At 38.0% G+C, this 125,872-nt stretch overlaps 3 protein-coding genes across 11 annotated transcripts; 2 read left to right on the top strand and 1 right to left on the bottom strand.

Annotated features, from left to right (window-relative positions):
- Positions 1 to 19,917: 19,917 nt before the first annotated feature.
- LOC128198133 (uncharacterized) lies at positions 19,918 to 26,225 on the top strand. 3 transcript variants are annotated; one of them, XM_052881884.1, is made up of 3 exons: positions 19,918 to 21,092; positions 22,089 to 23,548; positions 26,089 to 26,225. In XM_052881884.1, exons 2-3 carry the CDS (start codon positions 22,340 to 22,342, stop codon positions 26,152 to 26,154), a joined length of 1,275 nt encoding a protein of 424 aa, XP_052737844.1. In that variant the 5' UTR covers positions 19,918 to 21,092; positions 22,089 to 22,339; the 3' UTR covers positions 26,155 to 26,225. The 3 variants fall into 3 exon arrangements, with proteins under 3 accessions (XP_052737844.1, XP_052737845.1, XP_052737843.1); XM_052881885.1 differs by lacking the exon at positions 19,918 to 21,092 and having other exon boundaries at positions 21,126 to 22,260; positions 23,403 to 23,548; XM_052881883.1 differs by lacking the exon at positions 19,918 to 21,092 and having other exon boundaries at positions 21,126 to 23,548.
- A 41,588-nt stretch (positions 26,226 to 67,813) lies between these two features.
- Positions 67,814 to 99,866, top strand: LOC112052596 (rhomboid-related protein 2). 3 transcript variants are annotated; one of them, XM_052881588.1, is made up of 7 exons: positions 67,814 to 67,949; positions 94,922 to 95,056; positions 95,217 to 95,579; positions 96,191 to 96,343; positions 96,984 to 97,159; positions 97,610 to 97,791; positions 98,172 to 99,866. In XM_052881588.1, the coding sequence occupies exons 2-7, from the start codon at positions 95,027 to 95,029 to the stop codon at positions 98,294 to 98,296; spliced, it is 1,029 nt and encodes a 342-aa protein (XP_052737548.1). In that variant the 5' UTR covers positions 67,814 to 67,949; positions 94,922 to 95,026; the 3' UTR covers positions 98,297 to 99,866. The 3 variants fall into 3 exon arrangements, with proteins under 3 accessions (XP_052737548.1, XP_023947510.2, XP_052737549.1); XM_024091742.2 differs by lacking the exon at positions 67,814 to 67,949 and adding an exon at positions 74,684 to 74,850; XM_052881589.1 differs by lacking the exon at positions 67,814 to 67,949 and adding an exon at positions 91,707 to 91,737.
- A 127-nt stretch (positions 99,867 to 99,993) lies between these two features.
- LOC112052591 (uncharacterized) lies at positions 99,994 to 121,221 on the bottom strand. 5 transcript variants are annotated; one of them, XM_052881586.1, is made up of 12 exons: positions 121,067 to 121,221; positions 110,701 to 110,754; positions 109,988 to 110,037; positions 109,825 to 109,900; positions 109,321 to 109,398; positions 108,625 to 108,852; positions 103,562 to 103,771; positions 102,587 to 103,355; positions 102,075 to 102,502; positions 101,718 to 101,834; positions 101,418 to 101,612; positions 99,994 to 101,310 (listed from the first exon to the last, which is right to left on the bottom strand). In XM_052881586.1, exons 1-12 carry the CDS (start codon positions 121,107 to 121,109, stop codon positions 100,370 to 100,372), a joined length of 3,189 nt encoding a protein of 1,062 aa, XP_052737546.1. In that variant the 5' UTR covers positions 121,110 to 121,221; the 3' UTR covers positions 99,994 to 100,369. The 5 variants fall into 5 exon arrangements, with proteins under 5 accessions (XP_052737546.1, XP_052737544.1, XP_052737543.1 ...); XM_052881584.1 differs by having other exon boundaries at positions 108,625 to 108,843; positions 109,825 to 110,037; XM_052881583.1 differs by having other exon boundaries at positions 109,825 to 110,037.
- Between the last annotated feature and the right edge of the window lie 4,651 nt (positions 121,222 to 125,872).

The following is a 125,872-nucleotide window of genomic DNA, read 5'->3' on the forward strand; positions in this document are numbered from 1 at the left end:
TACCTGCGGATGATTTGCTCAGAGCGGAGAAAGTGCGGCGGACGGAATGCAATGTGAGACGGCCATTACGTTTTCCTTTCGAATCATTTATCTGTAACAGGTGTGTACGTAAGGTTTTCGTCTGTTTGTCGGATAGAAGAGTTAATGGGTATACTATACCGACTTTACATTTTCTTTGGACTTTCTTAACTTTAATTGAAACTATCATAAAAGATTTTCGATGTTTTCTTTTATTACGCAATATTATATTAATAATTATTATTCCGTTATGTATAAAAATGTAGATTTAGTTCATTATTCGAGAGTGTGTTCGCGCCCGTTAGCCTCTTTGGAGGCTTTGTTTTACATCCTAGTTAATTGCTTATTATAACTTAATACATTAAGTATACTTAATTACAGTTTCGTTTATAAAGCGGATTACTTGAAGACTTGAATCATCTTTTTATATTAAAAAGTAACAAATCATTATTATCAAAATTACTTGAAATGGATTGTAAATTAATACAATAAAGAGTTATTCCAATGTTACAATATGATCTGGTTTAAGATCTTTATTTTCTCAAAAGAATTACATAAACTTCGCTTATATGAGAAATACAATTAACTCACTAAGGTAATTATTCACGTGTGTACATACTAATTAGACTTAAATCCTACATACAATAAATCAAAATAAGTAGGTAATTGCTAAAAAAAAAGAAAAAAAAAGAATGCGGGTAGATTTTAAATTACATGTTTGTAACCGGCTTCTTACGTAGTATACTTGACTAATTTTAATAAAACAAAGATTATAGCATACTGGATGCGGCATGTGTTACAGTGACATGTTATTCAATAAATAAAATTTTTATTTCTTTTTGTAAATAAACATAGATTTAGCTTCTTTGATATCAGATGGTAATTTATTGTAGATCTGTGCTCCTTCAAATATAATATTTTTGTTACCATAGCTAGTACGAGGTTTGTGACTTAGTAAAAGGTGATTTGCTCGGCGAAATGCTCGTTTTTGTACTTGAATTTTTTTCGTAAAAGTGATTTTTGAATGTAGATCTTTATTTAGTATTTTCCGAATCAGAATTGAAGTGCTATATATGTATGTTTGCTTTATGTTAAGTAATTTTGTTTCTTTGTATATTTTATTGGTAGGTGTTAGAAAGTCGTAATGAAATAAAACCTTAATAATTTTATTTTGTGCTCTCTGAATGATGTTTAGGTTGGTTTTTGTCGCTGTTCCCCATAATTCGATTAGATAATCAATATGCGGCTTAACGAGAGAGTTATATATTGTGTATCTTACATTTTTTGGCAAACAATGAACAATACCACGTAGACATCCCATTAACGATGCAAGTTTTTTGCGAAGCTTATCTATAGGTATGATTTCTCCATGTCAGTTGGTTGTCAAGAATTAAACCCAGATATTTTTGACTGTTTGATTTGACTATAATGTCTTTATTAATAGTAAGTGGTTCAAAAGTACCAATTTTCTTATGATGATAACTAAAACGATACGCCGTTGGATTACTCTGCCTTTAAATGTTTTTACAGTCTCGTAGCTTTCACGATTAAAGCTCGTATATTTATTTATTAGCTTTGTAAAGTAAGCTGATACGATTAAATGACACGAGATACGAGTAGCTGCAACATCTAACACTATCTATTTTGTCAGAAGCAATTGTCAAAATATACCTATACAAAACAGTTCTACTTGACAATTTAGTAATAAAGTTATTAAAATTCCACTGTAAAGGTTGTGCACACAGTAGAAGTGAGTCAGTAAGTTAGTGCGGTAGCGCAGGCCGCCTGGGAACGGGGCCGGCGGGTAACGGAGCGACGAGCGGCTCTACGACACTTTACGGTTATGATTTATTAACTGCTTAGTAGCCTGAATAGCTCTCGGAAGATATACGAGACATACGAGTAAGAGTCCTAGTCAAACTTATATTTAGCTGGAGCCTGGAAGAAGTGTCAAGGGAAGAAGTGGCAGGTGATACAATTACAATTTATTTTAAAAGTGGGTACGACTCTATACTTCTATCTAAGTATCGAACTCTATACATCTTGGAGCTAAATGCTCATCACAATATGTAAAACATTACGTACGTACTCGCGATAGCGACTGGTTGTGAGCGCGCCCTGGCTGGGCACGGTTCGTGTCCGCCACGCTAACGGGACGGACAATTACGGGCACCGCGCTGCAGCTGAAGTAGGAAGTGAACCTGTCATTTCCCCCCGGCGCCCGGCAGCCCCACGCGTCATTACGCCGGCGATAGCGGGCGACGTAGCGGGACCTGATGAGCCTCGCCTTAATGACACACTGCAGCACTGTGATTACGTATGATTTACTGCAAATTAAACAACTTACAACAAGGCTTCATTTAATCATATCACTCGTTACTTTCTTATCCTTATTCCACAGTGAAATTGGCAATTTATTTCGCTTTTTAAGCCCATCATTGTAAAGTAGTTTGGCGAGCTTTGGATATGTTGACCACAGAACAGAAACCGTTAAAAGCCAACACTATCCGTTGACATTGTAACGGTTACTATCGGATGTAATTGATCGAGATTGATAGTTTACCTTGTTGTCCAAGACACGACGGTGGAACACCAGCACCTTTCCAAATCTGGACTGGTACTGAGATTTCATGGAAGTAAGAGAAATTCTTTAATATTCATCATCATAGCACGATACTTAGGTCAACTGAGCCAACAGGGCAGTTGAAAAGTATGATTAACGAGTTTTTGTTATATTACCAAAAATACATTTTGAAAAAGTGTAACTCAGTGAATACTTACAAAACCAGCTGTAGAGTCGCATCTTTTTCTTCAAAAAAGCTTATGCAATAAGAATAATATGATATAAACCTACTTAAAGTCGTCCTCTGTGACGCAGCGAGTCGGTATCGCTCCGCGGCCCACTTCTGACGCTGCAGTGACGCGGGCACCAGTTCGCCAATTTCCGAGAACTCCCAACCCGAATGATATCCCGATCCAGTAAACATCTTGTTTTCATACTAATTGACAGCTTGCCAAATCTGCGCCGCCCTGCCCTGAGCCGCTCGCGTGTTTATACATCGGATCCCAAAACCCATCAATCATGACTGATACGGTTTTTGAAATAGGTTATCTGTTTTGTCAGATAATACAGGAATACCTAGGTTTTAAGGTAGAGTAGGTACCTGGTACGTACTCTAGATATAGAATAACATTTATGCCACTTACATTGCCGATGTTCAAAGAAAGTCTTTGCAAGGGGTCTATGTCCAGCGGTGAAGATCCATCGGCTGATAGTGATGATGATAATGATAACTCACTGTTTAGTTTTTTAAAGCCTAATGCGTTACTAGTTTGTATGCAGTTTTCTTCTACGTTTGCATTCGCAATTTGCAAGTCCGTTTAACGTGCTCTCCGGAGCACGGATAATGCCTGGAAATATACCGCATGCGTATCGGTTTACTGCGGGTTGAAGCCTGTTCCAGGTAGATCTACATATTATTCTACAGACCCGATGTATCGATGTATCGACTAGAGACCACGTGATCTGCAAATAAAAAAAAACTAACCAGTAAACCGCATAGCCGATACATGGTGGTAATAACACACTCGTATTAGCAGCAAACCTGTTAGTTACCTGATCGATACACGATTTTGAATCCCATAACACCGTTGTTTAAGTTCAGTATTGAATGGCAACAGGGTAGTCAGTTGAGATCACGTGGGCGACGTGAAGCCACAGGTTGAGCGGGTCCGGGGGGAAATTACTTCGACAGGAAATAACAAGCAATAAAGCAAAAAGAAATGGCCGACAGTTCGCGTCCCGCCGCCCGCGTCCGACGCTGCGCTGGACGCTGGACGTGCTCGGCTCGCGCTCGGCGCGTCCTGCGATAGACGCAGCCCGTGTGTAGCCATGCTCTATTTATGTACAAGCACTCGGTTCACTCACCGCTCAAGTACACTTACTTAAGTACAAGCAAACAGTATTCCTACTTGCAATACAGGCGAGTACATCTAATTGAAGTTTACACTTCATTTAGTATCTATTGCGAGTGTTTACATTTTAATCATGCATTATCCTTGCCAATACCCGGTACAGTCTTTATCATAAGATTAGCCGACCTCACGAAATACCTTGGTTTTAATATTGTCTTATCTTTTTGTATTACAAAGAAATCATAATTTCAAAGTTTATTATGACGTAACGTTATTTAATTATTTTACTTCCCAAAGAGGAAACATGTTGCGTGCTCGAGGGCCTGGACTCGCAGCTCACGTACCTACATAGGTTGATAATCACAATAAAAATTATAGTTAAACAAAATATCAGTGTTGTATTTTATTTATAAAATAACCCATATAGTTTACAAAATGAGGTAATAATAGCATTTGTGATGAAAATTACAATGTGCGTGCCGATTACTTCAAAATATTAGATGTTTATAGTTGCGTGCGGACTGCGCACTGAGGCGCAGGCAGAGCGAAACGCGCCACACATACCTACCTGCTGTTTACGCAATCGTTACATTGTATTGCTTCTATATTCAGCTTAGAGTTGCTAAACATAACTTTTTGAACATAATTTAACTTTTTTTTGTAGTAGCTTATATACTTCTAGGAGAAGGCTTTTGCTTAGCGATATGTTTCTATAGAAGTTTGTGCGACTGTAGCGCAGCGAGTTGTCGGCATCGAATGTAGAGCCTTCAGCCCAATCTTGAGCCGTTTAACTTCACAGCTATGCAATCAAATTCACCGGTAATCAACATTTTCCAGTTTATTTCTATACTAATGAGACACGTAAAGAAATAATTATTTAAATAGTTAAATAAATACTTATTACAAATAAATTACCTAAATACATACATTTACCCAGTTACCAAACAATACGTAATACATCCCAAATCTGATCAAAGCAGATCCGGCTCTAGCTGTAACTCGCTATACGATAGGTTGAGGAAACTTTTCCCGGATGTCCTCATTTCCGATTTCATCATTTACAAATACTTCGCGCGGAACTTTCTTCGAAACCTTGAGCTCATTTATGCGCCGACCCGCGGACCACTGTCCGGGTCCACATCATACGAGTAGCTCGCACATTGGTGTTCTGTACCTACTTACGGATGTTACACTATATTTATTTATTTATTATTACAAATAATGGTTTTTACTGTAGTTATTGTATAGTTAATTGTAATGAATTATAATCTTTATTTGATAAGCAGCATCTGCTGAGTTTCTTGCTGTTTCTTCTCAGTAGTATCAGCCATCTACACCGACAGTAGAGTACCTACAAACAGACAATCTTGACGTTTCAATAGTGCTTGTAAACTAAACCTAGGTATTCTAAATATTCAATATTTAGTAATGTTAGATTTTTAATTATTTAAATAATTATAAATACATAAGACAACATATAAAAACTCCTTCTTCCAGATAAATGTTTTAATCTGTACTGTTTATTAATGATAATGGTTTTATTCTGAGGTTGGTAGGGTATTGGTGATATATACTCTATGTAAAAGAGGCGAACATGCGATTTTGTGGCGTGAAGTTTATTTAATTAATCTTGTGTTATTTTATTCCTTTGCTTTTATCAGAAGTGAGAGTACCTACGAACACGATGTCATTACCTACATTAAAGTCGATCTACAGAAAGAAAATGTAACGGCATTTAAATGAAGTGTGAATTTGGGAAACAGTGGTTTACATTACGAGAAATGCGATAAAAATCATACGTGTGTACAACCATTAAGTATGTATACCACTGACGGCTATGGGACGCACGCCGCACTGGTCCCGGTAAAAGTATTTATGCGATGTCGGTTGTCGATGCTTACAATATCTAACAAGAATGAAGAAACGTAAACGTAACACACTTATACCATGTTGACGATATTTATGAGCAAAACAGTCAAACAGTCCAACAGCACTCATAAGAGGATATTATTTGAAAAACTGCGAGAGAACAGAGAAGAACGTGTAAATTAATAACAAAATACAAAGATGCATGTGTGGTGTTAGCTGCAGAGTTATATGAGATGGAATCCTGTTGGTTTGACGGATGAGAAATACCAATGATGTCTAAATATATTAAACTAGGTGTCTGGTGAGTTTTATTAGTTTGATTAAACAGCCTCATAAATTATTCAGTTGTGACTAATATGAAATAAAATTACAAAGAATAAATAATCACTAGGTGAAACTAAGTATGGTTGATAGGTTGTCAGTTTGTCTGGCTTATTGTCAAAACATTTTTGTTAGATGACTATATCTAGGAAACCAAAATCATTTAAGTGAAAAGTACACACACACACACATACACACTGCTCAAGAAATTAACGTATGAAGACAGACCACTCTAGGGTTGTTAGGATGTAGGACACTGGCATAATGTAATATTGAGAAATCTTAATTATAGAACTACATTACATCCGTTGCTGACATGGGACTAAAATGAATTAACTAAAATATTGTTTTTTTTGTGCCTGTAACTTCAAACTATACATTTGTTATATGTGAGTTTTTATGACTGAATAACATAAAAATTAAAAATATATGAAGTTTTATGTAATGGTTCAAGTATTATTTTAGGCCTTGATGTAGGTACCTGATAACAAGTTTTGAGACAGCTATTACAATATTTTCAGATAGGATTTGCTTAGATATATCATTATGTAGATTACTGTATGTACTTAATATAAATTTTTTTTAAATCTTTTAAGAAATTGGATTGATAGATTTCTTGAAAAATAAATTTGTAGTTATGTTTGAAAACCTATTTAACTATTCAAGCGTTGACAACATGCCTTCAGCCTATTTAGTATAGAACAGTTATTAACAATCTGCAGCAACACAGTAAATGATTCTTATCCATGAATATTATTATATTCGGCTTATCTACAAGAGTACTAAGAGATATTATGATATTCATCTTAATGAAATCTTATAATTAATTAAATTGGAGATTTTTTTTTAGGGTGATATTAAAAAGTTACTTGTGTGACAATTGAGTAATAAATAATTAATTATAATAATATCATTGATCACAAATTGTCTTAGAGCCCAGTCTGTATGGACTTCAAGTAAAGAGACACAGATTGCCATAAATAGGTTGTAAAATATTTGTCTAAGACATATTTTGACAGTTTTGTGGGTGGGTGACGTTGGGCTCTCTTTTCATTAATGGTCATGTGCAGATGTATAGATTCTACATACAAGTAAATTAACCATACTATTGCTGTTGTTTTAGATTCAATCAATCAGTTTATTATTTGCAGATACACTAGTGTATTTAATCCATGTCTCATTTGTTTATTTCTAGCATTTTATTAGATTGCAACATTTTGTATAATTATGAAAATTAGTAATTATTATGGGGTTGTGGTTAGAATTATATATTCGGATGGTTACAATGATATGTGCATAAGGTTTTAACTAGGGTATACTAGTACACTAAAGGTAAAAAAAAAAAAATTAGAAAATTCCTTGGCCAACATATTAAGTGGTATAGGTTTTGAATATAGATTTGTATTGGGTCCTTAGGTAGTCAGTACATTTGTGCATCTACAAAGTGCACGCCACCGAGTTGTTGGTACCTGCATGCAACTGATGGGTGGTCTGCATCAAGTATGAATCAATATAGAGACTTAAATCATTACATCAGTAAAATAATTAATGGATATAGCCAAAAAAAAAAAAAAAAAGAAATTTAACAGAATTAAAAAAAAAAGAATATACTAAAATTAATGAATAGGTAAAACCTCTGATAGCAAACTAGAGGTATATAACAAAGGGGGTGGTCTGGTCTAAGACAGGTTTATGCTACTATTATTACAAAAAAGGGGGTAGTCTGAAGATAATTATACAATACATAGTCAAATATCATCTTTTCTTATCTAGTGATAACTACTAGGATTGGATTACATACTAAAATTATTACAATCATAAATCGCAATATTTTCAAGAAGTCTTTATTATCATTAAAAAAAAAAAGCATTTCTTTAAGAGAAAGAGTCTTTTGTCTGAATTAAAGTAAATTGATAGATTAACACATGTTTAACATTTTATTTCATTTTATGTACCGGGTCTAAGGTTCATTCAATTATAGACTGATTTTCTCTTGGATGCTAGGTATGCTAGTTATGTTAAATTAAATTATTTGTCAAACAAGTATGATATTTATCTGAACGATTAAGTGACTGAGCTATGTGATACTGTGTGAAAATATTTGATTACAGATCCGAGATGCATGGATATTGATTGATGAATATGGGATATATGAGATTCTCATGATAATCATCGGGTTGAACACAGCCCTATTCGACAGTTGACCCAAATCACAAAGATGAGAGAAGTTACACTATGTATTGATAACACACGATTTAAATTTAGTATTTTTATTTATGATATGATGATATTATAATTATGTATTATATTGAGAGTTATTAGTTTTGATATCATATATACATATATTTTAAATATTTGCTCACATCCATGATGTTATTCATTAATTATGACTTACTGATGACGATTTGTGTTTTGGTAAAATTTTAATATAAGGATAGATGTATTACACAGGCCGACACGATTTTCGTTGTCCAAGATATAATTATTTTTTTTCTACTGATTTTGTAGTGCTGATTACGAAATCAGACCTAATTTTATCATATCACATCAGATTTTTAGTAAAATTAATATATTCGCTAGTTTTGATTTTTCAGTGAAATTTTCGAGTTTTGGCACTCTTTCTTTGAATTAAGCGACCTCTCATGAGAAATTACTTCAGTTATAACAACGACACACCTATTTGTAACGCGTTTCGTGGAAATAAGCTGTTATAGTGCCTTTGTTAAAAAAAAATATATATATATTTTAGTTAATGGTTTTTTTTGTTGTTGGAAAACGTCTGATAAACATAACGTCTTCTATAAAGTGTCACAATAGTCCAGATATATTTTGTTACATTTGTTGAAACTTTATGATTCTAAGCAAAAACTGAAAAATTTGTGGAAAATATGTATAATAAATATGTAGCTTATTTTGACTTCAAAATACAAATAAAATCGTGGACTCTGCAGTTTGTACTAATCGTGTTGAACAATTAAGGCAGTGGACACTGGACATACAGCAAAAGACAATCTCTACCTTTTGGTACTACCTATGATATAGTGAAAGCAAGACAATCATACAGATATTGTTATTTTTGCTGTATGTTAGAAGCTTTTAAAGTAAAATTTGTTTTCCTTTTTGTAAAAAAAAATTGATGTGATAGAGTAATTGTGCAGGTATTTTTGTGTTCAAAATACTATAAATTACTGATAATTTTTACTGAAATCAAAACAACGTTCAAAAAGTATTCATTTGTCGGCCGGTGTTATCGATAATATTTTAGATAGTATTATAGTATAGTAGTGTTATGACGACTAATATACCGTTATTTGTTTTGTGAATGATTATGGATATATTTGTTGTATAATAATTTCTCTATTGATTATTACACAGCAAAATAAAATAAATAAATAAATATAAAAAGATTCCAACGAATTGATAAACTCCTTTTTTTTGAAGTCGTTTAAAAATGTATGTATATGTATTTATATCTGATTTTATATTTTGATTATCTTCTATCACATGTCATCTGGAAGTCTAACACGATCATGAAGTCCTGTAACTATATTAGTTCTGAACTTGATGGTGAGGGGTTCGGTGCAGATGCAACACATCATCTGGAAGTCTAACACGATCACAAAGTCCTGTAACTTTACTAGTTCTTGACTTGGTGGTGAGGGGTTCGGTGCAGATGTCACACATCATCTGGAAGTCTAACACGATCACAAAGTCCTGTAACTTTACTAGTTCTTGACTTGGTGGTGAGGGGTTCGGTGCAGATGTCACACATCATCTGGAAGTCTAACACGATCACAAAGTCCTGTAATTTTACTAGTTCTGGACTTGGTGGTGAGGGGTTCGGTGCAGATGTCACACATCATCTGGAAGTCTAACACGATCACAAAGTCCTGTAACTTTACTAGTTCTGGACTGGGTGGTGAGGGGTTCGGTGCAGATGCCATTAATCGATGATGACGAATTTGACAAATATAAATAATGTTTTGAAATGATGAAAATAGATAAGTTGATTGACAAAAGCTTCACATGAACATTATGTTTATTTATAATATGTATCACTCTTATTCTTATTTAACATTTTTATGATAAAAGTATATAGAAGAAATCAAGAATTTCATTATAGTTTCATTGGATTCTTTTAAATAACTTATGGGATGCTGTGTGATAATTAATTATAAAATTTTATTGTTAACATTGTTCTATTTATAGTTGATATTATAGTAATGTCATAATTTCATGATATTCTTGTGTTGTTTGGGGACAAACTTTTAGTAAGGATGGCCGAATATTAGAAGATAAAGACATTACATTTGTAAATATTACATATCGTCTATGTACTTAATGCTTTAAATTAATCTACTACTCTGTCTAAGTTAATTACAATATTTAATAAGTCTCTGTCTAGAGTAAAGCTCCCTCTTGTCATCTGGAAGCTCAGACAAATATTAGAAGATAAAGACATTACATTTGTAAATATTACATATCGTCTATGTACTTAATGCTTTAAATTAATCTACTACTCTGTCTAAGTTAATTACAATATTTAATAAGTCTCTGTCTAGAGTAAAGCTCCCTCTTGTCATCTGGAAGCTCAGACAAATATTAGAAGATAAAGACATTACATTTGTAAATATTACATATCGTCTATGTACTTAATGCTTTAAATTAATCTACTACTCTGTCTAAGTTAATTACAATATTTAATAAGTCTCTGTCTAGAGTAAAGCTCCCTCTTGTCATCTGGAAGCTCAGACAAATATTAGAAGATAAAGACATTACATTTGTAAATATTACATATCGTCTATGTACTTAATGCTTTAAATTAATCTACTACTCTGTCTAAGTTAATTACAATATTTAATAAGTCTCTGTCTAGAGTAAAGCTCCCTCTTGTCATCTGGAAGCTCAGACATACATAAGACCTACCTCGCTAGATGTTGTTTTTCGTCAAAGTACATGATTTACTTGTATGATCTAATGCGATTATAAGAACTGTCTCTGTAGAATCGAGGTTTCATAGTTATAACTTTATATTAACATAACTTTTAGTTTAGTTTAGGAATGACAAAATGACAGACAATTTTGTCATGAATTTGGGTAATTGGACTGAATCTGGAAGTGATTAAAGATTGAATTTATTTCAAATTTGTAAAAACAAGAATTAACATACCAGTTTAACTGAATTTAAGTGTTTGGATTTTTATCAATAGAATCACTATCAAAATCTGTATAGGTCTGTATTCACAATTTGTAAATATTGAATGAGAAATCTGTTAAACTATAATTATATAATTCTTAAAGAATAATTAAATGTATTGTAGGGTGTTTCAACATATTGTTAAATCAAGGTTTAAAATTAGAAAATATCTGTAATGACAAAATTGAATTTTACTACTTGTAAATCAGTGAATTTAGCAAGTAGTAATAATAATAGATTAATTGGGACTCACTTTTGTTATAATTAGAAATTATTGGAGAATTAATGAGTTGTGGTAATAAACATAAATTAAAATTTTAAATACTATGAGACATAGTTCAGTGAATCTTTATAATAATGTAATGTTAGAATTTATTTGTGTTTACAAAGTTTGAGGACAAACTTGTAGTCAGTATGGCCGAATGTTAGATTTTTAATTATTTAAATAATTATAAATACATAAGACAACATATAAAAACTCCTTCTTCCAGATAAATGTTTTAATCTGTACTGTTTATTAATGATAATGGTTTTATTCTGAGGTTGGTAGGGTATTGGTGATATATACTCTATGTAAAAGAGGCGAACATGCGATTTTGTGGCGTGAAGTTTATTTAATTAATCTTGTGTTATTTTATTCCTTTGCTTTTAGTAAGAATATGTAACGGAGTGAGTATAATATTCGTCACTATATAAATGTACTGCTAATTGCAATGCGCGCCGCGTGCGCCGCTGTGCGCGGGACTGCGCATGCGCAATGATATCCTTGTTCATTGCTTACAATTATATTGGTAAAAGTGCGTAAGTATTTTAATTAAAAATTAAGTACCTGCGTGGCCGATTTTACGGTGACAAGACTTTGTCTTGAGCAATAGAGATTACCTTAATTCTTGTATTGAGCTTATGAGAATACCATCTAATTTTAAGCATTATTTCACTCGTATAATATTTATTGTATAGAATACTCAATAATAATTGCAGTCGTGTACAGCAAAGAGTATATAAATTGTGTGGGTCGTGTTGGACTGAGCTTTACCTCCGCTCTACTCCACCACTACCTACCACCGCCATGAAGTACCTTTAAAGCTTTGTTTGCGTGTAGGAACTGTGCTAAATATGTGTTTTTGTTATATAAATATTTTGTAATAGGCACACATCATTTATAATTAAAATGTCAAATTCAGTAGAAATTGTAATTAGTTCAATAACGAGCTATTGAAGTGTTTGGCACAGCATTGCCAGCGCCATCTACCGGTACTACAGGCACACGCTGTTGTAAACAAATATTTAAAGAATTATGTACTACTAGCGAACGCTCGCGACTTTGTCTGTCCTTAGACCTATTTAATCCAGCGCCTACAGTAGTACTCGCATCGTTGTAAAAATGGAGTAACTTCTCCCGTTTTCCCAACATTTCCCTTCACTGCTCTCCTCCTATTGGTCGTAGCGTGATAAAAAGTATAGGTACTATAACCTGCCCTAAGTATGAAGAACAATTGTACCAAGTTTCGTTAAAATCTGTAGAGTAGTTTTTGTTTCTATAACGACAGACTCAAACATTTTACTGATTGCATTTTTGGCATCAGTATCGGTCACTAATCACCCCCTGATACCTAGTAGGTAATTTTGGAAATATATTTGATTAATTATTGTGTAGTTAAAGATTACCTGTTATACGTAAGAAGAAGCAGTTTTTAGGGCAGGTCTAGGTGCGGAGTAGCTATGCCAGTATCTGAGTAAGGCGCGTGACGCGGCTGGTTGCATTGCAGACACGTTTTGCATGCGCGAGCTGTGCTGTGCGAAGGCTCGCACAAGGCTCGCTCGCGGCAGGGGCAGTCACTGACCGGAGGCCGGCCGCTATCGGAGGGAGCTGCAACTATTTCTTGCGGCATACCTCATAAGGTCACGATTGATATGGAATGTTGTACTACGCAATAGGAGCTAGCACCCTACGATGGGCACAGATTAAATGCTACTTCTATATACATTACCGTCGATTACTAACTGTTTATAGGTATTACATACATCACACTATATTCACATAAATCAATATTATTTGGTAAGCTCGTAGTCAAGGGCGAACTTCCAAGATTAAATAATTAATAACTTTTCAGTGTGAACCTTAATTGTAAATTTACGAGTTTAGTTCAGTTTGCTTTTACGATGTAATAACCTGTGATAGCCAGACTTCGACATTATACAGAGCGAAATGTTCGTCAGTCATGTTCCTACCATTGGTTACTAACAAATGTCATGATTTTGTGTCCAAAACCGTCGTCTAGATTATTATTCTCGCAACATTGGAAATTTTACAAAAATACATAAAAGTTATTTTTTTTTATATTTGCCATATCTTTCCTTTTAATATGACCAATATTGCCATTACCCTCCAATTTGTCGGGAAAGACTGTGTTAGGAGTGGGTACGATAATAGACCAACGGGGCGGGGATCGATCTACCACCCCTCGGTGATGAGTCCGACCGCTCTTATCACACTAATGACACCAATATTATAAAGGCGAAAGTTTGTGTGCAAGTGTGAAAGTGTGTAAGTATGTTTGTTCCTCTTTTACACTGCAGCTACTGAAGCGATTTGGTTGAAATTTGGATTGGAAATAGATTTTTCTCTGGATTAACACTTTTCATCGCGGAAAAATCCATGGTTCCCGCGGGATTTGTGATAAACTGAATACCACGCGGACGAAGTCGCAGGCGTCCGCTAGTTTTACCTAAACTAATGTTCAGTTCAACGTTGGGTTCTTGGTGTGGTGACTCCGTGGTCACAACGGTTCACGTGTGTGCGCGTGCGGGTCCAGTGACCACTGACGCGGAACTCATTTTAAAACAAACGACTCTCAGGAATTCCATCAACATGCGTTTCAAATGTCAGAAATCGTGGAACAATTATCGTACCTACTCCTGTACTTACACTTCTATGAAATCAGCATGCATCTACCTAATAATTATAAAGTAATTAGCACATTTTTGCAGCTGCAGATGCACGTAAATTATAATCTATGAGTACCGATGAGTACACTATCACGTGTTCTGGAAACATCAGGTTATGATTTCAAAACAACAAGTGTACGGCATAAAAAATAATAATAAATAATTATGTAAAGATTTAAACAATTTGTTATATTGTCAGCCCTGCACGAGTCCCGACTTTGTTAACAAGTTATGCTTTGAGTACCTACTCAATAATAATATATAAAATCTAAGTATTATTTTTCACATTTCGTAGATTCAATTAGGTAGTTCTAGTAAAAGATCATTATTTGTTTTGATTGTTTTGAGCCAAAGACGTAAACAACGGATATTAGAGGGATTCTAATTAGCAGAGACGAAATGAAGAACCGCTAAGTTCGTAGAAGTGTACGTTTTCTCTTTGAAACTTTCAGCGCGCCCCAGGGCACCCGTACGAACGCTGACGTCACTAATTAGGTAAACCTTCGCTTTCCCACAAGAGATCACACGAAGTCAATTCCGCTTGAAGACAACACGACTTCTCGTGAAGTCAATTTTCTCAATCATTGTACTGAACAAACTTGTATAAAACAGAACCTCAGGCCACCGATTCTATCTACATTCTTCGTCGGCAAATCAATTAGAGTAAAATTATTAATTTTCATCAAATCTAAAATCGCAGGAGCGTAGTAAACCAACTCAGTTAAGGTTAATTTGACCGAAACTTCAGAGTTTAATTTCGCCTTAAAAGTAAACAAGGCAGCTATAAAAGTCAAACAAAATGTGTCATTGGAAGCAATTTATCGCGTCGCGTCCATACAAAGTGCGCAATCTGCAGGCGGCCGAGATCGTCCCCAAGGCTCGTTTAATTTACTCGCACCTCCGCCGCCTCACAAATCAGAGCCCAGGGTAAATTGGACAGGGTGACGTTGTTCCTATGTACGGGGACTGTTTAATTTATTCTGATTTATGTTAAAACAAGAAAACTTATTTTTAGGGTTCCGTAGCCCACAAGGAACCCTTATAGTTTCGCCATGTCTGTCTGTCCGTCCGTTCGTCGCATTAGCGGTTTAGCACATAGACTATTACTACTAGAAAGCTATAATTTAGATTATGTACATTAAAAATATGAACAAAGTCGTAAAATAAAATCTTGTAAATATTTTTTTAGGGTACCTCTTCTTTCGACGTCTTTGGTAGATATGAGGGGTCTTCCACCAATATTTTCGATTTAGGAATCCATTTGTAAAATATTAAGCTTTTAATAACTTATTTTTGTTAGAGTCAAGTATTCCCACCCTCTATCGGCTAAACGGTTATTTATGTATGTATGAAAAAATTCACGGAAGTGGGATATACATGAAATTACAAGAAAAACTATAACAGACAAGTAGAAATTGCTACCTAATAAGTAATAGTCGACCAACTCAAAAAACGTAACAAGTAAGCGAAAATTACAAACTAATTCCGTTGTTAGTTAAAAAGATAAAGTTGTCATTAAGGTAACTCTGATTAGTTATCAGTCATACTCCACTTTACTATTTACTTTGCTGCAACTTTAACTATTACGTACTAACTCTCCCTTAGAGTATGTTAAAGTAAAAAAAACTGAAATTCGCTTTGATATGTATATTAATTACGTGTACACAGTGGTAAAAATAATTATAAAAACTTCTTCTTATTCCCTACATGCAAAGTGCAGAATTTTTTATTTTCTATTCCAAGGTGTGGGGTTACCGGTATCGGTAATTTTGTGTATTACATATGGGATTAAAGTACTAACTTTATCTACGGAAACCTACACTGCGCGTGGCCCGACACGCACTTGGCCGGTTTTTACAAACTTTGCTGCTGTGTTGGACCGGCCAACAATATCTTACTCATTGTTTGTACGTCTGATGATGCAACACTCAGGTCACCGTTTTGGATTGCTAACCTGAGCGTCTTATGGTGCATGGAAAATTAGTTAAACTTAGACTAAGGATTAACTTACTGTTTATGTGTATAAAATAGACAATGATAGACATCAGAAAATGAAGTAAGTATCAGGAAATATAAAGTTATTGAATCTTAAGAAAAAAGAATTGAATTTATTGTTAAATTTTGAATGTTTACATTCTTTAAACGTATTAACGAAAAACGTATTTTATAACGGCAACCTTAATTGACTTGTTTATATCAATCATCGAAAATAGAAGGTCATCAAACTCTTCCAACATCCACTACGTACGTCAAAATAAAAGTTATAATTAATAAAGATTTCGATTGTAATTTATTAAATACTGTTATTCTCCATTCTTTATCCTGAGATTAGTTACAAAAGTATCTCCAGAGTTTATCAAAACATTTCATGAATTCTTGTTTATCGGGCGATCATTCTAAATATTCGCCCATTGTTCGCCGGCGGAGTTTTCAAAGTTTTCTAAACAATAATGTTTGGGGAAATCTGTTTCTTGTTTCCATTGGCTCATCAAACAATGGCTTCTACTACAACACAATGGCTTCATCTACAACAACGACCGGTGTGTGGTCACGACGGACGCTGACGGTAACTATCATGTCGATATTGAATGAATATGAAATTATTTAAAACTAGCGGACGCCCGCGACTTCGTCCGCGTAAAATTCGATGTCAACTTTACTACTACCCTTACACTACCCTACCCCTACCCTACCCGCCACCACCACTACCCCAACCCTACCACTACCCAACCCCTACCTCTACCCTACCCCTACCCCTATCGGTCCAGCCCTTCGAGAGGTGTGATTACCAAGGGATATAGAGACTTTTATGCTAATAATATAAAGAGGTAAAGTTTGTGTGGTTGTAGGAGGTAATCTCTGGATCTACAGGACCGATTTGAAAGATTGTTTTACCAATAGAAAGCTACGTTATTTGCGAATGTCATAGGCTATGTTTGATTCCCATATTCACACAGGAACGGGAGCTACGTAATTGAAAGCGCGGGGCGTCATGTAGCGGAATTTCTGAGTCTTTTAGAAATTTTGTATTATCTCCGAAACTATTTAACTAATTAACATACTCTAAAGGGAAAATCTTATCTCCATAATATCCTTGTGATTATTAAATAATTTGTTTTGATAAGGATTTAAGTTAAGTAGCATAAATAATGACGCAAACCTAAGTATATAAAATTAATAATTTTTAAAACACAAAAGGTACTATATCTGCTAATATATAGAAGATAGATATATGGTGTCGCGGACTTTTTTGTAGAACTTTTAAAGATACATAAAGCCTCGATACATTAATTTCAATTTTACACAATGTTTAAGGCAGCGCATGCGAATAAGTCTGCTTAAGAGGATTTTCGGTCCGACCTGTATGACAAAAACTGTGTTAACTCAGCGAATATATATCATACTAAAATAAAATATATATAAGCATACTAATATAAAATATATATAGCACTCCTCGATAATGTAGCATTCTACTGGTGAAAGAATTTTTGAAATCGGACCAGTAGTTCCGAAGATTACCCCATTTAAAAAATGATGATTTCCAACACAATTTACCGAGTAAATCAGCGTGCAAATTTTTAGCAATATTTTACAATAGTACTTATATTATACACATTAATTAAAAATTATTCACAAGAAAAAATATTTAATTCAAAAATTAGATATAAAGAATGAAAATAGCGACTGAGGAAAATATAAAATAAATGTCAAAATGTCAATAAGTCAATTTGCAGTAGTAATTATTATCCATAATACATTGAAGAACATATGTAATTTGATTTATCAGTAATTCAGCTAAAATTAAAAAAATCTTTCGTAGAGTAAAAACAATGAAATAATAACCACTCATGTAATTTACGTTTAAATGCAGGAAAAGTCAATTCTGTGATCGAACTTGGAACTTTATTATATATTTGAATTGCCATACAAAAGGCATTTCTTTTAAACAGAACGAGTCTCATTCTTGGCGCAAGTAGTCTATTTTTGTGTCTTGGTTCAGTATGAGATATTAATTGACCACGAGTTCTAAAATATTCAGGATTTTTTTTCACAAATATACAAATCTCTTTAATGTATATACAAGGTAGCGGTAGCAACTTAAGCTTCTTAAACAGTGGTTTACAGCTATCTAAAAAATGTGCTTTACATATTGCTCGAATGCATTTTTTTTGAATTCTGAAAATTCTATCTATATCTACCGAGTTACCCCAAATAATTATTCCATATCTAAGTATAGATGACACGTATCCATGATATGCACTTAAAACTGCCTCTCTAGTTGACACTTGTCCTAGTCGTTTAATGGCATACACAAACTTGTTTACTCTACTGCATAGATCTTCGATGTGTTCCTTCCAGTCGCAATGACAGTCCAATGTTATACCTAAAAATTTAATTGTGTTAACTTCTTCGATGTTGGAGTTGTTGTATTGTATTGAAATCGGGGTTTCTCTGGCCCTATTAGTTTTAAATACAACAAATTTAGTCTTGTCAATATTAATTTGTAGTTTGTTTCTTTCCAACCATTTTATTACTTCACTAAAGGTAAAATTTATATCAGACTCAAATGTATCTTCGTTTTTACATTTAATAATTAGAGTTGTGTCATCGGCAAACAATATACAGGGATGTTTAGAAGAATTTGGCAAGTCATTGATGTATAGTAAGAATAATAAAGGACCCAAAATACTTCCTTGTGGAACCCCAGAGGAGTTAATGATAAAAGAAGATTTGACGTCTAATTTTTCACCATTTATTATTTTACTGAGTTTTGTACACTGCCTTCTTTCCCCTAAATAGCTTTTAAACCAATCGTTAGCAATACCTCGTATACCATACTTATCTAATTTAGATAACAATATAGCGTGGTCAACAAAATCGAAAGCCTTGCTCATATCCAGAAATATAGTAACCACTGGTATATTGTCATTCATGCTTTCTGTGACCAGCTTAATAAGGTTATAACAAGCTTTTGTTGTCGAACTGTTTTTTTGGAATCCGTACTGTTCTTTTTTAAGAGTATTTGTTTTAGTAATAAAATCGTTTATCCTTGTGTACATTGCCTTTTCAAAGATTTTTGAAAATATAGTAATTAAAGCTATAGGTCTATAATTACTCATTTCTGCTCGATTGCCCTTTTTAAACAGTGGATTAATAACAGTCTCTTTTAATGTGTTTGGGAAAATACCGAGCTCAAACGATAAGTTTATAAGGTAGCTAATAGGAATGCTAAGTTTTTGGGCTACGTCTTTAACAATATCCGTTCTGATTCCATCAGATCCTACTGAATTAGTATTACGTAGTGATCTAATAATTTTTAGAATTTCATGCGAATCAGTGGGCACAAGAAATAAACTGCTATTGTTAAATTCAATTTTATCTTTAATCGAATTTTGAATTTTTGTTTTAGGTTTGTTTGTTAATTCAATGAAATATTTATTAAAGGATTCTGCAATTTGATCCGGATTAATGATAATGGAGTTCCCTATTTTTATGTTATCTATATTTGATCTTGGCATTTCACTACCTGTAGCATTTTTAATAACTGACCATGTTGCTTTACATTTGTTACTATGATTAGTTATATATGAGGTATTCTGAATTTTATGTGAAGTGTGTATGCATTTTTTCAATAACTTATTTGTTCGCGCGCTAATTCATATTCGCGAACTGGTGTACGGAGAGGACACAAGAGGGCGCTGTAACTCCCAACACGTCAAATAGAATACACGTCGACTTTCAACGCGAACAAACGCGAACAAAGAAAACGAACAATCTTTACAACGTGTACACCTTAAAACATTTATGAAGAATTAGTAAAAGCATTATATTTATTGTCATATTTAATGTTTCGAATTTGTGGAAAACAAAATAAATCAGTTCAAGCAAAAAGTGTAGTAATTTCTTATGTGCGAACGCACATAAAGTGGCGACCGTGACAGGACTTACTGCAATCTACGGATTCGAGCACAACCTACAACATCAGCCTAATTACGGACGAAGAAAGCGAAGAAGGAGAATCTACAGGAATCTGCGTGGGTTTTGCCAGCAAAAGAGTGAGCCTGTTCCATTTTATTCCTTCCCTAATCGCACTTTGTCACTTCATACCTAATAGCAAAATCTATGCCTAATTCTTCCTAATACCTACCTACTTGCTATACTTACAAGTTGCCTAAAGCCTATTTTGCATTTAATGCGCCTATTTTTGCGGCTAGTAAGTTAGCAAACGATATTTAAGGTGCCTAAATATCAATTACACTTTGTAAATGAATCTACTATTCAATTGTATAACCTAAAACGTACCTACCTACTACTTGCTTTGCTTACAAGTTGCCTAAATCCTATTATTGCATTTAATGCGCCTATTTTGCGGCTTGAAAGTTAAACAAACTAAAGTTAAGGTGCCAACTATCAAATACAATTTGTAAACTATTAAATTTTTGTACCTAAAACGTAGTTACTTACCCAAGTTTGATTCTTGTAAACAACTATCCTATTATTTTAATTCGCTTGCTTGCCCACATTATTCGTGCACAATATAATTCCATTTTCACTTATTTCAATCGAAACATAACTATTATAGCTAAATTCATCCCAATTGCATTATTTACAACTTCATACGTTCCCTATAGCTTTGTCTTGAATACCTACTACTATTAGTCGATATACAAAGCTGTGCAACATTCTATTCCAGCGACAGCTGCACAGCGTGAACGGGGTATAAGGTTGTCATCCATCCCGTGTCCGCGCGTGCACTGCTGCAGGCCAGCAACTGCCGGTGCGCTCCACCCCGCCGCCTCCCGCGCAGCCACTCCGGCTAACGGTAACATCAGACTACGAAGCGACGAGCGTATGCAATTTTATGTCATTTTAAAACAGCTGATTTCGTTCACCTATTCATTATTATCGGTGCGTTGACCTCGCGTCATGGAGTACAAATCTTTAAACCTAAAGCGCGCGTCTATTAAAGGCCGTGTAACTAAATTTACTAATCAGTTGGATGATTTAAAGGGCTACAAACTTACTCCTACCGAGATCAACGTACTAAATCAAAGATTAGCAAAAATCGAAGCGCTTTTTGTTGAGTTCGATGGCGTGCAAAATCAAATCGAGTGTTTGGATGAAGACAATTTAAGTTCCGAGTTAGACACTAGGGAGGCTATCGAACAAACATTTCATACTTCAATAGCCGCGGCTCAGATGATTATATCAGAGCACACTACCTCAAAAAAGTTATCAGCGTCATTCAATGTCAGCCACAGCTCCGCGATAGCTGATGAAGATGATCACGAAGTCATCGGATTCCGCTTGCCTGTAATTAAAATCAATAATTTCGATGGTACTTACTACAAATGGCTGGAATTCCGGGACACTTTCAGTTCGTTGATTCATAATAATTCTAGAATTAAAAATGTACACAAATTTCATTACCTTAATTCTTATTTGGAGGGCGAAGCAGCTCGAGTGATCAGCAATATTGAGGTGACCGATAATAATTATCCTGATGCGTGGAATTTATTATGTGAGCGCTATAGTAATGTGCGTCAGTTAATAAATAATCATATAAAAATGTTATTTAACATCGAGCAGGCGCGTGAGTCGGACAAATCTTTGAGATTTATCGTAGATCACGTCACTAAAAACTTACGTGCTCTTAGTACATTAAAACAACCAACCGAGCATTGGGATTCTTTGATCATTTATTTGGTTTCAGCGAAGTTAGACAATAACACTCGATTTAAGTGGGAAGAATTTATTCAAAACAATGTGAATTATTCGGAGATGCCTACGTTAGAAATGTTTTTGAATTTTTTGAAAGGTCGTGCGGACGTCCTCGAATCAGTCTTCCGCAGTAAACAAGACTCAAGCAAGGTGAATAAGCAGACTCCGAATTCCTCAAATACGAGTAGCAACAACAATAAACCTCATATTTCTACAAGATCGTTTATCGCTGAAAAGGGAACCGCATCAACAACTACAACGAGTTATAGGTGCGCCGTATGTAACGATAACCACCGAATCTATGAATGTCCCAAATTTCTATCAAAATCGGTTGACGAAAAAATTAAAATGGTAGCCAAGTTAAAGCTGTGTACCAACTGCTTACGCAGTCATAGCCAACGTAATTGCAGACTTCCTGGTACCTGCAGGAACTGTCGAGAGAGGCACAACACGATACTCTGCCAGTCTAACAAACCTGAAATCGATAAATCCGATTCCGAGCCAGTCGCGATGTCAGCTACCACCTCGTCAGAAACTTTATTGTGTACAGCATTGGTTGATGTTATAAATCCTAAAACTAACGAAATTATAACCACCAAGGCCCTTCTAGATAGTGGAAGTCAATGCACATTTATAACGCAAAATTTAAAGGAACAGTTAAATTTAATTACATTACCTTCTAGCACACATAATGTTTTAGGTATAGGCAACATACCATTAAAGCTCGGCGCTGAACGGTGCGAGATTCGCCTTCAGTCCAAGCTGAGTGCATTTAATTCAATTTTGTCCTGCTTAGTTATCCCAAAAATAGCAGGCAAAATACCTAAGTCTTTTATAGACACTACACACTTAAATTTAAAGTCATATGAGCTTGCAGACCCCAGCTTTTTTGAACCAGCTGAAATAGGATTACTCCTCGGTGCTGACGTCTTTTGGGATTTAATATTGTCCAAACAGCACTCTTTAGGAAAGGGTAATCCTATTCTACGTCAATCTAAACTAGGCTGGCTCATCGCAGGTCCCATGCACTACCCTCATGACATGAACAAAAAAACATTTCAATGTCATTATGCTAATGTAGCCAATAATAATGAACTCAAAAGCTGCTTAGTCGATTTACACAGTGACTTGAAAAGGTTTTGGGAACTGGAAAGCTTACCACAAAAACCGTTACTTACCGATACGGAGAAAGATTGCGAACAGCACTTCTTAAAACACACAACACGAAGTAACGATGGGCGTTTTTGTGTTAAGCTTCCGCTCACTGACAACCCGGAACGTCTAGGAGACTCTTATCACATGGCAAAAAAGAGATTTTTAAATCTAGAATGTAGATTTTGTAAGCAACCTGAGCTTAAAGACGCTTACGTAGATTTTATAAATGAGTATGCTAACCTAGGACATCTTTCAGTTTCACAAGTCGACCGACCTGAGGGAGGCTATTTTATTCCGCATCATCCCGTCCTCCGCGATAGCGAATCGACACGGCTTCGCGTGGTATATGACGCACCAGCGCGTACGGGAATATATAATATGTCAATAAACGACATACAAATGGTAGGTCCTACGATTCAAGACTCACTTTTTAATATTTTAATTAGATTCCGTCAGTATCGTTACGTATTATCAGCTGATATTGAAAAGATGTACAGACAGATTTTAGTGCATGAGTCTGATCAACATTTGCAGCTTATACTATGGCGTGATTCGGAAGACAAACCTTTACAAACTCTCAGGCTTAAAACGGTTACTTACGGTTTCGCTAGTGCAAGTTTTCTTGCAACGCGCTGCCTCTGGCAAGTCGGGGAAGAGTGTGATGATCCTGTCACAAAAAACATTATACAAACCGACTTTTATGTCGACGATCTATTGACAGGTCATGATAACAAGGACGATCTTCGCCATATCCAGCAGTCTGTATCTGAAAACCTAGCTAAGGCAGGCTTTAACTTGCGCAAATACCGATCTAATCTACCATCTTTACTATCGTCAGAGACAATTCAATCTAACGGTAATCTCGTAATAAGTGAAACTACTAATACCCTAGGTCTAAGCTGGGACCCTAATCAGGATATATTGAAATTTCCCTTAAATATAAATATTCCCGTCTCAGTCACCAAGCGTACTATTCTTTCTTCCACTTTCAAGCTCTTTGACCCTTTGGGCCTCCTATCTTTGTGCACTATCGTTCCCAAAATTTTGATTCAAACCCTATGGTCTCTAAAACTTGACTGGGATGATCCAGCCCCCAAAGAAGTGGTCAAATCATGGAAGACTTTCACAGATGGTCTTCAATCTATTTCTTCTTTGGCTATTCCTAGGCTGACTTTAATTTCAAACCCAATCAGCATCGAAATGCATTGTTTTTGCGATGCTTCACAACGCGCCTATGGTGCCTGCATCTACCTTCGATCTATGGATCAACAGGGACAGGTACGTGTAAACTTGCTTTGCGCTAAATCACGCGTTGCTCCCGCTTCCTCACCTACAACAATTCCTCGTCTCGAACTTTCGGGCGCTCTACTCGCTGCCGAAATGAGTTCTACCGTAATACAAGCTTTACGTTGTAAAATAGCACGCATTGTGTATTGGACCGACTCAAGTATTGTATTAGCTTGGTTACGAGTTGGCTCTAAAAACCTTAAAACCTTTGTGGCTAATAGAGTCGCCGCTATCCGAGAGCTAACTGAGACTACTTCATGGCATCACGTTTCCACAAGTCACAATCCAGCTGATTTAGTATCCCGCGGCGTTGATCCAAAGGAGGTTGCGAATTGCGATCTGTGGTGGCATGGACCCGCCTTTCTATCTTTGTCGGAGTCCCAGTGGCCTCTATCTCAGTTTCAGCCTAATATTAAGACGAGCGACTTGCCAGAGGTTAAAGCTCATGTTGCAGAAACAACTGATGCAGAAATCTCCAGTTTTAATATTGAACGATATTCTAAATTAAAAACACTACAATACATATTCGGTTACGTTAATAGATTTTTACACAACTGTCAAAACACAAAAAATAAACTTAGCGGATCCTTATCAGCTTCTGAGCTTACTAATGCGTTGAATAAATTAATATACATTTCCCAATTAGAATCATTTCCTAAAGAATATGACGCATTAACAAAGAAAAGGTCTTTAAATCCGAAATCAAATATTGTGGCACTTAATCCTTTTATTCACGAAGGAATAATTAGATTAGGCGGACGCATACAAGCCTCAGACTACGCCTTCGATATGAAACATCCCATGTTGTTAAGTGTTAAGCATCATTTAACGAAACTTTTATTTGAACAGGAACATCTCAAACTGATGCATGCTGGTCCACAAGCTCTGCTAGCATCTATCAGAACTCGCTTCTGGCCTATTAATGGCAGAAACCTGGCGCGACGTACTGTCTTAAACTGCATCGTTTGTAGGCGTTTCCAAGGGCGATCAAGTAAAAATATCATGGGCAACTTACCTTCTGATAGACTAAAGCCAGATTTTCCTTTCATTGTCGTAGGCTGCGACTTCGCTGGGCCATATATGATCACGGATCGCAAGGGTCGTGGTTGCAAAATTACCAAATGCTACTTGTGCGTTTTTATTTGTTTTAAGTATAAATGCGTACATTTAGAGGTTGTTTCAGAACTAAGTAAAAATGCCTTCATCCAAACGCTAAATAGATTAATAGCACGCAGAGGGCGTCCAAAGGTCATTCACAGTGACAACGCCACAAATTTTACGTCAGCTGCGAAAGAAATCAAGCAATTCTTTAGCTCGAATAATAAAGCGATCAAAGATTTTGCCGCCAACGAGGGCATCGATTTTTGCTTCTCTCCACCATACGCACCTCACTTCAACGGTCTGATGGAAGCCGGTGTCAAGTCCGCGAAATTCCACTTAAATAGGATATTAGGAAACAACCACCTGACTTTTGAGGAACTAACGTCCTTATTTACGCAAATAGAGGCAATCCTGAATAGCCGTCCTCTTTATCCCTTAAGCTCTTCACCTCACGATTACTATCCCCTCACTCCAGGCCATTTTTTAATTGGTAGACCCTTAACTTCACTGCCTTCTCCTAGTCTTGAACACGCTAATTTCAATCGTCTCGACAGATTCCAGCGAATAGAGCAAATGCGACAAATTTTCTGGAAACGCTGGAGCTTGGAGTACATCTCTGAATTACAAGCAAGAGCAAAATGGCGCGGAAAGTCTATCGAGCTTCAGGTGGACGACTTGGTTGTGCTCAAAGAGAAAAACCTACCACCCCTCTACTGGCGCTTGGGGCGCATAGAGCTACTTTATCCTGGAGACGACGGGGTGCCACGAGTTGCAGACGTCAGAACTTCAAAGGGAATCGTGCGCCGCGCATTAAACCGAATTTGCGTGTTGCGCCACAATCTTTCTTCTGAGAAGCTTTAGCTTCTGACGCAGCTTCCCAGGGCCGGGTGTATGTTCGCGCGCTAATTCATATTCGCGAACTGGTGTACGGAGAGGACACAAGAGGGCGCTGTAACTCCCAACACGTCAAATAGAATACACGTCGACTTTCAACGCGAACAAACGCGAACAAAGAAAACGAACAATCTTTACAACGTGTACACCTTAAAACATTTATGAAGAATTAGTAAAAGCATTATATTTATTGTCATATTTAATGTTTCGAATTTGTGGAAAACAAAATAAATCAGTTCAAGCAAAAAGTGTAGTAATTTCTTATGTGCGAACGCACTATATATATACTATTATAACTAATGTATTTATTTCTGTTTCTTTTTTTATTACTTGCTGACGTTATTAAGCTCAAATATAATTTTCTTTTTACTATACTAGATCTTTTTATTCCTTTCGTTAGCCATTTAGCAGTTTTATTTCTGCAACCACACTTTACTTTTACTATCGGAAAACAGAGTTTGTAGAACAGTGTAATTTCTTCCAAAAATAGGTCATATGCTTTATTTATATCTTTTTCGTTATATATTTCTGAAAACGACAGTGCTGCTATGCACTCCTTATATTTACGTTTATTTTGTAAGCAGTAATCAATTTTGTATTCATACCAAAATGAATTAGTCTTTTGAGTTTGTGTCTCAAATGTAATGGTTTGTGCTGTCTCGTGATCAGACAAACCAAGTATATGCACTTCACCTTTTACGGCCTTTATGTTACTGGCAAATAAATCTATACATGATTTACGTCTAGTAGGTTTATTTATGTGAATGTCCATGTTATAATTACTAAGAATACCTTTTAGCTCTTGGGTGAATTTATTGTCTTTTATTAGTATATTTATGTTCCAGTCTCCACAAATAACTAGTTTATACTTTGTTTTGCGTGTAAGTATATCCAGGATAGCATTAAACTTGTTAAAGAAAATCTGAATGTTTTCGTTATTTGGAATCCTGTATATACAACAAATTATCAGATTACATTCCGGTAACTCAATTGCACAGCATTCAAATTCACCGTCTTTCCCTAAATTATTGATAGAATTAATTTTTTTGCAGTTAAGATTTGATGAATTATTTAAGAGAATACAAGTCCCCCCTCTCTTTTGTTTTTTTCTTGAATAAGACGTCACCACTGAGAAGTTATTCAGTTTTATATATTGTTCAGATCCACATTTTATAAAAGTTTCACTAAGACATATAACGTCAATATTTATGTTTTTATTTTGGAGTTCATCTAGTGCAACTTCTAATGTATCACTTTTTTTTTAAATCGAAGCTATATTTTGGTGAAAAATTGTTATAGACTTATTTTGAAGTCGTTGCTTGTTTGGAAGTCCCGAAAAAACCTAGTTCGTTTATGGTTTTTATTCTGCGTGTTTAGACTGTTGGTCAAACTTTGTTTTTTAAAGTAGAATGGTATTGTGCCTTTTCGCTTATGAGTAGTCTGCGGAGATTTTTGTACAATCGAGCATAGTTTAATGGGTGAAAAATACTCTGTTATTTTTTTTTGATAAACGCCGTTGAGTTTTTTCATTGAATAATTTATGTTGCTGTCGGTTCGTGACATTTTCGTATGTAATTGTGTTCTTCTGAATTTTAAATTAATGTAAGTATTATTGTAGTCATCTATGTCAATGTTAAAGTTTATTTTATTAATCATGTCATGTAAATATTGAATGTGACAAACTTACAAACTTACAAACTTTACCTCTTTATAATATTAGTATAGATTAGTATAGATAACATATTTATTTGCATAGCGTTTAATCGATGATGAATTGGCAGTGTTTCATAATTTTCCTATGAAAAATGGAACAGCAAGTAATACGGAGCTTTGCATACAGTTAAATTTCCTCATTCTAAACTAATACATACATATTTTACGCGATAAATACACATTAATCATCAGCACCAGCACCGTCGGTCCTCTTGGGAAATTACTCCTGTGAACTAATAAGGGAAGTACCATGGATGCTGTCTCATAATACACTAGTCGTGTTATGCCTGTCAGCCTGACCACATGCATGTACTTAGTTACTGAAGTGATAACTTCTTACGGCAGGGTTTACCGTTTCGTAACGTAACGCGTTACTGCGCCACTCCGTCTAGCTCCCCTTACGCATACGGCAGTAGGTTTAAGTACCTAATCACTTCTGTCGAGCGTCCTGAGACGTTTTATTAATTAATTAAATAAGAACTATTACACGACTCTACAAAAAAATTTTCGTTCTTTGTCCTAAAGTTTATGATATTATTTTACAGTTAGCTATGCACAAAAACGAAAAGAAAATACCTTTTTTCGGTATAAAGTTTGCTTTTGTGATAGTTATAATAATAATACTCATTTTTCAAATTTTTCATAAATTTTAAATTTTGAAGCGGAAAAAGTGTTAATGCCGCCTTTGCACATTAAGTTAGGGTTGTTTCATCAACCCTAACTTAATGTGCAAAGGCGGCATTAAATTTGTTAAAAAAACTGGATGAAACTTCAGAAAAGCTTCTGAAGTTTCATCCAGTTTTTACTTAAAAAGCGGATACTTAAAAAAAAAATTTCCGAAGTTATCGGAAGCAAAGGTTAAAGCTAGAGTTTTTGTTGGCCCACAAATAAGACAGATTTTCGCCGATGAAAAATTTCCAACGATGCTGAATCGTATTCAAAAAGCAAGTTGGAACAGTTTTAAAGCAGTAGTTTCTGGTTTTTTTTTGGAAATAATAAAGCTGAAAACTACGAAAAGTTGGTTGAGGATATGCTTACAAATTTTAAGGCCATGGGCTGCAGGATGTCATTAACAGTACATATGCTGCATGCTCATTTGGATAAATTTAAAAACAATATGGGAGCCTATTCCGAAGAGCAAGAAGAACATTTCCATCAGGACATCATGAATTTTGAACAACGCTATCAAGGCCAATACAATGAAAACATGATACACGACTACATTTGGGGTTTATTAAGAGAAAGTAGCTATGAACATAAAAGAAAAAGTAAAAGTGTGCACTTTTAAGTTATTTTCCACTTTTCTGTAAGCTAATTTAATAGTAAAACTTAATAAAAATAATAAACATTTTTATTTCAATAGTTTTATTTTCAATCAAAAATTGAAATCCGAGATTTTTAAAAATTTCGTTCAATCAGTCTTCTAAGCACAAAAGCAAACTTTTTCATGCCATATATTTTTTTCCGTCTAATTACGACCTAAACTATCGAAATTTAATGCTTTGCAATCAAAGTCAAATTTCATGTTGACCCGTGTTATTGTAGATGTTGTTAGTACAACTGAAACTTTAGCACGTACGTCAATGGTAAAAAATGTTTTCCACGTCACAGGAATTTATTTTGTGGAAGTTGAGGAAGTTGACTATATAAATTATAAACCAAAAAAAAAGTCCGTTAATAAACCTATCGTGAGAATGAGGGCTAAATGCACTGTTTAGACATTACTAACATGAAACATTATTATTATTTAAATAGTACATTTATTGAAAGATAATATAACCACGGATATAAAAGTCGAGCATCAGCTTTAGCGTTGTTTATGATTTGTGGTAGTACCACAACCAGGTAGGTAAAGTCAATCATACTCATCAAAAAGAAAAAAATATTTACGAAAATTGAGCGAAAGCAGATTTATGGATAAGCATATTTGAAAATACTAGGTAAATTAAATTAGTACGAAGAATTGTTATAATAGAAACAAAAGAGCTTTGTTAGCACAACAGGTAAGTAATCCGAATTTAATTAATTTGAAGATATCACTCAAAAACAGATATTTGTAAAATGTATTGTTTGCGAATATTATTGGTAGCTAGGTAGGTAGTGCCTTTAACGGGGTGCTCTCTAGATATTACACTACTGCCGAGAATTATTTAGGACTCCAACGTCCATCGGTTTTTCGAATTATATGCCCCGCCCATTGTCACTTTAACTTTGAGACATAATAAGTGTGTTGGTAAGTTCGAAACACAGCTCACATCATCGCCGCACAAAGCCTTATGAGCCCCATAGCTAGCGACTTAATATACGACTTCATATAATATACCAAAGATTATAAAAACGGTATAATTTAGTCATCGAGCTCAGAACGCCGTAGCTTAACTATTGAAAATCCTAATGATACTAATTTGCATTGTAACAAGCAGTATCTTGCTCTTCCAATACCAATAATATGTGACCTCAAGTGCGACCCATTGACGAGATGAAATATCTTTGGAACTCTAAGATATAGGTCGGACGTCATAAATCTGTATTCAATGTGAAAAGTTACATAAAACTGGCCTGAATATATAGAAGTTGAGACCAAGTGACATCATTTGTAGTGGCCCTGATGACTTTGGCCGTTAGGGTCTAACATGGTTTTTCAAGAAATAAATTTTCCTTAGCTGATAGTTCTGTATTCTGATGAAAATGTTTAGAACATTTCTGGTCTGTGGTAGATAGACAAAAAAAAAAGATAACTAATAAGCGTATAATTTATGAAGATTATGAGAACAATCAACAGCTACTACTGAGATGAAAAACTGAGTAGGTACATGATTAAAAGTGTCATAACTCAGAACTGTAAAGGTAATTGCAAAAGTATTTGTAAGCGATTTAGCGTCATCTATATAAAAGACACAACAGTATACAACTCCGACACTTTACGAGTTGTGATGAAAGAGGGCAAAAGGGAATTGTTTACTAATTTCCAAATGACTACAACTGCTGCAGTCGATTATGTGTTCAGTAAAATAAACCAAACCCCAATCCGCGAGCGTAAACCAAACGATGTTATTGCCGACTGTAAACAAGCAGGTGTGGAGTCACTCTCACTAGTCAGTACTTCAGTAGTCAGCCACAAATGCGTGCACGATGTCTGCGAAACGTTCTGCGTAGTATTCTGAGACGGAAAAATCCATTTGCAATTATCACTTTGATTTCATCCAGTGCTGTGTATGTGAACGGTCTGTGAATTACCGACTGTTTACACTTCGCTACTAACACGAATGCTGTAAACTAAACAACTCTATATGTAGTTGTGCAAACAATGCGTGGAAGTCATTGGATTCGTAGCAGAGATATAGCAAACGTTCGTGCCAATTCCCGCCATTAATTAACAAACGAGCTTTATACTTGTAGGTAGTGGTGCGTACTACACACTACACATGCATTGGTGGATGGATTGTAACTCGACTTATCTAATGGTCTAAGACTTATCTGAATGGTCTTGGAGCGTTCGGCCGCCGCCGCCGTGCCTCTTAGAGCATGTTAAGCTTTCAAACCCTGTTATTGTTACCAAAATGTGACATCGTTTAGACTTTAATTTTACTATCCTAAATCTATACAGGGGTGGTATATGGAGGTTCAACCCACCACGCAGCCAAAGTGGGATTTACGACTCTACGTTCTCTCGGAGGCAATGGGTGCAGTACCACCGAATTAACGATTCCGGGATCTCATTGTTTTGTAGATAAAGTCAGGATGCGAACCCAGGACTTCTGTAAGGCTAATCACTGAACCAACGAAGCAGCTATACTGTATATAGGGCTGCCAACCGTAGTATAATATATTATCGTATTTAACTGTAGTATAGTATTGTACTATATATCAGGTTTGCGTACCTAGTATATACCTACTGTGAAAAAATATATATTACGCAAAAATACTATATTGTTTACATTATAATTTTCGACAGAAGCAATAGCATGTATGGTATCCGAAGATGTATATATTGTTGGTTTTCATTAATTTTAAATTAAATGTGTAAGACCATGTGACACTGTTATTTTTGCCAAAAAATTCTTGAAAATGCAAGAAGTGCTAATAAATATAGTTTTTATAAAAATAAATAAGCAACAAATATAATACTCTTCGTCTATTTATGCTTATTCCATAAAATACTATATTTAGAGCTTAAATCTAAAAAATACTATATCTGAAATTAATTAAAATCTTAATTCTAAAACAAAATCTGAAAAACTGTTGGCAACCCTAACTGTATGTACTGTAGACCACTACAATTTGGCAGATAGTGATGGTTTATCTTCTTCTATATCTTCTATAGCTTCACGAGCTGTCACAGCTCTATGTATTATACAGATCGTGCATTGAACTCGAAGAAAATAATTATCACTACAACAGTTCTTGTTTTTCAAAGTCGTAGTATTTGAGCACGTGACACATTTGTAACAGTAACACACATTGAGTACGAACATGTATCACAATAAACACGTGTCATCATGTTGAAACATGGACCCAATAACTTTATCTTGTATATTCCTGATTTCCTGATAAACCCTTTACATTCGCTTCCTTTCTCCATTCTAGCGATCACAAACGGAATTTTCAAATATCAATATTTTTTATATAAATGATAAAGAAGTATCGGAAATGCAGAAAACATTAAAGCAACGTACAAGTATGATACACATGAGGGAAAAGATCAGAAAATCGTCGCAAGAATGTTCTAATAGCCATTCTTTGCTATCACACAAATAACTCCGATATGTCATATTGGATACGATATTATATTAGATTTCCACAAAGGCTCTCATTTCTATAGTAAATACCGATATGATAGGAGGCTGAAGATTTTTTGTTTATGTTTGATTTAAATGATCCTATATTTTGTTAATAGTATTTACGATAAATGTGAAGAATACACATCTTAATTAATTAAGTTATTTGATTCATTTGAAAAAATATTTTAAAATACGAGCAATTTGCAATCTAGAAAAATATGTTTTATGCATAATTATCTAATATCTATCGCGCCAACCCGCAATGGAGCAGCGTGGCGGGTATTAGCTCTATATAAGCTCCTAAAAGGAAGAAGGCCTGGCCCTTTAGTGGGCCGTTAAAATAGGCTGGCAGTAATAGGTATCCTTCTATGTGATTGAGATGGATACACATTTCATATTGAAAATATCGTAGACAAATAGGCGTTTTTACGCGCATAGAAATAAAGTCTTGTCCCGATTTTTATACTAACATATTCCGGACAACTGCCGCGATAAGTGGCCATCTAACGATATCACAAATTTATGTGTCCTCTTGTCGTAAAATTTGCCGAAAATACGGAATTTGAATGCGTAGTGTGACGCAGCGCTCTGGTGAACCTGCTACTACGTCTTGTACCGGCTACAAAGTGTTTTAGCATTAGCGATCCAAGATTAGCGTTGTCGTATAATTTTAACGGGGAGTTCTATATTATAATGTCGCGTAACGTAAGATACAATTCCTGGAATGGAGTATACATACCTATGTATACTCTATTTCAGGAATTTTAGTAGCTTCACTGTATAGGTACTTAATTCACTTCACTAATCAACAAATCAAATCGAATCAACAATATACGAATACGAAAGCCGATTGCTTACCTGCTTTAACATTGAGAAAAGTTCGTTTTTATTTATCGCCTAAAGAAGAAGTCCTACGTACACCGATTACGTGTCTCTTAGACTACGATTTAAAATATATCGCTGCGGTAGCGCGCGGCGCATTCCTTTGAAGGCAAACGCCGGCTTTTATTGAAACCGCGGAATGAGGCCGAGCCAGGCTTATCAAGGAATTTATTGTTTTTTATCGTCTCATCGCACACCCTCGCCGTACTGTATGAAACGGGTTGTAGTAAATCTGTACAAGGTCGGGTACTCAGCTGCTACAGAATCGAGTGCACGAGCAAGAGTATTAACCTGTGGACGCAAGCTATACAAAGATAGCAATAGACAACCTTGTGCCGTCTATAATAATAGCAAGAACTGTAGCCTCTCATAGTAAGCTGTAAGTTTCTACCATTCGTTCGAGTAAGTAGGTACGGTAGGTATGAAGCTCGGTGCGTTGACACTTTGGGAAGTAGCAGGTTGATTTCCCAATATATAATATGAGAATTCATATCCTAAGTCGCAAGTCATTAAGCTTCGTGACAACCTTTCACTATTAAAGATAAAACTTTTAGGGTCTCTAGAGAAGGATTACTACGTAGCTAAGGTAAGGAAATATAAAATATACGTTGTTTACTTGGACAAAGGACTCTTAATACGAAACCTGCTGACTCTCACATCTACATGGTCCAAAGTCTTGACGACCACCGTGGCGCAATGGTATACGCGGTGGATTTACAAGTCGCAGGTTCTGAGTTCGACCCCGGCTGGGCTGAATAAGGTTTCCTTATTCTAACTGTCTGGATTGTTTTTGATCGGCTCACAAGTCTCATCGGTCCAAGTGTATTTCTAAGCCACGAATTACCTAGGTAGTCTCACAGGAGATTGGCGATGCTCCGTTCTACTACGTTCTTCTAGCTCTCCGGCCTCGACTCGACACATTACGAAGCCTACAGCAAATACGCAATCATAAGAAAGCCTCATCTTATTTGTGTAGTTTGATCACCATGTGTCCAGGAGGCAGGAGCGCAGTCACAGCACGGCTATTCCCGTCCGGACGATATTTGCCTGTCGAGATGTATTTCGGGTCAGTCTGTCAACCGCAAGTCGTTACAGCATTCCGCGCGCGCTGACCTACTCGCTCTCGGACACTTTTTGTTGCGAGCTGCTCTGTGCGACTCCACGAATAGACAATATGCAGCTCTATGGTAGACTATAATCAAAGAGAGCCTCGTTTAAAATAAAAAAAATCAATCAAATAGAGAACCTCCTCCTTTTTAAAATGGATTAAAAAAGAAGAAAGCAATTCGCATTGCTGTATTAACTACCTTACCATATTTCTTTCGAGCTGGACAAAATCCCTTCTAAACTTTTGCTATCTAATTTGCGCCGAATAAAACGACTGACTTAACTTTGTAAATCAGTACGAAACCCCGTAGCACTTCTTCATATCATCCAGAGAATAGAGAACGATGCAACTATCTATGTTATGTCTGCCTCTTCTTCTATTTCAAACCTACTAATATTACAAAAACGAAAGTTTGTGAGCATGGATGTACTCCCAGAAACAAATAACTTATTTTATCTGTCGTATCCATCCTTAAAGTCGGTCCATACTTAAAGTTCAATTTAATAAAACAAAACAAAATGAGCGCGAAAACTGTTACAAGTTCGGATTCACTAGTCACAGTAGCGCCGATCCGACTGAATGGCGAAGTAAATAAGAATATGTAAAGAGCGAGCAGTGAATGCTGCCTCACACAGACGGTCAACGGCCGACCGCGCTGTGGCAGGCGGCCTTGGGCTGCCTGCTACAGTGTCACGTAATAAGACATTTGAGCCGCCGCGCGCCGCGTGCATGCAAGGCTGCATTGGCTTCAGCTATCCACAAGTATATTATAGGTACTTGTGTTGCCTGTCACTCGAGTACCCTTTGTACTGGCATGCATTAAACAATATCAATGAAAATTCTATCAAAATTGCTTTATTTAGTAAACAAACGCAAAAAAAGTCAAGTCAATATTTGAAAACTATTCTAATGCTGCTTCTATCCTATGTGTTTAGTTCGTCCGAGTGGATGTATCTGAACAGTAAAACCTCGTGAACCCGGAAGACAGTACACTTGAAGAAGTAGCGCACAACGAACCGATCGTTAACCTACAAAGCACGGTTTTAGCACAAACCACGCGGTGACCTGAAAGCCGCGGCGATGCACGCTCCGGCGCGAGGCCCGAGGCCTTATTGAGATAAACTGTTTGCACAGTAAATGTGCACTAATTGACACTAATTGACACCAGACGAAGTTAGAAGTGCCTCAGCTTTGTTCTTAATTTCGTTAAAGTTCTAAATATAGTGCTACAGTTCTTCCGCAGTTTGCTGTTTTATTTCCCGTAAAGAATCTCCGGGTCCGGACAAACTTAAGCGCTTAAACATTCTTTCGCAGTAGGAATGTACTTTGATGTAGCTTTTATTTAAATGCAGATTAAGTTTATTCAGTAAGAAAATATGTTCATTTTAATAAGTTCAAGTTTTTGTAACGTACATTCGACAACGTTTCCATCTCTGTCTGTTCGTTTATGCTATAACAGCTTTATGACATTTTCAACGCTTAAAAATCTGCTGAAATTTCTAAAGAACTGTATATAATTTACAAAATCATACGATTTTGGCAATCCAATTTGCTAAAATTTAATTTGTCGTGTTACCTTACTAGGCTCTGTTCTATAGACACATTGTTCGTTTCCGATTGCCTCTAGGAGCTTAGCATTGGAACGCATCGGCTGAGCCAATGTGCGATCAGCCGTAGCCGGCAGGCGGCAGCTGACGAGCCGGTGGGGTTCCGGACATCAGGCTCAGCCGGTTCGCCGCACCCTGTAATCGGAATTTGAAAGCGATATTACCACTACCCTCTCGACGCTCCCTTCTGCGTCACTTGGCACATGGCTCGCAGCGGAACTTTGACGGCTCCACTCAATACAACGCTTATCGACGAAACTTTGTCGAGGGCTGTCAAAGTGGCCACGATATCCAACCCACCATTTAGGTGAGGTAAAGTTGTTGATGTAAAACTTACTTTGAATACATTTCGTTCGCTAACGTCACCGTTAAAAGTTAAACCTGAGTGACAATTGCACTTTTGTCTCTGATAAAGTTTGAAATTGTTGTCCTTGACCTGTTACAGAATAATATTATAAGCTCTTCAGCTTTCAATTCAGTAAACGTAGAGTACCTATGAAGTTATATCTATAAATGTATATGGTTTTTCTCAGTAAAAGGTAAACCCTCGTAACTTTAGTTTTAAGTTCACTATTTTACAACTTTACTTTGCAATAAAGCTTAAAAACCATTATAATAATTGTATTGTTCTTACTGTATTTAAAATTACACGTTAGTTTTAAGAGAATCCTTTCTCTTATCAGAACGAGTACCAAGTAATGGATCGATCCCACTGAACCCAACCTGTGCGCGTCCCTACACCGCTGCCGACGCACTAATGCCGGCTTTCAACGGAGGATAATCTCCGAGCGCCTCTCGTCCTACATTAATGGAAGTGTTTCTTTTAGTTCCATCAGCCGATAATGGGCAACTTTGCTAATCCTCTAATAGCTGACATTTCACAGTGTGCTAGAAAGTGGGTGTAGTATAGTGGGATGAAAGGATTGTAATTAATTTCCGCATTGGAACATTTGATATGAAGTGTGACTTAAAATCCAGATTGAATTGCAATTTAACATTTTATTTTTAGACAATGAGCCGTCGAGTAGTCTCCCTTGACATACGGATTCGTTAACGTTTGCGTGTTAGCTGTTATGTGTATAATCGACTTACGAATCAGGGCTTACGCTGGTTTGAAAACGCGCATCAGTTTTTAGGCTCTCGACGTAAAGGATCTCTTTAGATACTCGTAAAAGTATTCGTAGGAAAGTCTAGATTTAGGACATATACTTTTTGTCACTTAAATAGCGATTCTTAACTCATGTTACCATTGTTAACGTCTAGCGAACAGAGGAATATGCGGGTACATTTTATCCTATCCTGTATTAAAATTACATAAAAACATTCATTTTTTTCTATCACAATCGGCACGTTCGTTTTATAAAATTAATCTGTACGTCCATTTACTCAATTAAATATGATAGCACCTCATAAAGCATGCCATTAAAATATTCCTGACTGAATGTTTACATCTCCAGCGGCGCGCAGATTTCCCGTTTACTTTCGCAGCTCCGGTGTAAAAATTTAAATGGAGATTCGGGCGCTTTACATTCGTCCCGGACGTACTTGCGGTGGCTGCGCCGCGGTCGCGAGCAAGTTATAGCTCGCCGTCGACACTAAACTTCATTAATTTTTTATGAGATTATGTGCTCCAGACCCGATAAGCTCGTAATAAACATAAGCAGAGGTGACGTCAGTACAATTTCGGATACAATGTGGCGATCGTTACCTACTGGACAGTGTGAAATGATCTGTACAGTTATGAGTGGATTAGATGTCTGTTTCAGATCAGATCAACTTTTCATCATATTCTATTCATATACTCTATCGAAATTTTATATTCTAAACTTTAGATACAGATTATATATGTTCTAGTAATTATTGCTAAAACAAGCAGAAGTCGCTTCATACATAACAGCCCAGCTGGTCAGCAAGTGAAACCATCGCAAAGCAACTCTTCGCTGGGCACATGCGTTGGGAAAACGTTACGTTATCGTAAAATAATGGAGATAAAAAAGTTGTTTACTCGTAATTGGGTTCGTAATTAATGTGTCCTAATCTGTCAAAAAGAGTCAGTCATGAACTCAACTATTGTGGTCTTTTTATTTATCTGCACTAATCTATACAGTACTATTTTTGTTTGTTATGATTTTATTGTTTTAGGACAACTTGTGTATAATTTCTATAAGTCAAATATAGTGAGTAAGCCATGCACCTATTAAGGGATTTAGCCTTCTGTTCCGTTACTGTCTGATCCGATTTACAAAAATTAGGACCACCTCTGCCCAGTGAGGTAGTAAACTCAAAAATCCCATTATTTTAATTATGACAAATAAAATGTCACATAATATATTCGTTTCTGAGGCACTTGGCGCATGTCCAGCGGCACGTCTGAGGCCGCGCTTTGAAACAGTCGCGCGAGATGTGTTGCCGCACGTTAATTGAAATCTAATGATTTCCTGACAAATATATGGACACTAACTGTACCGACATCACTCCGCACATTAATAAAACAATACCATAAAAATTATACAAAGAAAGTAGAACTTTTATCGTTTTGTTGCCTTTTTAACCGACTTCAAAAAGGAGGAGGTTCTCAATTCGGTCGGTATTTTTTTTTTTTTTTTTATGTATGTACACCGATTACTCAAAGACGCCTGGACCGATTTCAAAAATTCTTTTTTTGTTTGAAATGGTATAGTCCCCATTTGGTCCCATTGCCATCATGTCAAGATCTGATAATGGAATCCTGGAGAAATTGAGGGGAACTTTTGAAAATTATATGGGTGTCTAGTGTGTTCATATATTTTTCCATTTAGTACTTTTAAGCACTACAATTTCATGAAGGTTTAAAATCGATCTGATGATGGAGCCATAAAACAGACGAGGGAACTCCTCGGTGATTTACAGCAGTTACCTTGTGTTTGGGCTTGATTAATTTGTATTAATGAGAACTTTCCACATAGATAGGTTGTGACTGTCATTTAGGGGTTTGGTGATGAAGACCAAGGACAATGAAGGGAACCCCTTAACGGTTTACGGTAGCTACCTTGTGCTTGGGCTTGATTAATTTGTATTGCTGAGAATTTTGTACCAAGATGGGTTGTGACTGTCAGTAGGGGTCTGATGTATTCGTTTGAGATGAAATTTTACACTAAAAATGGAAAAATAATAAAAATTTTAATAAAAAAAATACAACCGACTTCAAAACCTAAAAACGTACCCACTAAACTAAAAAGTGAAAAATAACATCATAATATGTTCTACCTGCTGATCAGTATGAAGGCGGTGCTTAGCCGGTGTTGTCTTAATTTAAGCCATTTCTGACAGGACCACATGGAACAACACTGTCTGCAAAATCTAAATCTGTAAGATATTCTCACATGGCTTGAATTAATACATCACCGGCTTAGCACCGCCTTCATACTGATCAGCAGGTAGAACATATTATGATGTTATTTTTCACTTTTTAGTTTAGTGGGTACGTTTTTAGGTTTTGAAGTCGGTTGTATTTTTTTTATTAAAATTTTTATTATATCTGATTTTTTAATTTTTTTTTATGCCAGGTTGAAGTCCGAGGACTAAAAGAACACAGTGTTTATGGACTGCAAAGTCGTCTCTGTTAAGACATGGACTTAGGCTGGAAGGACGTTTGTTAGCTGCTTATGTAATCGGTTTTGGTCAGAGAACTGGTTGTCTAGGTGCCTAATGGTCACTTTTAGTTGAAAGCGTGACCGGTTAAGAGTCGGGCGAAATGGACATCATTCTTCATAAAATAATTCAAAGAAAGTAAAAACAATGAATTCATCAGCTTCACGCAGTCATTTAGTTTTTCCAAAATTCTGCGGGTACAATGTATTTCCAGGATACAAAGTACCTTATATGTTGCTCACAACCTCCTCGATCTTTCCGTGAGAGTGAAGACAAACAGACGTTTGTGATTTAGTGTTGTGTAAACACTTTAAACACTTGAGAAAACAATGAAATCCTACACACACCTCAACTTTATTGATAAATATTTAAATCGGTTAATCTTTAACTCGTAAGTATAATGAACAGCAATTCCTTTTTAACAGTTCATTTGTTTATTGTCCATTACTTTGTATGAATGTCATTGGTCCGGCTGATGTGTGAAGTGATTGATAAGCGCGGATGGGGTCGGATGGGTCGGGGCAGGGGTCGCAGCCGAACTTGACCCGCGCCCCGTGGGGGGCGTGCGGGCAAGGTCTCGGGCGCGAGGCCGCCGTCAATTGCGCGCGCGGCCTCGGGACGGTTGGTGCACCCACGCACACCCACGCACGAGCGCGGAAATTGTTGTTTTCGCTACAAACGCATCGCCGTAGTGCGTAGCTACTAGACAGATCATTGTAAAATATACACGTTGTACGATGTTTGTTTTTGTTTTGTTATAGAATATTTACCGAGTCTTTTGTATGTGACCAATATTTCCATTCCCCTCCAACTAGTCGGAGAAGACTGTCAAGGAGTGGGTACAAAAAAAATCCCAACGGACAACGATCGAATCACGACATCTCGTCGATGAGTCCGCCTCCTTTACCGGCTTCGCTGGATGGAGGATGTATCCTGAACTGCACTTAGTCTATAGTATTGTCAATATTGTGTAAAGTCGTGCCACGGTGTATGTTGTACCTCGGCACTGACGGCATTACTTCCTGGGTTGCCGTTGCTACATTACTTACTCTACATACTTTCAATAATATTGACTTGTGTCTGGGAACCCTAACCCTAACATTGAACATTATTATCTATAGATCTATAGGTAGACATGAGAGAGTGTAGGAGAAATAACGGATTGATTTATTATAGCAAAGCGCTTGTCTTACATCAAAATATTAAAAGGTGAAGTTATTAACTATAAATAACTAATTAATAAATTGATCAAAACATGATGTAATATCTATACGAGTATAGATATATATTTGGGAATTGTTAGATTTATGAAAATAAAGCCTTTATCCTTCGCTGCTGTGTAAATGCGTATGTACAAGTAAGTGGTATTTACCCGGATGCTTAATTTCGCCAAAATGTCGTATTTCGTTTTGTCAATTCTCATATTCATGTTCATATTATATAATTAGTTTTTTGCTATTAGCTGGAATGCGGTGCGGTGGATGTGGGCTATCAATTATGATCAATCAGACGAAGCGATTGTCTCCAATCGAGCCTCATTACTGCGGCGGATTCATTCGCGACGGCAGTGACCGTCCTTACAGTACATGCACGGACTTGGACATGAACATGGGAGCTGCTGCAGTTATCTAACCAAGTACTTGTTTAGTTTTTGTCCTCATTGTAACTTGTGTGTTGGTCTCGCCTCAATTAGTTGGAATTTAGTGTTATACTAATACTAATTAAATTTTACCGTTCCTCAATATAGCCTGGATTTCATTTTTGATAACATCTGACATCTTTTTGATCAAATATTAAACAAAAAGTCCGTTAGCTCACACTGTAACAGAATGGTGGGTTTCTCTATAAGTTTTTCCCCTCCCCTCTCATTGGAGAGAAGAAGCCAAGCCCATAAAAAATACACTCATATAACAATGGTCGCAGTTATTTTATTTATTTATTTGTATAATATAACGGGAATACCCGTGAAGACATTACAGTTTGTCTTCCCAGGTTACAATAAACGAGAAATACGAGTATTTCACGGATAAGAATAACAAAATAAAACACACATAATATGAAATGCCCCACAAAAATAATTATGTGGTTATGCTTTCATGACATAAATACACTTTTAAATGGACACACAAACATACCTACTTATAATATAATCGCTGGTTTAGCGCAGCGGCGCGATTAAGCTCAAAGCTCTGAGAGCTCCGGCTTTCGGACTTTATTAAACTTGTGCGAGATGGAACTCTGCCACTCACTCGTAAATCTCTCTGTAATTGGAATACGTATCAACGGGATTTGTGCTTCGCGCCGACCTGAGTGGTGAAGCGGTGTATAGTGGGTTCGATTCTGGTTTCATCCATTATCATCATTAGCTTCGAATCGCAACGCTGTTCTAATACAAATCGCAAGCTTAGAATGGTCACGTTTGACCCGTTACAATAATAATTGTTACGCATCAATGAGAATGGTATTGATGATGACCAGAGACTACGGTATAACGTGGTTCTCTAGGCGAGAAGGTGTAAACCACCAACTTCGTAGTTTCCGGCTGCGACTGAGAATTTCTGCTAGAAAGAATAATCTAATAATTGAGTATTATATGTCAAAGCTAAATCCATGACTCGAATCTAGGACCTCATGGTCTATGCATAAAATTAACTAATCAAAATACCAACGAAGCAATTGTAAAAGACTTCGCGGGTGTGAATCCGTGCGTACGGGGAAGCGACGTGCATCAGTCGTGAGATTTTTATTCATCACTACACGCCCCCCGTCCCGTACGCAACATCGGGAGTGTTGTGAACGAAGTTGCCAAACTATACCCGTATACAATTTCGATGTACCTAAATAAAATATTGCAACTGCACGAGTACGTCCTGCAGGTAATTCGTTTGTTTGAAGTAAATCAGATCACGACGCAGCTCCTTTAGTAACATTTACGATTCTGAGAGGTGTGCTTTGGTGATTTGTTTCTTTTCAGGTGCAATCTCTAGCTTTCGGAAGATTATTTGCTTTGATTTGATTTAATGAATATTTGCTAGGACTTAGGAGGACTGAGGTCCTATAGTCCTGTAGTTCACTGGGTGGGAATCGAACCTACGGTTTTCATGTTGAGTTCGACCCCTTTGTCGTAGAACTATTGATGTTTCAGAAGTTTATGTAAGTATGTTTCTAACATTTCTTGATCAAAATGAATAATAAACATTGTATTTGTTGTTTGTTGTTAGCCAATAAAACGATTGAACTTCATCTATAATAAATGTTATTACTTTTAGTTTTACCTTGTACAAATGTTTTCTGTGGTTTTACCACAAGTTGAAAACATAGATCTTTTTTTTAGCTAACCATATACGAGTACTATGCCTAAAACTATAGCATTCTCCACCACGGAGGATAATAAATAAATTAATCATATCAGTTTTTACCGGTAAGTTCGTTGTCTGAGCTACGCCCACCAATGTTGGAAAAGTAAGACCAGTGGGCTGAAGTCGGCGACAGATAAAGCGGCGCCGATAGCTCATTAGATAATTTCACATTCTCTCTTCAATCAACTGGCGCGTACCTACGTCAGAAGGCGGTACGGTATTCAGAAGTGTATCTATTCGCGTTATATTACGTCACTCATTATACCTACTTCATTATTCTGAAGAGCCTACGCCTGACAGCCGTAACTGGCGTGTTCAAAAGCCTCGCTTTGAGCCCCATTGTAGCTTCCATATTATTTAAATTACATTGAGTAACGAAGCTCATTTCTTTGTTTGTTATATAGCGTATTGCTTTATTTACAGTTTGGAGCAGATGTTGGTGAGATGGGTCGCTGTTGCCTGTAGTATCTCTGAAGCTAAGTCACAAGAAACGATAAAGGTGCTTGGAGACCATTGGATCAGCTTCCACCTTCACACAGGAAATAAAACTATAAGAAATTGTAATTTAATTGTTATCAAATGTAAATTATAATACTGTATGACTTTTTCAAAAGAGCAACTGTTGAGTTTCTTGCCGGTATCTTCTCAGCAGAACCTGCCTTCCGAACCGCTGGTAGAATCTTTACAAATAGTCAACTGAGGTGTCAAAAGTGCTTGTAAACTGAGCCTACTTGAAATAAATGAATTTTGAATTTGAATTTGAATTCAAGATCTGCCAATGAGTGGGTGCGAAGACAGAGACAATTATAGAGGGCAATTATTGATGTGAGATTCTAATCTTAATTTTATGAACTCGTATTTGTGGTGAATGATGTTACACGTGGGTGCCGCTGGCTGTTTCTATCAATGCCTACTGGTAAATTGTTTGATTATAATATTTTTTAATTTCTTTAAATTTATTTTTATACATAGTTATAATTGACGGATTCAGCTGATTGTGAATGTAATATAAACAGATTAATTAACGACCGGAGGTGAAGCTGCTGAACCTCATGTCTCTGTAGTTGCGCCGGCAACTTCACGCTTCGGAAAATAACTGCTTGATGGCTTTTGTACTACCGGATAAGTTCTATCACAAAAAGCTGTACTATTATGAAAAGCCTATTATCCTATTAAATTATTTATGTTGCTAGGAATATGTAGCCTTAGCCCGCCGAGCTGCACGGCAGAGCGCCGTCAGATGGAGGCGTGTGCCCGCGGTGGAATATTAAATAAACTATATTGGACATAAAATATTGCGGTAGGTTCATTGAAAATAGTTGTATTAAGACACGGTGGAATAAAACCAAACTGTTTTATTTACATTTTATTATTATTTTGATAATATTTTGTTTCTTTGTGAATATTAAAAGAAAACAGAATTTCCGAGCGCACCACTAGATTCAAAATAAACATAAATTCACATTCCGTGCAAATGTCACGAGCGCGAGGAAACGACTTTCTTTCACCAGCACAGTAAAACAAACAGCATGATTCTTAAAACAGACGTAAATTCCAATTACTGTTTAGTCACCGCGTCTGCAACTTTCACCTTTTGTTTGTGCGTTTGTCAACACTTCTCATTGTTCGACAAATGGTAGGTACTTAGTATTAATATTTCGACTGATTAAATCAATCCTCGATCTACAATATCCCCAACCAACTAGACTACGGCCTCTCCGCTCGAATTTGGGGTTATGTAAGGAAAGCGTTAGCTCGACAGTTGAGTTTTAGTTCGTTGAAGTCCGAGTAGTTCCCATTGTAAGGTCCCACTCTACCCTTGCGCATTTCCTCACGTAAAAATGAAGGCTCAGCATTTTACACGTACTATTGAATGTTCGATACAATGTGAGCGAACAACGGGACTGTTCACGTTTTGTGTGTTCATCGGCGCGAGCGGGTCGGCCGCTACGTGCTGATTGCTGCCACTCTCGCTTTCCGTCGGCGAGCCCGTCGCTGCTCTCCCGTCGATGGCACAGCGCTGTGACATCGTGAACCGATGACCTGGACCGGCACGACTGATCTAGACTACAACTAATACTTTACTGTGGCAAATCGAAACACAAAGTGCTTCAGGTATTCGAACAAAAAACAAGTAGACTTGAAAACATAATAGAAAATGAGGCTATATTTGGTAATGCCGTACTTCAGAAGACGAGATTATCAGCCTTCATACTGACAGGGCATTTGCCTGGTCACACTACTAAGTAATTGTACTCATTAAGTGGGTAATTTTTGGGTGTTTCAAATTTCACAAAAGTTGCCGATTACATGGACTCTTGTGATATATTGTACGATGGACTTTGTCTTACTGTCAATGAGTCAAATAGTCGCGGCGTTAAACCTAGCAGAGGGTTCACACGAGAGCACCTTTTTACGAGGAGTTCGAGTGACTTTGTAATATCACAACCTGATTTCGATTGATTTATTCCACCCACTAGAACAATAACAATCAAATACCATTTCGAATGTCTGTCTGTTCCGTGTTTGCATATCCACGTAAATGGCAAAGCGCTGAGTCAGCGGCTCAAGGCCGTTGTCATTCATGAGGTGGAATCGAGTTCGCACGCCGCTTTGTCCTTTTGTGAAATAGCGGAGACCAAAAATGGCAGTTGGCTCGTTTATTTTATTAAGCCAAGTGTAAAATTGGTTTTACGATTAGTTTGCGCCTAAATAGCTAGACCATTAACGACCACTCCCTTATCTGCCAAATCAAACTTGAATTATGAGGTCTTTAGTTGGGACGCGCTTGTGTACTAATTCGTTATCGCTACTCTAAAGTGAGATTACACTTATTATAAATAAATAGGTATAGAATTTCTTAAAAGAATAAAGCATATATTTTGCGTAATCCTACTTTTGGCTCGAGCCAACACCTCGTGACTCGCAGTGGCATAAGTTAATTGGACCAACGAGATATTTGTCGATCAAGTGTGATTTCGCTTTATCAAAGTATTGCTAAGAAAAAGTACATACATCCTGGACTAAATACAAAAACTATTTTAAGATAAGAGCACAGAAGTCGTTTTTTATGACGTCTGAATGTCCGGGTCCGGGACTAGATTCGAAATTGTCATGTTAACTTGTGCCGCAGAAAAAGTTCATAAAAGAATGCCGATGGGTATTTTAAAAACCGAAACCGAAATCGGAATCCGGCACATTTCGATCAGCAATGAAACGGCAGATCCTGCGGGCAGCGGATAAAAAAGGTACCCTTTTACGGCAGATCCTAATCCAAACATTTCCGTGGCGAACCTCTCCCGTCTCCTCGAACATCTGACCAAATAAAATTTCCTGCGATGAGGCGCAGCGATATGTAACCGTTAAATAGCGTCGAGGTCGGTTTACTTACTTCCTCAAAGCAAAGAAAGGGTGAACCCTCGATAGCTCAATAGTTATGGGGTTGACGGGTCTTACATACTTTCATGTTGCACAGTCATTGCGGTATTCACTTCTAGCCCAATCTTTCCGCTTCGAATCTTTTGTCTGATATTTATCGACTACTAGCGGACGCCCGCGACTTCGTCCACGTGGAATTAAATTTTTCACAAATCCCTCGGGAACTATAGATTTTTCCGGGATAAAAAGTAGCAAAAAAGATTGAGTGTGTTTTGGTATCGCTTAAATACTATAAGCACTCTATAATACAGTTATTTTAAAATAACAGACAGGCACCTCGAGTTGTTCAGAGGATGCAGACGGTGGTACGCACGAGGAACATACACCATTGTGGAGGTTAAAGAACAAACACAATAAGCAGACATCTCGACGGTGCTCTAAAGTCTATCAACTAACTGCAATGTAGATTAATCTAGTAATCTCGAACGGCAGGATACCAACCGGCAGCGACCGAACTCTTCCCGCAGACCGGACCGGAAGCTATTTAGAATGCTGAACCGTTGCGTAATTCGTAATACATATTTTATTAGTTTAACTGCGGAATGGTGATTGCGTTTATTTTTACCGTGGCAAGTAACACACATGACTCCAGAACAAAGACTTCTCGCGATCTCGCCGAGTTCCGAGATGTAGTTGCGCGCGATGTCGGGTTTTCCTTATTGACTGCTGTTCAATAAAAACATAAATGATAATGGATTAACTCATACAGCTGCAGATAAAGAATCAAAAAAACAAAGATGTCTTAGATTGTCGTATGGCTCCAACACTCCCCGTGCTAAACAGGTACCCTGCTACTGCTACTGCTACTGGTAGTATAAGTTAAAGAATATATAATAGATTCATAGATAACAATCACCTAACACAAGTTAAAATTTACAATTTTGGAAATCCCGCTATATATGGTTAGAAGAACCATCTCAATCACGGCAGGCTTCAAACAGTTATAATTCATTGCTTTCACTATCCGTATATCTATTATAGATAGCCCAGTGAATATGACCTCTGCCTCCGATTTCGGAGGGAGTGGGTTCGAATCTGGTCCTGGGCATGCACCTCCAACTTTTCAGTTGTGTGCATTTTTTAAGAAATTAAATATCACATGCCTCAAACGGTGAAGAAAAAACATCGTGAGAAAACCTGCACTCTAGAGAATTTTCTTAATTCTCTGCGTGTGTGAAGTCTGCAAATCCGCATTGGGCCAGCGTGGTGGACTATTAGCCTATAACACCTCTCATTCTGAGAGGAGACTCGAGCTCAGCAGTGAGCCGAATATGAGTTGATCATAATGATATCTATTATAATCAACACAAACAGTCGACAATTAGTAACAAATGTGTATTTAGCGTCTTTGCGGCGATTTTAATGTTAATATTCTAACAGAAAACTCAAAGTCTGTTAGATTTCTTAACTTATTCAAATGTTTTGATTTGACACATGCTTTTAACGAACCTACTAGGATAACCGCAACTTCAGGTACCTGTCTAGATAATATATTTTATAATTGTGTGCTTGAGAGAAAGAAGATAATAAATAAATTAAGCTCTGATCATAGTGGTCAAATAATTACTATTTTAAATAATAAAACCAATAACAATCAATGGGTAAAGTATAGGCCAATAACTGAAGGTAAATTAGAGCGATTCAAAAACACAATTATTTCTAAAATTCCAAGTCTTGCATTTGAAAATAGTCATCCAGACTTGCTCTTTGGTACACTTTTCAAGACAATAGACAGAGAGTTTAGTAAAATTTTTAACTTCAAACGCATTAATGCTAGCCAAAAATTAAAGTTTAGCGAATGGGCTACTGTAGGTATCTATAAAAGTAGAGATAAATTGTACGAGTTGTACGAAGAAAAACAATATACTCAAACGCGAACTTATTTAGATTATGTAAAAAGATACTCAAAAATTTTCAAACGTGTTTGTATTCTTGCGAAATCGTTACACATCAAACAGAAAATAATTGAGTCTGAGAACAAGATACAAACCACCTGGAATATAATTAATAGAGAATCAGGAAAAATCAAACCGCGTGATACGAGTTTTGAATTAATTGTCAATGACAAAAAGGTAAACACTGATAACGAGGTTGTTAATGCCTTTGAAGATTTTTTCCAGAATGTTCCTATCTTGTTAACAGATTCACTGGATTCGTCTGCTACGGAAGCCCAGAGACTATTAAGAGGCAATGTTAAAGAGTGCAACGATCTTTTTGAATTTCACCATATCACTGTATCTGACATTAAAAAATCTTTCAATTTGTTAAAATTAAAAAGAACTGGAGATCTGTGGGGCATGTCAGTGAAAGTAATATCTAATATAATTGATGTCATTGCTCCCCACTTAGCCATTATTTTTAATGAATGTGTGGACTTAGGTATTTTTCCGAACCTAATGAAGCATGGCAAATTGATACCACTTTTTAAATCAGGAGACAAATCAGATCTTAATAATTATAGACCGATTACAATATTGCCAACACTTAGCAAGGTCTTTGAAAAAATCATATTAAATCAACTTTTATGTCATTTTAATTTAAATAACTTGTTTCATCCTGAACAGTATGGTTTTACAAAAGGTCGCAATACAACTGATGCAGGGGCTAAACTTTTAAAACATATTTATGAAGCATGGGAAAGTTCTAAGAATGCTATTGGTGTGTTCTGTGATCTGTCCAAGGCGTTCGATTGTGTTGACCATAACACTCTTTTACTCAAGTTAAGCCACTATGGCATCAAAAGTGTTGCGCTTGATCTCATTGCCTCTTATCTCAGTGATAGAACACAAAAGGTATGCATAAATGATATAAAGTCGCACGGTTCCACTACCAAAATGGGCGTCCCACAGGGTTCAATTCTGGGTCCTTTTTTATTCCTAGTGTACATAAACGATTTACCATTCCATGTCAGCGGCATATGTGAGATTGTACTGTTTGCTGATGACACATCCTTAATTTTTAAGACGGACAGAAATAAAGATAACTCTGACGACGTAAACCGTGCCATGTCGCATGTGTCGCATTGGTTCACTGCAAATAATCTACTTTTAAATGCCAAGAAAACTAAATGTATTGAGTTTTCATTGCCAAATGTAATAAAATTAGAAAAGTCTATAATGATCGATGGTGAAACACTGGAAATGGAGAGTTCCACAGTTTTCCTGGGAGTGACCTTGGATTGTAAACTTCAGTGGGGTGCTCATATAGAAAAACTGTCTGGTAAACTCAGCTCAGCGGCATTTGCAGTGAGAAAAATAAGACAGTTCACTGATGTTGATACAGCTAGGCTAGTTTATTTTGCGTACTTTCACAGCGTAATGTCTTACGGTATTTTATTGTGGGGCAAGGCTGCCGATATACAATCTATATTTGTACTTCAAAAAAGAGCAATTCGAGCAATATATCAATTAAAATCACGCGAGTCCCTTCGTCAAAAGTTTAAAGAAATAGGTATACTAACAGTAGCCTGTCAATATATATATAACAGTATAGTCTATGTAAGACAAAATATTAATTTGTACAAACGAAAAGGAGATTTAAACCCACGTCTTACTAGACACGGGCATAAGTTAGTTATTTCTGCATATCGTCTCCAAAGAGTAAAAAAATCTTTTGTAGGTTTGGGTGTACTCTTCTATAACAAGATCCCCAAGACTGTGATGGACCTGCCAATGCATAGCTTTAAGCAATGTGTTAAAAAACATTTACTTAGTCGAGGTTACTACAACATTGATGAGTTCCTTAAAGATAAAAGCGCTTGGAGGCCATTAGATCAGCTTCCACCTTCACACAGGAAATAAAACTATAAGAAATTGTAATTGTTATCAATTGTAAATTATAATACTGTATGACTTTTTCAAAAGAGCAACTGTTGAGTTTCTTGCCGGTATCTTCTCAGCAGAACCTGCCTTCCGAACCGGTGGTAGAATCTTTACAAATAGTCAACTGACGTGTCAAAAGTGCTTGTAAACTGAGCCTACTTGAAATAAATGATTTTTGATTTTGATTTTGATTTTTGATTTTGATTTAAAACTTTTGTATCTCTTAGCACCACTCTATCCTGAGTGAATTAGTTGAAGTAACAAGTAATAAAATCTCAGTGTATCCCTTCGAACATAAGAGACGCCGTTACAGTTTATGAGCGTTCGCTCCAGCTCTCTCATCTCTGCAGATAATATCTGTGCCGCAGCGCCGCCGCCGCTCGCCGCTCGTCGCTCGTTGTCTATGGTCTGGGTCCGCCTCTTGAGTGTTATCCTCTTCCGCACATTCTCTGCGCCTAAAACCTGTTTGTTTTCTAATAAATCATCTATAGTATAATGGTACCCCACTGGCTTTGTTTTGGGCATCTGGGAGATTGCAAACGTTATTATGAATGGATCTATAAATGTTAACGTTCAACTTCACTCAGATCCGATAAAAAATAATATACGTTTAAGTTTGCAATCTGAGTATCCTCAAATATTTATCTCTATAAAGTTTCTTTTGTTGGAATTTCGTAAAAACATACACTAGTTTTTGAAAGAAACTTAAATAGATTGTTTTTTGTTGAATCGTCGTATGTTTGTCAAAAATATCTAATTATAAAAAAAAAATTATTGTTCACTGATCATGATGAACTTTCGATAAGTCCAGCCCGTGGGCTGTTTTGGAATTTAGAATTTCGTTTGTTTTTTATAACTTTAACTTTTATAAAGGTTTGTTTTGTTACCAACCTACAAATATTTTGTACGTTGAAGAATCTGCGAGAAACAGAATATTCGAGGCCACTTAGCGAGCGAATAAACAAAGTGAGTTAAACTTTTTCGTATGAAATACAAATTATTCTTCTGAAGTATATTGTACTTTGTATCGTAGTGATTTTCCACGATCAACAAACAGCAAACGGAAACTAGTGTAACACTAAAACTTGTGTATTTGTTTTCTCATAAACATAACAAAAAATGAGGGCACGAGGCAATAACAGCGATGGTACACTTGTGAGATGCGATCAAAATAAACATAACACTGTTTATAGTTGCTGACTGTACGCTTGAGGTACTGCGGGCGGCGGGCGGCGGGCGGCGTGCGGCGGGCCTGACGCCTGGTGGTGAGATGTTACAGCGCTGGCCGCCATACTTAGACCATTCTCACCTGGCCTCTAGGCGTTAACACATTCATGCACGACGTAACTATATTGTGATTTGTGAAAACCAGACTCTCACACGAATGGACTTGAGCGCTTCAGCTAGTTGTATATTGGTTACGTTGTGTTCAATGAAAATTCTCACAAGTTTCCATATCTTCATGATAAGTCCTTCACTTATACATTATTATATTAGGAGGTATTATTAAGAAATTTGGTACAGAGGGTCGGTTTTTACTCGAGGGAAAGAATAGATCCGAAAATAATTAGCTTGAAGTCCCGTGTGGAATGAAGGGAGGACTCGATTTGCGGTTAGTTCCATACGATACGCGAGCGTCGCAATGTTCGTACTAGCAAACTCACCTGACATTACGTGGAAACCTTTCACCTGTAACAGAACTTCAGTTCGCCAGGCACGCTAGGAACACACGCATATCTTTCTTATTTCAGTATAAACCTCGTGGGTCACAACGTCCTTCTAAGCCAATATCCGAGTCATATGAGACTTTTTTATTTTTTTCTAGCCCTAGTGCGCTACTCTGGCTGGGTTTCTACGTCGTCCTATCACGAGAGAAAAATCATGAATATCGTTCAACAAAATTATCTCGTTCTCATTTGCTGCGCATCTTAAGTCTAAAGGTGACAATGCTGCAGTCTGCAAATAAACAATAACAAAAAGACTTTTCTGCGAGTAATATACTTTATGAACGAGGAAATAAAAAATGATGAAAGCTTCTAGCGGTTGACGGTAAAGACATATAAACCAAACCCAAAAGCCTCGAGACTGCTTTGATGTCAGCATCGTAAATATTCGCCTCGTCCCAGCGAGGCGGCGGCGGCGGCGGCGCGGCTCCGTACGTTGCGCTACTAAACTGATTATTATTATTTACTACTACTGAAGTACTGAGTACACGGAACACACATCAATGTCTGGTTTGTTTTATCTCTATCGCTCACACTTTTACTGTGCCGTAAATCCGTTTGAACCAATCATTGTAACAGAGTAGCAGACATTGAACTAATTAATTTTATAAGACGTTAAAATCTGCCAGTTTTAGAGTCTGTTTCAACACTTTATGATAAGTGTTGGACGGACTAAACTATGTTTTGTGTCTTTCTTACTTTATGTCAAGAGACAAAGACTAAATTTGTATCTGATACTTATCAGAGGGTGCAATAAATAGGCCCTAAATATGCAAGATTTAGTGCTTTGAGCTTTTGGTTCTTAAGCTACTTAATACAATTTCTTACGCACGCAGCTAGTGATGAAAGTGAAGGTGAAGGCTGAAGATATTGTTCGTAAAATGAAAACAAATCGCGACTTTCCAAACATAATAACATCAGCGTCAGCGAGCTACCGCGGGATTATCCGAGGGATTCCCCGCGGCCCGCTGCGCTGATTGCTCGCGGGGATCACAATTATTTTTATTTTGTACTAATCTTATGTTTTTGTGACAAGACTGTTCTTGTTCCAATAGTCGTACTCGTCAATGATCTTACAGGGAAAAGCTACCAATACCTTGAAACGCTTCCACTTGGTTGTTGGACCAAGTGTCGTATGCATCGACAGTCCACATCGGTGTAGCGTCGCCACTGATCTTAATAGTTCAGCAGAAACTGAAGTAACTTAATATTAACGATAAACGTAGCCCGCAGCCTGCGCCAGTGTCTCTATGGTCGGCCAGACCCCAACCCGGCGAGAGGCTCACAAGTGCCGCTCTGAGATAAAAGATTTATCACAGCGATGGGTTTTACTGGCAGATAAGCTACGTGCAGATAGGCTAAGTACGGGTAGGCTATGTGTAGATATCTCGGAGGGAAGGCTGTTGTTACAAAAACGAGCGGCTAAACGGCGCGGGTCTCGTTGACCCACATTTGGTGTCGCTATACAGAACTACACGCCGAGCGGCCAGTCGAGTGTTACAGTGTCATACGCTAGCCCTTGCCCGTATAACACTCGACAGATATAAAGGATACCGCATATTCGCTTATGTTGGTAGCTGAGCGCAGGGCCGGACTTCTCCGCTACAGGTTTACTTGTATTACAGGGGGTTTGGATCCTTCACTTTGTTCCAAGCGGGTATGTTGTTAAAGTGCTAATATACGTCTTTGTAACGATCATTATCATAGACGTCCACAGCGACGCTTTTAAGTGCTCTCCAAGGCACAGGGGTGTATCAACGCCTTTCCAACCCCGTTGGAAACTATATTATCTGAAGACACCGCCATGTACACTTGTACAGCCCAAGTCTCAATCTATCAAAAACCTGGGACCGTACATCCACACCGGCTAACACTACTACTGGACTAACACGACAGTAATGTTTGTCTTTATAATAAAACAAGTAGATACATTTAGTGATAATGTCGGTGTGCGGTGAGCCTCTATCTCGGAAACTGGCAGTAATTCAAACAAGAAAGTACAAATATTAGTACACCTCGTACCTAACAAGATTGAGTCAGTACGCAGCGAAGTCGTAAAACAGAAGTAGCACATCTGGCGCGACCCACATGAGCTATCTGCCAGCGCCGCGCCGGCCGCGCTCACAGACTACGGGAACATAGATGTAACAGTAAACGAAATTCACAAACACGAGACCCATATTTTTGAAATACAGCAAATAAAAAAAATTATAAAATATGGTTATTTTAAAACAATGGCATTCGATTACATATAAAATGAACATGATTTTTTCATAATCTATACATAATCTAAAAGAAAATCCTCTGCCGCGTCTGTATGTCTGTTTGCAGTAAACTGAACGGATTTTCAGAACCTCTTAGTGAAATAATATAAAACAAATTGCATCGACTACCTTAATATTATTTTTTTCCGATTGTGTAAATGCCGTAGGCTCCACAATGGGATCTCAACGGCGTCACCGGGGGGTTCGGGCGAGCGCAGAAGCATCGCCTGATGGGGCTCAAAGACAGAAGCAAAGTAAAAGGGTGAAACGACTCTCTAAGGGCGTCTTTGAGACGGACGTCTCGGACCTCGGCTTAGAGGGTCTTTCGGGAAGGATGTCGTAACCTAAGTGTATCAGTCCGGGCGCCCCCGAGATCGTGAGTTAAAAAGCCTACGTCCAGGTGACTTCAGACATCGTACGTCCAGGTGACTTCAGTAACGCCACTGTTTCTCGAATGTTGGCGTTCTATTTTTTTTTCGATTCTTTGGTTTCAGCAAGATACGAGTGCAATAAAAGCTTGTAAAACAAAGGTGGGCTAGCGGTGGTAGAGCGGCCGTGAACCGAAGCTGCGGTTAATCTTGTTTGATCAGCTCTGTTTGTTCGCTCACGTGCTCGTGTGCTGGGCAAACGTTCGGCGCGACTGGAGTGGAACTTTCCTTTAGTGTGAAACAGTGCGCCGCAGTTCCATCGAATGCTAATATTATGCACTTTAGTGTCGGCGAAACTGGCGACCCACACAGAAGCGAAGGTGGGCTCCCACAGTGCTTACTCAAATCCGCCAAAACTTTGTTGGTTCAAAGCGTTGGATCTTTATTTAGTGATAGTTCACTTTTACGTTTTTTAGAAGTTCCATAATAAATTGCAATATCATTTCAATCTTTAATTAAAAAGTTAGTACTATCGATCTGAAGTTGGAACGTTGGCGAAGTCGATTCGCCAGAGAAAACGTGAACTCGTCATTCCTTGTGTCCGGTGGCTAGCACAAGGTTTCAAATACATAAACATAAATTGTATAAAATGGAAAATTGCAATACACAATTGCAATTTACAATATAGGTAGGTTCGTAATGACTAATGAGTTCTTGATGAGAGCCGTAATAGCCCAGTGGATATGACCTCTGCCTCCGATTCCGGAGAGCGTAAGTTCGAATCCGGTTCAGAGCATGCACCTCCAACTTTTCAGTTATGTGCATTCGTGTCTCAAACGGTGAAGGTAAACCTGCATACTACCTGAGAATTTTCTTAATTCTCTACATGTATGAAGTCTGCCAATCCGCATGGGCCAGGATGGTGGCCTAGCCCCTCTCTCATTCTGTTCGTTGACAATGACGATAATGATGGTAGGTCGGGGCCGGGATGTTCACACTGAAACATGAAAGTGATGGAAGCTCTTGTGTTTTTGGTTACTTGTGCTCTATGATATCTCCCACGTAAAAGGTCAATCTTAAGGTGCTACTTGCCGTTATGGCCTACATTAAATGCAAGTATCATCTACTAGCTCGAGTTTTCCCTCCCGTGGACCGGCAGCACGCGTCCCTATCGGCCACGATGCGAGTGTAGTGTGTACATCAAACGGCGGCCGTAAATTCAATGAAGTTCGCCCGGTAGGTACTGGCGGTCGTGTGCGCTCGCTCGTTAGCCGCCACAGGGTAAACAAATTACTGGAATATTTACGACGACGGCGCGGAGTCCGCTCACTGTTGCCTTAGGCTGTGTACACTCGACGTAATTCATAGAGTAAAGAGATAAATCGCTTACTCTCGCAGGTGAAAGAAAGAAAAGACCTTTATTTATAGGTTTGGCAATACATGATAAAATTCTAAATTACGTCAAAATTACGATCGATGTGTGACGTGATGATGATGTGTGCATGACCTAAACCTGACCTGATGATGAAAAGTATTTTCCAATTAATTACATTTCTACATATTCCACATGACTAGTAGGTAGCATTCATTTTTAGTTGGGACCGTAGTGTGTTTTTTTTTCATTATTTGCCGCCACGTACTCTTACAAGTAGTGGGTGAGCGTATAGCAAACAAACTAGATACGCACAGTTGGTAATGTTTCTCTCATTTATTTGGATACCTAATCGTTTTAACATTAGGTTTCTTGCCGAAAAAACAGCGAAAAAAGCGTGTAAAATGTGTGTGCGTTGTCAAGATTTTTTCATTGAATTTACTTTTTGACGGCCTCCGTGGCGCAGTGGTATGCGCGGTGGATTTACAAGACGGAGGTCCTGGGTTCGATCCCCGGCTGGGCAGATTGAGATTTTCTTAATATGTCCAGGTCTGGCTGGTGGGAGGCTTCGGCCGTGGCTAGTTACCACCCTACCGGCAAAGACGTACCGCCAAGCGATTTAGCGTTCCGGTACGATGCCGTGTAGAAACCGAAAGGGGTGTGGATTTTTATCCTCCTCCTAACAAGTTAGCCCGCTTCCATCTTAGACTGTATCATCACTTACCATCAGGTGAGATTGTAGTCAAGGGCTAACTTGTAAAGAATAAAAAAAAAAAAAAAAAAATACTTAATTTTGGGCAGTGTGATGAATACATTTTAAAATACAGTAGGTATTATTATTTCAATGAATTTAATAATTTATACGATTCATATTTTCAGTTTTATGGATTCAATGTCAGATCAAAAATCGTCGCTGCGTTCGTTGGTAGTAACCAACATGAATTCTTATAATGAATAATAATAATTTATTTACTTCGCGAAGGAAAAGTAAACAAAATAAAAACATCATTCGCCCATCAAGTCAATCGTCCGCAGTTTCTCAGTAAAGAACATGATTACTTGTTAAAAATGTGTTTGTTTATTAATATACAATTCCGGACGTGTTGTTTGTCTGTACCGCACGAGCTCGGTGTCGGCGGAACTTCTGCTTCTCATCAGAATATAATATACCTTTTTTATTCGTATAAAAATAACTCGTGATAAATGTTTGTAAAAACCAGACACGTTTTTATGTGGAAAAGCGCAAGAATATTCCGCTGAGCAGCTGCTACGAGCACGAGTATATTTAGAAGTGCTCAAACTGACTAATGGTAGTTAGTCAGTTACTGCGAACAGGTAGTGAGTGTTCCATACTCGCACAGTAAACCTTAGAACAGAGTTCATCATCTGAGAAGCACAAATAAATTATTAAAATTCGTTCTTGAAGAGTTTACTGGAAAAAATATAAAATACCTCTGACCCCAGGTTGAATGGGTAATAGGTCAGTATTTTTAATAATAATAACAAAATATACAAAAAAAAGTATTTTGTAATATCGAGATTCTAATTTGTAATCGATAAGTACAACTCAAACATACCTAATTATTAATCAAACGTCATCGTTTCGTTCATCAACCACAAACGTCATCGTTTAAAAACTGTTACTGATTTTGATCACAATTACAAGACTGACTTTATCCAAAAATTAAAGTTTAGAAATATAATTATCGGCCAAGTGCGTGTCGGGCCACGCACAGTATAGGGTTCCATTGATGAAATTAGGGCGATATGCAAGACATCATGCACATCGGGACCAACACACGATCAGTTTTATCGGATGTGCTGCCGTTAGCGCTGCAGACACGTGAATTTATTGGATGGTGAGTGGCTAGCATTAAATGCACAAAAAATTCCGATAACGAAACCCCACACTATGAGAAAAACGATCCCCACTTTATATGCAAAGGAGGTACCCTAAAAAATATTCCACATTTTTAATGTCCACACTAGTGGTAAGTTACAGCTTTTTAGTAGCAATAGTCTCTGTACTAAATCGCGGACTGTCGAATGGACAGACGGACGGACAGACGGACATAGCGAAACTATAAAGATTCCTTGTTGACTACGAATCCCTAAAAAACATAAAATAAAATAACACTTAAAATATACATCGATTAAATAATAACTTCGTAACTTTTCGTTAGTCTATAAAACAAAGGTTTTATGTTAGTCTTTCCATTTTAATCTCTAAATATAGAGCGCGATAATTGGTGGCAATGAGATGAATATTCCGCCAAGTTTCGACGCGTCTAGTTTTCCGCTCCGTAAATCCGCCACTTAGTTATCCGGAACGGAAACTGCCGGAAACTCTCGCAACACCCGCCGTAACGCCGTTTTTTATGGAGATGCGTAAGACCTTCGACGTTTCGTACATCGCTGTTATTTCTTCCATTTAATTAAAATTATTAGAAAAGATATTTCTGTTACAGAGTTGGACCGGAGAAGTACTACCGCCACAAATATTGATGTCGTACTATGACAGCGCGTGGCGACCCAAGTGTTGAGCGGACAAAGATTTATCTATAATCTATGTTATACAGTATTGTTTAGTCCGGCAGTATGACAATTTTCTTAGGAGCAACCTTACAAGACACTATAGATAAAAGGTTGCTCCTAAGAAAAAAATGTCAACTGCATATTGACTATGTGCGCACAAGCCACGGACAAGCATTGCCTTTAACGCCCACTTAGCATCCGGTGGGCTCTCTGTTCGCTCACTATTCGGTACTGTAAAGAGACGATGATCAGCTAATATCATAATAAAGAATTAATAAAGTAAATGGGGTATTTTGTAATGAATAAAGTATTCTAAATAATCTCATAAAAGAAAATGATGTTAAAACGAAAGAAAAACTGTATGTCATTCGCTTTAAAATTAATTATAAGAGCAACATAATAAAAATATCAGATATTTGTATACCGCCGACTGTGACGGATAAAAAATATAATATATTGCACGAACTGCTTCTCTTCATAAGTATCCGGCAGTGCATTGAGAGTTTACCAGCTCCAGAGTGCGATCTGCCCACATTACCGTTCTATAACATCAAAAAATTAAGTTTGACAACTATAACTACGTAAAAAGGGGTCTACAAAGGACGAAATAAGAAAATATTTCAGATCGAAATAAAGAAATGCAAGGTGCAAAAATGGTCATGGTAGAGCCGTGGTCACACCCATTATGTGCGGGCATGTACTTATGTTTAAAATTGAGGTGTTCCTGGTATAATCACAGAAGTTAAACTTATTTCTATTACATATACTTTCTAGGTTTCTACTAATATTATAAACGTGAAAGTTTTTATGGATGTTTATATCGATGTTTGTTTGGATGTTCATTTGCATGTTTATTACTCTTTAACACCGCTACTACTGAAGCGTATATTACTATCCTGTAATTTGGAATAGTAATAGACTTTACTCTGTATTAAGACATAGCCTACTTTTCATCCCTAAAATATCAGATCCCCGCGGGATTTTTGAAAAACTGAATTCCACACGGACGAAGTCGCGGACGTTCACTAGTATTCTATATGTTGGTAAAGTAAGTAACAAAATTTGATTATTCAAAATGATTATTTATATCTTGACCGACTGAACATGGTTTAAATTGAATTCTCAGGATAGGGATCTCGAAGTCTGCGATAGTGACGAATGTTATAATTTTCATTCTCTTCCTTCTTCTCCCACGTCTCGGTACTAGATTTACTATAAATTTAATTCGATCTGATTATTATTTAACAAATGACGAAACTTACGACAAGATTAAAAACGATATATTTTTTTATTTAAAATTACAGTTTTTTCTGAAAGAACTTTTCCTACAACCTGTTACGATGTTCTTCGTGCTGGGAGAAAGATAATTCTCGTTCAGTTTAAAGTATTGTTTAAAATCTGTATTCTGTGCGTATTATTATAAAATTATATGGTAATGGCGTACCTATGTGCTCATGAAATATCAGTGAAATTATAAGAAAGTTTTATTTTGAATATCACTCCTCCAGTGATGTTACATCTCACGGGGCGTATATTAATAAATTTCATCTGACCGACTAATACAAATACTGGGTATTTATTTTCGCGTAGTGTTTATTATATTTAATGTTATTTAAACAGGAAGCCGTCGGTGTACCGGCCGGGTAATGTTATACTTTTCGGTTTTGACGGGAAGCGGTAAACATAGCCGCAGCTCAGTCGCGGCTGGCGTGGGGTGCCTTCCTTGAGGTACACGTTCCATGCTCGCCCACAGCCGCACACCCCATGGCCATGCTAACTTTGGAGTCCTAGCGTTATTTGATGTATTTGCATAAGGAATGTTATTTTATTTAGGTTAAATATACTTTTAAATTAATGATTTTGATATCCATTTTTATTATCCAAAAAAATTTTTGATATCCAAAAAAATATAGGGTTAGGGGAGAATATAGTATATTGAAAAAGAAATATAATTTGTGTTTCATTTCAACCTTCTTCCCTTTTTTTCCGCGAACTCTTTCTTTGATAATATAGGATTCATGCAGAGATTGTGCTCGTACAGTCGCGTGGCGTATACATAAAATATAGTGCGCATGCAAACACGGGAAATGGAACGCTAAGAGGATTTAAATATTAAACCAACAAATGCGCGCAGCTTTCGCTGAGTATAACTTTCTGAGTATTACGGAGAGGTATATGGTTAAGTTGAGAATAAGTTAAGAATGGTGCAGTGAATGTATCGCATGCATACAGGCTTTATAACTTGACCGACTTTCGCTCTGGAATCTGCCTGGACTACGATGGAGAATAACAATGCATTCACGCAACGCGTTCAAGGCGCGTCCTGCATCCTTTTAATTCTCTAGAGAGGAATATTTCCGCCCCTATAATGAGTCTATCACTGGACCTATCGCCGTCACCATGAATACAGGATTTTATCGTTTACATTCTTTCGCACACTCGATCAGTTTCATTTCATCTGTGTAATATATTATGTGCGTCAGATCTGATGGATCAATTACGACAATAAATAAGACGGCAAGGAACGACGGAATATTTGTCGGAGTCCAGAATAGCGGCGGAACAGGAGACTGTCACTAAAACATTTGGAGTCGAGCCACCGCGCGCCTCACGACGGCCGGTGAGGGGTGTCCACTGCCGGCTGCGACCACCTATTGACACTAATCAGCTGACATTGACACCAACTTTTTATTATTTTGAGATATTTTCGATGTGTTTACTTCTGAACGTTCCACTGAAACAAATATCTGTTTAATAAACTAGTAGTTGTAGAAAGAATTTTGTAAAACTAATATACAGGTTGGCGTTCTGAATTTGGCGGTACGCTGTGTTGACAGTTGTGTAGTAGTGTGATCATTTAAATAAGTACCTAATCATTGAAATCATTGTAGGAGTATGTACCTAATTATGTATTCCTGGTTTTATAGTATACTTGATGGACCAAGTAGATGGCCCACCGGTAGATAGAATTAAAAAAAACTCTCATCTCTTCCCTTTTTCGCCAACAATCTGCCCTGTTTCCACCAATCTGAGGGATACTAGGCCTAGGAGGGGAGGGATATAGGGCATAATGTGTCCTTTTCTTTATATCTATATAGGTACACACGAGTATCCATAAACAATTATTATTAGAATACGATATATAATTATAAACGATAAAAATGATAGCGTTTGCAAAGAGAAAAACGACATTCAAAGCTGCTAAATGATCAAAATACATAGGTTATAATTAATTAGAGTTCGACGTAGGGAAATATAAAAAAAAAGAAATCCGACAAAGCTTCCAGTCCCAAAATTTCAAAGTGGTAGCCCTAAAAACGACCCAGTTCCTTGAACTCGCAGGATTTTGGTAAAGTGACAGCTTAATCCACAGATTAGTGCACGATTTACTACGATCGAGTGATGAGCACTCGCTAACAGGTGGACTGCTCAAACGGTAACTGTAAATGGTTAATGATTTGGATACGTGGAAAATCATAGCGTTTACACTACATGACACTTTAGAGATAGTTAGGTACCACACGACGCATGCATTGTTATTCATTGTTAGCAGGTCCCTAAGTGACCAAGTATATCTAATGGTAAGTGAGCTGCTGTCAGGAGCCCGCGTTACGCAGTTTAGTGATTGGTTTCACATCAATATTGAACTAATCAGCCTGAAGACTTTTAAGGCCGAGTGCTAAAAGAAGTCTGTAAGGGCATTAAAACCTCGATATCGAGGGAATTCGATACTGATGGGTTTGTGGTCTGAGATCGGTCTTGAAGTATCAAATCAATGACCGTGGTTGAAATCTTTGAAATCCACGACAACGTGAAAATTAAGGACTCTCATTACGCGTTGCAAAAGTTGAGGTTCCCATACACTGCAGCATAGTGGTTTTATGTTAGATAGGTTTGCACTTGACTGCAATAATTCCTGGACTTTGGACAGCGCATATTGTAGGCAACAATATGCCTATGTTAACTTTTGCCTTGAAACACAGCCGTCGGAAGTATATTCCATACCATTTTTGTACAAATAGTAAATGCAAATCTTTTAGTAGCGGGTAATATAAAGTTAATACAATAATGGTGGATTCCCAATGTTTTCAACAGAGTCAACCCAAACATGACTGCAGTACTAACTCCTTATGTATTATAATATGTTGGTTATAGTGCTACACAAACTTGAACTGACTAAGAGACTCCTCACATTCGGCTGGCAGAGTTTAGATCAGGTATGTTCGCTACTATAATAGTGTTCTCTAGCAAATGCTGGCTTTGGAGTAAGTACAGATTGAAGTTTCAGTAATTTTAGCAATAAGTGCTTATTTCCAATTATGTTCGAGGAAAAAATAAATGTTAAAAATATACCTGCACCGACAGCAGGGAAACAGGCAGATACCTAAGACTACCATTAAACCAACGACCGAGACAAAAATATCTCGCCGAAAGCTTTAGCAGTTGCCGGACGAAAATAAACAAATGGATACAAATTTATTCGATCCATTATTTCCAGTAAAAACAGATTTTCTTCGAGTGAGTAGTAACCGGTAACAACCTACCTAGCTATACTTATAAATTATTTTGTAAGTCCCTGCCTATTTCAAAATAACATCTCAAAATAACTCAGACGAATTATAAAATAATAATGAAAAAAATTTTAATAAAAAAAATTCAACCGACTTCCAACTCAAAAATTAACCTAAACTAAAAAGCAAAAAATAACATCTTACCTATGTGCTACCTTCTGATCAGTTTGAAGGCGGTGCCAAGCCAGTGATGTTTTAATTCAAGCCGTTTAAATTACACAATTTCTGTGGTTCTTTCAGAAACAGCTTTAATTAAAACATGACACTGGATTGGCACCGCCTTCAAACTGATCAGAAGGTAGCACATAGGTAAGATGTTATTTTTTGCTTTTTAGTTTAGGTTAATTTTTGAGTTGGAAGTCGGTTGAATTTTTTTTATTAAAATTTTTATTTTTTAATTTTTAGTGTTAGCACACCTACTGAGTGTGAACTGACTGTCCTCCGTCTTCATCACCAGACCCCCTATGCAGTCACAATCCATATGGGTGGAAAGTTCTCATCAATATAAAATTTATCAAGTCCAAACACAAGGTAGCTACTGTGAACCGTCGAGGAGTTCCCTTAACTCTCCTTCATCTTCATCACCAGACCTTTAATACAGTCATAACCTATCCAGGTGGAAAGTTCTCATCAATACAAAATTATCAAGTCAAAACACAAGGTAGCTACTGTGAACCGTCGAGGAATTCCCTTAACTATCCTTCGTTTTCTTCAGCAGACCCCTAATACAGTCACAACCCATCTAGGTGGAAAGTTCTCATCAATACAAATTTATCAAGTCCAAACACAAGGTAGCTACTGTGAACCGTCGAGGAGTTCTCTTCACTGTCCTTCGTCTTCATCATCAGACCCTTAATACAGTCACAACCCATCTAGGTGGAAAGTTCTCATTAATACAAATAAATTAAGCCCAAACAAAAGGTACTTGCTGTAAATCGTTGACGAGTTCCATCGTCTGTGTATCGGTTCCATCATCAGACCAACTCCAGACCTTCATAAAATTGTAGTGGTTTAAAATACCTTATGGAAACACTAACAAACGCACTAGCCGTCTGTACGATTTTCAAAAGTTCCCCTCGATTTCTCCAGGATGCCATCATCAGATCCTGACATGAAAAAAATGGGACCACCCTGGAATCAAACCCTTCACAACAAAAAAAGAATTTTCAAAATCGGTCCACAAATGACGGAATTATCGCTGGACATACATAAAAAAAAAAAAAAAATACATACAGCCGAACGTAGAACCTCCTCCTTTTTGGAAGTCGGTTAAAAATACTACACATTTTCGTATTCGTATAAAATAAAAATTGTTATAGAGTTTTCGCCGGAAAGATTGTCTCTATTAATAAGGTTGTAAGATTATGATCGTGGAAATTAAAACATGAATTTAACTTTATTTTAATATATGTATTTTCAATAACGATACAACTCTGAACCGGATTCTGAACATAATTATTACACACCTGTCACCTTCATACCTACGCAAGACAGGTACGGGAATCTTTATTAGAATATCAGACATTGAGTTCCTAAAGTCATAGAAAAGTATGCCAAAAACTCGGTTTTTACCTGAAAGTTTGGTTTGGTCTAGAAACCTATGGGTAGGTACGAGTAGCATGAATCAAATTGTAATTATCATAGAGTTATCAATTTAATTCTATCACCTTACAGGACGAGAGTTTCTTTGCTACAATGAGAGACAAGGAATGGACAGCCTTGGCCACACTGCTCCAGAACACGTGATCTCAAACGAACCAACATTTTGCAAATTATAAGTAATAAATAGTAGCTGTTATCAGAAATTCTCAACTAACAAATTGACGTACCTACCCAATTATTGTTTGCGTAATTAATTGCTTAACACAGTAATCCGATACTAGAAAATGGTTCAATGGTCGTATGGTCCAATGGGATCATACTACTTAGTATCCAACTGGAAGTTCTATTCTGTGTCCCAACTAGCTAACTATGTACCAAAATAATAAATAGCAATGCTAACACTTGACCAAATTACGAGTACCTATCTATACGACAGGCGCATGGAACGTTTTTTTTTGTAATTCAAATAAATTAGTCACATGTTTTTAATTTCACTCGAAAATATTGAAAAATTTTGGTTTATTGAATTTGTATATCTGTAATGTTTAGGAAAAGTCGACGAAGTTTCCATTAGGCGCCATCTATTGAAACATGTTAGAACTGCGTTAGCATTTACGTCGGCAGCAACCTCGCTCAGATCTCTGAAGTACCTTCTGTTACTATGTAGTACACAAAAAGAAATTTAGATGGCGGCATCTCAGCTAGTATAATAAGTAATTTTAATTTGTATTATGGATCTCCACAATGCTTTAACTTTTAATCTCCACATAATGTCAAATAAAGGAATTATACTGAACAAACAAAATAATATATATAATGACGGCCGTGTGGCGCAGTGGTTAGTGACTCTGCTTTCTGCATCCACGGCCGTGGGTTCGATTCCCACAACTGGAAAATATTTGTGTGATGAACATGGATTTTTTCCAGTGTCTGTGTGCATTTATACATTATATAAGTATTTATATGTAGTATATATATGTATATGATTATTATAATATCAATATCTTAGTACCCATAACACAAGCTACTCTGTATGCTTACTTTGGGGCTAGATAGTGAATGTGTATCGTTTAAGTATATTTATTTATTTATTATTTATTTATTCAATAACTTTTGTAAGTAACTATTAAACGCCCGGGTAGTTCTCGTCCTCGTGGTATTACTTGGGTAAATAGGTACCTACTCAATGAAGATGTTTATGTCTAATGGTGAAATATTTTTTAAAATCGGTCGAGTTTTTTTTTGAGTTAAATTATAATAACACAGAACAAATCACCTCTAATATTATAATTTATCGTTTTGTCTTTCCATTTCGCATTGAACAATGTGGTGTCGCGACGATTATTTTTGGAATGGGATGGGATGGGATGAGATGGGATGGGATACGACAGCGACATTGATAATGATAGCTATAGCGATAACAATAACGACATCTATAGCGATAGCGATTGCGATAAAGATGATAGCGATATCGATAGCGATGTCGCTATAGCGATAACTTCGTTCCATCCGGGTATCCCTTGACACCTCTCAAGTTTTTTTTTTATAGTAAAAGTTAATTTTACTTCTCAAGATTTATTGTAACCGTGAATATTTTCAGGAATCTCACACAGTTTCATAAACAGTTTACAATATAATGCGGGCGCGTGAGCCTTGACCGACATGTCGTGCTAGCCGCCCGGTGCCGCGCGCACGGCGCAGGTGCCTGGCACGTGGCACCACGCGCGCCTCCGGGCACACTAGCACGCTTTGAAGGAACTAAACAAACAAACTTACTAAACCAACGATCGATGAGCTACATTTCGCAGCCCAAAATTACTATTGATCAACACGAGAAATATAAACAAAATTGTACACGTGTTTTTATTTAACACAGAGCTTTGCGTGTGGGAGTTCTTATTGTGAAATATTTAAAATTAACTATAAAATTATTTTGTAGGATAAAGTAATATTTAATATAATAGAAATATATCAAATATTACTTTAAATGAATAACATTTTCCTTTTGCCTTAATTACATAAAATAATAAAAATTATAGTCTAAGTAAAACTGAGAACAGATTTAAAGTAGAGTTTCATATCCGTTTATACAATCACGTCATCAGCGTATGTTTTATTCAGCGTATTTCAAAACTGTCTCTTTACAGAGCTTTTTTCCGTAGCCTTTTTTCAGCGCGCCGCCGTTGCTTGGAAAATCTCGATATCAGAGTACAGCTCAACACATCGTCAGTGCACCCACGCATATGCGTCCCGATCGAGCCCTGCATCTATGTATGCACGGTCGCCATGGCGACGCGCCGCGGCCGTCGACCCCGCGCGACGCCGCCCGCCCTGCGCCCGCCCTACGCCCGTCTTGCACAATTTATTTGTAAACAACTAACATTTAAACCTATTTTTAACCTTTCCAAGTTTACAACTCCCGCGACACTGTCCACTAGTGTGTCTCTCGTTCACTTTGCACAGTTTAATCCTGTAATCCTTTTAAAACCCACTAAATTAAAACCCCGTAGATTAGGGGGAAAATGGATGTGTGCGTGGATAAAAGTGAAGTGTGTACGCGTATTGACAGAACGCCAAAGTGAAGTGAATTAGTGCGTTGTTCGTGATGGGGTTTGTATGGGGTGGATAGATCATACAGTTAGCGATGAAGTGGGCAGGGATTAATGGTTTTAATGAAGGATACATTGTGTTTGCGACTGCATTGTGATGGTGTGCGTGAGCCGCGCGCCGGCCGGGACTGCAGCAGGTAACACTTTGTTTCAAAATAATCCGTATGTATCTATATTTTTTAATACACTCATTTATGAATAAAAGCTTTTAGGTTAGAGACTGTTTTAGGTTCTGACTGTTCTCAACTTCATTTATTAATTTACACTTTTTTGAACAATGTTTATAAAATAAAGACCAGCCCTCCCGTAGGGGGTTATTTAAGCGCCCAAGCAACCGATGTTCCGGGCTCCTGAAAGAGGGACCTCTTCACAATACGCAGCGTCTCAAAGATCACTGCCTTCTGTACCCGACCCTTGATCCTACAATCAAGCAAAAGATTCTCAAGGTATTTGTCGAAGCTTGTCGCTATAATACCATTGACTGAAACAATTATAGGAACGAAAACAGTTGACTTAACATTCCACAGGGTGGTAATCTCGTGAGCAAGGTCTGATTATTGGGAGACGATTCGTACGTAATTCTTAATGGTACCAAAGTTTAGCAGATGTTACTTCACATTCTATTCAGTGTGAGATTTATGTTTATTGTTATTTGCTCGCGTCACACTGACTGCGTGTGTTGGCGCCAGCATGTTATAAATAACATCAAGTTGGTACCTGGCACCGTATAGGTAATTCAGTATACGGAATCGCTAGTATAGTCCACCACGCTGGCCCAATGCGGATTGGCAAACTTCACACACGCAGAGAATTAAGAAATTCTCCGGCGTGCAGGTCTCCTCACGATGTTTTCCTTCACTTCAGCTTCATTGTAAAAGAATCGCTATTAATGAATAATTACATAAGTACTGTATTTGTTCAACTGGACGCAAAGAAACTTGCTTTCAAACTAACTTTTCACAGACACAATATATCTCGTTGTAAGTCTTTGGCGCCAGCAGAGATTTATAGCGCATAACCATTCGTGTAACTGTTCCATTCATTGCATCCATTCATTGATAACTGCTCTGCCAAAACTATTTCTGTAAAGCTCTTATGTTTATTTCCCCAATTTTATTTTACAATATTTCTACTATGATCGTAAAAGAATAAAAGAATCTATACTAATATTATAAAGCTGAAGAGTTTGTTTGTTTGATTGATTGAACGCGCTAATCTCAGGAACTACTGGTCCGATTTGAAAAATTCTTTCAGTTTTAGATAGCCCATTTATCGAGGTAGGCTATAGGCGATATATTATCCCCGTATTTCTACAGAAACGGGAACCACGCGAGTGAAACCGCGCGGCGTCAGCTTGTATAAAATATAGATACTTTTTTTTAAACTGTAGTTAACATTCTGTCCTCTGACTGTGGAGCCTAATCATTAAAGCGTTCATGCGCTGGTCTTGAAAACACAAAGGTCACGGGTTCGATCCCATTCTGCTAGACTACACGCGTACCCACTCTTAACACAGCATTTACGAGTACTTGGAATCACTCAGGGAAAGGAATATTGGTCAAATACCAATAACCCTATACAATAATATTCTTTTATCTGTGTTAATTGCATGCACTGCACTATAAAGAACCTTTTCATAATAGGTACGCGCCGTTTCAAGCCATACTCCACCTTCTGTATCCGGCTGCATCCGTCTGTAGCTTAAGTAGCTTTTCCCTATGTTAGTGCCTTTCTGAGCAATATCGTACCGTATCGTATAGTACGGCATAGGATAAAATACTTCTACCATTAATAAAAGTAATTGGCTTGAGACCAATCTTTCTCTAGCCCTCGCATACCTACAAATTTTTACTAAAATTATTGTAATCCTTTTTATTAAAACGCGATTTTTCATAAAGCAGGAAATTAGGTACATTAGATAGGTAATGTTTTATACAGGTCTGCACGCTATGGTGCATGTTTGGTGAGCACGTACCATGATTTGCGTGCGGCGAATTAGGAAATTTATGGCTTTTGTATTAATAATGTTTTCACTTCTACCTACGCTTTTTTTTGCTAATCGCACGCAATGAAACTTGCCGCAATTATTCGGAAAAGCGAAAATTATTCATTCGGATGCCTACATAATATGTTATTTTCTATTTTTGGTATTTTTCGGCATTGTTTTTTAGCTTTTGTGAATTCTTCTTTATTTGTTCATCATCATCTCGATCCAACAGTCCAATTACTACTAAAAACATCTTTTACTGACATATAACTGTATGCCTTATGAAGTAATCATACCTTCCAATATTTAATTATTCCTCCATGTTTAGCTTTATAAAAATAATGGAGAAGCATTGACGAATTCGACCCACTCTCCAACTCTTTATACCTTTGCAAGACATGGGCAAGACATGGGTAAGACATAAAGATAGCCCAGTGGATATGACCTCTGCCTCCGATTCCGGAGGGTGTGGGTTCGAATCCGGTCCGGGGCATGCACCTCCAACTTTTCAGTTGTGTGCATTTTAAGAAATTAAATATCACGTGTCTCAATCGGTGAAGGAAAACATCGTGAGGAAACCTGCATACCAGAGAATTATCTTAATTCTCTGCGTGTGTGAAGTCTGCCAATCCGCATTGGGCCAGCATGGTGGACTATTGGCCTAACCCCTCTCATTCTGAGAGGAGACTGGAGCTCAGCAGTGAGCCGAATATGGGTTGATGACGAAGACATGGGTTCCCAACCGCCCTCTGGGCGTAGCTTTGTGGCCATATATAAGTTACACGGACACCGATTTCATTTTTAAATTTTCCGTGTCACGCATTACTCGTTTTCCGCGTAGTACCAGTCTGTATGATTCTGCAACTTTTCCCATCATGTTATAATATAGTCCTGTCCTGTTTCGAATCCTGAATCGAACTGTGAAATACTGAGCCTTGGAGATTAGATACTGTAGGCCTTAAGTTTTATTGTCATTAACATCGACGTCAGAATCAAACATTATCACTCAAAGCTCGCCAACCCGTGCTGGGACAACGTGGTGACGACGAAGATTCAAATGCCATTTCCAATATTACTGGACCATTCAAATATGCTGTAGATTATGACGAATAGCGCAAGATCTACACTAGTTGTTACAAGACATCGCGGAGCGCTTTCTTAGCGCGCCGGCGGCGGACAGCTCGTTACGCTCAAGATCCTCCACTCCTGGTTAGCTCAAGTGCAGTGGCACGTAGCTCGAGCGCCGAGTGCTGAGTCAGCACGTCTTGCCCTAGTCACCGAATGCAACAAGTGACCGCCGCCCGCTGACCTCGACCTGATTACCGCGGGCGCTAGTCAGTGACGTCACCTTGTGTTGTTTACCTATGATGTCCGCTCCGTGCATAATTAGGATCAGCAAATAATTACTAGAAGTACCTACCCTAGTGATATTTTAGTGTAGTTTATGACAGAGCTTATCTGGGAAAAGCTTAACACCAGCACCATGCTTGTTTCTGCTAACTACCTAAATGTTGTCGGGGAAATTAAAAGCACACTGAAGCTTATTACCGATACGCTTATGGGTGTCCTGCAAAGTGTTGCTCTGTCAGAGATACAGATGTTTCACTTATCATCAAGTGAGTCATCTCATCAACTATAGAACTTAACAAATACAAATTATAATAAAATACGTATATTTATCAATACACTACAAAAATCACGCACTGATGTCTTGTTCTGTATTGAGTCTAGTTATTCTGTGAAATCGGTACAGAATTAGTTAGTTTACCATGGAACTTTTAATGGAGAGAGACGGACTCAATCATACCTACTCGTAATCGTGTTACACAAATCGTAATAAGACAGCGTTTTCGACCAAGATAACCACAGAACATAAAGCAGTTATGCTGCTCTGAAACAAAAGTAACAGTAGACTAAGGTAAGTCTCTTCATGCAACTAGGAAAACATAACACGGAAATATACTAACTATCTAATAATAAAAGATAATGGTATTTAATCAAGAAAACTACGGGTATGAAAATATATTAATTTTTAGGTAGGTACATCACACTCAATCAATGTAACCGTAATTTTGATTGAGTGCCAATCAAACTCCGCTAAGTATGTGGACACGATAAACAAAGTTATCTAAGATCAATAGGCAGTGAGTCATGAGGTCCCACTGTGTCGTGGGTCTGTTTGTCCTCTAACTGGGTGACCCTTATAGAGCTGCCCTTGAGCGAGTTGGCGGCGCCGCGTCTGCTGTATCTCTACATCGCCGCACGCGCACGCATACAGACAGACTCATAGGTGAAATATTTCGTATTACATGTACATGTAGGTACGCGTATGTGAGTATGAGAAACATACGTAATTTACCCAGTTTCCCAGCTACAGTGGCAATAGGCGAAGCGCATGGCTCGGTGAATTAATGTACATTGGGATTCCAGGGTCCGTAAAACCTTGCCAACCTGAGACATAGGTGTTCAATCATTGTATCCTATGAATTCAACTCAATTCTTTTTTAAAAATATTCTTTTTAAAAATATGAAAAGATGCAATAACTTTAAAAAAATAAGAAAATTATAATAATAATAAGCTAAATTCACTTATTTCACGAAGGCTTAGTTTGTAACTTTACGACCGAGCGAGGGTCGGAGGTAATTATAAGACTTATTGCCCATTTAAAGGAGAGAAGGTAAAGAAAATAAAAGAAATATTTGTAACTGTAACCTCACAAAGGGATCAAGTAATGTGAGTAACACGTGAGTCAACGACTTCATAAACACGTCCACGTATTATACTGTCACCTTATTGGTAGGTAATTAGGTGTTACCTGTTATGGAGTACATCAACATTTCTTTGTTTGATTAAAGCCGATTAGAGGCCTTATTTTATTTGTTTTGGTCCGCTAACCCGCATCGGAACGGCGTGCTGGATTTAAGCGCTGCAAAGCACCACGCGTAAAAAAGAGCTCACTAAGAAGTTGCTCTAAAACAATAAATTCGGTCCGGAATATTGGTTTGAATAATGCTATATGATGAATAATAGGTATTAAAAAGTATTTAGATAGCATGGGTACGGTGACAGTGGCCTTATGACATTCATAATACGTACTATTATCGTTAAACGCGTCAAAATTTCTAGAGTGAAACGAACTGTCTTTAAAACATATTATTTGGCATCCTCATAAATTATAGTGGTTAAGAATAAATATTCCTATATTTCTAATATTATCATCACCATCGAATAAAATATGCTAACTCTGGTCTTTTAATTGAAATAATTAGTCCGATTCGTTTTAAAATTCAAAAAAAGAAAGGAAAAGCTAAGTCGGGGCATTGTTTATTAAAAATAAAGTTTTGCCCATATTTGTGTAGAGTACGTAAAAGCTAAATTGTGATAACCTCACAGTTTACATAGAGACATAATGTAATGTAATAGAGGCAATTTGATATATCTAAAATAGAGTAATAGAGATCGGTAGGCAGGGTAGGCAGGTAATTTATACTCTGCTTGTAATACAACAGGAATATAAAACCAAGAGGAAAAAACAGTATATTTAAAAATTGTCGACTACTTTAATCACAAAAATGTTTGAAGGCAACAGGAAGCCACTTTGTGACAAGAGCAAAAAGCCGAAACTGCGAAGCGGACATCGACCCGGCCGAGCCTGAGGGATACTCAACTTTTTGAAAGCCTCAATGGTTTTTCACTATTCATAACTTTATAATTAACAGCACAGCAGCTAATTAATGAGACTAAACTAAATACAGACGCTTATGGCACTCGCCTTGATTGTATTTTAAATTCATTGAACTTGAGAAATTATGCACTCTAAATATTACTGATTTCACCTGAATTTATTTAGAAATGATAAAATTCTGATTTAATTCACCTGCACACGATTTGTACAATTATAAGGATAAGTTAGCTTAAAAGCTGCCTATTGTATTCTCTCTCATTATTAGATTAAAATGGTTTTTTTTTCAATCTGGTTGGAAATCGAACTTATCAAGTTTAAATTGTATTGCTTTCTCGATTGCGTCCGAAGTAGCTCATAACTAGTTTATGCTTCTGAATGTACCTTTATTTTTTAGTTTTCCAATTGATTAGCTATTATTAATGTCATCTTACTTTAGAATCTTCATATGATAGAAATGCGGGATATAAATATACCTAACGTGAAGGTACCTATTCCGCACAATCTCCGGAGTGGCGGACACTGCGCCGCATGCACTCTGCGCCGAGTCAGCTGTTACTTATCGCTCGACTCTCGCCACTCGCACCCACTGATGTACTAGTAACCAATACAGATGTAAGATTAGCTTTATTATGTTCTGCACGCGCACGGTCGCACTGGATGCGCATTTTACACACACACACACACACTCAACACGAGACTGTGCACATTGAAACGATAATCGTAAAAAAAGATTACTATATGTACCACAGGCACCAGCTTTTTTTAATGGCTCACAACAGGGCCCAGCCTCCCTCCATATACTAGAGGAAATATGTACCCACCACTGCACGAACGTGGGTTGGTGGACTTGGATAACAGAGTTCGTCCGGAAAATTACAGCCGCCTTGCTTATTTCTAAGCCTTGCCTTGTTTTCCGGGTTGGGTTGCCGATAAAGAGACATGCATGTGAGGCCTAACACCTATGCGTCACGTTGACACCATATAAAGTGTTCGGCGATCGTGCCTTGCGAAGGGTTGCTTTGATAGATTTAAAAAAATTCCACATAGGTCGATCATCAGCTTGTTTGCCACCTATATGATTTATGAACCTTTAAGTCGTTGAATGTGCTCGGACCTTTAATCATATTCGCATTTGTCAAAGCCGAAGCAGCTGTTCGTTATCAGACTATCTCGCTGTTATCAGTAGCTCCGCGTCGCTCGGCGCGGCAACACGCGTGACGCGCACGCCGGCGAGCGACACTCGGCGCGGTGTAAACAACGATACGCGACCAAGTGCCTTTCCCCGCTCATCGCAGTTCGCACACTACACGTGGAATGGCGGACACATTCTGTAAACAAACAGACGAGAACATTTTGTTAATAATTGTAAGTTGATTTCCCAATTTTCACATTACAGCGGATTAAAGCAGTATCTAGTTATTGAATTTTTAACTCAGGATGGAATCTGTATTCCAAACTGTTGGTTCAGCGATATCAAACTTAGGTTGACTTTTTAAAACAAGTGTATAAATATACACTCAGATTGTTATTAAACGGTATGAGGTGGAGGTTGAGTTGTGAGTTCTGTTTGAAAATTGAAAAGCTTACTAAAAATGAAAAGCAAACGAAGCATAATATCATAATACGTCTTTTGGAGTAATAACGTATAGCATATATAGCATTTTATTTTTTCTACTCGCATTATATTTTTGTGCATGTTAATGTTACATTGTCGCTTGGCGCCTGTGACACCGATTTCGATAAAATTAAATGGAATTTTAATCGTTTCATCTTTATCACTAGCTTCGTACGACACGATGACTTTATTGAAGCATATGCCATATGGATCGGATTTGGTTTGGCTATCACATAATCGTGATATTCTAGAGTGAATAGGCTTTTCTAGGCAATCGTGTTCTAGGCTGCATCATCGCTGTCAAGCATGATTGCAGCCAAGCGCTCGCCTATTTAGTGTAAAACTAAGAAACACTTATTTCAGTTATTTTAATAATGTTTTACCTACTTTGGTAAACATAGGTATATCCTAGTTATTCATCTTCTAGGTACTTATAAAAGAAAAAGATTGAGCGAAATACCACAAGAGCATACACACTGTTTTACACTTCGTTTTTCGTGTTTTACTATCGGATGGATGTACCTTCCAAAAACTATTGTTAGATGTGTATTAAGAAAAATTTTAGTCGAAAAACATCCATAGGTCGAGGCATCAATAACCATCACGCCTCATTCCCATAGTGGCAGGCAGAGACCACGTCCTTCCACTTGCTACGATCCTTGTTTGTCTCCCTTGCTTCTCCCATTCTCATCATTCCTTTCATACAAGTTCGTCGGTTTGGGGTCTTAACCTGGCCTTTATTGTTAACAGGATTTGGTATCTGGTACAGGAACGTTCGCCTTGGCCTTCCCCTTCCAGCATTTCTGAAAAACATAAAAAGACTTCTAAATATTATCACAGAAAAGTACCCGCCTTTAGCCCTTTACATACTTACAAAACAGAAAACACCAACTTAATATCTTTAAATCTCTGACACAGTTAACTAACGACTCCCTAACCGGAACTCATTAACTGAGAAGTTATCTGTTTCCTAAACATTTTTTATCAGTTCAGAGATTACAACAACGTAAACAATAGATAAACAATCAATACCCATAAACAACGAGCAGTACTGCGTAGGTACAAACGGACCACAAGGCTCAAACTGCCTAGTTGAAGCCTAATTGTATATATGTATTCTGTGCTAGAGCCTACAATGGAAGGATAAAAGCCTCTTTTGTGGTCCCACCCCGTCAGGTAGAGCGGCTATCTAAAGCGCCTAACTACCCCATTTTAAATACCTGGGTCTTTTCAATGAAATGTGAATCATGTCTTGTCTTAAATGATATGATACATTTTGTGTATAAAATTAAAATCTCTATTTGTTATTTCAAAATATGAGTGTGTTTTTCAATTGTTTATAGTTATTTACACAATAACAAAACATAAACACGCTTTTATACAATTTTTGTCTGTCTGTATGTCCGAGATGTTTGGAGCGGTCGATTTTAATGGCATTTCTAATGAAAATAGAGGGAGGTTATTGAGAAGCATTTTATACCGGAGAAATACATGGTTTCTGCGGGATTTGTGAAAACCTGGATTTCATGCGGTCGTCGCGTCTGTTAGTTATTGTATGCTTACAAAAAATATCTTGTACATTTTAAGTTATCTTTCTAACTATTTCAATTATTCATGTTCTGTCGTTAATTTAAGTTAAACGTAGGGTTTAAAACATTATTATAAACAAACTGACGCCGCGCGATTTCACTCGCGTTGTTCCCGTTCCCGTAGAAATACGGGGATAATATATCGCCTACAGCCTTTCTCGATAAATGGGCTATCTAACACTGAAAGAATTTTTCAAATCGGACCAGTAGTTCCTGAGATACGTGCGTTTAAACAAACAAACAAACTCTTCAGCTTTATAATATTAAATTAGTATAGATTTAGACAAACGTATCACAACAACTACGCCGTAGTGTAACACTTTATATTCCGACTACCTACCTATTCGACAAAAATCAATATTCGAGGCGCTAAATATAGGACCTAAACGTAACGTACTAGTTAGCATCTTCATGAATGTGGCTATTATATTTATAGAAAATGATTTTACTATCACACTGGATGGGTTCCAGAGATTAGCGTGTTTGAACATACAAACAACTCTTCCGCTTTATAATGTTACTAGCAGACATAAGCGACTTCATTCGCGTGGAAAACCATTACCTTCTAATTTTATTCAAGACTTCCAAAAAGGTCACTGGCTGTGTTTGTGTAGTCTAGGATATCATAATTATTATACCAAATCATATATTATGTACAAGAATTAGCACAATCCGAATGTTTAAACAAACAGTTACCAGCCAACCTCTACAATCCTACATCGTACTAATTACCATTAGACACTTTAATTAACGAAGAGGTGTAGGGTGTAGCTTAATGCTAGATAGTAAATAGATAATGCTATCACTCATTCATGTAGCTCATTTATTTTTCTGGTTTCTAATAAAATAACAAACAAGCAAACCTTACAATTGTTATTTATCTAGATATACGCCATTAAAATATCATACCTATTGAATTGTAAATGTTTTTTTACGAACTATGAATACAAACAATACAATGAGTTATTTTATACGAGTAATCGCTTCTTCTGTATTACATAATCGACTGTTTCTACCTACGAGCACGTTGTCGTTAGTTGATATAATTATATTTTTAATTAAATCACCATGAACGTACCTACGCAGTGCGGAGTGGCGGACACCAACCGAAGTAGTCTGTGGCACCAACACTTATCTGTAGGTACAGCTACCTATCAATTGTGCGTCGACTTATCATATTATTATTATTAACCTTTGTATTTGAACTGATAATAGAGTTAATAGTACAGATTAGACAACCGTTTTGAGTTGTTTTGTTCTATTAAATTACAAAAAAAAAACAGTTTTAGCGCCATAATTTTTTCCTCAAAATATGAACTGTGTAACTTTTAGTATACCTACTACTGAGTACTTACTGTGTAACTAGTGTGTATCGTATTCGTATACTAACAACAGCCATCATTCTAAGTCTATTTAAATGGCCATTTCGCAGGCTGAAAATGCCGGACCTACTGGCACTATAGAGACTTCCTTCATTACATATAAGGTCATTGATCCATTGGTGATTGAACCATTGATCCAATGTGGGTGTTAAAGTTTTGACTCGTTTTTAACGTTGACGTTACTATCCGAGGCACAAGGATGTAACATCAAGAAGTAACCAAATAATTTCTTAACATTTTTTAGCAGAAAGAAGCTTTATATTTCACGTAATACTTCCCAGCCGGCCTATACCCGGAGGTCGAAGCCAGGGCACAAGATACTAACTGAGGCATATAAGCTAAGCACTGGACCAACGAGGCAATACAGTTTTCATATCGTCGTATAAATAAATTCTCAGTTTTTTGTTAAACGTAAGCACAGAAATTATACAGGGTGCTCGGAAGTATTTCCCGTAGCTTCAAGTCCACTTACAGGAGTCGAACTGCATAACCAGTTTTTTCAACTAAAAAAATTTCATGTTTTCATAGAAAGTAATTCAAATAATTCCGACTATTCATGTAACACACGCCCTTATCTATTCTTGCATTTTTAAAATACGTAATCGTAGTGGTATCGACGAGATACTGCAACTGGCACTCCACACTTCACTAGTAAGGTATTTTATGATATTTATCAATGAATAAGTTTGACTGGGTCATATTATAAGGAGCTATCGGCTCCTTATAATATGAAGGGACACAATTTAAGATCTATTTACAAAAGAAATATTTTTACTCCGAATAATAATTTTAGAACACAATATGTCCCTTAGACATTTTTAATTATTTTTTGTTAAGGAATATAACGATAAAAGTTATATATTACCTTAGAGAGAATTGCTTGTTGTAGCTCAGCGTCAACATCAGGTCATCATACATCACTGTTGGACTCTACAATCAGCGCCAGTCCAGTTATTACTTAGTTTAAAATCTTACTAAAGATAGTAATATGAAACTATTGACTGACTTTATTACGGGCTTCTTCTCAGCTTACACTACTAAGAGTAAGGAATCTAAATCTATTGAAAATTCTGACATTATTCTAATTGAACAAAATTAAGTTGATCAAGTAAACCTTATCCACAGCATGACGTAGTTTGTTTTGAAAATACTAAAGTTACTTATCGGTTCCGGAAATAATGCAAGAATATAATATTATTATATCAACCAAATTATTCGTCTAAAGCGCGTTAATCAATTAGGTAATTCAAAATAATTTAAACTGATTGGTATTTTTGTCATTTAGTAACAACCTCTTTTAAATTTTGCTGTATTTATATCGACACCGATGTAGGTAAGTAGGTGATAAGTGAGTCTTAACATGGTCAAGAGTAACTAATCGAGTTGGCGTCGTTGGCTGTAGAAATGTTTCTTATTTAAAAATTAAAATATTTTTTTAGATTTTTTATCCAATTTGATATCCTTATGTACATCACTTTCAATAATTAAAAAATTAAAGTTCGTTAATGATGGTAAACCACTACGTCAACTCAACGCGAATTTGTAATAGTAAAATTTTGATTTCTTCCAAATTTAACGATTTCATACCCCTATACTTCGTCGTCGATCGTTTCTTACTCACCAGTTATCGCTATATAGCGATAGCTGATTAATTTTTAAGGAACTCGTAAGCTTATGGTTCTAACTGCTAGTACAAGTAGTTCGGACTGTGCGTTGTTATTATGTCCCTCAGTTATCCTTTTACATAGATATACATTTATATAGTTATATATTGTGTGAGAGAAATCACCGCATGTGCCGACACGTGCCGCCAGCTCCAATCACTGGTTTTCCTCAACCTGAGAGCACGACGCGATCACGTTTCCTTACAGCCTGCCACGATGTCTCTTGCAAATAAACATACCATTGCCGAATACATGTTTTTTTTTATTTCAACTTGTTGTTAGGCCTATGAATGAGTTCCTTTCTTTCAAGAAATTTTTAGTAGGAGCAGTTAGAAAATTGGATGACACGCACACGTGCCTCATAGAGCACGTTAAGTCAAATAATGACAGTTACAAAGTTCAACATTATAAGCGCACCAACTCATACTTGTCTACCTATTTGAATATGATGATGATGATTTATTGAAAAAAAAAAATTGAGAAAAAAAATACTTGTTACGAGAAAAATAGAATTTATTTTTAGAAACAATATAATTAATAAATTCAGCAGTGTTCAGTGATGATAACAACACAATGGGATGATAACAGTTATCACACGGGCGCTTAGCGCGTTTCATAGAAAACATGAAAGCCGCACCGCGCTTATCATTTGAACTTCTGCTACAACTAAACGTTTTATTTATATTATAGTTTTTATAACAATTCGAGTGTTGACAGATTTATTAGAAATTAAAAATACCTAGTAAAAGTCTTAATTGGATGAAAAGTATTTTTTTACTTTATGCATGCAGCTGAAAAAGTAACTTATCATCTAAGACTAAAATACTTTTTAAGAATATTAGGCAAATTTTTAAATATGACCAATATTTCTGTTCCCCTCCAACTAGTCGGAAAAGACTATTAGGAGTGGGTACGTTAATAGCCCAGCGAGCGGGGATCCAACCACCACCCCTTAGTGATGTGTCCGGCCACTTTACCTTGAAGCTATTGGAGTTCTGGGCTAATAAACTCGTACATAGAAATTCAAGTGCTCGAAATTACTGTTTTCTGTAACCTAGTTTCCCAAAAGTTAAATTTAGTGTGCACTGTTGCCTCCTAAATAACTAAAAATATTCCACGTGGCTGGTCACGCCGTCTCGACATAAGTTCTAAATCGATAACGTATTAGTACCTGCTCACTAACTTAAACATTATGTTTTTTGATAAATTTTTCGCTTTTTAAAGTTAGACTTTAAAAAGCTGAAAAATTACTTAAAAAAGCATGTGCGCCTCGGGACACTCGACATAAGTGATAACTTAAATCTACTGTCGTATGTGTAAAAGAAAGAGAGGCCAATCAGAGTAGCGCCGTAACGCATTACGTTACACAGCGGTTCCATAAGAATCATAAGATGTCATCCCTTCAACAGACACACTTTATCTAAAAAAATATAAACAGGTTCCTTAGAAACTGAATGTTTTATTGTATTTATTTAAAAATATTTGGTTCAGAGAATTAATCGACATTTGACGACGATATAATCATATAAATATTTTTATTATTTTAAATGCGACCTCACTTTATATTATGTAAATAATAATAATAATTAATGACCAAGTTTTCACCTGACAATAAATACAAAATAATAAAGACAATAACATCGTAGTAATTAATTACCGTGTTATTCATCGTCGTAGTAAAACTATTTATATTTGTGCGGTTTTACCATTTATACGTGGGTTATTTGTTGAGTCAGCGTCTTGGAACTTGTGTTTATTATGTTTGCACGTACTATTTTACTACTGGTTTGTGTTTAACAAAAACTTTAAACTTATTGGAAGATGGGATTTAATTTGGCAGTCGTAAATAAGGACAACTTTATTGACCAGGATTATTGTCCAGCAGCAGCACCAGCAGCATTGTTGTATATTTTTTCTTAGGGGGCAATATTAGGGTAATATTGCCCCCTAAGAAAAAATGACAGGAATTAACGCGTAGCACAATCTTGTCCTACATATTTCCATTAATATTATCAATATCAATATGTATGCGCAATTAGACTGTCTCATACGACGAATAAACAATTTTATGCAGCATATTGTTGAGTATTAGTACAATGAAAATCAGATAGTTCGAGTCCGCAGCCACTACGCAAGAGGTCAACACTTGATACCATAGTATCGTGATCCATAATCCTATCGTGCGGCATTACCTCATATACGAGTACCTCAAGTACCTCGACAGCTCACCGCACAGCGAGCACTGCCGTGCACCCCACTACCCCCTGTTTTATTTCCGCTTTATTACCACCCGTCGATCGCTACAATTGATCTTATATTATGATTACGCCAACTAGCCTTAATAACCTGGCTGTTTGTTGACCCCATGTGTGGCCGACCTATACAATCGTTCCATAGACTATTGTCGCCTAGGTTTGGATTAATGGGGTCTGTAGTTAATTGTATTGTTTGAGCATCTACTGTCCATACTAATTGTGTCTATAAAGGTAACCTTTTTGTCCATTAGTAACGTAGTCACAATACCTGTTCTTCTTTTTGTCTTACTTAGCCTGATCATGAAATAACCTGATTTTTCAAAATCACACAGCGGGATTTTCATCTCTGTTTTCCGTTGTTTTCCTCTCCATTTCTCTCTAATTCTGTAGCCATTAATCACATTGTTCGAGTTCTACTTCTTCTTTTACTCTTTGTGTCCATAGAAAAGTACTTCATCACTACATGTAGATAATAGTCAGAGATCCGTAGACAATTTTTTAAACTTGATAAATTTTTTTACTTACGAAAATTCTTGATAAATTGGATGGTAGTGTATCAAAAGTTGTTACTCACCGGATGTTTTTTACTGTTGATTAATTAATAGTTATACAGTTTTAAAGCCACATTATCCTACAAATTGAGTGGTACATTATCTCGTTTCGACGCTCCGAAATTCACCAGAATCTCGAATTATTGTAAATAAAAAAGTTGATCGTCTCATCGAGATGATGCTACTCACTAGAAATTCACTTGATAGTAATCAGATGGAAAAATATGATCTGGATCCCTGACATTAATGTTAATCTTCGAAAAACATAAACACATTTTCTTCACCTCTTGCTTTATCAGTACTCTATTCCTGTTACCTTGAAGCTCCTAATATATTAAATATCAAGTATAAAGTTTATTCTCATGGTCCATTTCTACATATACCAGAAAGGCTACATTTTGAAAAAGTACCTAGGACTTAAAGGACTTACATACAAGATGGAAGTTTGCAAGGAAATCTTGTAATTTTTTTTTGTTCGCAGTTTGTGTTCGCCCCAAAATTAATTATGAAGTAAATATTCATATCCAAAGCTGACCCCAACATTTTTAAGCAAGGGACGTATCAGCTCAAGTGCTGCGTTGTAATGAGAACAGAACAGTAAACGCGTTTGGTAAGTTTATGTTAAAACATTGGGGTTGTATCAAAGGAGGCGTAATGAATGCGGCGCGGCGTCGCGTAGCGCGGCGTAGGGCGGCGTAGGGCGGCGTAGCGCGCGCTTTGTGCAAATTACGCAAACCTCATTACGAAGGCTCTCCGCCAGACTGCTGGCTGCTCCGGCGCTTTGTCGCATCAGCGATCGATAGCACCTGGCTAACCTGTCATCTGTTTAATGTATCATTTTCTATATATAAAACTAGCAGACTTCACGCGGTTTCATCCACTTAGTTCCCATTCCTGTAGGATTACAACTATATAACTTTATTGACCGAGTAGTTCCAGAGCTAATGAATGATAAAGTAATATTAAGGTACTGATGACCCGTTCATGGCTTCGCTGGCAGATACATAGGTGCCTAATCTGCAGTTTGTATTTATATGTATACGATGAAAACTTTGATCCAACCTTTATTTAGTAATTTTTGCGTGAAATGGTAACAAACACTCGTACATGTAATCTAACAAACTTTCACATATTCTGTTTAGTAAATCGGTTCTATTGAGTGCCTGTTTAAATAAAAATATCATGTAAACCATTCCTAACCTGCATTGTTATAGTATATACCTACGGTAAAAGCATCTCGCCACTGACTCTTCGGTTAGATGATTACACTCTGCGAAAAGCGGCGAGTTTATCAAGGGCTATCCTCCACGTGTAATTACGCGTGTCTCCGCGCTCCCGGCACTCGAGCATGGTCCGCGCCAGCCGCCGCCGCCGCCGCCGCCGCCGCCAGCACCACAATAGACCAGCGATCGATAGTTCAGCGACTCCGGCCCTTCATTACTAGCGCCTGTTGTGATGCAGCTTACGTTGCTATACGAACAATGAACACTCGTTGCACTGTTCTTTAGTGTTTATTGTGTGCTTTGGTATGATTGTTACAAATTAAACTGCTAATTTGTAAGGGTAATTAATATTTTAAAATTTACAACAATTCGTCTATCTTCTTTAGATGTAAGTTTGTACGCGTCTATCTTTTAAACTACAAAATAGATTTTAATGCAGATTTCAACAATAGATTAAATAAATCCACAGGTTGAAAATCAAGCACCTAGTCTTCGTCGCGATAGTACTTTTAACTTATTATAACTATTTGTACAATGTACGGTATAATATACCACGAACGCTCAATATATACCTACTTTTCAGCTCAGATGCAATTGATGTAACATCAATGAAAATGTCTTCAAGTCTATCTATTTAAGAATCCATATTCGAGCAAATACAAAAATTGAATCATTATCAAAGGTCATTGTTACCTGGATTGGCTCTACAGCCGCACAAAGCTCTAGCACGTCCGAGCAGTACTTCTGCTACAACACTCAGCCGGCGCTCGCCGCCTGCGCCCCTACTCAGCAGCCACAAAAGCCTCAGTGCAGTTCCATAGTACGAGGACGGGCGGGACAATGGCGCAGGGCTGCCAGCGACCCCTGATTGCTTTATTTGTTCTTTCGGCGCAATGCATATTACTATTGTGCTATTTAGCTCGGAATTCATGAAAAAATGGATACTTTTATTATTATACTCCAGTACAAATTTACGAGTACCTTTTGTATGAATGAAAAAAAGATAGTAGGTATCTACGTAGGTTTGTATTATTTGTTACACGATAAATTTGCACGAGGTAAAAAAACTACATATGTATCAATTTTACACGCATCAGTGAATTAAAGTATATAGTGTGGTTTGCTAAATCGTGTTTATTAACCTAGCAAAGGTTTCACAACAATACCCAATCTGTCTCTGAAATCAAAATTAAACCTCAATAGAAGTGAGCGTTAATTTGCGGTGTTCATTACGTACAGTGAATTTATTTATTTGAGCCATGAATTTATTTTGCTATTTTTCGCGTAAACTTACATTATCATGCATTCAATGCTGATCACAGTCATGTTTTCACCGTTTAATTTCGAAAACAAAATTTCTTCAGCAAATAAATAATAGATTAGCGAATATCAAGATGATTCTTACAACATAGGAATCTTCAAGCCAATTGAGTGTGTGAACTATTTTAGGCAAGCGGATATTACGGATCATCGCCAACCAATAAACGTAAATAATAATAACAGTCATGCTTTAGTCTTTGCCTACGTAAGTACCTACTGCTAAGCAGGTAAAAATGTAAATAATTAGAAAATGAGACAAAAATTATATACTCTGAATCACTCTCACATCACGTCATAGGTTGAAATTTCTTAAACAGATTTTAATGTAAACTGAAGGTTTGCGCAAAAATTACACTTGCATGTAAAACATAATCCTCCTTCGACAAAGAGTAAAAGAATGTTTGCGGAAAATCGCCAACCCTAACGAAAGCCATCAACTAACAATAGAGCTGTTCTTCCTCGTGCTAATGCAGCAGTCTGTGCTTGCAGTGCGCGACTGATCCACCACTCGCTACAGCACTACAACCTAGCAGTACACCGCTCCACTCCCTTCAATTACAATACAGCAGTCTAATGCAGCAGTCTGTGCTTGCAGTGCGCGACTGATCCACCACTCGCTACAGCACTACAACCTAGCAGTACACCGCTCCACTCCCTTCAATTACAATACAGCAGTCTAATGCAGCAGTCTGTGCTTGCAGTGCGCGACCGATCCACCACTCGCTACAGCACTACAACCTCGCAGTACACCGCTCCACTCCCTTCAATTACAATACAGCAGTCTAATGCAGCAGTCTGTGCTTGCAGTGCGCGACCGATCCACCACTCGCTACAGCACTACAACCTCGCAGTACACCGCTCCACTCCCTTCAATTACAATACAGCAGTCTAATGCAGCAGTCTGTGCTTGCAGTGCGCGACCGATCCACCACTCGCTACAGCACTACAACCTCGCAGTACACCGCTCCACTCCCTTCAATTACAATACAGCAGTCTAATGCAGCAGTCTGTGCTTGCAGTGCGCGACCGATCCACCACTCGCTACAGCACTACAACCTCGCAGTACACCGCTCCACTCCCTTCAATTACAATACAGCAGTCTAATGCAGCAGTCTGTGCTTGCAGTGCGCGACCGATCCACCACTCGCTACAGCACTACAACCTCGCAGTACACCGCTCCACTCCCTTCAATTACAATACAGCAGTCTAATGCAGCAGTCTGTGCTTGCAGTGCGCGACCGATCCACCACTCGCTACAGCACTACAACCTCGCAGTACACCGCTCCACTCCCTTCAATTACAATACAGCAGTCTAATGCAGCAGTCTGTGCTTGCAGTGCGCGACCGATCCACCACTCGCTACAGCACTACAACCTCGCAGTACACCGCTCCACTCCCTTCAATTACAATACAGCAGTCTAATGCAGCAGTCTGTGCTTGCAGTGCGCGACCGATCCACCACTCGCTACAGCACTACAACCTCGCAGTACACCGCTCCACTCCCTTCAATTACAATACAGCAGTCTAATGCAGCAGTCTGTGCTTGCAGTGCGCGACCGATCCACCACTCGCTACAGCACTACAACCTCGCAGTACACCGCTCCACTCCCTTCAATTACAATACAGCAGTCTAATGCAGCAGTCTGTGCTTGCAGTGCGCGACCGATCCACCACTCGCTACAGCACTACAACCTCGCAGTACACCGCTCCACTCCCTTCAATTACAATACAGCAGTCTAATGCAGCAGTCTGTGCTTGCAGTGCGCGACCGATCCACCACTCGCTACAGCACTACAACCTCGCAGTACACCGCTCCACTCCCTTCAATTACAATACAGCAGTCTAATGCAGCAGTCTGTGCTTGCAGTGCGCGACCGATCCACCACTCGCTACAGCACTACAACCTCGCAGTACACCGCTCCACTCCCTTCAATTACAATACAGCAGTCTAATGCAGCAGTCTGTGCTTGCAGTGCGCGACCGATCCACCACTCGCTACAGCACTACAACCTCGCAGTACACCGCTCCACTCCCTTCAATTACAATACAGCAGTCTAATGCAGCAGTCTGTGCTTGCAGTGCGCGACCGATCCACCACTCGCTACAGCACTACAACCTCGCAGTACACCGCTCCACTCCCTTCAATTACAATACAGCAGTCTAATGCAGCAGTCTGTGCTTGCAGTGCGCGACCGATCCACCACTCGCTACAGCACTACAACCTCGCAGTACACCGCTCCACTCCCTTCAATTACAATACAGAACGATGCAATTTTGTTATTGTTATTATTTCTAAAAGATATTAATTACTATACGACTTTTAAAAAATTAAATTCTTCTTCAAATGTAAACCTACAATGATTTGGATGATAATATGTTCAGATATCTAGTCTCTAATGAATCCACCATCATACATAGGTATTCATATCCGCGAAGGGTATTACGTATTAGAACCGAAATCAAGCCAAAATCAACGTCTATCAATCACCAGAACCGGCCCAAGTCAATATAGTAAAAAAACCGAAACAATGAACATGAAAGACCAACGTAACAGCTTTTCAGGTTTCTTCGCCATAGGTGTAGTTCTTTTGATTATTTGACAATCACTATAATTATTCGTATAATGTTGTTAATTATTACTTGTTAAGTTATGACGGAACCGACGATTGAACGTGCTCTGCGAAGCACCAACTCCCACATCCGGGCTGAGAATTTTTACTAAAAATTTGTAAGCATAAAGATTTATCATTATTTCAACCCCAGCCAGGACTCGAAACCAAGGCCTTGTGATCGATAGCCACTAATGCTAACCTAATTACAAAAAGCTTAATTATTAAGCCAAATAACGAGGCTGTAAAAATCAGTTCAAAACATCAAACACATTTTTATTTTATTAAGTATATTTATTTATTTATTTATTATTAAAAAAACACTCAACCGAGCACGTTCAATTTCTTGTTACCTTTATTTCGCACTTGGGGATGTATCATTGTAATATAAACGTACCGTCATCGCTTGGTTTATATTTAGGAGTCCTTCACCTTGAGTGAGATGTGAACTCTGCGGGAGGTCGTCAGGTCGCGGGCCTGGTGTGCGGGCGCGGAAATTGTGTTACCGGTTATCGCATATGTATTTGGTCTAAGATCCCGCATTCCTGAATATATCCTCATATGTCATTAGTGCTATGAAATAAACCAAGCGTTAGCTTTTAGCGTTCTCTGTTCTGTGGAATAAACGCAATTTTTCTTCGATGTTCATCGTTTGAGATATTTAATTTCTTAAAATGCACACAACTGAAATGTTGGAGGTGCATGCTCCAGGCCGGATTCAAACCCACGCCCTCCGGAATCGGAGGCAGAGGGCCACTGGGCTTTCATGGCTCTTACATTAGGCAATATAAAACATACATTATATCGATGTACAAATAAAACTAGTTACTTTTTACGGTAGAAAGTTAGCGATTTTTCAATATTTGTAAAGACCGTTATGATAAAAGTCCATTTTTTGTGGTATTCAAAAGTAAGAAGATTAAGTATCTTCTTACTTTTGAATACTATTTGCTTTAATTTGTAAAAAAACAAAACTTTGGGAACAACAATGCAACTAACATAGTTCTGAGGAATTGTGGATATAATTCCTCAAAACTTTGTTTTGCGAACGTATCCACCATCCATAATGATGGTATACTCGTAATTCGGTAGTTCAATTGGATAATATTATGGTTTTCCCTGTTTGCAAATACGAAGAGATACTAGTAAATAAGGAGGAAGTTAGTGACAAACTATAATATTTGTATAATTCGTATTATATCAATTTGCTATTCGTATGGACAATTTATTTAATTCTTATCAAAATATTTTCTTTTCTGATAGACAAGTTTTCCGACTATTACAAAAAAGTTAGTGTATTTAGATTATTTCAATAGTTATTTAAATGTAAATGATTAAACTATAAACCTCTATAGCTCTATATACGGTTATGGGAACCACCATAGTCACGGAATTAAGAAATACATGTAAATCGCTTGCGTTTTGAAAACTCCGTACCCGAAGGTGTGACCTAAATGAACACGCGTAAATCGGCACAGGGTTCGATCCCGAGCTATTTGTAGGGGAGGGTAATATTGGTCATGTCAATATGGTTCATTTTAACATTAAAAGTTCTGGGAAAATAAAACAGCAAAACATGTATTAAAAACCGCACAGTAGGTAGGTAGGTAGGTGTCAGACAGGGCGGCGGCCAGCACCCGCTGACCTGTATAAGCGAACCAAAACAAACCAAATCGCGCCGCTTCTCGGTACTGATATCAATTAAATTCATTTACTTCGAAGTTCAGTGTTTTATATGAAATGCACCAGTTACCAGCCGATAACATAAACGTATACCTACTCGCAATCATATAAGCAATTAATTAATTATTATCAATGTTCAACCGAATTTTTTGTAATAATGAGGTGCAGCCTTGGCCTTGTTAGATGTTAACGATGTCTAGTTCTACTACTATAGGCCGATTACTTAACGTTTGCATGTAGTAGTTATCTATTAATATTGTGTAGAGGAAACGTTTTGTTTGTTTGTTTGTAGCGAAGTGTCCGAAGATACTAGACCGTTTTTTAAAAACTATTTCACTGATGGAAATCTACACTATCAGCAAGTAACACTGACTGCAGATATTTTATCCTCATATTTTCACGGAAACGGCAACTGCGCGGGTGAAACCTCGAGAGGTCCACTATATACCGAGGTTGCTAGGGTGAGAATTTTACTCTTTCTTACTTTAAGACTTGAAGGATACTCATTGTGTACTCTTAAAAAAACAACAGTAATAGGTTTTGAATATTGAAAAAATAATCGATCCTTCAATAGGGATATTAAAATATAATGTAAAATGGAAGACTAAAGATCAAAGAAATGAAAATCCAGTCTATAAATAATTTTGTTTTTAAAACGTTTAAATTAAAATTCAATAAAACAAAATCCGAAGTAGGTACTTGTATATATTACATATTCTGTGGTAGAATCAACGGAAACCAAGATTTTCTTTTTACTCTGCCAAGATCGTAAAAGTTATTTTTCACAACGTGAACGTTAGGAATCTTTCTAAGCATGCGGGCATCTTGTATCTATAAATAGGTGCTTTATCCAAAATTTGGGACGATTCAACGTAGTGGGTGGTCTGACAAAATCGATTTGCAGTGATTCGTAAAATATCTACCGAGATGTATTGCTAATCACTTCATTTATTTGCGGTGGGAGTGTGTTCGAGAGACGACTACCAACAAAATATCTGTAACCAATTTATAGACCTCTGCATGACTATAAATGGAGCAAGTACTATATCTGAACGGATATTCAAACCTGCATCAGTAGGATTCTACCGCTGCGGAGGGAGAAGCAGTGGAGGCAGTGCCAACGCGGGTCGTCATGGTGCCCTTTAACCCTATACAGTGTACAATCGGGTCACAAGTCCTGGATTCTGCTTAAAGTTTCTCTCTCTGCATCAAGATGAACCCAGTAACCGCACGAATAATCCTTGGAATTATAAGATTCTTGTCTTTTTTATACTATACCCATAACGTCATTTGGTATCTATTATTATCACGTATTTTTTTTCAGCGTTACATGACATGATAATCAAAAAAAAAATATGAGTACCAACTAGACCAAACTATTAGGTACCTATTGCAAACCTTAACAGCTAATCATACATAAATATTCATATTAACCAATTGTTTATGCTTATCTGATGGCTCAGCTATAACAGACAGACGTACAGACCTATCTAGGATGCTAGGCACTGACACGGTATACATAGTCAAGGATACGGCAGTAAGTGCTTACTTAGTTATACCTACTAAAAATAGGCACATTTTTTATAGTTATAATTGACGGACCTGATGGTAAGTGCAGAACCATCGTCTGCAAACAGAATAACACTTTGCATGTAAGGAACACGCCCTACTAAGTGTTGCCCTGGGTGCATCTATCTGAGGTCTAACTAGGTGACTGTTAAGCCTTACATGGAGTCTTATTCAGCTGTTTGACAGAGACAAGCATGGGTGTATTACTTTTCCGGACGTGCTCTATCAAAAAAAAAACTCTATTTGAATGGAAAATGACTCTGTTCCAAGTAGTTGTTTCCATAAAGCTGCTGCAGCATTGCGATCTAAAGAGTGTGGCTATTACAGGCACATAAATAATATAACTGGCCCATTAAATATACCTTTGACATCAGCTTTACAATTTAGGAAGTGTTCTTTGGTTTTCCAGTAAAATTTTTCTGTGTTAAAAGCATTCATTGACAATGGAACATGCATCTGCATATTTTGTCAACTATTACTAAAATACGAGCTATTTATACTATATATCCTAATATATATCCTTTCCTTGCGCCGCCAGCTCCTAGACTATATCGCGCTGCATTTACAGCAACGTTGACTGAATACAGAGCGCAGTGAGTCGGCCCGACGCGCAATTACACGGGATACCTAACTGTCGGCGCTGTACCGATTTGGATAATGATGTTCCATTTGGTAGTGCATTTTGGTTCGCTGCAATATCCAGTGCATAACAATTTTTTTAAACAGTATTTATAGTCACTGGTACAGATATAGTTCGCGAGAACAGACGCGTGCATTACACGGTTGTTTGTGGTGTGTAATCATCCAATAAATCCAATTGATTATAATATTAAAATGTTCATAGTCGAATAACTATAAGTAATAATCATCAAATTAAAATCAATAAGATATTGGATAACCCAGCAGTTTACGGTAACATAATAAGATTTTATATTTCTAAATACATATTTTTTATTCTCGCTCAAAATTCTGGCAAATTATCATAATCTAGAGGTGTAGGTGTGTTTTAATAGTTTCGTCAGATGAATAAACTACAGTATTTGTTAAAGCTTCTAAAGTAGATGTTAAAGTCAGGTACAATCTCAACCCGTTGGCCTGTCTTTGTCAGGAGACTTGATTGTCGTGGAACATACGAGTAGTATACTTATAAAAACACCATTGCGGATATATGACGTTTTAATATTGTATATAAGACCTCTATAATTGTTATTTTGATAGTTACTTATATTTATCGAGTGACATTTATGATAACCTGAGTTTGGGATTGTTTTTAACCAAAATGTTTATTTTTTATATCTTTTTAATAGCGTTATTAAAATGATAAGTGAAAACAATTTTGCTTCAGTGTGATAATAAACTTATTTGGTTGTATTATACAAAAACATAATCGATAGATTAAGTTTCTGCCTAATTAAAAAAAAATCTAAATACATACGTGCCGTGTGTATGTATTTATAGTTCTGACCTAATTTACGTGACCGCCGGCCGGTAATCCCTTTGTTTTATGTTTAATAATAATGTATAAGTTTAATACAAACATGTGATACATTAGTATTTGAGGAGGATGTTACAGTTGTGGTGGAAATTCCAATATTTAGGGACATTAGGCTCGTTATGTGCTTGGGATGTACCCGTGTTATCAAGTATGTAAATACATCGTTCCTTTACCTGTAGATAATATTTTAAATATTTATTAATTAATTAAAAATGTCATTAAATTACAATTGTAGCCTCAATACATAGTACAGTAGTAGTACTCGTTACAGTGGAGAACTGTTAAGGGGCCGGAGTCGACACCGAAATCACATAACATCAAAAGATCACTCATCTAGAAAATATCAAAAACCGCTGCACGTACAAGGTTTTAATTTGGCAAGCAGGTAACTTTTAGTTAGTAGACGTCCACTAAGAATAGATTTTGCAAGAGGGCCGGATTAACAAGTCCGCTAGTATATTTTTATAAGTATGTGTTTTTCGGTGTCACGATAATCACTGAATATGGTTACGATTATCATGAAATTTTGCTCAAGTCACTTGTGGAAAATATTTATAGTGCGACGGGTAGCGTTGACAGGGATTGTACCATCACCTTGTGCTAGAGGAAACATCTCGAGCGATCCAAAATTATGACCTTGGGTGTAGGTTTAAAGGATCCTTTGAATGCACCACTCGCCAACCTCTGCTCGGCATAATGTCCGTTTACATTAAAAATATAAACAAAGTCGTAAAATAAAGTCTATAAGCTCCCAGGCGGCTTGATTTCCGACTCATCCAACAATAATCATTAGATCTATATTTTATTAATTTACCCAAAATCTTTACAAATTATATACCAAAGCAGTTCTCATAATCAATCTATCTGTTGGTAAAAATCGCATCAATAGTAGTCTTAAAATTTTTCACTATCAAGCAAACAGGATTTTGTTTACATATCTATGTATCATCGTTTATATACGAGTAGTATACAAAATAGATGATGTTGATGAGGCCGTATTATATAATATGGGAAAAATTTTCATATTTCAGAGATATTATCGAACTACGTGGTAAACCACATTCTGTACGCAATACAAATAACAATCGTCAGCTGTATACACGCTTGCCTGTGAGTGTAATAATTTAGTCATCGGAAGGAAAGTTCAAATTCAGTTGACCTAATTTTAGTCACGGCTGCTATTCACAGATTAAACAATTTTACTTCTTATCTACACACTACACTACACGGTGCGTGAGTGTTGAGGCCCGTCTTCTAGTGGCCCCGACACCGACGCCCGGGCACGTTTTCGACTTCCGGGGTGTGCGCGGATATTCTCTCTCTGTCATATGATGGAATCAGCATGGTATTCACCATGGAATGCAAAGTGGAATGCCCACCGACTAATACAACGACGGTCCTGGGAACCTAGGTATAAAGTGTATGGGGAAGATATTATGACGTACGAGTCAACATCTCCTGAGGATGCTCCGGTTTCGGGGTGAAACGTACGTAGAGAGTATTTTGTCGGACCTGGGTGACGTTGTCGCATGGGTTCGCCGAAATTGGATAGCAAAATAAATAAATCATTATATAATCCCCTGATAGTTATTTTGAAAATACATTACATGTACAGAATTTACTTCTGTACAGATTTATTATAAGTATAGATATAGTTCTTATTAAACTTCTTGCTCAAAAAGTTTGCCGGTGCACCAAAGCGGCGAAGTAATATTTGAAGCTGTATTACTTTTTCTCTTATAATTTTTCTCTTATCAACAAGCGTAACACGAACGAACAAACATACCAATCATAAGTCTGCAAAAAATGGCGTATGGTCAACGATCTTTGCTTGTCCCCGTTGGGGATGAATTAAGAATGTCGTAAAACGTTGGAGCAAACTTCTTCTGATAAAGTAATGATTTCATTATTAAAGTAGAATTATCAATATTTTTTAGATAAAAGTAAATTGCCGGGTGGTTAGAGCTGGTCAGGGCTGAGGATTGGCATTCCCTTTTACAGAAAATAGTTAGATCTAAAAAAACGATTTTCACTCGGAAAAATTCGCGGGGGAGGTGGTCCGACATTATTTAATATGGTAAACAATTTATGTAAACAACATGTAAATTATGACGAAAACTTCCTGAAACCATTTCAAACAAATAATGAGCACGTCATTCTGACAAAACAATTTAAATTTGCGTTCAAAACATTACTCATTTTCGACGTCCAAGTTCCTGATACCACATGCAATCAAGGCAATAAGCAGTAACAAGTAAAGGGTAAAATACATAATCCTTCAGTTAATGATAAGAAGATGCACAACTTAACAAATCTGTGCCCTTTAAACTGTAGAGCAAACCGCAATAGTTTATTAATAACTCCAATTTCCGGGCAAATTAAAGGGAATCCTAATTACAAAGCTAAATATAATAGCACGGTTTTCCTTCAAGTATGCTATAAATTAGATGGGATTTAACGTGAATTATCATTTGTTGTCAGAATTCGCCGCTGGCACGGTGCCGTGTGCTGGGTGCCGGGTGCCGTGTGCCGTGGGACGCTCTTTTGAAGCGTTCTAGAAAATGACAAGCACCTTCACGAACAACAATGGCTCCAGATGCGGAGGATTGCGAACAGGTTTGTTATAAAAAAAATAGAAATTAAATCATATATTTTTTTAAATTTATTTAAATAAAAATAGAGAAATGATCACTAAAAATATTATTGATAAAATAAAGCGTTTGTTCCTCATTGTTCTTAATTAATAAATAATGTATTTTTAAATTGGTCCAATTAGGTGGAGCGGTTAAATGCAAACTATCCAGAAGTGCCCGTACACCAAGGCAGACGGATTCTGCCAGAAGTGCCGCCGCCGGCGCAAGCCTGGACAGAGAACGAGGAGTTGGGCCTCGGAAGCGATAGCAGGACCAACAGTCCTGGCGAGAACAGGCGACTCCTCGGAACCAAGCCCCTCCAGAAACCCTCCTGCCGTCTCCAGGCCGGTCTCACTTTAGGAGTGTGGGTCGTCAAAAAACCGAAATGTTCGTCACTAAAGTCTGGAATAAAAACGCAAACCAAAACGAAATTTCAGAAGAGAAGGGAGAAGTTAAAAGATGTTCTTAGGCCTCCCTACTTCATCATCACCATGCTGTTCCTTATTGTAAGTGGAATCTTGTTCTTTCTATTTACAATCTTGTTAGGACACCTTATTTTCAATAATGCATCTTTAATGTTTCGGATAAAAACATTAAAGATGCATTATTGAAAATAAGGTGTCCTCCGAAACTTGTTCGCTAACTATGGGCCTTATTAGAAGGCTCAAAATCACTCAGCGGGCGATGGAACGAGCTATGCTTAGAGTTTCTCTGCATGATCGAATCAGAAATGAGGAGATCTACAGACGAACCAAAGTCACTGCCATAGCTCAGCAAGTCGCGAAGCTGAAGTGACAATGGGCAGGCCACATAGTTCGAAAAGCCGATGGACGTTGGGGTCCCAAGGTGCTGGAATGGCGACCCCACACCGGAAAGCGCAGTCTTGGTCGACCTCCCAGTAGGTGGACCGAGGACATCAAGCGGATCGCAGGAAACCGCTGAATGCTGGCGGCTCCGTTATGCTTGGAGGTCCGTGCAAGAGTTCTATGTCCAGCAGTCATCAGCCGATGGACTTCCCATCGGCTGATAATGGTAATGATGATCTTTAATGTAATGTAGTGTTTTTTTAAAGAATATTTGCCACATCTTTGCCAAATATGACCATGATATTTTCCAGGTAATGGTGCACCTCTGTGGTCCGGACGAGTTGCGCTCGAAGCTGGAGTGGGCTCCGGAGGCGTGGTGGACGGAGCCCTGGCGCCTGCTCACGTACGGGCTGGTGCACGCCGGCGCCGCGCACCTCGCCATCAACGCGCTGGTGGCGGTCACTGTGAGTTCATCCCTGATGTACTACTCTCATTTGATGTAGAAAAGAATATGGATGCAAATGGATCTCATCCGATAATAGGTACGAGTACTGCTCTAACCCATGGTTATTACTTATAAGGAAATAAAGAGGTTTTGTTGCTATATTATCATACAAAAATTAAATATGAATATTAGGAGTACATAATTATTACGTGTGTGAAGTCTGCCAATCCGCATTAGGCCAGGGTAGTGAACTATTGGCCTAACCCCTCTCATTCTTAGAGGAGAGTCAAGCTTAGCAGTGAACTGAATATGGATTAATAGTGATGATGATGATGACTAGGGGTATATACTTGTATTACGAAGTGTTCATACTTTGGCTGTTTGGATAGTAAAGTCATGATAAAACTTAGTTTAAATAGCATTTGTGTTGATAATTGTATGTATGTATATGGCGCCTTGTACACATTTTTATGCGAAACTTTGCAAACGCATTCCCGATTACTCCGTGAGCTGATCACTCTGAGGTCATGCGCTACAGTTAATATCTGTAGCACCAATCTTGGGCAGCGCTTATTCAGCCGACATCTTAGTAGGCACCTCAGTTAATTAAGTTAGATGTTTTCTTCTGAATAAATGGTTTATTAATTTGTTTGTGTCAGGTGGGCTGGCACCTGGAGCGCGAGCAGGGCTGGGCGCGCGTGGCGCTGGTGTGGCTGGGCGGCGTGGCGGCCGGCGCGCTGGGCGCGGGCGCGCTGCAGCCGCGCGTGCGCGTCGTGGGCGCGTCCGCCGCCGTGTACGCCTTGCTCACGGCGCACCTGCCCAACGTGTGCCTAAGGTAAAGAAAGAAGAAAGAAAGAGCAAGTTTGTTGATGACACTCCCATGATATGCGACGGGGAGGGAAGGGCTGGAAGTGGGGCGCATTAGTTATGGGTTAATCTGTCATCGCTACCCGCCTCCCAGCCCATGCAGACAATCAGGAGTGTCACGAACGAATTTGCCAAGCTATAGATAGTAGTCTAGCTAGTAAGTTACCGCACCTCATCTCTTCACACGCATCTCTTTACACGGTTATGTAAAGAGATGCAAAAATGCATTGCCTATTTTGAGAACTTATAACAAACCTATATTGAATTTTTTTCATTTTGTTTTGTCTGGGCGAATTTTCTATCTGTACGTATAGTGCATAAAATCATAATATACTCGTATAGGTAGTCAGATTCGTTTACTTGCACCGAGTTCAAATTGGAATATGCATTTTGTATAACTTTGAATATCTGGTTGCAGATTCGGCCACATCCCCTTGTGGTGGTTTCGGCCGCTGAGCGTCATGGTGCTGGGCGCGTCGGAGGGCTGCTGGGCGCTGGTCCGCACCCCCGACCCGCAGCTGTCGGCCTCGCATGTGGCGTGGGCGGCGCACGCGCTGGGCGCGGCCGTGGGCGTGCCGCTGGCGTTCCTGGTGTTCACAGGTAGGGGCAGAACCAGATCTTGATATTATAGCCTTAATAGCTCCACGGTTAGGGAGCTCTCACCGAAAAATCGTGGGTTTGAGCCCCACTCGGTGGATTCCTTTGGTACCCCATCCTAATACGATTACAGTTATACGATTAGTATACCGACATAAGGAATATTGGTCATAAAAAATTACGCCTTTAAAGCCGTTTCGATTAAACTAAAAATATGGTTGGAGCCACAGCCAATTTTAAGCGTAAACATTATATTTTAGCAAGTTCAAACCAAACAAAACTTCAGTTGAAGTTGGTTGGGGATTAATGATTGAATAAACGATAAATTTGAATACTTACAACATGTAAGCAAGCAAATTACTGACATAGTGTGTTTGTTTCAGGAGAAAATTCACATAAACGAAGCGTAACAGTGTGTAGAATATCGTCGGGCCTGCTGCTGGTCATGGGAGTTGTAGCTGCCGCTCTTTACTATCGCTTCTGGTACGAGGTCGATCCGATGACTTGACATGAGAAGATGATGAAGTTTAGGATTCATTGATTGTTGACTCCTTTCGTGAGTGTCAGGAGTCTGTTGAGTACTAGAGAAACTGGATTTTCCTCCCGATGCTTTGAAATGTGGACACGTGTACTTCATTGAAGATATCAAAAAAAATTAGATGATAAAAGATCTATAGTGGTCCCAACGCGAAGATATACCAGATGTAAACAAACCGAATGCCAGCGTGAGCCGTGCGGCAGATAACAAATAAACAAGATAGAAAGAGATAGACATACTTTGTTTGTTCCGTCGTTGCTTCGTGTACATGACCACTCGTGTTTACCTCTAATATTTCTTCTCGTTGAAAATAGTATCGTTGATGAATAAATGAAAGGACGTTTAGATGCACTGTAAGGATAGTTATTCTGTATTGGTAAAAGATCATGAAAATGGAAACATCAGTTTAAACGAGCTTACAAATACTAAACATTAAAATTAAAAGTAATTTCTAAAATACCAAGTTGACTTTTAGTAATATTTAGGTACGTGCAATAATGCTAACAACGATGAGCAAAAAAGTCTTCCAAAGCATTTAATGAAGTAATAATATAAACATTACTATATACATATAATATGTTGTAAGTACTTAAACAGTAAAGTACGTTTTCTGATGTCAATGTGATTTTATTTAAGAATAAGAATAAGAATAATGAAATCTAATTATGATTGGTGTTGTAAATGTGATATAACAATAGATTTTAATCGATAGATAACTTTATTGTTGAAAGTAAACTTAATACGTTCAATGTAAATAAAGCATTTGTTTATTCGGGCTCCATGAAGTTATCTATCGCAACTTCAACTTTTAATAATTTGCAATTTCTATGAAATTATTAAGTGTCAAACGTTTTGTATCAAAACATTTAAAAAATACTTATTATTTAGGTAACTATGTAATGTGATAATTATTGTCGTTTATGTCATTTATGAAAGGAATACGGAATTGCAAATACTTCCCCTTTACTGTTCCGAGACTTAGATTTAAAGAATGCGTTATGGAACGTAACAAAAGGAAGGATTCATCCTTTCAGAATGAAAAGGTTTGCAAAATTGTGATAAAAGAAACTTAAAGCTACGGACAACCAAAGAGATTAAGTTTAATAATCTAGTCCATTTTGATACGAAGTCACGTAATGTTATATTTTTAAACTGTTGAACATTTTTAATAATTAAGTCTAGCAGTGTATTGTATAAGTATTTCTGATGTATAACATATCAAATATTGTTTCATTTTACTTAAAATCGTAATTGTTAATGGAAGATTTACTTACCTTTTTACCGTTTTAAGGACTGTTATCCAATATTATCATTTTAGTGAGTAAAATGATACCTTCTAAAGTGTTCTTAGATTATGGATTGTATAAATAGATTTACCTTTATCCAAATTTTAGAATGTTTCATTTGGGTTAAAGTTTTAATGACGAATTTTTAAGTTTTGCGGTACTTAATATAATAAGTGTACTATTATTTATGAAGTTCTATGTTGGCAATATCATTAAGATCAGCTGTTAAATAAAAGTCAGTTTTGTAAAAAGTATTTCCTTGTCTTATTTTCTCATTAAGAATAGGGTCCCTCATTTATTATTTTCTAAATTTGTCAAAACTTGTCAGTGATTAATAATTTCGAACAAGTTGGTTCAAAGAGTAAAACAACATTTTATCAGTCAATTTCAAATCAGTTTTATTTCACGCAAATAAAATGTATGTATACATATTGCTTATGCTGTTTTGGCAAGCGTTGGATAAAAGTAAAAAATATAATATTGGTATTGCAAAATATTACTATCTGAGATCAAAGCCGACGGCTGATTACTGTTAGTTTAAGGAAACATAGTTTAAATACATAAAATTAAGCTTAGTCTACCTAATGTAACTATATCCATACCTTCTAGCAACTCACACAATCACACACTGTACAAAAATAAATTTACCTATCTGTTTGAGAACTTTGTGGTTCCATCTTACTAAATTGTCTAATACGTATTTAGTCTGTACATAAATTATCACTAATCGTTGAACGTCAGTATTTAACTTTCAGTTTTAGCAGCTTAGTGACCGGCACTGAACCCCCAGTTCGGTACATTTACACTCTTGGCACGGGGACGACAGTTCGGCGATAATTCGGCCGACGCGATACATTCTGCCGTAGATGTTGCAGCCAGCGAGCTTAGGTAAACCTAATCCGAAACCGGGTATAAAATTAGGCATAGGAGGGCGCACCTCCACAGGATGTCCTCCAAAGCCTTCTTTACTGGAAATCTCTACAGTCTTAGCAGTAGTGGTAGAGGGCTTCTGTGTAATTTTAGTACTAGCTATTAGTTTTGTTGTAGTTTGGGTTACAGGTATAAAAGTAGGCTTCGGTGTTGACTTTTTTATAGCGTTTGACTCTCCAAGCACGAGATGATCAATTCTGTTTATTGTATTATGGGGATACAGTTTTTTTGGCGGCACGTAAGGAGATCGGTGAGTCACGGGAACAAAGCCATTATCAGATGTAATAAACTGTTTTCTTTTTGCTGTAGTTCTGGTTGTTTTAGGCGACGTGCTTGTGAACAATGTTGATAATTTATTTTTCGGTGCTGCAGTTGTCGTATCATATGTTTCACTAAGCAAGAGCTTTAAAACGCTTCCCAAAGAAAATCCTTCATCATCATCTTCCTCGTCGTACTCTTGAGATTGGTTATTGTTTTCTAAAACTCCACTTGTACTCGTAGAAGCTTTAGTTGACGTTATGTACGTATTCTCAGTAGAAATAGAAGTAACAGCTGTGGTTACCGGTGCCATAGCTTTGAATCTGTCATTACTTTCTGAGTTATTTGATACTAAAGCAATTGTATCGTTATTTGTGGTACCTTGTGGTGTATTTGTACTAACCTCATAAGTGAATGACACTTTATCATACTTGTTTGTTGATTCGGTTTTATTCAGTTTGTCTTCTATATATTGTGTTATCAATAATGGCATAGATGTTGTCTTATTCACTAAAAGAAGATTTAAAATTACATAATTACATAATCATTGATAAATTTAATCTGTGTATTTGAACACGTAACAGTGAGTTTCGTTGATATTATAATATCATACTTACATTTATCGCAAATTAGTTCCCCACAACATAAATCCGTTGTACTTTTAGTGGCAGCTTTTCTTTGGCATCCTGCCGGCGTATGGCACGGCCGCGGAGAACAGTGCAATTCCCCCCACGCACAAGTACATATTGAACAGGATATAGATATAGCTTCGCCATCGGAAACATGTCTACCATCGCTAGAGATACATTCATCTGTAATTTTATTTAATATTAAAAAAAACAACATACAATCACAGTTTAAAGCTATCATGCTCTATTTGTTATCATGTTTTGTGACGATATATTAGAAAATATTACCTTTTGGCTCCAGCTGCATTGATGTTGTCAAATGAGGCATAACATTTCCCGGTGGCGTACTGGTATATAAAGAATAATAATCGTCGATAATTCCAGGACCTTTTGGCACAAATCCACCTACAATTGAAATTTTAATTAGGTACATACCAATTTTTGTATATAAAAAGAGAAAGGTCATTCATGACAAATTATCGAAAACCGCTTGACGAAAAACGGATAAGGATGGACGGAGTAGCGGGCGTTCGCTAGTAGCTAGCTAGCTAACTAACATTTTTATTGTAATTTCGTTTTGTATTTCTATTTTATGTCTATTGTATTGTATTTGTATTGCTGTATACATGAATGGTATAGACTGACCTTCTGTTTCTACTGGTGGCGAAAACAAATTAACTGCCGGAGGTTCCACTTCATAATGTGATTCTGCAGCAGAGGGTTGGTTTTCTCCTTTGTAATTTATCTTAGCCGAATTCCCCAGCGAAGCAGTGACTGTGTATTCTTGAACAGGAGCCGGCATTTCATTTGTAATGCTTGGATAAGATTTATTCACATTATCCGTTTCTTGAGCCGTAGGAAATTGAGATTCAACTTTTTTAGATATGAAAACTGGATATTGTGTAGGGTTGTATACCTCTGTTTTACGTGTTTCATACATTGTGTCTTTAGGTTCTTTACTTGGAAAATAAACTGGAAACTTATCTTCTCTATCTAATACAGAGTAATCGAGGCTCTCTTTTGATGACACATCGTCTTCTACAACTGCGTCAGCGGCTACAAAAGGAATAATTCTGAAATCGTAAACTTTTTTTAAATATACCTTAAAAATTAATGTTAATCAATAAATTTATAAATAAATAAATGTAGATATTTACTTTAAATTTGGCAGGGATGGAGGTAGCGTAGGTTCCGTGTAGTCGTAATCGTATTCATCCTTTTTTGTTTTTGAGACATTTACTTTCCCCAGAAGTGCAGGTGGGACAGTTTTCGGAACGGCAGGCGTAGGTTTCACGGTCGTTGTTGTTGAATGGCTTGTATTGGTGTTTAGTGAACTTGTGACATTGATGGTAAACGTTTCATTGTCATCGTAATCTTCTTTATAACTTCCTTCAGTTATTATTTCGTTGGGTGGAAACGTCTGACTTTCGATATCCATGATATTGATAAGCGGTATCCTTGGTTGAGTCTGACTGTCAATCCATACAGTATCGCTTGTGTTTGAGACATTCAAAAGCAACGATGTAGAAGATAATTCTGTAGTGCAGTTTATTGTCCCGTTAATTATAACTTTGACTGACCCCGCAGGTTGCTCGGTAGAAAACTCTTCCGAAGGTAGCGTTGTAGTGTCAACCGGTAATGTTGGTGTTACTTCATTTAATTTTTGAGTTGTTAGTACTGTGGTTGCAGTTTTATCGTCTCTTAGGCTGACGCTAGTATTAAATGGATCTACAGTGTCTCGTTTTACCTTTGACGTAGTTCCTAAATCTTTTTTAGTAACGGCTGCTGTACTTTTGTCTGTAACGGTAGTTTGATCTTTAATTGTAGTTTCACGTTTTGCTGATTTCGATGTGTGGAACGATCGGTCCTCATCCCTTAAAGACATCAATATGTTTTGGCGCTGTGATTGCAAACTTAATTTTGTACCTGGAAAATAAAGTAAGTAGGTATGTAATTTGTTATAAAATATCTGTGCATACCAATGACATTATATTGTACCTATGTGCATACAGACAAAATTATCAATTTCTGCAATGTTTTTATGTTTTTATTATGACGTGTTACGACTTACAATTTTATGACTACTAACTAAGCCAGATTGAAAAAGTATTATTGATATTGATTACTCATACTGTTATTGTTTCTGTCGCATTGGTACTGGAGAGGACAGCATTGTTCAGCTTGCACCAACGGCGTGCAGCCTTGTAGCGTTGGAGCACAGGACAGGTGCTGGCATCGGACGGACCCGCGGAGACAGAAGCACTGTAGGCATTTCAAGCCTACCTCGGCTGATCGGACCCGCTCTCCTTCCAGTGCCCACGTACCCTCAGGTGTTACGCAATCTGGAATTCAGTAGAACAATGAATTTATTTACGGTATACTATACTATTTACGGTAACTATTCAGGGTACCTGATATCATTTGGTATGGTATATTTGTTTACGTGCAGTGGCACTAGATGGCGCTACTCACACTTTGGATCGCGCTTTGACTTGTTCATACTAGGGTATATAGGCAAGCCATCGGTTTGCCAAATTGTGAACACGGAACCGGCAATGGTAGAACAGGAGCTGCGCGAGCTCGGGTACACTCCGGAGTACGTGCGGTCGATCCCAGCCCGCCCGGGCAGATCGGGATGCCTAATGTTCGCGCAACTACAGCGCACACCGGGACTCATCCCTGGCATCTATGAGGTGTGCGAGCTACTCTGTATGCCAGGAATCAAGATTGAGTCGTGGCGCGGGCGCAAAGGACCTGCGCAATGCCACCGCTGCCAACAGTTCCGGCACTCCTCGCATAACTGCCACAGGCCTATTGCCTGTGTGCGCTGTGGCGAAAATCACCCCGCCAGGGACTGCCAACGTCCCAGGGAAGAGCCCCCGACCTGTGCCAACTGCGGCGGGGCACACACGGCAAATAACTCCGCGTGCCCAGTATTTCGAAAAGAGACCCGCAACCGCCGAGCGGGCACTGTGGCGCGCACTACAGCTACAGCTACAGCAACACGCGCTACCACATTCGCTGTCCCTACTGTTTCAACGGAGGTAGACGCTCCCGGCTCACTCATGGCTGCAGCCAATCAACCAAGACAACAGCCGGGAGGTAAGCGTCGCCGCAAGCGCGGTAAGCGCACCCAAACGCGCCAAGAAGAGGCCCCACAGATGTCATCTGAGGCGCCGACAATAACATCCACGCAGCCCGCCGGCAGACGTACCACAGCGCCGCCGGCCCAGTCTAAGCCCACCGTGATCGCTGCCCCCGAAGGGGGGACGAAGGCGAAGCGAGTGGCGCCGCAGCCGGCATCTCAACCGGACAGCGGCTACATGGACCCAAGATTTGCCGTAGTCATCAACAGTCTCAACCAAGTGCTGATGGCGATACAGGAGCAGCGTGATCCCGTCCCGCTACTCCTGGAATGCATTGCGGAAATCTGCCGCTACACTGGCTGAACTCCGCATTGCATTCTGGAACGCCGACGGGCTCTCACCAGCCAAGACCCGTCTCTTCAAAAACCTGCTCTCACAGCGTCGAGTGGACATCGGCCTTATAAATGAGACCCACCTCAAACCGGTGAACAAGTTGAAGGTTCCCGGATACTTTGTCTACCGGGAGGACCGCATCTCACCGAATGGGATTGCTTACCGGGGATTAGCAGTCCTAGTCCGACGGTCCGTCATCCACCAAATGCTGCCAGCACCACGATTGCAGACGTCGTACGCCCTGGGCGTGGAAGTCTGCGTTGATCGCCAACCCATCCGTGTGTTCGCTTACTACAAGTCTCCGCAGGATCGTCTTGCGGTCGCTGATGTCCACAATCTGCTGGACTCGCCACTGCCAACCATCATAGCTGGGGACTTCAACGCGAAACACACAGCGTGGAACTCCAATATCGAGTGTCCGGATGGCAGACGCCTCCTAGACGATGCAGACCGCAATGGCTACGAAGTGCTAGGACCAGAGGTTCCGACGCACTACCCTTACTGCGCTGCCCACACACCAGACGTCATCGACCTAGCTGTCGTCCGCGGCCTCACGGCCACGCCAACGTTAGACGTCATGGACGACCACCTCTTTTCCGACCACCAAACCGTCCTCTTAACGCTACTGAGTAAGCCCATGACGACGACACGACCTTCTCCCAAACAACGCCAGGATTGGCGCATATTTGCCACTCACATGGCAGAGCACTCGCCATACTTCAAAGTGGAGACACCCGAAGACGTTGACCGACTCGCGTCTCAATTCAGCGCGAGTATGTCCCACGCGCTACAAGAGTCCAGACTCGACACTGCATCCACCCGCAGGCCTCCCCAACTCCGCCCCTGTCTGCAGGCGTTGATAGAAGAGAAAAGGAAACTGCGCAGGAAATGGCAAACCCGGCGATGCCCTATCATGAGGTCACAGCTCAACGCTCTGGCGGCCAAAATTTCGGAAGCGCTCGAAACCGACGCGACCGAATCTTGGTACGTGACCATCGAGCGAGCCAGCGACGATTGGTCCGGCATCCACCGCATCTGTCGCCGCCTCTCAGGAACACGCGCTCCGACTAGGCCCCTCCTGGCCAGTGACGGTACCCCACGTTACCGCGCCGAGGACCGAGCTGAGATATTCGCGGACTACCTCGAGAAGCAGTTCCAACCGAATCCGACCACTGATGTGCAGCATGACGACACCATCGAGCGACACATAAAGACATACTTCGAGGCACCAATAGCTCCGACCGAAGACCCCGTCGTGTTCTCCCCTGGACAAGTCCAAAGGATGATTCGACGAACCAAACACCGCAAAGCACCCGGCCCCGATCGAGTCCCCAACGAAGCCCTGCGTCACCTCCCCCGGCAAGCAATTGCGACACTGACGCAGCTCTTCAATGGAATTCTCCGCACCGGGTACTTCCCCTCAGCGTGGAAACTCGGCCGAGTCATCCTTATCCCCAAGCAAGGGAAGAACATTTTGCAGCCTGGGAGTTACCGCCCTATCACATTGCTATCGACCACCTCAAAAGTCTTCGAAAAACTGCTCCTGCTGCACATCATGCCCCATCTACAACCACGCGACGAACAGTTCGGATTCCGTGCCGAACACTCTACGACACTCCAAGTGACGAGGGTACTGCATCACCTCGCTGCCGCCCACAACAAGCGAGAGCACTCCATCGCAGTATTCCTCGATATGGAAAAAGCGTTCGATCGCGTCTGGCACACCGGCCTAGTGTACAAGTTGTCCACGTCTACTACTCCTCGTCGAGTAGTTAAGACTGTGAACACCTTTCTACTGGACAGACGTTTTCAAGTGGCGGTTGAAGACGCCTTGTCCACGGAACGGCCCATACGTGCCGGTGTGCCCCAGGGAAGCTGCCTGTCGCCCGTCTGCTACAGCAGATATACGGACGACATCCCGGTTGCGAACGGCACCATGCTTGCGCTGTACGCCGACGACGCCGCGTTTATAACCACATCGCTGTCGGGCCGACACGCGGCGATCAAAATGCAGCGCGCACTGGACGCACTTCCCCACTGGCTAGAGACCTGGAGACTCAAGGTCAACGTGGCGAAAACCCAGGCGATCTACATAGGGCGATCCCACCTACCGCCCCCGGTGTCACTAATGGATGAGACTGTCGAATGGTCCCCGACGGCTAAATACCTCGGAGTGACCATAGACAGGAATCTCTCCATGCGACACCACGTGAAAAATGTGGTCACGCAGACGCGAGCCGCACGGAGCCTCTTGCGCCCTGTGCTAGCGTCTCAGCTGCCTCTCCGTGCGAAGCTGGGTATCTACAAAGCATACATCCGCACGCGCCTTACATACGCGGCCCCAGCGTGGTACGCGCTGGTCTGCGAGTCGGGCCGCAAATCGCTACGAGCGCAGCAGTCACTGTCGCTGCGCACAATTACCGCCGCCCCACGCTACGTACGGAACCAGGTCATCTCCAGAGATCTGAACATAGAGAGCCTGGACGACCACATTCGCCGCCTGAGCATCTCAATGTTCGCGCGCGCTGACGGAGCGCGATCCCAGCACCTGCGAGGTATCGCGCCATACCATCGACGTCCGCCGGACGCACGAGGACTGCCACGAGACCTGATCTCCTGAACCCCCCCCGGACATGACCACTTCCTCACTGCTGGCTGACGGGCGCTTGCCGGAGTTTCTCCGGCGAGCTCGACCTCGCTGAGCAGTGGGTGTAGCACCACCAGGATTTACCACTCTGCCACAGTTCCGCAGATCGCCCGCGATACCTGCGAGCTCGATCGCGATGCGGCAAGATAGCACCGGATCTGAAAAACCCGGTGTTGACACCACGGACCTAAACAGGTCCCACCCAGCGCCCCGCCTGTCGTTGCAGGCGGCGTCGAGCATCACAGAGAGGGGCCAACGCCCCGATCACTGTTACCCCGTGACCCGTGGAAGACCCGATCGTCGCCAAATTGTTGGTGTTCTCAGTTATTGGTGCCTACATTGTTTGTTTAAAATAAACCCAACCCATCGAGATCAAGCCGTAGTTTCATTTGGTGTGACCCGCGGCCCCAGTTCAATAGTGCACGGTGGGTTTGGGTGCTTCGGCCCATACAATATTCATAGAGTTTTTAATAATAGTCACCATTTAAATCTCGGTTTAAGCCTTTATGCCACGCGAGTCACAGCAAATATCATTTAGGACAACGATGGACCTGCGATTACAAGTGTACTCTTCGCCTTTTATCATACAAGAATAGGTAGGCACGGTGCTTCTTCCGTCAATTATGCAAAGGAATAGATAATAAGTTTTAGAGATTTTTTTATTAATTTATATAGGATGGCATCCATAAGTATCTAAAGCTTAACATAGAGCAAGTACTCTGTGTTAAACTATAGGTATAGAACCTTGGAGGACAACAATCCTCCAAGGATGAGCAAGCGGGTTAGGCACCCACCCACCCTCCGAGGTTCGAAGAACTCGTTAAGCTGTTGCGGTCGTGGTCAACATAAACATTTTTTAACGAAGTCAAAAAAGTGTCATCCGTATTGGAGCATCAGGGCGGGTCAGTTAGAGTTTAAACTAAACTGAACCGAAACTAAGCTTTTAGACGAGCTGTTCAGCAGGTAGTATCTTCTATCGGCTCGGTTAGATGGTTGCTGCTGTCGACATTAGTAGCGATCTGCGATCAGCAACCGCAGGGGGCGAGCGATGCCGATGTCGATGTCTCACCGTGTGAATGCTGCTCGTGCAGCGGCTGCAGACGCTCGCAGTGGTAGCGCTGCGGGCAGCAGGCGCCGGGCGCGGGGCGCGCGGTGCAGCCGGGCGGCGGCGGCAGGCAGCGCGGCCGCACGCAGCGCCGCGCGCCGCCCAGGCAGAAGCACTGCTCGCACGCGGTGCTGGAGCCCATGGCCGACCCCGCCGCGTACACCGTGCCGCCCGACACGCACGCTGGGAAAACTTAGCATGAAAAGTCATTTTGAGGTCACTGTTCGAAATTATTTCTTGTTTTCTTTTTACATTATCATCCCAAACATTAACAACCCTAACTTAGCTTATTTCAGACTGTATAGAGTAACCGTTTAAAAATAAAGGAAAAATGCAGTCAGAGGACAAATATTTCACAAAGCATATAGTTGTAAAATGTAAAACGTTAGTATACGTTTTCCATTTTACAACTATTAGGTTTTTAATATTATATTATATTTTTTTATATTATATTTTAGTCCCATTGAGTCCATATTGATAGAATGACGACGACAAATACTTGGCGGTACCTCAACATAATGCCGATAGTTATATTCAATAAGTGTTTCGATTTCATCGATTTTGTTTATTTTGAATGAGAGCTTTTTTGTTTCTACCTACTCCAATCTTGACACCATCGGGCATTATCATCATAACGAATATTATAAATAGGATGCGTACCGTGGCTAAGCGATGTGACCGTGTCTACGTCGGTGTCGTCACTTCTAGCTGATGCTTCGTGTTGATGTTTTACGCCATCTGAAAACACGGAGCAGGTAGGTTTATGAGACTATAAACCAAAAGGTGTACCTAAAGCTTTTTGCTCTTTCTGCTAAAGCTTTCTGCTCTTGCAAATATTGTAGGTGTGACTTTGTATGTCAATGCTCGTACGAGAAAGTATTACCGCGATGCTTGTTTTAGCTGCCGAGCAACATTGCTCTGTTCTGTTCTGAAGGGCGCGGTAGTTGATATAATTATTAGTACACGAGGGTTACCATAAAAGCCTCAGGTTCAGGATCGCAGGGCAGTGCGTTGTAATGTCAATTTTATGAGTGACATTGCCGTAGTTTGATACCCTCTGGCTTAAACTAGAAATCACGTCAATGCCGACCGCTGTCAGAGTAGAGCTGTGCTCTAAAAGCCCATCTCCTCAGCATTGGGTATCAATACGGTTGATGGACTGACCAGGGCAGCGCAGTTCCGGGCAGCACTCCCCGCGCTGGTGTATGACGTGGCAGCGCGGCGGCGGCGCGGGCAGCGGCGCGCACGAGCGGCGGCGGCACGACAGCGCGCCCCGCGAGCAGACGCACGCCAGGCACGGCTCGCGCGTGCGCACCGCCGCGCCCGCCGCGTGCCATCGGCCCTCGTACACGCAGCCCGCTTGCTGATCAGATTTGCCTGGAATATTTGGTGCTTTGTTAGTCGTTAACACTACAACGTCTCTCTCCTTATAGAAAACCTATCATAGACATCCTTAATCCGGTCCTGAGTAATGTAGTTAAATACGTTTTTACCGCACATCTACTAACTAAAGATTTGACTACCTTTCATCTTTGTACATCAAGGCGTTTTCAATATAGTTGATGATAGTGACCTTTCGCTTTTATATAGGTACCTAAATAAATACATATATTTTTGAAGATTTCGTAGTTTAGAACCATATTGCGGATTAACTTAGCGTGCTTAAGGTGATACTATCACAATCAAATGTTAAAAAATAATAATAAAACTAACCTGCAAAAACTAATTTTTGACCTTTCATAATATTTTCTTGCAAACATGAAATCAATGGAGACTTTTACGATTTCTACAAAATTATCCTTAACCTTCATGTCCCATTCCAACTTCTTGGAAATTTATACGAGGGCACTCCTTCTTTTTGAGCTAACTTGACCGGGATAATTACGTCAAACAAACCTGAAAATCTATTTCATTTTGTTCAAGCTCTGAAATAAAATATAAGCACAGTGCGTATTCTTTAAAGTACCTATCACATATTCATGGTTAGTGTTAATTAATACACGTCCTTTTCGAAATAAATGGAAATCAAAATAATCTCACCCAAAGCTCTGAGCACTCGGCTGCTCGGAGGATAGCGCCCGTTCTTGTGACTCTCTGTAATTTTGATAGAGTTGTTTGAAAATTTAATCAAATTATAAAAAGGTAATATAAGGCAAACATAAGTTAACGTATTTGTTTTAAGGATGAGCGCCCACCAGACACATATTTTGCAATAGACAATAATATTACATAGGATTCTTACATAAAAACGCGTTTCTTATTTTCTAAAGTAAATGGGCCTCAAAGCGAATGTACCGAGCGGCTGCGGGTTACAGTGGTCATAAGAAGCGAGGTCTGGTCTAATCTGTAATCTCGGTTAACACGTGCAGGTATGTAATTGCTAAATTTTCGTAACATTTATAGTGTCTTCATCCGAAGATCCGGTCATTGTGTAGCATCATGTAAAAAAATATTAATATGTAATATCTGAATAAATCTTTTGAAATCGACGTAAACCTAGACTTTTAAAATTCTTGCTAACCATTATATTTTCAACACGAACTTCTAAATATACTTGGGTGCAAAGAAATCAAGCCACAAGCTAAAACATTAAATACCCATTGAAGAGAAGGCTTAAAAATTAGATTACAAGATATTATCTTGTAACCTAATTTTTTAAATTAAACATTAAGAATTTAACAAAAGGTAGCTCTCCCGTCTCATGTAGACGATTTCGATAACTTTGCTTTTACTCGTACGTGTAATTTAACTACGTCTTTGATAATACTAATATTTTTGTTGTTTGGACCACTTCAAAGCAATTGAAAGATTAAATAAGTGCATTTACGTTTACGTTTACGTTAAGTAGCGGCACTTAACGTAAACCAGGAAACCAAGATGAGGAAGAAAACTGTAGAGATTTAAACCTACTTCATACTATACAGATGCCATTTTTCACCTCAAGAAGTTTTGTTTACAAACTTATAAACGGAATCTCCGCAGATCAGAGTTCGCTATGCCGACTCACAACAAATGCAGCCACAAACGAGATATACTCGTCGAATCAGAACTGCATTGCCGCCGCCGTCCGACTGGTCGCGGCGTGGGAACGGCAGCCGTGAATGGAGCGCCCGCGGGAACCCGTCTCACTGTTACCTGCCTACCTATCACGACGGGATACGACTCAAAATACGATGACTTTATGCTGTCATAACAGTACTGTACTGTACCCGCTGGCGACCCATTGAGCCGCTGGAACTGTATGAATTCAAAGATCCAGTTGTGGATCAACCAAGTCGCCCGATGCCCATTTATGGTCATCTGAATCGCTACATTGTAAATAATTAGTGAGAACTGCAGTTTTTCTGTCTTTTGGCCGCAAATATTAGCAACCATTAATAATAGTGAGCCGTGATAGCCTAGTGATTGGTTAATGATCTTTGATGACGATTTTGATGGACTGCCTTTTGATTTGGAGGACGTAAGTTCGAATCCATTCCAGGACAGGCACCTCCAACCTTTCAGTTATGTGTATTTTAGGAAATCAAATATCTCGTGTCAAAAGGTGAAGGAACTACATGGTGAGGAAACTGAGAATTTTCTTAATTCTCTACGCCAATGCCAATCCGCATTAGGCCAGCGAGGTGGACTATGTAAGATATGTAAGTATACAGGAAAATGCTAAAAATTACCTGGAACATAGTCACACCAAACACTAAAGTGCTGAAATTGATAGGTCAAGACAAAGAACTCATGTTCACCATAAAGCTTGGTTTCTTTGGGTACATGCAGAGAGAAGCCCAGTTTTCACGTCCAAAGCTAATATTAGGAGGAAAAATATTGAGCAAAAGAATCCGGCCACCAAAGACGACAATGGTTGGATATAAGAGAGTGGACTCGATTACGTTATCCGCAGCTAAAAGAAGCGGCTAAAAACAGGAAGGAACCAATATTCACGTATTGACTGCTAAACTTCAGTTCGAGGATGGCACACGATGATGATGGTGGTGGAAGGTGGACTATTAGCCAGAGCCCTCTCATTCTGAGAGGAGGGGTTAGGTTCTCATTGAACAGTGAGTCGAATAATATGAATTGTTATTATATGATTAGTAACTGTAGTTACAGAATAATTAATTTGTGTCGCTAAACGTAAGCAAATAGTGGGTACCTAATACTTGCTAATTGGAAATGGTGGACAGTGTACTCTCAACTCTCATAGGACTATTATGAGACCCTTATGTCGGCATTGCTACATTCTGGCAAATGGGCCCGCGACATACTCGTAACTAGGACAAGCTATGCACTGGTACATGGAAATGGATACTGTATTCAAACTAGATATATGGAACATACTCGTACAAGTACACTTTTGTTGTTGCCTAATATAAATACAAACTCGAGAACTTTCCTGTTGCATTGTTGTTTCAATGCAGTCGTGAGAAAGTTTATTAACTACTTCAAGTTAATTGTAACCTTAATTTTGAACATTAAAAGCAATTTCTTTGTTTTTATTTCACGTACCGAAAACTCAAAATATCATATCACGGCCAAGTTTTGAAATGCATATTAACATACAATAGTCACTTTCATATGGGTAATTATTTTACCTACAGAAAATAAGTACCTACCAAACTTTGAAAATAAAATTGTAACTATAATATTTTTGTGGCTTCCTAACAATTCAGTTGTTAGGAAGAACGGACGTTGTTTGATCTAAGATCCCAGCACTTAAGACGACATTTACCAATTTATTAATAAATATATTTAAGTATGACTAAACTGACGAAAATGATTATGAAGCTGTCCAGAATTCAGGACTGGTTTTTCGTAGACAATACCATACCACCGTGTTCTTGTTAGACCAGTGATAGTTACTAGAGTCGATTTATCTGTTTAAATCTGTCTACCCTAGAGTTGTGGTGGAAAAAAAATAGTAAACCTAACGTTTGCATATTGTATACGCTTTACTCACGCTCGCTCAATTGTATCGTATCGTATGAAATTGGTCTAATTATCAAGTGAAAAAATAAAATAAATATTAATTAATAATATTCTGAAATGAAATTTTATAGGCAATAAATTTATTGACATAAATATTTAATTTGATATAAAACAATTTCACCCAACAACCAGTTCGCTCAAAGCCGTCTTTATATGTTAAATATACCGATTAGTATCAAGGATCCCAATGTACTCGTAAGTGGACTAGTTTATTGAAAAATTGCTTAAGTATTATGGAGAATTGTGAAAAACTCCGTTTGTCATAAATATTGATACAATATCGACATTTAAGCTGAAAATTGTTTTCATAATAAGAATAATTACAAAACTACCGATGCCTGTGTCCTATCGAACCATTTTCGTGTATACGAGTAGGTCCTTTCGTTTAAAAGCTACGTACACAATATAAAACAACTGAGAGTAGGTACCTTTTATCTAGAAAAGATAAGTTCTCAAAGAAATTTAAAAAAAAACATGCTAGCGAATCCACTAGCAAAAGCAACAGTTACGAGAATACTATATTAAAGTAAAAAAAACTAGTATAACCAGGTCTCAGGGCGCGCGGAGGTCATGGGAGCCGAGCAGCGCTTCCGCTGTCCGCATCGCCCAGCGCTGGGAACCCATTGTTCTGACTGCGAACAACGGGACGTACTCCATGCGGTCATGCGATCAACAAACGGCATTAGGCTGAGTATACTTTTAAGGAAATAAGTACTGAACAATTAATATACCATTTAACTATTGTAAGATCATTGTAGTCTGTCCGCTGTCATAGCGATAAAAAGCATATGCACTGTAGTTTATTTATTTATCGAACATTCTCGTTAAAAACATTTAATTCAACTGTTCTAGCATAATCTAAGTTTTACGTGCACTATAAAATATTGCCGGCGTAAACAATCTTACGTCATGAGAGCCCACGCACACCCGCCCGTCCACCCGAAGCGATCATATATGCTAATGTGACCGCTATTTTGCTAGAATTCTACAAGAAAACCAGCTCAAAAGGCAACTTTATCGCCACGTCATAAGAAGCACCCTAAATTATAAAAGCTTAACATCAGTTGACCGCTCAAAAATAAGCCGTTCTGTAAGGTAATAGAAGTATTCTTTTTTTTCATTAGATATTTAATTTGTCAATCTGAAATGGTCTCTATGACGTGGTGATTCAGGCGTGTGGCAGTCGCTGGCGGTGGTGGCCGGTGGTATATTAGTGAATGACTTTACAAATGTTTGTATAACCGGTACACAAATGCTTAATTTATTCGAAGCCAATTCCGTTTACTCCGCCAAAAGCTCCATTACTAAAGATAAGACTAAACACTACTACAACGTACAGCTTTTGATGCTTGTCTTTCACAATTCAGTAATCATAATAAAGAATATTTACCTTGCATTGCCATCCAAAATTACAACAAGATCTATACTTATTCCAAACTTAACAATTGTCTTAAGTACTTTATGGATTAGGAAGAACAGATAAGAAATACCAAGATAAACAATAGTAACTCATGAGTTACTTCGTGATAAATTAAATGAACTAAGTATCTACGTGTGTGCAAAATTTCATGTAAAATCTGTTTACCAGTTTTATATTGATCAATATTATTATAATACAGTTAATAGTTAAAATATTGATTTAGATGTTTGGGTTTTCCAATCGTCATCGAAAGTGTACGCAGTCGCAAAGTTTAATGACACCGACGTTAAGCCACCCAATAAGGTTAATATCACATTATCAGCGTGGTAAGGATCTATTTCTAAACCGGTCTAACCTACCAGTATTGTACTGTTAATGTGTTTAATTATAATAATAAAAAATAATAATCGGATAATTCTTCATAATACATATAACGTCTTTAACGAAGTTATTACATTGCTACATTTTTATACTGACTGACTATTCAAAATAAGGGTTCCGTTTCCGTTTTTGTACTACGTACGTTTGGAACTCTTAAAATAGACGTGTCTATCTTTGTGTCTGTCTGTGGCATTCTAGCTTCTGAACTCATTCTAAATGACGTTATTGATTTGTTTCTTATATTAGTCGAAGATATTGGTGTTTTTGTATAACGATGAAAATAATTCTGACATTAAAGTAAAAGTATATTGTTATTACAGCATAACTCTATTTAAATATTTATGCAAATGTTTATGCTCGTCTATTCTAGCTATGCATACGAATATTGCGTGCGTGAACATATATATACTAATCCTTCCAAACCTCCACTCTGCCCTACTCCTCAATAATTTTAGAATAAAATATATCTAATTGTAATTTTTAATTGTAGTAAAATATACTTTAACAGTACCTACAATACCGACAATGTAGCGCAAAAATGACCATTAATTTTATTTAAACTCAGCGATTCGCGACATAAGCGTGCGATGCTTCCTTAAAACTGAACTGAGAAAATTGTAACATTTCCTAGATAGCGCGTTCTGTATTATACATCATACTCGTAATATAAAATCATAGCCAAGAGCAATAGCTGATGTATACATCGTACTATTTGTGGAACACTCTGTATGAAGATTATAAACCTAAAACTGTTCATAATCTGTTACAATGTTTTGCTATTCTGTAGCTCGAAAATGCGATTTTCGAATTTATCTCTATCTTTTCTTTGTATTGTGTTAGACATAAGAGATAGAGGTGAATTCGACCACCGCAGCGCTGAGATACGGAGTGACTCATTTCGGCTAATTTATAATCCTCTTGTCTACTGACAAGGTCTGGCTGATTGTTCCGAGTTCCGAGAGATCGAAATACTAACGGTTTGCGCATACAGAGCTGACCTCTGCGATTTAACATCGAAAATAAAAACTTAGTGTACATTGATCTACTTATTATGAGTTTGTTGTGGGCTCTTCTCGAACCAAGGCGCGTTTGGAACCCTCGTAACTTTAATTTTAATCTATCTATCGTCTATTAATACCACCATTAGATTAAATTAAATTTTGACATATACCTGACCTTTAAAAGTGCTTGTGAACTAAGGCTAATTGAAATAAAAGAATTTTGTATTTTGAATTTTGATGTAACTTAGCCATTTAACTATTTCTGGATCTAACATACAAATAAACAGGCTGAATAATGACTTATCTTGGTTTAGTTTGTCAGTCTCAAAGCATAAGTATCCAAATGTTTGGTACCTATATATCATAAATAAAAAAACTTATTTATATCGGTAATTTGGGTGACATTATAATCATTAAGAAATATAAATATAATAAAACATAATCTTTGGAAAAGAAAAGTTGTACATTACATATTTTTTTGCAAAAACGGTGAACTAAATCAGTCCTATTATTTATATATTCAGCAGATATTTGTAACGTTTTGAAAATAGTCACCTTCAGTCTCTAGAGTTCATTAGAACACTTTATATCAGTACTGTCATGCCTGTCGATGAAAATTAATTAAATACATGATTGATGGCCATTGGCACAGGTAAAATAATTGTCTTCCAATACCTGAGATGGTCAGTGGAATGCTGCGAGGAGTTCGCGCGGTTCAATTTTTTCATAGTAATGAACCACAATGAGCACTGCGACAATGGGCAATATTTATAAGTCCCTCAGATACGCGCCGCAGGTTGATGCCACTGGTCCTAGTCAAGATTTTTCTTATATTACTTACATAAAACAGTTGACATTTTTAACATGGTGTATTTAAGGATCATCATTCATCGTTTATCATTAACCACCCTAATTCGGCTCACTGTTGATAGTTTCTCAACAATTTGCTGGTACTGGAGATTACAGCAGACCTACATTTTGCATTTAGTATTGTCGCGTATGCAACGCATAAAAGTGGTAACGACGGTAAGCTTACTTAGCTGTTGTGTAGTTACGAGGAATATCTGACATGTAGAGTACTAGACAACATTAATCTAAACAATTAAACATAGGTATTATTCAAACTAAATTGTAATAAATATTCGTAAATCGCAATTTTTAGAAAAAGCAGGAAAAACTTTAAAATAAAAGCAGATTCTCTACAAAAGATAGAGCTCCAATAGCAATGCAACAGTAATTCATATAGAAAGTATTTACTAACAGTTACTGATGTCCCTGATGAAACAAAAGAACAGTAACTAAGCTCTAGGGAGCGTTTGCTCTTTGTTGTTTGAATTCTTGAACGGTTTTAGTCTCAATGGAGACGTTTCAAAACAGTAAAATTTAATTATTATAATTAATTCTTACTAAACATGTGAAAAAATAAAAGATCAATAAATCTTTGATCGCTCAATTGCTTATTGATAAATTCCTTTCCTCTCGAATTGAGCAAATAGTATGTGCAAAAATAATTAGGATTGGAATAAGTTTAGTAGTTAACTAGTTAGGAATCTTTGAGATCCTGTTCAGGGAAGTACCAATACGATCGTTATTTTTGCCGTCAAACAGTGTAGGTAATTTGGTTCGAAGGGTAGGATTACGCTTTACATATCACTGATAGACTGATAGATATATAGATAGAACATGTCAATAAAGCATTTATTTTACTGCGATATATCGCCGATGGATATGTACGAAATAGTCGGTGCACCATCTATTTGATCTACGTATCTGCAAATAATATTATCTATCACTTAGATCACTTCGTTTTATTGTTTATAAAACTATTGTTTTAGACAGTAACTATCGAGCACGAATTGCCAATTTCAGATATTTGATTTTAACGTGTGATATAATTAACAGGATATTTAAGAACAAAAGAATACGACACTAATTATAATCTCTTGAAATCAAATTTGTCTAAAAACTAAGCCCAGTAAAAGCTCACACGCGATGCAAATGGCGCGGTACAGTAGTCCAAGTCATTGTGGTGGTAACAAAGTGGCTACAATGGCTGGGCCACTGACACACTTGTCACACTGCCATTGTCATGGAGGCGCGCATGGAAATGACGAACATATTTTGAAATTAAGGCCACAACTATCTGTATCCTGACTTCGTATCTTTTAAAGAATATGTTCTAACATGAGCGCTGTTTAGTTAAGGAGTGTAGAATGTAACGTATAATCGGTTTAAAGCACTAAAACAATATCTCGATTGCCTGTTTACCTCATTAATAATTAACTAACTAAATATACACTATACGTAGGTACAACATCAAAAACATCTAGAGAAAAAATATTTCTTAATTTGCAATAGTTATACAATATGTACTATAAATATTACTTTTATACTGCGCACCACTACTTTAGCATTTTAACCATTTATTCCCCAAATCAATTAATTTATCTAGTTCAGTATCTACCTCCGTCGACTGGTTGGTGTCGCATTAATTATATTGGAGCGTCGTAAGGTAAACACGCCGCGCGCGCGTTGATCTCTTTTGTAGGGCGGCCACCGAGCCGGCCACTTCTCGACATATTATGTCTATTACAACTAATTACGACATTAATATTGAATATATATTAAGCTTTATCAATTATCGTTTACGTCTGACTTTGAATTTTAATAATATTTGATAACAAGCAGACTCATTTGGTGTTAAGTGAAAAATTGCTTATATCACAACGTAAGTGTGCAATGCACCTTCTGCCCTTCAGACCGGAACCCAACGATGCTCCTTGGCGGCAGAAATAACCATCGTGGTAGTATTTCGCAGGGCAATCAATACACAAATACTTGGCAATCGTACGTAATATTTTTACGCTATAATTGTATTTTAAGGAAATAATAAAATTTTTAGATAAATTAAATTAAAATAAATTAAGACTAAGAATAAAAAGAATAATAAAAGGAAATAATTAGTTTAATTTTTTCCTACTACCTTTTTACATACTAGTAAAGTTTAATTTTACTATATTTATTATAATAATTGCAAAAGTTCAATAGAATATAAAATCAAGTTACTTAAACCAACGAACTGATTTGTTATGTTACAGAAGTTGAATGGAATGTTAACGAAATATTTATGAAACCTATTTGTAGTCTAGATCTACTCGTACTAGACTATCAATTAAATTTGAATAAACTAAATCACTCAAGTAGTCCAGTAATGTATTTTATTTATTGAATTGGTAATATTGACAATATTACTAATTTCATTGGAAAACAATATAGGAAAAATATCAACACTTTCTGCAGCTGTTATTACTGTTATAAATGGTTGTAGGTTTTATATTTTATTGCCCTTGTGGTGCCCCATCAGCTACAAATAACGTCTGCATTCCATTGTAAAACCACAACGTTTATTGATCAAGCTATGTACATCAGGTTATGCTAAATTACAATAAATATTTAGCATTTTAATCTTTTGCAGAATGTCCTGCGGGATATTGACCAAAGTTTAGACTGTGGACGTATTTCAAATTTTATTAAATACAGCTGTTACAAAAATATTCAATTGAGTGCGATAAATTAGAAGTCAATGACAGAGTATTACGTAGAAATAAAGTTTATATGGAATTAATCGAAGCGTACACGTCATGACGAAATGATAATGATATCAAAATATATGTGGACATGTAGTATAACTGGAAAATAATGTAAAAAAAAAATTTTGAATTTAAGTCAAATTTTACTGGTTCAACTTCTGTTTCCATAATTTAATTGCGTACTTATAAAATTTTATACATAGCAGTCATAATCTTTATTATTGCTATTTATACGCATAAGAACAAACCTGCATCCTGGTGACGGGGACTTCGTAAAGAGTCTTAAGGCTGTTAGTCGTAACGACTTCAGGAATATTGTGATCAAAGAAGCCGCCTGATACAACAGGATGCTCCGCGATAATTACATCTCATATACAGGGCCGACGACTTCACTCGCCCAACAAAGAACAAAAAACCAAGCCGTCTGCGACTCAAGGATAAAATCGCTCTGTTCCCTCACCAACAAAATAAACCAAGAAAGCCTCAGTATCTAAAGACTGAGTTCCAACAGGCTCACTCGGACTGACATTGGCAAAGTATCACCACGTATCACTATACGACAAATTCGTATCTATTATGATTTTCATTATAAATATAACATAGTTTTAGCAGCGCTAACATGAGTTAGAAATGTTGAAAGATTAAAATTATTTTCAAGTAAAAAAATGTAACGTTTTTTAAGTCTTCAGTGTGTTTATTCCGTCTTAAATACACTTAAGCTTAGCGAGGTAATAATAACATTTTGTAAAAAAAATAAAATAAAAGATCACTTATTTTGGAAAATAGGCAGCTTATAGTAATAAACTTTTAAGCATAACGAAATTATTTCACAATTTGAGAAATATATAATGTACTCAGTTTAAGTACATAGATGCTACATGAAACTTTACAGCTTACACGATCTGAATTGATTGCTAATATTTCGATTACCAGCAGGAGATGCAGAACATGAGAAGTACGCCGGTGTCGTATGGGCGCTTATCCTTAGCATAAATCACCGGGGTCATCGACCTGCGTGTGCGCGAACTACGAACCTGCGAGCAGCGCGGTCAGCAGCACGAGCGCGGCGAGCCACATGACGCGTGCGTCTCCCGCAGCGCGCAGCACACAACTGAGCGCTGAGCACGGAGCACTGAGCCTGAGCACAGCCCACTAGTCCGAGCGGCCACTGACCAACCGCAGGCAGCACTGGATATTCGAGCCTCCGCAGCTTTTAAGCGGACGCTTAGGCGAAGGCCACACTGACGGGTTCCATGAAAATCAGCGTTGAGTTATTTTTTCACTCCTGGTTGGTTGTATAAGTTTTTCTATCTATGTATTGGCGATCTGTAACTTAGAAGTGGAAAGTTGATAAAGTATGAAAATATGTATTACGGAGAAAGATATTATGTAAAATTATAATAACAATAATGAAAAATGCTTCTATCAGCATTTTTCCATAATCAAAAAAATAAACTAGACTATCAAAACTAGTTAATGAGATTTAAGCTAACGAAATTATTGACAAACTACACATACCACTACCATACATTCACGCCAGGAATCGGTCTACAATGAACTGTAAATGTGAGTTTATGTTGGTTGGTGGCCCTACTAACAGGGATCGCTAAGCTATAATTACGAGTACCTATGTACTCGTGCAAAAGTAGATACGAGGAGAGGTAGAGACAGCTCTAACATTGCATAGTATACTTAAAAGGTCAATTAATTAAATTACTAAAACGCATCGGCGGGTGCATTTCCTCTGCAGCGACACGGTGCAGTTACTCAGCGCAGTTGATGGTGAGTAATAAATACCTCTTTGCCACTTACTGCCACTTATGAGCGATAACGGGACGGCGGCGTGTGTGTCCAGCTTAATTGATGAGACGAATTACGGATAAAAAGTGCACGTGTGCTCCGTACCGCGAGCACCGTACCGCGTACCGCATACCGCTAGTGCCCCGTACCCAGGACCGCGTATCGAGCACGTCAGACTTATTAGTTCGAGAAATATACGTATCGATACTGCTTACGATCATAATTATTGTTATGAAGCTTTTCGTTCGGTTTCGTTTACGTGAATTTCTATAAATTTATTTGATCATACTAAACTTTGTCTATGCTGCATAAAAAACAATACTTAATAATGAATGGATTTTGTACAAGTATAGAGCGCGTATCATAAGAAAAAAACGTTTGAGGAGTGGACTTAACTGTCCTCCGTCTTCATCGCCAGACCCCTAATACAGTCACAACTTATCTAAGTGGAAAGTTCTCATCAATACAAATTTATCAAGTCCTAACACAATGTGGCTACTGTGAACCGTTGAGGAGTTCTCTTAACTGTCCTTCGTCTTCATCACCAGACCTTTAATATAGTCAAACCCATCTAGGTGGAAAGTTATCATCAATACAAATTAATGAAGCTCAAACAAAAGGTAACTGTTGTAAATCGTTGACGAGTTCCATCGTCTGTGTTTCGGCTCCATCATCAATCCAACTCCAAACCTTCATAAAACTGAAGTGGTTTAAAATACCCTGTGGAAACACTAACAAACGCACTAGCCGTCTTTACAATTTTCGAAAGTTTCTCTCGATTTCTCCAGGATGCCATCATCAGATCTTGACAGGAAAAAAATTTAACTATCCTGAAATCAAACTTTTAACTATCCTTATAAACAAACAAAGGCTGGACATACATAAAAAAACATACATACAGCCGAACGTAGAACCTCCTCCTTTTTGGAAGTAGGTTAAAAAGCATTTTCTCCAGGATCAGTAACTCCTCGCTGGCCACCCTAGTGGAAGTTTCCACGTCCATGTCCACATACTCGTGTAGTGCCGCACGCATGCCGCGCGGCGCCACCATTACCTAACCGCTGTTTATTAGCCTTTTAATTACTGCAGACTCATCTTCGGCGGTTAAGAGAATACTTGCTACTAGCTACATTAAAGATACTCTTAGTAAAATCTCGACTACACGTTTTGCTTCCATTGCTGCTTATTTAAATTTTAAAATGAGATTTTTTTAAATATACCCAATGTTTCTACGTAATAAGTAATAAGCCTCATTTGATCTGTGGTTAGCCTGTGTGGCATTGGATCGAGGATCTGGTCAGCGTGGTGGATTCCCTTCTCCAATAAGGAGGTAAACTACAATATGAGATTTTGTCTTTCGTTCATCGAGGGTCCGATCCGTGACGCGCACCTCTAAAGTGATATAGTTACTGTAGGGGTGTTTTAAGCAATTTGATAGATTTTACGATTTTTTTCTTTAACTGTGACATAAAAATGTAGAGCGAATGAACGGGATTTTTTAATATGTATGTTAACTAACATGGCCCGTGTGTTGGACCATGATTTTTTGAGAAGCGATTTGCAGATTTTATCATAGTTAAAATCTAGCGGCTGAACACCCTTTATATACCCCCTTTATAATTAAAAATCATAAAACATAATTTGACACTAAAAAGTGAATTCCTGGCAGGCGTCTGCACATACAATGTAGCAGCGACAGCAATAAACATAACTACACGCTTGTCATTTAGATGAGAACTACTCACATACTCTGGAGTACTCAAAAGTAACAACCTATTTTAGGGTTCCTTAGCTCTGAATATAGTATAAGCAATTGTTTTGCGTGCATGTGGTGGCATGCACCTCCAACTTTTCAGTTGTGTGCATTTAAGAAATTAAATTTCATGTGTCTCAAACGGTGAAGGAACCTGGTGGAAACGTGACACGTTTCATCGTGAGGAAACCTGCATACTAGAGAATTTTCTTAATTCTCTGCGTGTGTGAAGTCTGCCAATCCGCATTGGGCCAGCGTGGTGGAGTTTAACCTAACCCCTCTCATTCTAAAATCCATTATTATTATAAATTTATCCATATTCGGCTCACTGATGAGCTTGAGCTCATTAGTGAGCCGAATATGGGTTGATAATGATGAATTGTTTTACTTGTGGATTCGACAGCTTACGAGTACAACACGTCCTTTAGACGTAAAGTCCAAGGAGAAGAAAGATTGCTTACGATTTTTAATACGAAAAAATTTAAAACAGAAAATTACGGTTACGAACCTTCAGTCGGAATCCGACTCGCTTTGCGATGCTTGCGGTGATTATGTCAACGATTAGCAGTTCGACCCAACCTGCCGTCACCGCGCAACAATTAGCACGAGATGCGCACAGCCGGGCGCAGGAGTGTGTGCGTAATTATACTCAATGCGTTACATGCGGGCAGCGGGTCGGCTCTTCCCATAAGCTTTCCAACCAGTCACTATTCACTGACAAACTTAACTTTTCAAAAAGCTTATATGAAATAAATTAAATTTGAAATCATTGTCTTGAATTAGATTTTCATTTCGGAATCATCTGTAAATTTTGTGGGATTTTATAATATCGGTCGACCTACCTTTTTAGTTAAAATACCACCTACATGTGTGACGGTAGGCTTCGATCATGAATTACGTTCATCCTGTTGACAAAGAAATACCGTCCAATAGTTGAACATATCAGTATATCAACTCATTAAATAATTTAGACTGACAGCGTTTAAAGTTAACCATTAACTCGTCCATAAATATAATATGCTATTGTTGGGTATATTCCTACGGGTATAGAATTGTGGATTGTATAATTAAGATAGCTGATTGGAAGGATTTGCAAAGTTCCTCGTTGTTCATCGAGGGCATGTTTCCACCACCGAAATGAGACAATTAGGAACAAACCACCTTACGCTGATGTAGATACGCTTAGCTGCTGGAGACTAGAAGCCTCGCTAGACGTAGACACCGGTTTTCGCTGACACTTCACTCGGTGTAGGTTAAATAACAATAAGTTAAGCAGTGATTTTTTGCATCTATGAAGTGTACAACTCTGATCGGCAGCGACCCGCCGCCCCGCCGCCCCGCCGCCCCGCCGCCCCGCCGCAGGCTTGCCGCCCGCCCGACCGTGCGCCACTCTTCCAGGTTTGACCGTCTAGATACTCGTATTTTTAAGCATAGAGACTCTAACAAACTCAAAACTACGTACTACTGAGTGCTTTACTGAGTTTGTTAAAGCTTCTAAGCCTTTAACTGCCTAGTGGTCTAGTGGCTAGCCTATGTGGTTTGGTTAGGTCCTGGATTCAATTTCTGGGTTGGGCTACATGAAAATACTGAGTTTTTCTTTCCTCTAAGTAATTCTCAGCAATTCATCTAAAATTCAGCCTGAAGTTGAAAAAATAGCGGTGTTCCACCCCCGTATAATACGGCGCCATCTCTGAGGGATTGTGTGAACTATAACACTGCAGACTCGTCACTAGTAGGTATCACACATCCTACGTCGTAGAGCCGGACAACTTACACAGATGGCTGTAGGAGCATAAACAACTACCTCGTTGCGGTCTAGCGGTAAGCATGTTCGATCAAAGATCTTGAGGTCCGGAATTCACATCCTGGCTCGGGCTATCGAGGGCTATAAAAAATTGGGTTTCCCATTGTTTTAAGAAACTTTAAGTAAAATGACACAATAACCCTGACATTAGGAAGAGGACAGGGTAAGCTGTATGTCCCAATCATTGTCACTGATATCTGTTATGGTTCCTTATAAAAAAGCTATAAATACTACCACGTACTACATTATGTACTTCATTTTGAATAGTCAATTATTCGTTATTTTTAATAAACATGAAATTTAACCTTCTACGGTTTTAAATCGTTATGACTTAGTTTGAGAATATCCCACAACAAACTCAGTCAAGCAGATATTTTGCAGAATATGAAATAATATTTATTGATAAATTGATCAAGTACCAGATACAGAGATATTCGTAATATAAGTTTAAGTTAATGCAATATTAGTCAATTATTTCTTTTA

The sequence above is a fragment of the Bicyclus anynana genome, chromosome 5, assembly GCF_947172395.1.
Source record: "Bicyclus anynana chromosome 5, ilBicAnyn1.1, whole genome shotgun sequence".
In the NCBI taxonomy this organism is placed as follows: Eukaryota; Metazoa; Arthropoda; class Insecta; order Lepidoptera; family Nymphalidae; genus Bicyclus; species Bicyclus anynana.

Bases quoted from the DNA above. Each gene is read 5' to 3' on its own strand.
- LOC112052596 (XM_052881588.1), top strand. From the start codon at position 95,027: ATGGCTCCAGATGCGGAGGATTGCGAACAG. The intron at 96,344-96,983 runs GTGAGTTCATCC...TGTTTGTGTCAG, and splicing joins ACGCGCTGGTGGCGGTCACT to GTGGGCTGGCACCTGGAGCG. The intron at 97,792-98,171 runs GTAGGGGCAGAA...TGTTTGTTTCAG, and splicing joins GGCGTTCCTGGTGTTCACAG to GAGAAAATTCACATAAACGA.
- LOC128198133 (XM_052881883.1), top strand. From the start codon at position 21,197: ATGGAGTACAAATCTTTAAACCTAAAGCGCGCGTCTATTAAAGGCCGT. The intron at 23,549-26,088 runs GTAGGTCCTACG...TCGTCTCGACAG, and splicing joins CAATAAACGACATACAAATG to ATTCCAGCGAATAGAGCAAA.
- LOC112052591 (XM_052881583.1), bottom strand. From the start codon at position 121,109: ATGTGGCTCGCCGCGCTCGTGCTGCTGACCGCGCTGCTCGCAG. The intron at 108,853-109,320 runs GTACGCATCCTA...TTTCATGCTAAG, and splicing joins GGTCACATCGCTTAGCCACG to TTTTCCCAGCGTGCGTGTCG. The intron at 103,356-103,561 runs GTATGAGTAATC...TTTATTTTCCAG, and splicing joins ATGCGACAGAAACAATAACA to GTACAAAATTAAGTTTGCAA.